Below are 140693 nucleotides of genomic sequence, written 5' to 3' on the forward strand. Positions count from 1 at the left end.
TTCTAAACTTGGCCTTCCTCAAACTACTTGATTAATATCAATAATCATTTATCCCTAATCTTTATTCTCCAAGGTGGCCACTAAGACAGTATCAAATTGACCAGACAGTGTCCATTGGCTACCTAAAGATTTGCTTGGAAATTACTGATCAAAAACTCTGTATCTGTAATGCCGGCATAACCAAGAGCTTTCATCATGTAGAACGTCCTTGGTATAACACTATAACCACCCTTCAGCGTAACACACCAGCTCAGGCTCTAAAACAAAATTTTATGTACAAATTGCCACATGCATTTAGATTGCTTTCAGTATGCGAAGGAAAAGCTCAGTTGGACAGGCACCATAAACATAATACCTGGATAATCTAACACACGTTTTTAAAAATAATCTATGACCCTTTTATAATCGGTCCTTGGTGTTAGACATTTCTACATACATGTATTAACATGCTAAGTCCACATACTAAGACTTGAAAGAGAAGGAGGATGGGTAAAATAACATGTTAATTCTAGCAAAATAAGGTAAGGAAGATAATCTTTACATGTATATATACATACATCTGTTATTTTACATTGGTAATGATTATGTATGAAATGTGTGTTCCCACTGCCCAGTAACAAGTTTCTAAAAACATAATGCCATTGCCATTGAGTGACCAGACCGTTTATGATGAAGTACTGGGTGATTCAGATTTTTTTCAAAACTTCCATGTTTCAAGGACAATAATGGCTTGCAAGATACCCATTGGCTCCTTTTGGACTTGAAACAGCCAACAGGTACTAGTACCTCAGTAACCAGTGCATCAGGGCACAGTGGGTGAAATACAATATCAGTAAAAGCCATATTTGGTAATGTCACGTGATTTACGGAAAATCTCTAAAATCATGATTGGCTGTGGTTCTGATGCGTCATACACTGTTTCAAGGCGCCCCAATAAAACCTGCTGTGAACGAGGTCGGCGGGCCGGAGGTCACCATGACACTCCACAGGAGACATATCCACCAATGAGCGATTGAATGGTGGAAATTTGGCAGAATGCCAATGCAAACTGCGGAGCAAAATGTTGCTGAGACTGTGGCGCAGGCAGTGGGGCCCAGGAGCGCGGGACGGGCGCGCGGACTGGGACGCCCAGTGCGGAGTGCGCTAAGCACACCCCACTAACCTTGAAATATTGCTTGACCAGTGAGACAATTTCTATATCCTAACAAGCCGTGCAAATGGAATATACTTACCTGGACTGTTTGCCGAGTGGGGAGTTACCAAACACAAAAAAATGGCTCGAACCAAATGACACGTACACGTATACAGAGCATGTCCGGGCAGTTTCACATGTACGGGCAGAGGCGGTACGCGGTGAGCACAACATGCTCTATCTGCTATCGCCATACCTCCGATAACGAAATTACTTACAAATTATATTTTCGTCACAAATGGTAGTGTGTATTCCGTCCAGGGGATGGGCGGTGATAAGCTTTGACTACATAGGGATGGTTCGACAAGATTGAAACCTATCGTTTGTGTCGGCAACTTTTGCATTTCAAATCTAGAGTTGGTTCATGCACGAAGAGAGTGGCATAAAACACTCCGCGAAACACTACACAGACGTTCATACATCGTTCTATCTGTATAATTATTGCTCATTATAAAACAAGACGTCCCTTCCTATTTTTAAGTAATAGTTTGCCCTTGGTTTGTGTCATGGCGACTTCACTATCACATAATTTAAATGGCGCCCTACTTTGTTTTGGCGGAAGATTGTAAAATAAAACGCGCGCCATTTTGAACAGACGAAATGAAAATGGCTAACGTTGTCCGTAAGCCGTACTGTATTTTGCCGGTTGACGCTACAGCGGCGTTCTCAAACAGAATTGTATCCTGTTGTTTCCTTCCTCAAGCCTTCCTCAGATGTTTTGTTCAACAATAAATAATTTTCCCTCATTCCGTTTGACTTGTAGGCGCCCACAAAAGGCAAGTTTGGGGGAGGGGGGCGAAATCCTCTTCCCTATTTCACCCCTTCAAATTATTCAGCAATGTGTCGACTAGCCCGACTGCCCCCTGGTATGCTGGTACCCTCTATCCCCGTAGAAGATTCGGGAAACTTTTTATGACGTGTAACAGCGTATAATTTAAAACTCATGCCGATGATGCACGTCGCCGAAACAGTGGCACTGACTGTCGTTATTGCGGAAGTATTAGTAGTATGCTTCCAAATATACTAGTAATCAGCCACGGATGTAACTTTCTATTCTATGCTTTCAATGCGCTTGGGGTTGGGGACATCATTCTTCGAGTCTATCAGATCTATACATCACAGAAAGACCCGTGTTTCTCTGAATAAAGTATAAAGTACTTCCCTCCCCGGGCTTCCAATATTGACAACATGCAAAATTTGCTCATTGATATGGCAGTTACTGCCATTTTAGCCTGAAATCCAGCCTTGTTTAGCTATAGGTGGTCATACTCATAGGTCCGTTCTCCCTGCCAACAAGTTGGTTCACACACACGAAACACCACATAGACATCGTTGTATCTGTATTTAGTAAAGACAAAGCATCCCCATTTTCAAGCACAGTATTCAGCCACTCGGCATTGTAATTTAGCTATATATACTCTGAGTCTCAGCAGTCCACTCAAAAATTCACTCTCCAGTCTCTACCAACAGAAGCAAATTTTTAGGAGCAGACCTACAGCTTACAAGACTGGAAGTTGAGCCTGGGATTTCCGTGGTGACAATTTAAATAAATACATGTACAAATGTACTAAAATATACAGTGTAGAATGCAAAGTGAACACTCAACCCACTAGCCCCAGGCATTTGCATTTCCCCCATAATTACTAGTACCTGCAATTTTGAAAACTGTCAGAAATGTTACCTGCAATTTGACAACACTGTCTGCAAAAACCTTGATAAAATCACCTGTCTTGATCCTTTGCTAACAAGTAACATTGCCTCTATCGCCAATGTTCCATTTGTACTGGTCTCTAAAGTTCAAAGTTACTGTTATTACAAAATGTATTTTGTAATGGGGTACGAATTAGAGTCTGATCAACTGGGCTTCATTCCATCCCCCAAAGAAATTTCCTTGGCGATTAAACCAAGGAGGACTCACGTAAGTCAGGTTTTAGGGATACTGTATATTATCTCCTTGATCAAATTACTAGTAAGTTGTGAGTCGAATTACTGAATGCAGTATTGGGACAGAGAAGATTTATCCCTCACATTAAAAATAACAAATGAACATTTAACAGCAAGATATGCATTTCAATGAAATCAACTTGAACTGCCTAGGATCTCTGCTGCCCAAGTTGAAAGGGGAGGAGTTTTGTGCACATGAAAAAATTCCAAGCGATTTAAAACTTTTGCTTCTCGACTTAAGTTTGGATAAAAAGTCATGAAATAGAATTGATTATCATATTGTTGCATTCTAAAGTCAAAGGTCAAGTTTTCACACACATTTAAAAACTTTTTCATGATGCGCAAAGTTTTAATGCACACCTGTTCCAGCCATATGATATCCAATCAAATCTGATGGTAAATGGTTGTTCTGTTTTTGATGGAACACTTGCTCCTTTTTCAACATTTTCTGATTTTCCAAAACACAACTTGACTTCAATTGTCATATCATCAATGCCCATCTATAGTCATATAAAAAGTCCCTGGTCCATCCGTAGCTGGTTAAGTATAATTAACATCCAAGTGTCACTTTTGGGAGTATTATTCAGAACTGATTATTCAGAACTGAAAATCTGTAATGTTTGACATGAATAATATTAGCAGTTCAAACATCTCTAATCTGCTGATGAAAAATTGACGTCCCAAATTTTGAGCTAACAAGGACTGGTTCAAAAGATTGAACTTATAAACTTCATCTGTCAGTGTCGTCATTATGACTTTGAAAGAAAAAAGTTATTCAAAGAAGTCTCCAATATCTCCCCAAGTTTTTCACATCAACAAAATACTATATTACTGCTAAAGTCTCCCAACTGACTTACTTTTCAAAGAGTCTGACAATTCATCTCCCACTGCCTGCTGAGAAGAAGTCAATCCTCCTAACAACTTGGCTAGTAATAGAATAGAATAGGAGTTACCATGTCTCCTATTTATGTGAATCATATCCACTCTCTACCCTGTTTACCGTGGTTATGTTAGTTTTAAAGTAGATACAGTAAGTTATAGATAGGCAGATCGTATAAGTAGAACTCTATGTTAGCATAATTATATTCTTAAATTCACCATATTCTGTATTCATAGGTTTTGTCAATGTCTGTTTGCATTTAGCCCTCGGGCACGAACTTGCAATAAAGAACTCAACTATAGAATAAAATTTTTTAAAAATGTTTACACTAGAGTCAATTCCGCGTCACCGAGTGGGTTGTTATTGTCATTATTTAGAAATGTTTTGAATTCTTTGTAATTGTTTGTCTAAGAAATTTCATAATTTGGAAATATTTTGAACATCTTGTCAATATTCTAAATAATTCCCTGGTTTTCTAAAACGTTTGAAATATTCCTGATGTGGATTATGACATTTCCAATAGTTTCTAAATATTTCTAACAGCACTCTACCATTTTTTACCATTATTTCGAATTATTTCTAACATTTTGTAAATAGGTCAGTGGGATGGGAAGGAAGTAATTCACACATCCCTGTGAAGTACAAGGTAGACTGCCTGGGTGTCAGGCATTGATGCCTTACAACAAAAGAGCCACCAGTGTCCAGCAGTAAAATCTAAAAATATACAGAGGAAGACAGAAGAGTAGGATTAGCACCTACTTTTATGGAGGCAATTACCCACATCTACCATTTGGTTATTTGTTTGAAATAGTTCTAAATATTTCGAATTGTGAAAGAAACACATGGGTAGTTCAAATTTATTCTAAAGAAAGAGATCTTTGTACAGTCACATTCAAAATGTTTCAGAAATATATAAATGAATTCAAATATATTCAAATTTTCATTTTCAAATTTTTGAAAAATTTAGAACTTTTGTTACTGGGGTATTCTTTTCTTCTAAATAATTCAAACGTATTAGAAACATGGAGAAAAAACCCACTCGGTGACGCGGAATGGACTCTACTAGTAAGTACATCATTATTCATGCCATGGATTTAAAAAGTTAAAATGGAGCCCTCTCTATGTGTTGATAATATGGCGGATCCTGTGAATTTTAGCCGTTAAACGTACAGGACACATTTGTTTATGACTTTGACACATGAGGGGCCAGAGCAAATAACATCGCTAAGAGACGTTACGACCTCTCCCCTTTCACTTGAAATACCATTCCAACAGGCCAAATTCTTCATGACCTCAAGGAGGTTGTACTGATAGAAAGATACAACAATCTCGATGAAATCTCCACATCCCTTTCATTTTTCTTCACTTTTCCGTCTTTTTGGTAAATCAAGCCCACCCCCTCCACCTCGGAATGGAATAGCCCTAAAGGTGTTTCCTTTCTCTTCATTCATACACGCCACACACAGACCTTAAAGTAAAACAAAACACATCATAACAAACGGATGGAGCAGAAGCACAGTCAGCCACGCTGCGTCAGCCACACATACTTACCGAAGCTGTATAACAACCAAATTAAGCGCCAAAGTTGTGCTGGTTTCGTACCCTGCCCCTGAGTTTCTGTCCACGTCCGTGCAACAACTGTTCGAACTCAAATTTGGCGCTGTAGTTAGGTACGTTAGTGCGCATGTCTGGACTGTACGATATTTGGAAGGAGCGGGGGTGTGATGTAAAATAATGAGGGGGATTTGGGGGGGGTGCATGGAGGGGTTTTTTTTTTGTCGATGGTTCTCTCATTATCGGGCAGGGCCTAGTGGTTAAATCCATAAACTAGCTCGACCAATCAGGGTCGACCGATGATGTCCGCCGGTGACCCCGGACCATGCCCGGACACACGAGCACGTCGGCAGAACGTACTGCGCCTGCGCGATACCCCCATTTTTCACTGTTTTCGCTTGTTTTTGGTCAACGTTGCATTAGACTTTTGCCTGCTGTAGACGATACTTTTCGGGCATAAACTACAGACAAAGTGTTAACCTTATATGCGCGAATAGGACCTTATACCTAATACAATGAGACGTTCTGCCGACGGTTTCGCGCAGGTGCAGCAGTACGTTCTGCCGACGAGCTGGACATAGGCATTCTGTTCGAATGACGTCATGGTTAAACTTGACGAACATGATCGAACATGGTTGAACTTGATTCGAGTTCGAAAAAATAAAGTTTGGGCCATGGTGCAGACACATACGATCACATACGCCCAAACTTGACACGAATATTCAACGTCCATTCAAGCCTAGGTCGCCTTTAATAATCCAACAAAAGCGGGACGATTTTGCTAAGTTTGCTACATCGTTGTTTGCCATCATACGCTATAGACATACAACTATTCCTCTGTATATGTGGTGTCATAGGGCCTGGTACTATGCACCATGTACAACGAGGAGTTTCCCTCCCCACTCCATAAGGTCTACCGGAAACATACAAATAACCCGGGGACTATGGAGTATGGTAGTCGACCTTTAAGCTTTGAACTACACGTGGTATACGAAGATCATAATCATATGATATACCCGATGAATAGAACACAATGTAACAGAAAATATGACTTACGCTGTGCAGTACGGAGAATAAAATAGGCAGATATAACCTCGGTTTGTCAACCGTTTTGTAACAAGATCCATTCGGATGTGGTAGCAATGACTAAGCGACTTGCACTCCGACATGTCATATGCAAAGTCACCGCTAAAGTCAGGCCTCGGCCTGTACTATACAAGTTGTGAGGCATGATGGGTACCGGACCACCCAGGTGTTAACGTTCCCCTCCATGAATCATCAACCTGGCAGATGTGACTTCGAAATCTCCAAGCAGATCATACGGTAGTAAAGGCAGTATCCATTGGCCAGAGGAGTGCGGAGTGTCCATTGGCCACCAAAGGCGATTAGTGACTTTGGCTCGTTTTATGGTGGTTACTCTGGCCATAGTCCAGTGTGATAGACTAATGCATTTTGATGACGGAGGGGGAGACTGGCATAGCGCAGTACTGAGTATATGTACTGTTTCAAGCCTGTCAGCTCAGGTACGGTCAATTTGCTCGGATTACACACAGACTTACAAGAAAGAGTTTTTTTTTTTTCAAACTTATGTCGGACAACTTGTTTATGAAACTGTTTGGATCAAAAAAGAAATGTACTGCGGAATAATACTGCAGCATATATACTGTTTTCTAGTTAATTAAACCCCGGGAAATCTATATAATATAAGAGGCCCGCTCATTGGCCGAGCGCTTCCAATGTGGGCAGTTTGAAATCACTGAAGGCAACCCTCGGAAGTGCTCCGAGAACATTTCTAATATCTCATGACGTACCGAGCCCTTCAGGCCAGTTTTACTCTGAAAGCCGTCTGAAGTGTTAGTCATCACATAAACACCGACATTTCTCAGTGTCATGAAGAAGGAATTGAAAAAAAAAAAAACGTTTTTCTGAATTATGTTGAAAGTAAAAATACTAGTTCGGGATGTGGGCAGATGTCTTCCACGCAAACTGTCGTTTCGGCCTTAGTCGCTAAATGACGCTGCTGACTGAGGACATCACCTGTTCCCAGCCATGGACTCGTAACATAACAGGTGTCTTCATCTGAGCAGGTCTATAAAGTTGAGACGGTCTATAAGTGGCTAACTCGCAGCCCTCTGATCTGGCAAGTTATTTTAGTTATTTTGACCAGATTCTATTTATTCAGCATTGAGACGAGTCTGGTGTAGAAAAACGCCGAAAAACTAACAACTCATCATGACATGTGAGTTATCATGATGAAAAATGACTTATGTAGTGTGCACTTATGTAGGACGCACTCGTGAGCGGAAAGACGACAATTGTTAGTGCTGACATTCTGACATGTTTGTAAAGGGAGCGGTGAAACTTTGAAAGGGGATCCCCCCCTCCCGATACGTCAAACCGGTTACTTCCGCTACCAAGAAATCCCTACAAGTTGCATTTACAAAGTAAGATGGTCGGAGTCATTGAACCCGGAAGTACCGTGATTGTATGTACTACTACTGCTACTACTACTACTACTGCTACTACTACTACTACTACTACTGCTGCTGCTGCTACTACTACTACTACTATTACATGATTGTACCACTACTACTACTACGTTCGGTGAACAGCCAAACTTAACGTAGTGCGACGGTCACATGTCAGAGGTCTTATACGTTTGATCCGATGAAGTTACAAATCTTTGGAAGCTGTTTAAACTTTATGTTTAGCTTCAAGGACTGATAGTAAGCTGGGATGAGGTAATGATCTCTCAAGAATTTTAGACTACTTTCTTCGGCAACGTTGAACTCCTGTACTGTAAAATGGATTACAAGCTATGACGTCTCTGATCTACTTATTTGGACAATCACAGTTTCCGTATTTTTCTCAAATTCGAAATGATAGACTTGTGATAAAAATTGCTATTTTACCCTGGATCATCGCTGTATAAAGTACAAAACCGCTAATCTCCAAGGCAGATCTTTTGGTGGGGGTAAGACAGCATCAAATTGGCCAGTCTGTAACCCTGGCCAATTTGATACTGTCTTACCCCCACCAAAAGATCTGCTTGGAGATTACAAAACACTTATTATCAGTCAAACAATCAAATGAAGTTATGCCTGCCGTGGCGTACATGAAAATTGCACAGTGGGTCGTAACGGAATTTGGCCTAGGCTATGCCACAAGATCTCAGATGTGTGTATAGTCACTAACCTTCGCTTCATGTGTCAACGTAGCTGCGCGGAATCCTTAAAATACTGGCATTCCAAATGACCGATGATGCTATTCACTGTACACCATACATACACACTTATAGGCCTCTATTTCCGGGACATGCGCTATATATCGCGTGACTGTCGGATAGGGTCACGGTGCATTTGGGACACCCCTGTGTTCTATTTATGAATGGATTCGAGCAAGGGTTATGTAACCGGAAACAACGACAAATGTTGCTAGTCTGAGGACCAGGCTTGCTCACTCTTGTGAAGATTCACTCTGATCCTACAGTCGTGACTGTATATGGGATGCATGTATCTGTTTTGATGACGACACAGTTTTGCAGGAATGGCCGGCGATCTCGTCTGGCCAACGATACCCCTTTTAAAATTTTAGGCCGATTTCTACTAGTGCATTTATTCAACCTGCAAAAGGGTCTGGTGGAGACTAGTGAGAATGCCACAGGAAAAGGAAGAGTCGAGCATATCAGTATTCGTTCACGCAACCATTATCACTACTTCCGACCGGAATGACTGTCAGGGACATGAATGACGTGTGCAGTTACAGAGTGGCTGAGATGACAGGATTGGGTCATTAACAGAAGAACATTATATTTAAGTTGTAATTGCTGTGCATTTCATTCGGATAAGACCATGATTACATACATGGGACGATGACTATATATATACATATACACAGATATGTATGTATATAATGCACCATATTATAAAATGCTTTCACTGAAACGTTAGAAAATCGTTGATGATATCATGTCTACAACACGAAGTAGATGTAACCGTAGTTACCGTACCGACCTGAAATATATACCCCTACATGATCACGATTACGGTGAAGGTTGTACTGGGTCCCCAGTTCCTATGTCGTGAAGTTGAACAGGTGTTCCTGGTACTTGCCATAGAACTGGAGTATGGGAGTTATTGTTTGCTTCCAACAGATGGTTTACGTCACGCTTTGCGTACGTCACGCTTTGTGGTGCTTGTAATTTGTCTACGTCGTTACTGAAACAAACAAGGCTGGAGGTGTCGAAAAATACGATTTTAGTCGCCGACCTTGATGCACAAAGATACTCTACAATATTTTGTATATCGATAACAGTGGTGCAGTACTGGAGCGTGGGTGATGGTGAATATTTCTTTATTATTGTATATGACGTGGTGCTTTTTCCTAGAAATAACAATCACATCTGGATTGGTCTGTTCGCCCCATTTAGATCATTTGCCAGGCTAGGAGATGATTAACGTAAGAATTGTGTTCCTGTTCCAGTGTACCAGCCTGAGCATGGTTTTGCGAGCCTGCGTTATATCTGCCTGGGACATACCCGTTTCAGTTTGCAGTAATTATTAAACAGTATCATGCATTGATTTGGTCTTATTGGTCTAAACATACATTTACCATTATTTGGAACCGACCCTTACATAAAGAATGGACAAATCCATGCAGTACCTTGGATATTCAGCAGGCGGTGACACAGTAGTGACACTAGTATCGTATGGAGAACGCGAAAAAGAATTATACTGTATTCGATGACCAATGATCAATAAGCAGCATATATACATTGATCTATTGCCCATTACTCCTCTAATGAAACATGTCCGTTACATTTGAATAGAAGAGTCACTAAGTTTCTAAGTGTGATAAGTCAAATTGAAGTTGATCAGATACTAATAATTTTTGGTTGAAGAAATAACAGCACAGATCTCTACAGGAAATCGGGAATTTGAATAGACTATTAGTACTAGCACACCTACTATCCTGCTTGAAAGCGAAAGAAGAGAACAATCTCATACCGTAAAAGATCAGTTTCACCCGCGTGTGGTCCTCATCAAATTTCCTGGACGTCTGGTCCACCTCTCAGTAAAGCCCAAATTTGTCCTTCACCACTTGATCCAAAAATAAAACAACTCTTTGGTCATTTAAAGAACTGCATGTAATCATTATAAAATTCCTGAACGCATGTTACGTTGCGAAATTGCGGAAGAGGAAGCGTATGCTTTTGCGCATGTACAGTAACATTTACGGTTTCAACAGGTGACACCGTGTTCGATTTGAGAACTGCAGGCCCACAATAAGACGTAGGTGGAAGAATTAGGCCATTGTCCAACAGATTCACCGGGAATAGTGCATATCTTGACGGAGGTTAGAACAGTGTTTCGTTTCCTACGACTTTTCTACGTGTTAACCACCCGATGCCTACATTTAATGCCCTCTAATACCGTCAAATTGTACTTTATGTGGGCTTCGGAATTACAGAATGGGAATGTGGGAAATATTCATGACAGAAACGTCATGCAAACAGTGTTGGTCATGCATGAACTACGAGAAATAATAAAACCAACATCTTCTTGTGTTAAAGAAGATACCACAACGATACCTGTGCTTTGCACATTCAATTAGAAACCAAGGTCGTCGTCAAACGAAATGAGGAAGACGGTACGGTAACAAGTCGACATGATAATCCAGGCGTGCGCCAAACGCCGTTCGATTAAGGTACATTGAGCGGGTATAGTTAAGTTACGTTCTTGGGATTAATGTTAATAATACCAATTCATATCTAATAGGCTACAGGAACGTTAATACTGCATTTTTATACTACTCGTAGCATGGGATAGCTGACCGAAAGTTTAGACCTGTAGTAAAATCGCCACAGACCATGGAGAGAATAACCAAACGAATCTTGTACTTACTGCGCAATGGTGACCAGAAATAGACGGAGGTGATATCAGTACCACAGGAAGGTCATGCCATGACAAGAGGCCGTACGATACCTCTGATAGCAAGCCGGAGGCGAAGCGAATGACCTAGTTTCACAACGAGACGTGTTGTAACTCGTGATCACTGACTGAGCACACAAAAAATGTGACGACTCAACTAAAACTAGTGCGAAGTTTTGGCCTGGCATTGTCCCCTCTGACAACTGTGTAAAGGTGCAGAAGTCACTTGGGAAATAGGATCTTAAAGTGAATAATAAATCCTTTACGCTATGACACTTTCATGCTAAAATCCTTTATGCATTGATGCTAGATACAATAGTTGTCGAGACCATGGTAATATTAAATGAGTAACTTAATCTCTAAAAAATTCTCTGTGGAGTGCTGACTCTCACGTGAGTTCCGATAAGTTTCATTCTGGGCACTTTTGAAAAACAGGAAATAGTTTGGGTTATAAGTACGTATCAAGCAATCAAGGGTTGAAAACGTTGCACCACTTCGAACATAAGGTTTACCGGAGGTAATGACCCCAACTGAGGGATTCCTTTTTTTTTTCTTTCTTTTTTTTATTTACTTCATAATCACCACAAAACAAGGCTAATCAGAGCCACTCAAATGTTTTTGGTTACTGTACTAGACAGTGAGGACAGATGTTTGTTGACCTTAGACTGGAAAAGTTTAACATAACATTATCCCGACTCAGTTGCCTACAAACGACAACCTTAAATTTACCAAACAAGGACTTCCACAGTCTTCCAAGTGCATACCTAGATTCTTACGTAAGTTCCTTAGCTCACTCAAAGGCGGAATGTTCAGGGTCTTGACGGTGCACACCCTCCGCGACTCCGTGGTAGTCCGCGTAAAAAAGTGCTAAAACGAATTTGTGGGGCCACGTTTTATCTTACACTGAAGTTCGAATTTCGCATAATATGCTGCAAAATGATATTAGATACTAATATGTCAGGAAAGTGTAAGAAGTGGTGTTTTGGGATAGAAAATTGATTTTGGCATAGAGCCTTACTTCCGGATATTCTTCCGCGTCGAAGGCGAATGATCAAAAACAGAATACAGTACACAGTGTACTATGATTTTCTTACTCAAAGTTTGTGTCTTTTTGACACCGGTTATTTCTGCCGCAATTTTTTTTTGCCATTTTATGGCCATGGGTTTTATCCGACAAGAAAATTCCCAATTTTGTGCACTAATTATGACATGAAAATAATGATTTCCGATCTGTTAATTTTCACCAAAATTAAAGAGGCTAGCTATAGAAACTTAACTCAGTTGGCCTTGTAGCTGAAGGAATATAGTACATGTACCATCCATGCTTCCGAATTATTCCTTGGCAGAGACGATCACTAGATCCTAGATCTTAAAGGCGTGCAGCCTCGATAATGGAAGGCCGCTTGGGTGTGCTCTCCGGTATGGCCTCTTACTAACAGAGCAGCTCAATGCTCAGTTGAAAGGAGTGCCTGGTAACAGTCTCAGTACATCATTGTCACAGTCTTTTGATGCTGTGATTCGATTTGTTATGAAGTTACAATTGTAAAAGTGTAGAGCAACATATCCCAGGCAGTGCCCCTTCTACTGACATATTGCCTGTCCATGCCCCTCCCCGTGTCAGCTGAGCTGCTGTTGACTATTTTAAACAATCTGATCGCTACCGTAAAGGACAGCTGATTGACAAGCGAGCGCTATTCAGATTTAGATATATCAAGTCATAACGTCGTAACTTAGATCTTAAGAAAAACGACAGATTTTTGACCATAGATTTTCAGACGTATACATACCTGTTGTTCACTCCTTATGCTGACGTGTGCCGAGGGGAATCCCCCACCTGGCTGTAAATATTGAAATGCTCGCGGTTTTCTTTCTACAGAGACTGCCACGAATTCATGATACAGCGAATACACGCTTCCAATGTACATGTATTACTACAGAATTGTTCCACCCGCTAACTTAAAATATCGCGAAAGCCTCCTTTCCACAACTAACGCCGAAAATAGTAACTCCCGACGATAATAAATGAATTTACAGTATCGAGCTAGGTGATGCAATCCAGTTTAAGTCCCACGAGACTGAATAACAACATTGATTATACACGTGATACATCAATAGTCACCATTTTCTGCATGCCAACTGTCTTTGAGGCCTGATAAATTCAATAGTTGCATTGTACAGGAGGTCCGATTGGTCTCCCTTTGTGCTTGCATCGAGGTGCTACAGTACACTGAATACAATGGTTTTAAACAGCTGCCACTCTGGTAAGCTCGATACACGTGTGTTTCTTTACGCCATGTTCACACGAAACCGTCTGAACCGCGATTCGGGACATTTGGTCCACGAGCCACACGTTTCTTTCAAACCGTGCCGGATCACGATTCGCCTAATCTACATCCATCGCTGTTTGATGAAAACACGCAAGGTAGCGTGTTATCAATGTCAGAGGTCAACGACCTGCTTGCTGGTACCCTCTTCCCAACGTACCTCGGTCGAATGCCGACGTGGTCCCGCCAGAGGCGGTGAAGCTCGTCCTAGAATGAACACATTATTCCGCCATTACTGCTCTTTAAGTTGCTGCCACGTAAATATTGGTATTGCAAATAAATCTCATAAATAAAGAAATATCACCCCGTAATCCATGACCGGGTCAATATAAAAGGTGACGTCACATTGGAGTCACATTGCGTTCAGACGAAAATCGCGATCCGGTGAAACCGGTTCGGAACTACCTCCCGAAGTGGTTAGGGATCGAGGCGCGTTCAATGTCATTTGGAGCGTTCAGATGGGGCCACTTGAATTCGGCTTCGGTGGAATCTGGATGGAAAACGCTTACAACGTTTTGGTGTGAACGGAGCCTTAAAGTAACATGCTGGAAGTGTGGACTTATCCTTTTCTTCAACACACGCCGCGCCGGGGCCTGTCCAAAGGAATGCGCGTTTTGTGACATTTAGGGATCAGAAGACCAACGACTAGGTTGAACCCACAAACTTGTGTTTTGGAAGTGAAAAGATGAGGCACAAGACGCACCCTGTTCAGGTATCTCCACACCTTTATTTGTTCCGCACCTGTTGATACATTAGTGATTACCTCATCTATTGTTCACAGGTACATGCACAAACATGCTAAGTAACTTTACTCACTCAAAACAACAGACAGAGGTAACTACGCCGTCTGAAAACCGCCGGGTTCTGTCTCCATGTAACTCAACACATGATAAGCTCAAAGTATAACATTGAAGTTCTCAGGTATAGAGATGCGGTGTCTTAGCAGTTGTAACATAATCTTCAAGCAGATCTTTTGGTGGCTACAAAGGCAGAATCAAATAGTATCCGTTGGCCAGACAGTGGCGAAATCATCGGGTAACTGTCTGGCCAGTTGATACAACCTATTTATTCTGTCTTTTGCAGCCACCGAAAGATCTGATTGGAGTTGTAACAATAAAGTTGAACACATGAACACACTTTCTTTGACGGATATTGAACCCTGTGCACCTTTTCCCCAAATCATCACGGCGTCTCACGGTGATAATGGCCTGTTAGGACAGGTGAGCAGTTTATAACGTTGAAGGGTGCAGAGATTTGGCAGTGCCAGACCCACGTTCTTGTTAAAGGTTCGAAATTCAGTGCAACGGATAAATATCTTTATGATGCCTGAAAACGCCACAAAAGATTTGACGTATCCCGCTGAGAGCAGCCGTGATATACTAGTAGTCGGTGACTGACCCCGTCGGGAAACGCACCTTTGACCTCGGCACATGATCAACAGGTGGTTGCAGTATAGCATAAACACATAGCAGCGGAGCGAGTCGCCATGAGGTTCTTGTCGATATCCGTACTCTTTCTCTTTTTGTCTTCGTCGGCAGCCAAACCTACTGCCGAGGCCTCCTCCTCTGAGGCGTGGCTTCTAGAATTCAGTGTGGAGTACAGCCAGATCGTCTTCAACCCCGCAAAGAACAACTTCCTCGCCCTGGCCAGCAACCCTCATGTGTTCGATGTGATAGACTTTTCTTCCGGCAAGCCTTCCGTAACGCTGCGGTTCGTGCTGCCCCTCCCGGGACAAATGCTAGCTGTGGAACCGGACGGCGCCCTCGCGGCAGTCGCGCACAACTCTTACGTCAGTTTTATCGTCTTGGGTGCGACCGTGCCTTACATGAACACGTACACCATCCCGGTCGTGCAGACGTCGGGGATGGTCGTGGTCAACAGGAAGGTCTGTATCTGGCCGGGATATGGACAGTGGACCAACGTCGTCTGCGTTTCTCATGACGGCAGCTACGAAAGGTAACCTCCAAGCAGATATTTTGGTGGACGCAAAAGACAGTATCAAATTGGCCAGGCAGTATCACAGTTATCCAAACAGAATCCATTGGTCACGTGGCTAATGGACAGTACTCCTTTGGCCATTGGATACTGCCTTGCCACCGTATGATCTGCTTGGAGATTAACGAAAGGTTCTTTTGGTATGAAGATTGTCGTATGGCTAGCCTCCTTCGCAGAGTATACTCACAACAGCATAACTCACCGCGGGAAAACTTCCTCATCGCAGCCCGTGTAAAAATCGCGCTCCCCCCAAAAAAACATTAACGCCTCCCTCCACACAAGTCTGTGGCTAGCTAGGCTACGTAGGCCTACGTAGGGCAGTCTTCAAAGGTAGCATGGATAGGTAAGCTTTCTGGTGGTTCCTGTGAGCTCATGAAGGTCTGTATGTCTTCCCCCTTTCTAGGTGTTCTAACCAAATCTATGGCGGTAACCTGGCGTTCCTCCACCCGAACAGGAAGTGGGTGTACTCCCCTACCACAGGCCTGTCTCCGCAGTCCGTGCACAAGTCCATGGTCAACTCCACCTGCCTGGATCAGCTGTGAGTTTTTTCTCTCTTCCCAGCAGTTCATAATACTTACTAGTATCATCTTTTTGATTGACAATAAACTACTCAGCTTACTATTAAAATAAAGCTATGTAGCGTCAGTAGCTGAAGAAAGATGGTGGATGTCGTCTGAAAGCCTATACGCTTTTACCTGAAGTCCGACGGTGTGTACCTGTTTAAATCCTCCCTGTTACTAAGGTATTGCGACTTTTGTGTTTTAAGTCTTTCACTAGCTTTTTGATACCATTAACTTGGATATTTCTTCTGAAGTTAACATGTCTTTCAGATGGGATAACCCGAACTTTGGGGACTACTACTACGGAACACACTGGTGGTTCTCCTATGACGGTACCCGAGCCTTTCTCGACAATGGCATGACCCTGACTGCCTCAGACGACCAAAACACAGACATGCAAGTGCACGGCTACTTCAACGCCAGCACAGAGTGAGCTGCTTTATCTGTATCCAGCCAAGTTAATATATTCGTAGATGAAGCAAAAGTTTGTAAAGTAGGTTCAAAAGCTGTGTTGCCAAAGACGCTGGTTTTGGTATGCAGAGGAGTTGACCCTTCCTTTGGACACACTGATATACCTACCCTATCCTAGCTGGATGTTTAGCACTGGACATGAAGCCACGGCCTACTGTTTATCATACTTGTCTATGGGAGTAATGTCGACCAACTTAGCTTTCAGTAACTTTCTAGCCAGTTCCTAAACCAAGATACCATGGCCATTTTCAAATACGCATAAAAATGATACAACTGTATATTTCAGTAACAACCCCCACATCTGGATCAGCCAGTCCTCAGGTGACCAGTACTACGTGGCTGGCCTGAAGCCGGACACCTCCAACATCACCCTGTACACCTGGCCGTACCTCATGCCCACACAGACTCTCCCCTTCCCTGTACCTGACGACCCCAAGGCCACCAACCCACAGCCACTGCAGGTCCACTATGCTGATGACGGCAGGCTGTACACTGTGGGGAAGTATGGGCAGGGTGGGGAGATATGGGGCCTTGGATATATTGAGTTCAACTGAGCTACATTTTGTTAACCTGTAGTATACTATGGGTAACCTTTGTCAATGGAACAGACTTAGGCCAAGGAGCTTTAATTCAAAGCTCTTTGCTTAGACAAAGTAAAAACAAAATGTACATTTTTATGGAAGAAAGATCATGAAGGTCGACTCATTCGCTTTTGCATTTTATAGGACTTATTTGTCAAATTTCAAGGGTTCATAGAGCACTGTTGATTAAATATTTTGCAACACACATACAATGAAATTAAGCAATTTTAGGGAATGGTGTTGCTTCTACAACTTAATTTTTTGTTACTGGAAGATTTCAAAATAAAGAACAAAACAGAAGGGCAGTTAACATGCAGACAGTAGGGAATATGGAAACTTTATTATATCCTCACAGAAGTAAAAAGTACAGGGAACTGAAAATTCACAATAGCACCTCACCCTGGTGAATAGCTTATCATGGTCACTGAATGATACAAAAATATCCCCTATGTAAGAGCCATCCCGTAATGTATGAACATGATCACTGTACACCCTATATCATACCTGTGCCAAGCTTAGCTATGCCAAATTACATTCATTCATTTGTCCCGGTCGAAATAAATTTCAGTGAAAATCTGTATTTTTTTCTGTTAGCTCTACAGACTTTAATTAACTGCAATCCAAGTAATCTTCCTCTATAAGTGAGAGCAAAAGGTCTATTGTTTTTTTCTTCTCAAGTCTAGTTGGCCTGGGATCAGTTGTTATAGGTTACAGAGACAAATTTGAAGAAATCTAATTTAGCACATTCTGTTGACAATATTGTATGTATATCATCTTCTATGTAAAAAGTCAGAAATAATTGAAATGAACATATACATACAAGTCTTGATTTTGTGTTTGCGAGAACGTTAAGTAGGTACAGTCCACACAGGGCATTTAAGCCATTACCTCCTAACAAAGTGGTCACTGTTTGCACATTGTATAAGTACCTTCTTAATGAGAGACCAGGTTGGTAACAAAACTGCAGTTGTAGTACCGCACTGGTATGCTAGGGGGTGTACAGGGCCAATTCTTTCTGGTTACCAGTAGTTCTGTTCTCAGATATACTTAATAATAGCAGGACACCACACCATGTAAAATGGACATAAGACTACCTACAATAAATACAGCCTTACTTAAAACTTACTTACGATGGACTACGGTAACTAAAGGAGTGACAAATCCAACTCTTAAACCTATTTTACTACATCTACAGGGACAAGATGCTCAATTCTTGTGGGCAAGTGGGAGGCAGAGGGTTATAATTAGAAGTGGTTGGCAAAGTGTAAAGGAAGTTGAGACTCAAACATCAAAAAAGGATGGTATAAAAGAAAAGGGAACGGTTTGAAGCAAAATTGAGCATAAGGTCCCTCTACACTATGTATAACTTTAAAAACCAAAAGCTCTCTGTATAATGTACACCAATTACAAGTCCTCATCCTTGATTATCTAATTAAAAAAACAACAACTTGAAATTACATCGCTATACCCTGGGTTTTACAACCCACCCAGTAAGAATGTGCCCCATAACTCTGAAATTATTATAATTTCATGATGACCGTAATTTCAAAACATCTACTTTCCATGTGTAGCCTGGCAAGTCAATACCAGTCTCAGCATTTCCTCAAAACGTATAAAAAGCCCCCCAAAAATTTAAAAGTGTGATTGCCAAATTTGCATCAAGTCAAAAAAGATTTGTTAAATAACAAAATACCCTGCCTAAAGAAAATTAACTACCAGAATTAAAAAATATACCATCCCCATTACTTGTGTCTACATCTGCCATTTCATAATACGATTATGCAATTTCATACAGACACACAAAAGAATAATAAAAAAAACAACCCAAAAATCTGATTTAAAGTTTGATACAACTTAAAAACTTGCATTTGTTATCTCATGGGTCTTGGTGGGAACTTGAATTGCAAGATTAGCATTTACTTCTTCTATATTATGTTTCGGAAGACAACGGTTTATGCAACATGGTTCACCGGAAAACTTTCTTGCTTAGGACAAGATGAGGATGTTATGATATTCATGGCTTATAAAGGAGTCCGTGGTCCGTACCTCACAAACACTGTTTGTGTCTCTAAAATAGCAATATACAGTTGGCTGGAGCCTACACTTCAACAGAGAAAGCAAGGTCATTTTTTCAAAGTGAATGTACAGCTTAGTTCATTGTTGAGCGAAAAGGTTGTCTCATACAATGTTTTATTTCACTACTACCTTTCGCCTAAGGCTACACATGAGACAACTGACAAGAGAAATGTGTTCTGCATTTGTAGAGAGATGCCTCATCCTTAATCTCAAAAGCTCATCAAATAAATACATCCGGATGTTTGTAATCGTGCGAAGGAGACGTATAGCGGGAGCGTCCTCATGTAGTGCAGGTGCTGTAGCCGGTTGCCTTCCGGGTGATTTCTGTAAGAATGGCCTCCATTCGCTGCTGCAGTTGGGTTAAGTCAGTTGTCTTCGTGGTCAGCGTGTCTGTTTGACTGGTGAAGGTCGCCCTCAAATCTACACCAATCAGAGAAGAGATAAAAAAAGGTCAACCTCAAGTCTACACCAATCAGAGGAGACAAAAAGGTCAACCTCACGTCTACACCAATCAGAGGAGATAAAAAAAGGTCAACCTCAAGTCTACACCAATCAGAGGAGATAAAAAGGTCAACCTCAATTCTACACCAATCACAGGAGAGAAAAAGGGTCAACCGCAAGTCTTCACCAATCAGAGAGGAGATTAAAGAAATGGTCAACCTCAAGTAAGGTCAGCACAATTCAGCGGTCCATAATTTGTTATGTATATACTGCTGCTATGCTAACCACTGTCTTGAATAAAGAAATGACAAGGCAGTGATAAAACATTGTCATACTTTGCAGTTCTGTGAGTTGTCTCTGGACCTCGCTAGCCAGGGCAGCGGCGTCTTCTCTCAGCTTGGTGGCCTGGCCAGACGTGTCTCCCGGGGCTGACTGATCGTTCACCTTCCTCTGAGCTTCCTCATACTTGGCTTTTAGGTCATCAAGTTGCTGTACGAACAAGGAACAAAAGCAGACTTGAACACACCTCTCAAGTGTCACTGATGAAAAGTAGTAGATGCTACCCTGAAATGTATGACCTGACCGTTTCCAAAATCATATCCAGTTGCTTGAGTAACTGGATATGATATTGAACAAAGATTTGGGGATATGATTTGTTTTTTAGGTAAGACTTGAACATACATTTATAAGTTAACACTTTTCTGAATACGCATAACGAGATGCACAAGAAAACAGTTACTCAAGCAGCTGGATAGATTTTGAGAACTGTCAGACGTTTCAAGTAGCATCTACAGTACCTAATTTCTGTCAGCACCTAACAGAATCTGTAGTTGTAACTTGTTTGAGTAACTGTTTTTTTGTGTGTGCCAGCCTTATTGCTGCCTAGCTACCACATGTCATTGCCCTGTTGCATTTTCAATCAAGTGAAGTAAAGAATGTTTACTTACGTTACGGGCAGCAGTGGCCTTCTTCATGGCAGCGTCGGCAATGTCATTGGCATCTTTGGTGTTCTCTTGGTTCTTGGTGTACTTGGGGCCTATTTCATTGGTCAGTTCGTTGTTCATGTCGGCAATCTTCTGCATAGCATCGTTGATTTTGTTGACGGCCAAGCTGGTCTCTGACTCGATCTGTTAGAAGGTGCAAAAAAGTTTGTTTCATTATTTCGGGGTACAAAAGCATCATTTTGGTTGGCTAAACTATGGGTTTGTGTGTCCAGACAGAGTAGGTTGACAGAACGTGGGTGGGGTAAAGAAGATTGACAGGCAGAATGACAGATCATAAGTACAGACACAGAAAATGGCTCTAGCTGGGAGCCAGCAGAAAGCCAGGAAGCTGAGGCTTGCATGAGGGACACTCCAATACTTCAACCAAGTCTGAATCACAATTAATGTCACACCAAATAGTAGTTTTTCAGAATCACCTGTATCAAACACCTAAACTGTTTGCTCCTTTAGGCCACACCAATTTAATTTGTTGGTTCTCTGATTTTTTCAGAAAAAATATGAAGCGACAGGGCGAAAAAAAATAAAAATAAAAACAGGTCTAGGCATCCTATTATAGGCTTAAATGCTACAAAATGAGCCATGAAGTCAACACAAAAGGCTGGGTTAAAATTTAAAAATTGAATTTTGAACTTTTAATCATACCACTGCAGTGATAGATGGGAAAACTGTAACAACTAGGAAGAAAAGGACTTTCCTCAACTGTTGGGGGGCAAAAAATTAGCATTTTTCAGTTGATTCAGGACCAGAATCAATTTTTTTTTTTTTTTTGCAAATCAGGAAAAAACGAAGAGGCGAATCCGAGAACCAACAAATTAAATTGGTGTGGCCTTATTGGTAAAAAAACAAATAGCTAGCGATACTTCACAGTGCACCAATTTAACTCCAGATTTGAAAGCACATGTACAAATAGTCAGTCAGATGAGCTGTTGAGATTTTCATCATTACTACAATACATTTATTTCATTTGTCTTCAAGATTGTGTGTTACATTTTGTGTATCCTTTTCCGGTAAGATACTATGACACGAGTCTTGGTAAAAATCTACGACAGGATATAAAAAAGCAACACAGAAATGGAGCCAACAGTGTACTGTTGCTGAGAGAACTATTGGATGGTGTAATGTCAACCCACCCCTGTGAGTTTGCCTTCTGCGTCGTTGATGTCTCCCTGGGCGTCACGGATGGCCTGTTCCGCGTCGCGCTGAGCAACTTCAGCCGCGTCCAACGCCTGTCGCACCTCCTCAGCAGTGGTCTTCACCTTGTCAGCATCCTCCCTGAAAGTCGGGTGATAACATTGATAAAATATCAAGTTTTGGGCATCTCTATCTTAAAATGTCTTGTCAATTTGACACATTTTGGCAGGAGCAGGTTAAAAATTCCCCCCGCTTGAAAGTTCATCTGTTTTGGTAGAAGTGATTCTGAAACAGGTTTGAACTGTAATTTCCAACACGACAATTCAAAATTAAAACTTTGCAGGAAGTTTCAAGAAGCCATTACATCAGGGCATTAAAACCATCCACCAACAGAGACAGGGAGCACCACAAACTTTCTGCTATTTTTATAATCCACTGCTCAACAAGTCACATGTTCTATTGTGTATAACGTGACATGACAGAGGCTCCTGCCTTAACAAAGACCGGAGATGAAGTTAAAAAATTTTGTCAAGTGCAATTTTTGGAATGGGAAATTACAGTTCAAACCCAGCTGTTTAACCTGTTTGAGAAGAACAGACATTTGCGATCTAAGATGTGCTACAAGACCAGCGTGTCCTTACTTGGCCTTCATGGCTGCAGACAGCAGGTCCTGTGCTGTCTTCAGGTCGTTCTCTGTGGCCTCCAGAATGGCATCCACACCGGACAGGGTCTTCACCTTCTCATCAATGTTCTTTGCCAGGTCCAGGATCGCCTGTGGGGTGTACTGGATTTTCTGTGTAGCGGGAGAGAGAGGGTTTATTGCATTAATATAATTATCATTAGATGGCAAATGTTAGTAAGACGTTTTTTTCTTCAAAGTATTTAGAAATGATTGCAGCTTACTTCAATGGTTGACCCAGGATGAACTACGTATACTAGCAAACAATCAAGAGGGACCTGCAAACAGTAAATCTAAACTGGAAGGATGTACAGAGACTGGCCATTGACTGAACTTGCTGGAATGCTCTGTCTGTTTTGTGTGCCGATAGACAGGAAGAAAGTCCCTAAGTCTAAGTAACTTCCGTAAATGAATCGACAATACGACACGTGACTGACCTTGTCAAGAACCTCCTGGGCGACCCTGAGGACGCTGTCGGGGTCGGCGTGTTCTCCCCGCAGGAACTCACTGATCTGCTCCAGAAGCGCGTTCACCTTGTCGTCCAGACCTGCACGGGAACACGTACAATTAACACAACACAAGGGCAGGATTCTGACAACAATATACAGTGTTCGAAATACCCATCTGCATTCTGCATTTTGCAAAGGGATTTTCAAGATTGTGGAAAAAAAAAATCACACAATCTGCAGTTTTGCATTATTAGGTTGAGTAGGTTGTACATGTAGTATGGAGGATTGTGTATTTGCAGAAAATGTTTCCAAATTGCAGAACAAAATTTTGACCCATCTGCAATATTGCAGAACACTGAAAAAAAGTATTTCTACCACCGATGTACAATTCTTTCAGGACCCGCAAAACTAACCAATGTGTTAGGTCGCACTACTCGGAGAGAGTTGACGTATCCATTACTCAGACCTGCCCAAAAATTTTAGGCAACCAGATGTACAGTTGCTACCGAAACATTGGCAGGTTTTGGATGATAATGTACAACATTTTCAAGACAAGACCTGCAACCGTGTGAGATGCGACGCCTTGAAGCCCGTGTCTGGCAGCAGGAGAAGCCGGAGAGGCCACAGTCAACAGCTCCAGGACATAACTTGCCGCACGAACTACAAACACTATTCCTTTCTTCCTCGCACTATCCGCGATTGGAACGCCCTGCCCACAGACACTGTCCAATCCCCGTCCCTGGCCACCTTTGTCTCGAGGGTGTCCAGTCCGGCCTAGACTCAGTCACGCTGGTGACCTTCGACCCGAGACATGTCAATTATTGCCGGTATCGGCAGTTGGACATTAACGGAAGAAGAAGAAGAAGAACCGAACTTAGTTGCTTCATACCAAAAAAGAAGCCAATGTGTTGGGCCACAAACTGTCCTTCTGACCTGCCCAAACCTAGCAGGCGATCATACCTTTGAACATGTCTCGGACTTCCTTAGCACGGTCAAGCGCGTTCTGGGCGGAGGTTTTGGCATCATCAGCATCAGTCTTAGCACGACGCACCTGAAGGATAGGAAAAAGCAGCATAAATACAAATTGTCGACTGATTAAACCTCTTATGTAAAACGAGTCTCTTTATTCAGTGTTGTTCAACAGTTTCAACATATCCAGTATACCTCCTCCAGCAGGCGTCTGGCGTTCTCCTCCGCCTTCTGCAGCTCAGCGTCAGCCTTCTCGGCACGGTCCTTGGCCGTGTTGGCCACCTCCCAGGGCTCCCGACGCAGCCCAGCCCGCCGCACTTCAGGGTCTGGGGGGTGCCCGAGTAGCAGCCGGCGCGGCCGCACTTGGCTTGCTCGCAGGGCGTGGACTCGTCAATGGGATCACCGCAAACCTGGGTCATAAAGGACAGGAAGAATTAAAAAATTTGTACAATCCTGACGGTCCAGGACAATTGTAGTTGTCTCACTTTGAGACGTGGTTGGAACATAGGATATGGCAATGATTAGTTTCGTCGTTATGAAGTTAGACATCAGGTAATAAAATATCAATGTAACAGTTTTTGAAAATGGTCAGACAATTCAGGTAGCATCCAGTCACTGAAGTCCAGTCAATGAAAGGTAGTGGATGCTCCCTGAAATGTCTGAACATTTTCAAAATTTGTCTGAGCATTTTCAAAATTTGTCTGAGCATTTTCAAAATTTATCCAGCTGTTTAGGTAGCTATTACTTTGGTAAGATGATCAGCTTTTGGGCCAGACAAGTAAAATATACGCTTCTGTATCCTGAGACTCTGTATCTTAAAATACATTCTGATTTGGATGGACGTGGGATAATTTTGAGTGGCGATACGAAAGTAACGGAGCAGTATCAGCAAACACAGCAGCTGCTTCCGTACCTTCTCGTTAACCTCCCTCAAACTGAGCATGTCAGCCTGGTTTTCCAGCGCAGCAATCTTGTTGTTCAGCTCGGTGTCGGTGTTACCAAAGTTTCCGGAGTTGGCGGCCATGAGCTTCTCCGCCTCCTTGCGTGTCGTCTCTGATTCCCCCAGGGTGGGCTGTGTGCCGTCAGCCTTGGCCTGGGCATCCTGGGATTTCTTCTGGGCGTCTTTGATGCTCTTGAGAGCCTCTGACATGTACAAAGGCATTTTTAAGTGAATTGTCCTGGCCAAATCATCGAAGAAATGACTTAAACGCTTTTTGCAAAAATCACGAAAAGAAATCAAACCTAAAAGCACCCAAACTGGTGCTTTGTAAGGGCTCCTTAAGGACACGTAAAGGCAAAAATCCCACTTACCAACAGTGTTTGTGTTCTTAACCCTGTCTACGTCCTTCGAAAAGTCGTCAACATCTTTGTTCAGGTTGTTCAACTGACCCTCGAGGGCGTCAAGGTCATCATTGGCTCCCCTGATATCCTGAGAGGCTTTTCCCAAGGTCGTTCTCGATGCCATCAAGAGACTGGTCCTGGTTGTCAAGTTGGTCCCTAGAATTGTGAGGGAAGACAAAATTGTGATGAAAATGATCATCATTCAACATAGCAGCTTCAATGTTCTAGCCATTTAGTTTAGAAGTCGGCGTATATTAAATATTCTCTTTTCTGTTACTAACTTTGACATCATCACCAGTGTCCTCTGTAATTCACGATAAGGGAGGCATTTGTGCTCAACTTCCATAGACAGGTCTGCTTTTAACAATAGGGCTGATGAGCATATAGTTTACAGCAAGGAAATATGCACAAAAAAGAAGAGCACAAAATGGTAGCAGCTTGGACTTATGTCTTTTTTAAAACAATGATCAAGCATTGTGGGTTAAGCGAACCCCAAGTGTTACAACTAAGGTACAAGAATCCATCCATGATTAGAGGCTCTGAATTAGAAGATGACCAACGTGAAACCAAAACCTACTTGAGCCCATCCAGTTCAGCCTCCAGCTCCTGCACTCCGGCTCCGCTGGGAAGACCACCGCCAAGCAGGTTTCTTGCCGCGTTGAGGTCATCCTCGATGCCCTGGAACCTGTCGTCGTACGCACCCGGAACACCTGAAGACTCGATGTTCTTTGCACGGTCAAGTTCGTGTCTGGTCTCATCTACAATGGGAGTGAAAAACAAACAAACAAGTTGAGTCATTAAAGATGTCAAGATGCACAAGAAAACAGCTACTCAAGCAACTGGAAACTGTATATTTACTGATTGTGAGGTGTCCAGAGTGTAGAAAATAATGATCTTACTTTCCAAGCCCTTGATGATGTTATCCCAGTTGTCGAAGCACTCTCCACAGGGCACGCACTGCGGGAGGTTCCCCCTGGTTCCGCGGGCACACTGGTCGCACTTCATGCCGGTCACGCCCGGGCGGCAACGACACTGGCCGGTGTTCCTGTCACATTGCAGCGTCTCCGATCCCAGAGGGTCGCAGTTACACTCTGCAAACATACATGTCACCTTGTCAACGGATGTCATACAAGGAATGGCAACTACAATCGTAAAATCGTAGAACATTTCATACAAGGAATGGCAACTACAATCGTTCAGTGACCATCTGTCTAAGCTTTGTTGTAACACAACACAAGACAAGACAACATGAACTTCCAGTTGATCTTGTTGACTTTCATCTGAGATCAACTGAAAATTCAAGGTGAGTCTGTTGTAACAAAGCTTAAATTTTACAATACTATGAATTCTACTAACACAGATGAGCTTTCATTCAGACAGCTACTATGTATTTGAATACAGGAGGCAGATGTCAAACACCTATCAGTGGAAACCCTGTTAGCTCCTGACATAGTATGTATGTGTATGTACTTGTTCTACGTGCAGAACTGGTGAGCGATGATTTGGAGCAGTTTACCAATTATGCATTTGAAATTTCAAGGAGGCGGGTACAAGCAGTACTACTGTCTGTCAGGGGAACTCACCGGAGCACTGGGAGCGCGGATCTCCCCAGTAGTTGGTCTCGCAGTCGGTACAGGTACGGCCTCCGAACCCAGGCTTGCAGCGACACTGCCCATCAAACTGTGGAGAGAAGGACGATTGATTGGTCACTGCTTCACAACTCAAATCATCTTTCCCATGGCTGGAGGTGTACTTATAAGTTATGCTTGGATGACTATGAGGTTAAAATGACAGACTGTACATTCTCAGTGAAGCCAAACTTCTCTATGTTTCTCATGTTTCTCTACTCATGTTTTCCAAAAGTAAAGTGTTGTCACATAATATCTACATATTGTCAGGCACAGTAATAAAGAACAAGTTTCCCTGAGGAATGTTGCCATGCATCTAATGAAGGTTGACCAGATCGTCCAAAAATTTATGGTGAGTTTTCTTTTTGTGTTGGAACAAAGTTTGAACTCTATAACTGTTACAATGGATTCTACTAATACAGATGAACTTTCATTCCAATATTCACAAACCTCATTGCACTGTGTGGAGAGTGAGTTGACAGGGTCACAGCTGCAGGCCTCGCAGCCTCGCCCGCTGGCGATCTTCCAGTAGTCTGGGGCGCAGCGGTCGCACTGCTGACCCACCACGTTGGGCAGGCACGGGCAGTTCCCGCTGACACGGTCGCACTCGCACAGCCCTCCGTCCTGACAGCGGGCGCGCGTGCGGTCCGTTCCCAGCATGTTACACACACAGCCTACAGACGACAGAAACAAAGTCAGCCTGCTGTCCTATCATTTAAGCCTTCTCCTAACCGGAGCACGGAATAGGAGAGGGCTACTGGGAAACGTCCACAACGAACAAAACAACAACAAAAACATTCATACAGAGGAGAACAAATCTTGTGAGCTACCATATATCATAACCCTTTGGCTCTCCCCCCTGTGAACTGCAAAGTTTTAGAAAAACTGTACCTTTCACAAGGGAAGGAGCCCCCGTACTCTGGAGAATCATGCCACCACAGTCATGTATTGCATGCAACAGCCACTACACCTAGACTGAACCCATGCAGAGAGGCGTCACACCAAGCTGCAGTACCGGTACCTCTTGGGGCAGGGGGCGCCGGTATATAACAACCACCACAACCACACCCCTGCTGGCAGCGGCAGCCCGCCTGACACGGGCGACGCGCCCGCGGCGGCTGCTGAGCCTGCGGGCGTACGACGTCCACAAGCCTTTGTGGCACTCGCCGTGCTAGAGGGCACACACAGGACACAAAGCACATGCCAGCAACCAACCGATGGAGCCCTGGGCCAGTCAGCTCTGTCGCAACGTTACAGTTTAACTGCTGGGGAAGTTCTACAGACTGGGAGTTTTGTTTGGACAGATTTGGTGATGACAAGTTTTGACTAGAAAGTGATGTTCCAATAGTTAAGTGATGTAAGCTACAAAACAAGAGGCAAAAACAAACTGTCCCATGCAGTTAAACATGTGCTCGACATACATGTACAAGTAAGTAATGGCAAGGCTTATTTACAAAGTTTGTTTCGGTTTCATCAGCATTACTATTGATATGAAAACATTTTTCCTTCACTGCAAAAAAAAGGAAAGTTATGAGCATGCACTGTTCTCGTCAAGGCTCCATCCTGGTTGGTTTCCAATAACACAAAACAAATACCGTAACAGAAAAGACATTCACATTCAACAACATTCACAGCAGAAAAGCTTCCATCACACCACAGTTTGGCCGCTGTTAAAGCACAGCCTGTAGTGACCTGTGTACCCATCATGCTATAATGTATGTCACCACCATCACATAGATATCATTACTAACACACCATTGTCTTCAACAACTTGGGAGTTGTTAGATTATAATAGGACAACATGCCACCCTTATGAATGTCCACTGTGACAGTGTCATCACAGCCACCATGTGTACAATCCCTGGCAAGCATGGATACTTGGTCGTGGCGTCACGTGTGCAAATGCAGCTCTCAAACGTACATCGACATCCTGTCCCACGGCAGGACAACATGTCCACCACAGAGGCAGGAAAGCTTGTCTTACGCAATACCAAGACATGAAATTGTCGACTTGTGATGTCGCTTACAATAAAATCACAAATGAATGAATGAACGAACAAATGAATGAATGAATGGATGGATGAATGAATGAAAATGAATCAATAGATGGGATGATTGAGCATATGATGCAGTCAAGCAGAAAAAAGCAAAGCAGTAGGGAAGTCTGCAAGGAATTTGTTGGATAAACTTTTTTTCTTGGATAAACAGTTAGCTTCTATTGGGTCTTAGGGTTGGGACTGCAAAGCATTCAACTGGTTTGGTGGGGAGTTACTCAAGCTGACTAGGGATAACTTTTTATTTGCATTTTGCTGGTTGCAAATGATGGGAGCATTTTGCTGATTAATTGCGTGACAGTGCCACCCATACAGCAGCATGAGAACCTGCTTTCCAGCACTTTTGACACCATTTTCCTGCTGACACGACAACAAGTTACAAGTGGTTCTGGCCACAGAAACTTCCTTTCATGGAGAACACTGTCTGGTAAATCTTGTGTAAAACTAAAAGTGTGATGAATGAAACTGGCTTTTGACAAAAAATGTGCTGGTTTTCGGTTTTGTTGTTTGATAGTTTATGAAGGTTTCAGGGCATCCTCTCTTTGCGCAACTTGTTGCCAAGAACAAGTCTTGCTGAGATCACTGCGCACTGGTTAAATTTGTTTGTTTGAACCTTTATTTATTCATGAGAAGCTATTGAACTTCTTATGAATAAGCTTAGAAATAAACTAAAAAGTGTCATTTCCTTTTTCTTCGAAAGATGCCCAAACTACATGTTGTCCATGAAATCATGCTTGAGTGGCCATACCAGTGTGAAACTTGTCGTCATGTCCTGTCTCGCTTCAGACAGAAAATTAACTGCCACCCACAAAGCTTAGCCCCTAAACACTTGGCACATCCAGGGAGGGAAATTAACAGGGAAGACAAGCATTGCAAAGGGTTTGCAAGGGTGGATTTTACTCCCATATGGGAGATTGGGGGGCAAAAATGAGTTGTGTGTAAAAAATGGTCAAAATCAAAATTACTATCATCACTCAGTAAAATAAAATTTGAAAAGAAAAAAAAAGAATGAAGTTCATCAAAAAGCATTTTTGACCATCTGTGCTTGTTGACAATTTCGATCCCTGGAAGCATTTGAGAGTAACCAAGATTAGTGAACCAGCTGCCAACTAAATGTATGTTTAGTACCCTGTCACCAAGACTGAAACATTGTCTGATGCTGAGCAATGCAGAAGGATACCTGTCTGCAGCAGAAATGAACCAGTCATGACATGTGGAGAATGATCTGTAGGAGAGGTTCGTAGTGCAGTTTTTCTCATGCAGTGCACCTTCAGTTCAAGAGGCAAACCACCCACAAGCAAACCACGTCCAGTTGTGTAGATGAGGAATAGCATGTTCCGTCCGCATGTTATGGGAACGTTAAGAGCAAGCCCTGTTACGTCAGAACCTTTGGTCCGAGCAGCAGTTGGACAATGCTCCATGCTGTTGGGTTATATATTATATATATTTATAGGAGGCTTAGCCGGGGAGCCCTTTGAAGCATTTCCTCCCTTTCATAACCACCGCCTCCGCCTTGACCGGTACAGCACTTACTAGGTTGCTGTCTCGTGGTGGGGCCTTCGGGCCTGGGGGGTACTTGTGGCCTGGACAGGGGGGCTCGTGGCCTGGAGAGGGGGACCCGAGGCCTGGCGAACGGGTAACCGAGCGCCCCTCTCGTCAGCTGGTTGTACTGACCGTACAAATCTGTGGTTTCCCTGCGCTTTCGGAGCTGTTTGTTTAGGCCTGCCTCCTCATAGCTGAGGGAATTTTTCAAGACCTGGAAACTGACAGCTGTAGAGTGGAGAACACATGAAGAAGTGCAAGGGAAGCAGAGTACTACGAGTAGTACTACTACAGCCACAGTCAGAGTTGCTAACACTACACGTTTTCTGGTACAACTGATGCACTAGTGCAAATGACTGTATTACAAGCACGTCTACATCATGTGTGCTTACTAAGTTTGGTGTGAAGAAAAGGCATGCATGCTGTGGGGTTGAAGAGCCACACCACGGGATGGTTGGACAGTTAGGGCAGTCCAGCACAGAAGCAAACAGCAAAGAGTTTTTTTAGAAGGAAGATGTAACTAACCAGGGAGCACCACATGAAATTGGCCCCAAACACCTCGGGAATCGTGATTTCAGACCAGGACAAACCTTTCTTCACCAGTGATGATAGAAAAATAGAACAGAACCAAATGGAGGGTTGTGTCAGTAGTAGGGGATGGTATGAGGGAAAAGAGTGGGTACAGTTATTTTTTGGCCATTCTCACCATTACAGCAAAACCTTTGGGTACAGCAGGAGGGTAGAAAATACACTTTAGTACCCGGAACGTCTTTTTCAACAACCGAAGGGAAGTTGGGGTGTTGGGGAGCTTTGGTAGGTTGGGAGGGGGGTTGACTTCAGGGAGAAGGGGGATAAGCTTTCCCTCCCTTCACACCACATCATTTACATGTACATACTGGAACGAACTCTGGAAAAAAAACTAGCTGTTATGCTTAAGCAGACTGCATTAACTCGTTATTCTTACACACAGCCATTTTGCGTGGTTTAGACACAAACCAAAACTGACATCTGTGACCACGTAACAGGAGGCCTGAATGCCAGTGGGACTTACGCTTGCAGTCCTGGTTTGTGGCGGTTCCGTAGTAGCCCGCCTGGCAGCGGTCACAGCGAGGTCCCTCCGTGTTGTACAGACACTTGCGGCACTCTCCGGTGCGGCTGTCACACGCGGTGGAGTCCGTCATGTCGATGTTGTTGTTACACTCGCACCTGCGGCAGCTGCCGCCAGGTACCTCCGGGTTGCCATAGAAACCAGGTGCGCAGCTGTCACATCTAGGTCCTGAGGTAAACATGAACAACAACAAAAAAAATTTCAGCTGCAGTTCAAAACAGATGATTTTTCTAAGTCATAGTACATGTATAACATTATAATTATTAACATTTGAGGTGTGGGCCAAGGATGATACTACAAGTAAGTAATTGGGAAGTTATTCAAAATTTGGTAACACGTCAAAATTCCTGATGTGACAATTTTTAAAGATGCTCCAAACACATCTTTCTTTTACACCAAGACCTCACCCAACAAAAGAAAACAGCAGAGCACAAAGTCTGTAGGAAACTTTGTAGACAAGGTCTACACATTTTTGCATATTCTTGTTGTTTAAAAAAAAATAGTAGAGTATGTGGAGTCTGTGGAGAAGCGGTGGATTGCTCATTCCTTGACAAAGACTGGAGTTGTACAGTCAAAAATTTGGGTTAGTCCAATTTCTTGTGTTGGATGTTTCAGTTCAAACTTGTTTGATAATAGCATATGATGAAGTCTGACCGGTGTATCCCTCGTTACAGTTACAGATGACGGCCTGGCTGCGCGGGTCCTGGTAGCACCGGTCAGCAAACTGCCGGCCACTGCTGATGCCGCCGGGGCACATGCACTCCCGGCACGGCTGAGAACCGCCCGGCTGCAGCCGCGGGTCGCCATAGTAACCATCCTTACAGCTGGAGAGGGAAACAACACATTCTAAATCATCATCATGTTCACTGCATTTTAGTGTTTTAAATCATCATCATCATATTCACTGCATTTTGGTGTTTTATTGTTTGTAGTTGTCCTTTTAGGCTTCATTTGTACACATTTCATTTTAACAAAATTACTAGCACAATAGTTTTGTTGTATACTTATACAATTTAGCTGGAAAGGAAATCAGCACAGCATTTTAAAATTTTTTGCAATTGGAACAGGTCCTTTTAGGCTTCATTTGTACGATGCATTCGTTGCCCCCTCAGAAATCAGCTTTTGCAAGCTGAAGATGCAAGCCAGTCAACCGTCTTTAGACGAAATAAATAGATAGATAAATCTGTACGCTTACGTCTGACAGAACTGGCCGGCCGTGTTGTCCCGACAGTCGATACAGGAGCCGGAGACGGAGTCGCAGCGGTCGGCGTGCCCGTTACAGTTGCAGCGCTGGCAGTTGGGGAAGTTCCAGAAGTTGTCCTGGCAGCGGTTACAGCGGCGGCCGTATGCGCCGGGGTTGCACAGGCACTGCCCGTTGCTGGGGTTACAGAACAGGTCACGGGAGCCGCTGGCGTCACAGTCACAAGCTGAGGGTGGGAAGATATGTGTCATTTCAAGTCTTTCATTCAGGAGCAGCAATTCTGACAACAAACTGCCAATGCGTGAAGTGTGGACAACTGTGTGTGTCAAGTTACTGACTCAGAAGCCAAAAAATCTGGACCAGGGAAAGGAGGTTGTCAGATGACCAGCTTGAAGAGGTGGTCGCTTGGGCAGGTTTGACTACATTCTACTTTGACAAAAAAAATCAACACGAGTAGATGTTTTAGTGCTCCACTTCATTCACAAGGGCTAACAAACTGAAAAGTCATGTGTAAATTATCCAGCTCACAAGAAGGTGTCCAAGACACATCCTCACCTCTACATCCCTGTGGGCCAAGGCCAAAGGTCGCAGGGCAGCACATGTCGCAGCGCCGACCAATCACGTTGTTCCTGCAGGGACACTGACCTCCCTCGGGGTCACAGACCGTGCTCTCAGCGCCGTTGATGTCACAGTTACACGCTGGTGGGGTAGAGAATAACGTCGTCAACACCACGACAAGTTTCTCAGACATGAGCCAAACTCCAGTTATTCATAAAGAGTCTGTCATCAAAAGTTTGCATTGCAAAGAGTTCAAGCACAGGATAGAAAAGGATTGTGGAAAATTGTGCATCATGATAGTGGAAGGCATCAAAACTCCAATATCTTGGAGCGTTTGACACCAATGAACTACGATAGTGCAAAAGTTCTGATTCCATGAGGGTTTTTAGGTCGCATGTACTTGTAGAGACCTTTTGAGACAGACTTTTCAACTGGGAAGTTGACTATGTCTCTGGGAATTGGCAAATCAGAAAAACAGCCCTACAGGTACGTGAAATCCAAGGAAAAAGGAAGTGGCAGATTGTACTACAAATCAAAAAAGGGAAAATGCAAAAAGAAAAAGTGAAACATAGGAAAGGCCACATAAATCAGAAAGATGGGACATTTTGTTTTAGTCAATCTTTCAATGTAGAAGAATTGGAACAACTTATAAAGCTTTTCAAGAGACTCAAGTGTCAATTCCCTTTACGAATCAACATCAGGATCCATACAGCTTCCTGAGTTGACTTCTCATGATGATGATAAAGAACATCTACAGATTGTTATCTCAAAATAAGAATATTTTGGGTCAACTTGAATTTCAAATTCAGCATAATTTACATCCAAATGCACTTTCAAGTCTTAGTTTACAGAGAAAACATTTCTTTTCTGATTTATGAGGCCTGTGAAATTGAGGGATTGCCTAATAATACTTACGGGTTCCTTCAATGAGCATGAAGGTAATTGTTGAAAACACAAATCACACACACAGAAAAAAAGAGATCATTCAATTAACAAGACATCCAACTGCACAATGCCAAAAAACTCATGCACACGGTTCTAGCATACTATGAAAAAAAAATTACTCCTGACAAATCTAAACATGTCTATATTCTATTAACAGAAATCCTGATCTTAAAAAGCACAGTTGAACATTTATTTTCTTCATACACTGGTCCATACAACATCACTATTTACTTCATGCTGCATAGCAGAACATCAATGTTTTCTCAGGCACTGACTACTACTTTTGGCATGCTGTTCGCAATGAAGCAAAAACCATGTCTAGTATACCTTCAAAATCCATCCAATGCAATTCCTTGGTTAATGACATCATTGACTTGGACTGACAATTACTGCATAGTTTGTAAGTGACAACGGTATTTAGAGTGTATGAAGCAAGTTTGAACTGTAATTTCCAACACAGGAAATTAGACTTACCCATATTTTTGACTGTATAACTTGAGTCTTTGTCAAGGATTCAGCAATCCACCACTTGTGTGGCATCATGTTTCGTAGATGACACACATGACTAGGTTGACAGTGAATCAGGGGCTGCAAAAACTTTATGTTGCCCACACAGAAGTGGTAGATTGCTCATTCCTTGACAAAGACTACAGTTGTATAGTCAAAATAATTTGGGTTCGTCCATTTGCTTGTGTTGGAAGCTACAGTTCAAACTTACTTCATAATGACTTCTATCAACACTGGGGAATTTTCAAGATACAGTATTCAGAGTGACTTACGCATGCCTCCATTGTGCATGATGGCGGAGATGCTCCGCACCATGCTCTTGCAGATGGGTGGGATCTGGGGCTTCAGCACAGGCAGGTAGTTCTCCTGGCAGCGATAGCGCTCGAACTCGTCCCGACGTGACTGTCCCTCCTGGCCTTGGAAGATGGGCACGCTGGTGTACCTCGGTACGAGCACAAGCTGGAGGGACAGAGGGAGGTCAGTCATGAAATACAGTAATAGCATGATCCATGGTTGATAGTTCTATCAATACCAACACCTTTTAAAATTATTCACGTTCAAGCTAACATTGGAAAAAATGTATAAGGTTACACAAGGAGGCTTCGGCCATTGATGTCCGTAACCTTCCTTCTAGAGATTCAAGTGAAAATTGGCCCCTGCAGTTCCAATAAAGCTGCTAGGGGCCTGATGCAAAGTCTATTTTTCTAATCAAACCCCTTATTCAGTCAACCAAACACTGCTAAAACTGTACCCTTAGTAGTCATGAACACAACAAGACTCCATGATAGGAAGCGCCTTACCGAGTCGAAGAGAATGGTTGCCTGTGGGTTGGTGCGGCCGCTCTGGTAGGAGCGGAACTCCACCTTGATGGTGTACTCCTTCATCTCCTCCAGACAGAAGGGCGTAGCCATCACACGATACCTGCAACAACAACCGCATGTGTTACATGATATGTCAATCTCTTCAGCTTTAGGAAGAGACTCAGATTTGAGTGTACTTTGATGATATTCTTCTCTATGGCATGTTGTACAACCCAAAACTTTTTGCTGTGCACTAAATTTCGAGGTTAGGGGCAAGGATGAACCTATCCCTCAAAATGAGTACCAAGCATGGCACCCAAACATGAGAACTGGTGTAGGTTTTGGCCCAAAAAAAGCAGATAATATACAAGCCATCAGGTACCTGCTTCCCGGAGGCAGGGAGGTGCTGAGGATGTCGTCCTGAGGGATGGTGTTGCCACAGATGCTGCTGGTCTCGATGACGCCGGGTCGTGTGAGCGTGATGCCGACCTCGTCCCAGGAGTCTGGCAGCTGCGGCTCGTAGCGGATCACCACGTCGTACTCCATGGACATGGGGATGTTGTTGATGGTGAACTCCAGGCTGCTGCCCTCCCGCATGGAGCGGAACCCGGGACCGGTCCAGGTCCGTGTGGCGCCGGGCACGCACTGACGCATGTCAATCATAGCCTCCTGTACATCAACAAGGGGATGGAAAAACATTAGTAACGGTAGCATATATGAATTGGGTGAGAGATTTGGTCAAAAGTTCCGGTGAGTCAATTCTCTTGAGTTGACGCACAGATTATTTGTCATGAAGTGAGAAATTATATTTTCGGATCTGCGCCTACGAATAATGTGACCAACTCACTCCATTGGGCAGAGCATCCTCCGCCTCGTACTTGTAGTTGTCGAGGTTGATGGCGTAGAATCCTGGCTGGACCTCGTCACAGCGACGGCCGGTCATGTGGGGGCGGCACTTGCACTGCCCATCCAGCTGGTTACACTGGCTGTCGATCGCACCGCCCGGATCACAGTCGCACGGGCGGCAACCTTCCTCGATGTCACTCAGGCCGAAGAACCCAGGCTGTGGTGGTGGTGGATATATAATTACTAGTATACATTTAGGATGATGTCTGATACAGTTGTTATATAACCATTAAACTTAATTCATATAACCAATATTCACAACTTCGTTACACTACTATCTTACAGATACAAGTACATACAAGTAGATAAGTCATAACAATCCTAGAACTTCGTAGAAGTTCGTAGAAGTTCTACGTGTGATTACTACTACCCCCCTCCCAAATATGCCATTTCGTGTGCATATTTCAGTTCCACTAACAACATACCACGCAGCGGTCGCAGTTCTTGCCGGTGACGTGACGCTTGCAGATGCAGTCTCCGGTCCGCGGGTCACAGGTCTGGTCACGAGATGTTCCAATGGGGTTGCACTGGCAGGCTTTGAGAGAGATAAACACACACACAGTTACTAACAAATGACACAACTGTCCATGTACCAACGGGTACAGATCTGATGACCAATCAGAGAGATTTAAACAGAAGCAATGGGCCAGGAAGTATTTTTTGTGATTCGTGTGTAAACTTTTCTTTTAGTTTTGCAGTTTCTTTCAGCTTTGTAGTTTCACCAATTTTTCTATTATCTTTTTTCTTCTGTATTGCACTTCACCAACTTTCTTGGATTCATGTATCTTTCATTTTTGCCTGGATTAATTTTTCCTTCATGTTCACACAGTATGAACTAATCCTTCCTGGTCCATTCCTTTGTCAGTAACACCTTCTTTCCTTCAACCACAACGTAGGAATTAGGGTTGACGGGTACTGCAGGGAGCCCTTTGACTAACAAGCACCGACCGATGTATGCTGACTCGACCTTGAGCGGGGCCCCTGATCTTGGGACAGAGGTTGTGAGGTAGCCTTGAAAGGGGGGGGGGGTTACTTCCTACATGCCTTCAGGCAAAAGGACAGAACACGACATATGTTCTTCTCTCGTGTGCGAGAACATTTCGACCATGTCTTAACAAATCCTATCTACCTTTTTCAACTGAACTGTCCACCATTCCAGCTAAGTATTTAACAAGAAAGAAGACTAGTACAAAGCCTCAAAGATCAGTATGAGCTTTGGTCGGAAGGGAATATTTGCCTACAAACACATCAAGCTATGAATGAATCCAGAAGCGGAAATAGGGAAGTCACTTTCTCTTGCTCCAACATTTTCATGTTTTGTACTTTAGAGAGCCTGTACTCCATTAAAAGAGGGGCACCCGTGCTTGGACAACACACCTCCTGTATTCATCCCATTGTTAACACTGACCCAGAGTGTTGTGGGTTCAGCTCGGCACTGCTACAACATATCCACTTCGGTGGAGAAGAAAGGCTGGCGAAATGGCTCTCTTTTAAACAGGACACTGAGACACTTAACTTTACCTATTGTGGTAGGTAGGGGTGTTTAAAAACTGGATTTTTGAAAACCAGAGCCTGTCATCAGTTTTACAACTTGTGAAAAGATTGTGTTTTTTTCACCAGGTATAAATTTTCCCAGCACCTTTCGGTGGGTTTAGCCAACACCTTAAATGATGGGTGTCTGCATTCCAGGCAGCTTTCTGCCTCCCCAGCCTTCAGTGGGCCTGGGACCTAAAAACAGTTGACAACTCACATCCTCTCCCAGGGTCCAGACCTTGCAATTTTGTCATTCCACCCCCGGCCCTCCTATCAATTTTGACCCACTGCACACGCCCGTGTGGACAGCCTATGATTAGGAGTACTCTGCAACAACGGTGATCTGTCTGATCCCTGGGCTGGAAATCCCACCTGCATGTGCAGGTTAGTGCAGGTAAAATTGGGGCTCTGCAGGTATTTTTTATGTTTACCTACAGCTTAAATTGTACTGGGTTCATATAGGTACCTACCTGGGTTCATATAGGAATGAGAATTTTTATTTGTGTATCGACTGGTATAACCAACATTTTGAATGAAGTGCAAAAGAAATAATAGTTCCGGGAAACAGATTTTAACATGCTCCATACTTCCTAAATTCTGAGTAGTGCAGGTAAGTTTTTTCTGGTGCAGGTAATTTCCAATGTTACCTGCACCTGTGCAGGTATATGCAGAAAAAACATATTTATTTCAATCCTTGAACCCGTAACATCAGGGCAAAGGTCAGCATACAGAGGTCAGGGTAAGTGGCATTAATTAAAAGGCTCCTTGCGACACCTAAAGCCACCCCAGCCCTTTGAAGTGTCCAGACTGGCCGGCCGGCCTTCCCCCACCACTCTGCTACACCTGTGAACCAGCAATTGGGTTAGCGATCTGCTCCGGGCACCAGGCGTGTGGAATGTGGTTACCATGGCAATAAACTCCGACTATCTAGGCTGCTCAGCAAATTTCAAGGTGTTAAAAAGTTGGCAGCTTTCTTCTCTATTGATCCGCGGATAATTTGGAGTCTAGTTTGTGAGCTTGTTGTTCATTCTTTCATGGGTTTCGATTTCAACCCGTGACAAAACCCTTTCAAATGAACATTTCAATTGAATAGAAACAGATTTATAATGTACATAATATAACATAATGTACCATAGCCAAAAAGAATTTGATGTCATCATTTGTCTTTGTCACTACAGATAATATCATATGCAGTGACCTGTATACAGGAAACATCTTTCAATCAGATTTGAATGCATTACTGTATATGACATTGCCCTTAGTGCCCACTTCCACACACCTTGAAGTATATACAACACCAGAGTTAAGAAGAACAATTAAGCAAAGAAGAGCACATGTCAAACAAAAGACCTTGTCACCCTGTGAGAACAATGTGCAACCAAACCAAAAAAGAAGAAGCAAAATGTGGCAGTTATTTTTTGCGGCAGATCCAGTAGTTGTGAGTCGTGCGTGTCTAAATGCTCTGCAGCCCCGGCCACCAATGTTTTCCATCCTTTTTTACGACTTACGACCGTTTTGACGTAGACCGGGCACGTAGGGCCACATGGGCTGGCCCTGGCGGAGCCAGTTGCTGGTGTCGGGGACGTCGGCATGCAACTTATGAGGGACCGATGGGATCGCTGTGTGTCAAATGTCGGAGGGGACAAGACAGAAACATGCAACACATCAACACAACATGGCATAACAACACAAGATGCAACAATACAGACACAAAGCTTTTACAAATGGTATGAAACAAGACAACACGTAAACAGCACAAAACACAGAAACAAGACTTGACAGCTTGCATCGACCACAGAGAGAAAACTAAGATTTCAGAACAACTGGTATCTTTTTCCAGATATCAGCTTTCCCATGGCTAACGACTATGTTCTTGACAAAAGTCTGGCAATTTCTCACGGTTAAGAATTTAAAACAAAACAATATTCAAGGCCAGACATCTGCTAGCAATGCAAAATATTCCTCTCCTAATCTTGTCAAGCATATTTTACAACATTTAAAAGAAATCTGATGTGTGATTTTAAGTAAGCAAAACATGAATTTTGGAACAAATCCAAAGAGTCTCAAAATTTCAGAACATTTGAAAACTAAATTTTCAATTCAAACAGAAGACAAACAAACAGAAAAGGCAGAGACAACAGAATGATTCTCCTCGACATGCGAGCATCTCTCTCCGTACCTTCACATCCCTCGGGGTTGTCAGCGCGCATGTTCCAGTACCCGCCCCGGCAGCGGTCGCAGCGCTCGCCGTCCACGTTACGCTTACAGATGCAGCGTCCGGCCACCAGGTTGTTGGCGGGGTCCGTGCGGCTCTCGCACTCTCCTCCGTTCACAGCTCCGTCTGGGTCACAGTCACATGCTGCAAAGGTTCGTGGAAGGAAAACATGTGTTAAGCAATGGTTGATTTTGTGGATTATGTGTTTTATTCTCTGTGTCCTTTTGGTTATGTTATGTGTCTGTGTGTATGTTATGTGAAATGTTTCAGAAGAACATCAAATTTAAAGCCTAGAAACTGAATTGTGATGACTTGTTTCTGTTTATAAAAATTCAAAAATGGGTAAGAAGTTGTACATAGGGTATTGATGTCTAGATACTGAAGTAAAAACCTTTCAGCAAGACTGAAATGCACTACAGATGATACAAGAGGAAAAAATCTGTCAAAAACCATCAACAAAGCCTTCCTTTTGTTAGCATATAGCATATCCATACCAAGCTGAAGGGATGTGCAAGCTATTACTTGTAGTCCTCCCCCAGTAACCTACTGTGCTGGGAATATCTCAACATCAAAGGCCCCTGTCTGCCAAGTGGTCAAAGACGACCATAACAAATTAGGGGCTAATTGTTTCCATGGCTCTGACATTGAACCATCGGCTCTGCAAAGTATGCAATACTGTCAGAACCGCTAATGGATAGTAATGCTTGCTGGGCTCTGAATTATTGAGGACTTGTGGAGAAATGCTGTAATGCAGAAAGGAGCTATTGGGTCCCTGTGCAGATTCTGTCATTTAAAATCTTTCAACTTCAATTGGAGGTTGGCAGGGTTTCATGATGTAACAAACTGGTTGGAAAGAACTGAATGTCAGCTTTGTATGATTTAAACATTCATCCACGTGCCTTAGAACTAGCTTCTTCAACCGGCATGTCTTAAAGATACTATAGTCCTTTTCTTGTAAACATACATCTTTACAAGTTAACTTGCCAAGCTACACTCTACCCTAGTTTTATATTTTGCGTCCAAACACAGGGATTTCTTTCAATCATCCAATCAGCCGCAAGAATGCTGCAGTGTCACCCGAGGTCAAAGATGGTCGCTGCCGATGTTAATCTGATAAAGTAGACACACAGCACTTTATCGATCCTCAGCATGCAACGGTTTATTGGGGATATCCATCACTGTCTACTGCCACTTGTAGGCGGCAGATTTATTCAGCAGAAAGGAAGGATTTGGGGAGAGAAAACTGTGAGAATCTGGCAACTGTCCATCACCGGGCGGTAATCTGGAGGTCACGGTCTGCTGCGGGAGGGGGGCGTTTACGTGTCTGCCGTCTCCTCCGTGCAATCTAATCAGGGCAGGGGAAAATTTGATTGCCGTCCGACAGAAGCTAATTTAGACTACACCTTCACTACACTTATCAAGATGAAGATACGCGGGATTGACATCTTGACTGGGTGGAATCAAATTAAGACGGAACGCGGATTGAGGAGTCCCCGGACTGCAGGGTGAGAGGAGCCGGTGATAAATGAGACCCACTGTTTTAACAAAATTAGGGATGTACAAATAAATGTAGACCTTTGCTTTTGGAAACTGGGGAAGATATTGGTTATTATGGAAAGTGATGAAGAATTTTCCAGCAAATATAGGTTGAGTTTGAGAAATCCTAGTCGACAATTAGTCTTTTATGTGGGCACAAAAACATGCGACAGGGTTTCTTTTTACCTCTCACAATCTGTCTCTTAAAAGGGGTCTTTATCAAGTTTATGTCGCATTTGCGGTTTATCACTCAAACAACAGTTGGCACCAGTTGGATTCAATCCAAGTCTTGAACATGAGAAGCGTATTCTTCCTTGGGGAAGTAAGAGGGACCACCTCTGCACTGGTGACTGTAAATGTCGTGAAAAAAATGTACTTGGACACTAATAATGGTTAATAGTAACTGTTTTAGAAGTAGCCTGGTTTTCAATTTACTTTATGTCCATATCATTGTTTGCTATACAGGGCTCGAAATACTTCTTTCTGGATACCTGCACTGGTATAGGTAACAAATTTTATCTGCATTATTGAAAAACTGTCTTTTATACTTCATAGGTGGTAGCAGCCAATGCAGCAAATAAAAAATACACAGATACCTACATGTAAATGTAAACCCAGTACATGGACTAGTACAGGTATATATTAGAAATACCTGCACAGTTCCAATTTTATCTGCACTAACCTGGATATGCAGGTGAGGTGGCATTTTGAGCCCTAGTATACATTTATTACACTTGCAATTAGCCCTGAACATAGATTTGTAACAAAGTTATTACTATACTAACGTAGACAGATGTTGGGGTCTCGGATGTCCTTGTTGGGGTCCTGGTAGTAGAAGGGTTTGCACTCCTCACAGTTCCTGCCCATGGTGTTGTGCTGGCAGTCGTCACACACCCCACCGCTCACACGCCCGGTCTGCTCGTACACCGCTGGGTCAAAGTGGCACTTGTTGGAGTGGCTGTTACAGTTACAACCTGGGGAAAAGATAAATGTATTTCAAGTCATCATACACAAAAAAAAACATTTATTTCGGAAACTGTATAGATTTTCAAAACTCTCATATCATCATGTTTATATACAAGAGACTTCTGAACAAGAATTTTGAGATTTCAGACAAATTTGGGAAGTATGCAATCCCTCAGGCTTTACGTCTTCTTGGAAGGGATGTAAAGCTGGAGGTCACGTGTTTGAGGGGACCCAAACCATGAGCATGTTTAAGATCCTATCGCACTTATCGAACAGAATAGGGGAGGAGTCCTTTCCGGTTTGAGTGGTTCAAATGCTGCAATCCTGTCTTACCTAGCCTGTACTTACTGTACAGAACAGGTAAGTTATGCCTGAAGGTGGTTTCTCTGTTATTTCTTGTTCTCTTCTGGGCTGCTGTATCTGTATCTGTATAGCCGCCTTTCGGCGTAACACACCAGCTTCGCAGGCACGCGGCGCGGCGGCAGCTGGCTATATTACACCAATCGACTTGTTACACCTAACCCTTGAACTTCTAGCTCTAGACATTGTTTAAAGCTATCTATTGACAAGGCCCCTACTGTACATGGTGACAGTGAGTTCCACTCTGCGATAGTTCTAGGAAAGAATGAATTCTTGAACACCTCAATCCTTGGTTGATAACTCTGGTACTTGAATGCGTGGCTATTTAGTTATGTGAAACAAACAGCCTTACGTTTGCAGGCATTGGTGTCGCTTCCACGCGCCGGTCTCCACGGTTGGTCGTTGAAGAAGTCCTGGCAGGCCTCGCAGTTCAGACCCTTGGTGTTGTGCTTACAGGCACACTTGCCGTGCACCTGGAAATAAGGAAGGGAGGAATGAATGAATGACTGAATGAATAGATGGATGAATGAAGACCTTTATTGTACATGTACATGCATACCTGGTGGGCTATGGGACTATCTTTACCTTTTCTTTCTCTGTGGTAGATAGGAGTTGTAGGTCTTGTTAGTGCCTTGCATCTGCAGCCATTGGTGCCACTTCCACATGCACAAAACTTTCTTACAGCAATATCAATGGACCAACTTACCATTCCCTCCACTGGGGTGACTCCGTCGACGGGTTCGCAGGTCTCGGCGTGTCCGTAGCAGAAGCAGTTTCCCCTGACGATCATGTCGTACACAGCGTAGTAGTACTTCTCGCGGATCTTGGGCCGGTTGTCCAGCAGCTCGTCCCCGAGGGTGTGCAGCTTGGTGAAGTTGATGCGCAGGTTGGTTATACGGAGAAGGTCACGGACTTCCTGGCTGTAGGGGTCGACGACCTCCAGGGCTGGCGGGAGCACCCTGTAGATGACCTGTGCAAGAGGGTAACACAGTAAGATCACAGTACAGCTAGGAACACACAAGGAAACTACCTACAATGCTTGGGATGGAAGCTTTAGGTTTTTTTCTTCTTAATTTGTCATGTTGTATCTCTGTACAAGAAGGTAACGCGGTAAGGTATAGAAAACCTTTACACGCAAAAACAGGTGTTGCTTAACCCTCTCCCAATATGATTCCAAGTTTGGTGCCAAATGGCTACCTTTGGAGGCTGAAGGGTAAGACATTTTTCACAATTTGTAATGTCAATTCTTTCTCCAGTGTCATCTGTGGTTAGAAGAAAAAAAGCAGCTAAGATATCACCTGCAAAACTTGCCAAGGTAAGACAGAAAGAGTGTGTGTGGAAGTTATTTGACGGTTTGTGGCAGAGTGTGCAAACGTGCTTTCAGCTGTATGTGCATACAGCAAGCAGTTGCTTCAGTATCATTCTTGTTCTACGGCAAAATAATCCATGAAACAAGTTATCAGATTCATGTTGCCTGATTGAAAGAAGAAGCTATCACAACAGATTATCTGTGATCACAAAATAAAACAGTACAAGGTTTGGCCTGGACAACCCAGGCCCACCTGTACCAACAGTGCCTTGTGTTTCTCTGTCAGCAAGTTTGTATTTGCCAGGGACAGTACAAGACAAAGTGAACTGAGGAGGGTACCAGAAAATGAAAATAGATTCAAATGGGTGTCATCCTTGCCTAACAATGTGTACTACGTCGGTGTGGGCAAATGTTAAACATCCTAGCTACACCTGTGTGGCCTTGGATGTCTTTATGCATGACTCTGAGTCTACATCTGATTAAACAGCAGCTACTGATAAAGGCAGACATGCCTGAAGGTGTTCTGTTCCGAGATTCTTTCTGAAACACCTTGAAATGTCATGTCAAAGGGCACGTGCACATGTACTTACGATGACTGAATTCCTTATCAATTTTGTACATCAACAGACTTGAGTCCCCCCTGGCAAAAATGTGTGACCTTCCACTCTTTACAGCACCAAATTTGTCTAATGCATTAACATAGATGTCAGCAAAATCTGGTGTTGCACTTTTCAGTAAGCTTTAATTTGTATATTTTCTTCATAATTGTCAAAAACATATCTTGGAGCTCCTTCATTCAGAATGTTTCAAGACAAAAATCTGAGGCTCATTTTTCCTTCATTTAATCAAATCTACGCTTAAATTATGAAATGTAGTATTCTATGTGGCAGCCTCTATTCCTGTTGATATATATTCACAGGCATACTCAGGCATCCAATTTACGACTGAGTAGAGAGCCAGACACAAGCTGCACTAGACATGTGCATGACTAGACTATTGATACTGTTATGTTACAGGAAGGCAACTGACAGTCTGTGAAAAATCACCAGCACTGTTGCCAATAATATTGGCAGGTTCTAATGCTTTTGACTTCTTGTTCCTCTGTGCTTCAATCCACATGAATAATTCTTTATCTTAGTGCATTTTAAACCCTCAGTCTTATACTTGAGAAAGGCTACATAATATATGCTTTAATAAACTGGCATTATGATAGCACTTTTAAATGCACTAATGACCACCTCTTGAATATTCATTTAGTCCATGTATTTTTTCATGCTTTTTGTTGCTGTAGAAAAAAATTTGGCACCAAATTTGCATTGGTTATTGGGTTAGGTAGTCTGCAAAAGTTTAAATGATGAATAATTATCTATTTTCCCCGTAATCGATTTGATATGTACATGTCACTAATGTTAACGATGTGTTGTTCTTGTGTAAGAATCCCAGGAGGTACTCCACACTACCTGCCTAGTCACAACACCCATCCCATGAGATGGCTTCGGAAGGGACGCAAAACAAAGGCAGGAAATGACAGAATTCCAAGAGAGATCAGAAAGATAGGTCTTCCATGGTGACTAGGTGTACAGTACCTGAGAGCTGTAGTCCTTGGTGCCTAAACTTGTCACAGACTAGGCTAAATACTTGTGTAAAACACTGAATACACACTAGCTTTAACTAGGGACAATTCAATGTCTGGATTACCTTAAAACACCTTGAACAGAAAAACTGTAACAAATTTAATTTTAACTAGAAAGGCAGACATTTGCTTGGGAGCAAATACAGCATATTTCAGTCCATCTCCCTCCCACGCAAAAGTGGACTATTCCAAACTTACCTCAGTGCAAAACTTTCAAAGGTTCTCAAATAAATGAATTAAATAGTAGCTATATGTAATTGAGAACAAAGATGCTAGAACAGGCACTTTGGATCTCGAAAGCTTTACTAATCTTATTACAGGTATGCAAATACTAACAATGATGAGATTTGATACATTTTGAAGGTCTTGGGCACATAAAATTGAATGTGTGGGTCATTGCGCACGACTTACGTGCAATGTGACCCCAGGTAACCCGCAAATGGAACATGTGTTCCATGGCCAACAGCAGATGGAACAGGCCATTCTTTAGATAGAACGTGGAACGGGTACAGCACTTTTGGCCCTTTTTTTGGTCTGAAATAGCCATTAAAGTCCCCTAAATGAGTCATTTGCAAGTGGTGTATGCCAAATATGTGACAGCTATTCTGTAGACACATGTTCAAGGTACCCTTATACCGAATTTCAGATCATTTGGTTGTAATACCAGGGCTCAGGATCCAAAAGTCCATTTTTTGTCGAAAAATGCCCCAAAAAACCTTCATAAAAATTTTTCAAAGGCATGTATCAAAAAAATGAAAAAAACGCCTGGGGGTATTGGCCCACTCTACCTCCATGCCAAATTTCAAGTCATTTGGCTGAATGATGGCGGAGTTGAATCCCTTTGACTGTTTGGCAGGAGGAGAAGAAGAAACATGAGAGAACACAATATATTTCATCCATACCATATATGGTATGGACTGAAATATAATCATCGTACTTCGCATCTCTTGGTCTATCAACTTATCTTTTTCACACTTTATTTTTTTTAATAAAGCAACATTCCATCTCATTCCTAAAACTATCTCTTCTCAAAAGTATGAAAGCAGACTTATCTTACATATTAACTATGCACAACTATCATAATGTTACATGATGTCCTTGCATACATCTTACCCTGTCTCAGTGGGAGGTAGTCAGTTTGTTTATAGAAATATGACATCCAATATCTGCTTTATGTGAGTGCATGTACAGTCTACCAGCAGACGCTTCTGGAATGGGTGGAACTTACTCTCAATGTCACACAGATCAGTTATTTGGCCCCTCGCACGGGTAGATTATGTCCAGCAAACGGAAAGATCAGTTCGAAACACAAACAGCTCTCGACCTATGAACGCTGGAGTGACATTTTTTGACGTTTCAGAATATCTGTTTACACCACAACTGTCTCACATTTAAAGAGCATCAGAATATCAGAGTGTTTGTTCACTAAATAACATTCTATACTTCCTGTACATGGCAATTTTTCCACATACATGTTCCCCCACTACAAGCCCAAGTTTTCCGTTATGGGCACTTCTGCCCTGGTAGTGCCATCGGGGTGAAACCTAAAATATGCACCTGTCATTGTCACTCTAACCTTAACTCCATTAAAAGAGCAGTTGGAAAATCCAACCACCACTTCCATGCCCGTAGCCAGGGGGGTTCGGACGAACCCCCCACAAGGCTCAAAGGTCCACTTTTTGGTCCCCTTTTTATGTTAAGGTCCACTTTTTGGTCCACATTTTATGTAAAGGTCCACTTTTTGATCCACATTTTATGTAAAGGTCCAAGATTTTTCTTGAAAAGATGGACTGGAATCGTAGAAAAACTGCTCCATTTGTCATTGAATAAAAAGTTAACTCTGATTTTTTCTTGGAAATCCTCTCAAAAATGCACGAAATGCCATTTTAGAAGGTTCATTTTTCAAAATTTTCCGGGGGAGCATGCCCCCGGACCCCCCTAGGAACCTCGCGCCTTCGGCGCTCGCCTCACGCCTACGGCGCTCGAGGTTCCCTCAAGCAGTGGGACGAACCCCCCCATTCAAAATCCTGGCTACGGGCATGACTTCCCATAAACTACAGTCTGTAAAAATGTGTGTCAGATAGCGATTTAGTGAAAATGTTTGAGCTTTTTGATGCGGATAACAAAAATGATGCAACAAACTTTCCATTAATCGTTTTTTTCACATCCTATTTCAGGAAACTTTACTTCAAATTCTTTCAGCATCTTCTACAATATCAAAACCTGCCATCACAATTTTTACGCATTGCAAATGCAAAATTCCTAGAGTTCCAAAGGAAAGCCCCATGCAAGGCAAGAAAAAGTTCTGCAATGAAAACAGTTGCTTGGACTTTCCAGCTATGTGGGAATTTTATTCGACAGGAATGCCTGCATAGGGAATCCTTCCTTCGTTGCCTGAGGCTACCTTTTAAATTTCCTTGACTTTTCCATTATTCAACTGGCTGTTCTAGATGTAACTGACGCCATGTTATTTGGCAGAGGGGGGTGGGGTTGGTGGATACAAGTTAGGTAAACTGTGGAAATGCAGCATAGATCTTCTCCTAAATGTCGATTTGCTTGCTTTTTATTGGAAACAGACAAATGGGAGAAGTTTAATTGTATTGCATCACTGATCAATAGACACAAATTCGGGAATTCTTATACTGTTTATAGGCTCGACACGTATTTTTCGCATCGGCGTCCATGCGTGAAAACAAAAGCATGCATGTTATTTACGACAGAAAGCACAAACGCGCCTGTCCTAGTTTTCTGCAAGGGAAGGCCGTCCACCTGGCTAATCTGGAGCCACGCCAGAGGCATGCTGGGACACCCGGGTGATTAATGCCGTGGTTTAACTGGTTAATCCACCTCCTTATCTACTCAGCAAGAGGCTGATGGGACGACCAATTAACGAACAATACCCTGTAAGCAATCTGATCTACACATGGTAATTTTCTCAAAACATATGCTGCAAGAAAAGTTTGAAATCTCCTTGAATAAACCCACTTGTGTAAAGGACAATCTACTAAGAAAGAAATAATATAATTAAAATTAGATTCTAGGAATCATATTTTTACGGAATTCAGGTTTCTCCAAACATTCAATGTTGGACTCAAACACTTTTCTTTTACAGATTTAGTATGTGATTACCATGATTATGGGATCATCAATATGTTCACCTTGTCAGCTGTTATCAATTCCATCTTCTGCATGTCTCAAAAAGTGGTATATGAGATAGATATCAGGACAAGTCATTTGAATATTGAAATATTACTCCCACTGTGTGTGTGTGTGGAGGAAGGCACATGTTTCAGTATGTGGGGATGACCTAAGGTTGGAGAAAAGTAGATGAAATGGAACACCCCTCTATGGCCCCCTGAATGCACACTCTCGAACTACAGTATGCTCTATACATTGCTTTTATTTCACAGTATGAGGAAAAAATCTTGCAGTGTTTTAAATTCACGGTTAAAACAATTCTTAAGTAAATAATACATTGGGAGTGCATATTCAAGGTGGAGAGGTCATCATTAAAATATAGCTACTGCAAAAATTTACAGATTTACAGTATTAAGACTTTCCTCCTTGACTCTGTAAGTTGTAACAGCACAGACCACCAAGTGTGGGGAATCAGAGATGGCAAACCTGATAACTACACACTACACTGTGTGTGTGTGTGTGTGTGTGTGATGTCAGGGCTCAAAATACTGGGTGCAGGTAAAATTGGAGCTGTGCAGGACAGGTATTTCTGATGTCTACCTGTTCCTAACCTGTACTGATTTGCCATGTAGTGGGTTTATCTATACATGTAGGTGTACTTGGATTTTTATTTGCTGCATTGACTGTCACCAATTATATGAAGTATAGTAATGGCTATAGTTTCTAACAATTTTTAGTATGATCCATACTTCCTAAATTCTGAGTAGTGCAGGTAGAATTAATTTGTCTGGTGCAGGTGATTTTCAATGTTACCTGCATCAGTTCAGGTATGCAGAAAAAAGTATTTTGAGCCCTGGCACTGTGTGTGTGTGGTGTAAAAACACACAGCTTAATGTCTTCTGTACTTGAACATGAAGCCCAAAACTCCCATAGAAAGGAACCAGATGCCGGATCAGCCGACCCACAAACACTTCCACAGTCCCCGTCTTTATCACACCAAGACAGACTATCCACTTCCCTCCCGATTACATCTGGCACGGGGACACACAACAGACCTAATCCTGGGCTGTATGACTATGATATATCACACAACCTACAACTTCAACCTCTCGTGCATGTGAACTGGATACTGATGTATAGACAGCCTCTCTTGACACTGGGATCATTAGTCCGCATGTTGTTTCCAAAAGAAACTGGGTTTGTTTGACTTCTAACCCCTTCCACTGCCTCCCAATGAAAGGTAGGGTTGGTACCACCCAATTGGGAGTATGCTGCACTTTTCCCAGCCAGAAAAGACAGCTTATTGAGGGAAACTGAAATTCCAATGCATGTTTGCAGTTTTTTAATTTTTAACTTTAATACTGGTACACCCTTTTCAATCTCCAAGCAGATATTGGGTGGAAGAATAGTTTAACTTAGGTACACCTTTATTACCCTCCAAGCAGATGTTGGGTGCAAAAAAAGAATACTGTTACTTTCAATGTTGTCATTGGCAGACCTATATATAGAGTCAAGTGCTGACTTTACGCTTCAAAAAAAGACTCTACAAAATGTTATCTACATCTTACATCTCTTTGCCTTGCAGCCCGAGAGGTGCTTATAACCCTCTCCGACTTGTAACACAAACAGTACGGTCTAGTACCATTCAGCACAAGGAGCAACACAAGGGACAGAGGTTATGACACGAGTCTGTGGTTTAAAAACTATTTTCTGCATTTTTTCCAAATTTTACCTGCACAGAATTTATAAAGTATGGATCAAACTAAAATTGTTCAGAAAGCATTGCCATTACTTCCTTTATACTTCGTAGGTAGTAACAGTCAACACAGCAAAGAAAAATCCACATACACCTACATTTGATTTGTATATACCGGTAAACCCAATACACAGACCAGTGCAGGTTAGGTGACATCAGAAATACGCAGGTCGTATTTTGCGCCCTGGTGGTGTAAGTCCGGCTTCGTGAAAAGATACAAACACGAAAGAAAAAGACGCATTCAACGTGCGTGTTGCCAAAGCGCAAAGATGTCACAACACTTGACAAAACCTAAAGAAAGTCGGTTCTACAATGTGCACAGTCCATTCAGGTCTTGATGTCCTGCTCAGTGTCTGAAGAAAAGACTGAATCAACCAACTCTCACTAGCAAACCTTTCAGTCTTTGCACTTATTTAAAAACTCCCTATCTTTAAGCCGCATTATGTGTGTTAGAGGAATGCATGCTAGATGCGAGTGTTGGTAACAGCTGTAGACTACATGCATGCAATTAGCACTTTAGGGACTGAACAGGTGCAATTTTCTATAACACAGTGGTACCAGAACACCTGAACAAAAGTTTCACAGCACGGCCCGTAAAGTTCCTCTCGTGGCTCCTCTTCCATCTCTCATCTCCCTTAAAATTCTTGAGCTGATACTTTCAGCCAAGTTCAGCGCACACGGGGCGCGGATGGTCGCCCTCCATTTACGGCGTGTTTCGTGCGTTCTGTTTTAACCAAATCACCTGTGCAATGCGTGTGGGTGTCAGGAATGTCGTGAGAAAGGCTCTCTGTGTGGGAATTGCAGTGGGACGGAAAGTTTCTATGACACGTTCCCTGCAGGCAAGAAAAGTCTGCGGAGTGATTCTTAACCTTCGGCCTGCTAAGGTAGCCATTTAGCACAAAATTTATATAAGTTTTATAGAGTTAAAGGGAGAAGATTATTTACTAAGGAAAAACTCTGCCACCGAAATTGTCAGTGATCGAATCATATAGGATTCACCAAGATGGGGGGAAGAGGGAAAATGTTAGCAGCATTTCTTCATTATTCTGCTCAACAAATTCTCCAACCTCAAACCTGAAGTGAATTTATTTTACTTGTCAGGCCATTGGCCAATTTTTCTTTCCAAACATCCAGGTATAAACGTTCTGACCATTTTCACCCCAGATCTTCAGATGATTTTCAGATAAAGAGCTCTTACCTCTCCTTCGGTAGACGGCTCGACCTGGGAGTATCTGGAGATGCAGACCACCTCGCCTATCCTCTGAGGCAGACGCTGGGGGACGCCGGGAAAGCTCTCGGGACAGTTGTACGCGAAGTACCTGTACACCTGCCACGAGCGGCCGAAATCAGACGACCTCTCGATCAACATGGCTGCCGGGCGGAAGGTCTTGAAGGTCATGATCAAATGGGTCAGGTGGAACTCGGCCTCAAGGTCGAGCTGAAGGTGAACGCTCTCCACGCCGTTGACGGACTGCCACCAGGTCTTCTTGCGGTTTTCCGTGAAGGTGGTGACCATGTTCTCGGGCCGGTGGCTGTTCTCGTTGTAGTAGTCTCTATACGGCTGCCGGGAGTCGCAGATAAAGCATTTGGTGATGTCCTGTAAGTGGCTAACTATGCAGTACTGGGAGGGGCTCTGCGTGCCGCAGGTGGACGACGCCGTCAGGTTCTTTTCTCTCCCCACCAGGAGGTCGCCCGTGGCAGGATAGCAGCTCCCGTTGTCGCAGTTCTGAGCAGATGTGCTCACTGCTGTAAAATAAGTAAAAAACTTGTCAGAAAATTGCTGAACAGTTCAGTATGGCAGACATTGAATCATATTCAACATACTTTACAAACACACCCTTATAGAAATTACGAGATATCAATGAAAGAATTAAAAAAAACATCTGTTCAAGATCAATCTCATCAAGAAACTGATGAAAATTTTTTTTTAATCCTATCTGCAATAACACTGTAGATTGCTTGTAAACTGTAGAAAATTGCAATCCTGTACCTCAAACTCTTATTGTTATCATTTCACAAGAAGCTTGACAAGATCACAGTTTCATATACAAACATGTATATGTGCTGTAACTGTAGGTTTGCGTGTTCTACTTTCTCATCCACACCTGTCAAGGTCAAGGGCCAAGGTCACAGCGCCATTAATCACCGCCGAGCACGGCCAAGTCAAATTGACCAAGAACAGGAGAAACCGTGGGGCATGGGCAAAACAAACGGACTATTTCAGGGGTTGGAACAGGGCCCTTCCATGAATGCATAGCAGGGATTTTTCAAGCAGCAGACCAAGGAGGTGGTTTTCATTGGCAAAACCTCAACTATCCTCACAATCCGCCTGTTTCTGTCTCTCTCTCTGAAGACACAGGAACCCCCTGGCTATCCCAAACAAGGACAACATCATTGCTGCTGGCCTTTCTCCAGTTGCCATGGCAACGTCATCAGCATGGCGCTGGTGGTCCTATTACTGGGGCTCCACCAATCGATGAACTTCTGACCTTTTCTTTCAACAGGCGCCCCTCTCCAGTGGACACCAGTGTGCCCTGCCTGGTTAGGGCAGAATAAATGGCAGGGCTGGACACAAACACAGCCTAATCGCAATTTCATGGCGGATGTTTGAGGGCTGGTCACTCTCACATTGGTGTTGGTCATGTTTTTTTCCCTCATAGCTTGCCCAAGACAAGGCGGCAAGGATGCTTTGCACTGATTTTGTTACTCTCCAGTCCAAGCAGAGGCTTAGACTTCATCTTATTTTTGACAAGTTCATGCAGTCGATCGCTGACATCTTCTTCTCTAATTTTTTTGACATTCTTGATGTTTAATGATGCTCTGTACTTGCAAAAGGGAGTAGTGCCTTCTGAAACAATGCACCTGGCAGCTTCCTATTAAACTGCAAGTCACAAGCATATCATTACATTAAGAAATCAGACTGTCATATTAATCTTTCTTTTGAAATCTACCAGCACACATTTTACCATTGTAAAACATATTGAAAGTGTGAGGTAACAATATGGTACCATACAGCAATTCAGATATCAATCAAACAACTCCTAATCCACACCCAGCTTCATAGCTCCCTGAAGAATTAGTTAATCTCCTGCTTGAGATTAGAATCTCACTGATTGATAACTCCTACCTGGATCATCCATTATTGTCATACTTAAGCCTTATCTTTTTTTCTTGTTAATCTGAAAAGATCCCCTTACTGAGCTTGATTTCGAGCTCATTATAGAAGGTAGGGAGTGTGGATATGTGATACTGTGGGGGGAGATGTGCTTCATAATCTTCTTTTTGATGGATAAGCTACCATGAAATCTTATAGTGGACCACTTAAATATAATACCTTCAGGTTTCTATTCACTTACCAATTCAACAGCAAGAGGAACTTTCCTCATCAAACAAGCACTGCTATTAAAAAAATGGTTATGTTTTAGTACAAAATAAAAACCAAAGAGGAAGCTTATGACTTATGTAATACTTTTTTCTATTTTAGTACGACTATCTTGATCATGATTTTTATCTATGGCACAACCATCATTACAAGAACAGATGTCTCAATTACATTCTCTTATCAGATTCCTTAGAAGAAGGTATGTTGTACCAACATATTTCACAAATTCATCTTTCGCTACATCATAACACCTTGCAACGTTTGTATCAAATTAGTTGTTACATTTACAGTGTATTCATTTGGATCGGCCAATGAGACATGTCCCATCTGTATGGGGGTGGTCCCTGGGCCACAAAGACCATTCTCATCAACCCCTCTAATCAGGTTACACATCTACTGGCCTGCTTGATAAATGACATGAAGGGCCCCCCTCCCCCAATAATGTATCTGATTACTTGGAGGTTTTCTTTCTCTTTGTGTACTTTGTATATAATTGTAACCTGCTCTACCTAAAACAAACCTTCCTGACACCATACACACACATAGAAACATGCCCCTATGCCAACCAAAAAAACACATGATATTCTTCTGTGATAAATTTGTATCTTTTGCAACAGAGTTACAGACACTTAACAAATGTAACCTCTTGGTAGAAGGAAGACAATGTTAAGAATAATGCTAACGTTAGCCATATACATGTAACTGTAATATGATGTACAAGTCATTTTCAAACATTTACTAAGTTTTGGTAACAGTTGAGGTTGATCTGTCACTGCTAACTGTATACAACAGTAATTTCTGCATACCACAGTGCTTGTGTAACTTTCAGTCAGTTGTAATCACCACTTTCATCATTATCGTTCCCTTATTTTAGCCCAGACCCGCTATTATTTTTAGATTGTATTACTTTTTAACGTGCCTCCATAAAAGTTTAAAGGGGACATTTTATCTGGAATCAGATAAGAATGCAGACAACATAGAACTAGATGAAGTTACAATTCCCACGACTGTTTGTGGGAGAGTGATTTGCAGATAACCTCCCCACATAACATTGACCTTGCCAGTGCTGGAATGTGGGGAGGGGGGCAGGGGATGAGTGAGACCTCCTCCCTGACCCAGAAAGCTATTCCGCATGATGTATTTATATCTAATAAGCCGTATTGATTTCCAAGACATAAACAGAATTGGTCGCCTCTGGTAGACAGTTCTGGAATACAGAGAGACTTGTCATGTGTGCCGGCAAACGTGCGGCTTGTTTCCCTTGACCTATCAGGGACCTAATTAAATCTGCTCTTGATGCCAGGACCAGGGTAAAATACCATTCCTCCTGTCTGGTGGGTGGTGCAGAGCGTGTATGGGCAGGGCTGTGCCATAAGTAGAAAATGGGGGCGACGGGAGCGGCGTTACAAGCATACCTGCGCGCTGGTCTCAACGTTTACTCTGCCAAAAATAGGGAGGGAGGCACCGACAGTATCCTCCAGGGCGAGGGGGATGAAAGACATTTCTGCTTACCGAGGTCTGCTGAGCTTGTCTTAAAGTTCAATACCTCCGAACTTGGCCTTCAGAAGATTTACTGTGGCTCTAAGGGCTCCTACTTGAGACTAAGTCCTCACAATCGTAAAACTAGGCTAACAGAACGTTACCGCAAATTTACAAACATCACAAACTTGTCTTGCAAGCATGCAAAGATGTAGTGTTCTTGTGGGATGTTTCAAGTTCAAAACGTGTCATGACTCCAAATTTTTACTATGGCTCTGAGAGCTCCTACTCGACTAAATCCTCACAATCATGAACTACACTAACAAACATTACCGCAAATTTACAAACATTCCAAACTCAATCTGGGTCGGTATTGTTCTCGGTGAATGTTTCAAGTTCAAAACATGTTACAACAACTGGAAATGTTGGCAGGAATCCACTGGAAGAGACCTTAGAACAATACCAGGTGACCGAAAGGTCGCCCAAGGAGGTCAGCCAGTGGGGGGAAGGGGTGGAGGAAGCAGCTGTTCACAGAGAACTAGGGTTTCCTTCCTAGATACCAGAGTGTTGCCCCCACATACAGACACTCACAGGGCAACCAGGACAGGGCTCAAAATACCTATTTTCTGCATACCTGTAATGGTGCAGGTAACACTGAAAATTACCTGCAACACTGAATTTAAAAGAAGGTATGGATCACACTAAAAACTCCTCATAAACCATGACCATTATTTCTTTTCTTTTTTATGTCATAGGTGGTAATGGTCAAAGTAGCAATTAAAAGTCATAATAATAAAACATATACCACCATAAACCCAGAACATGGACCAGTGCAGGTTAGGTACAGGTAGACATCAGAAATACCTGCACAGCTCCAATTGTACCTGCAGTAACATGCATTTTACTTCATGTTCTCGAGCTGGGATTTCGAGCCCTGATATCAAAGTGTTGCCCCCACATACAGGCACTCACAGGGTCCTGATTGATTTCAAGTATGGCCTAGCTAAGACGCATGAAATCAGAGAAGTCCTGTAGAAACACTTAAGACACATTTCTCAAGACTTGTCTCACTTGAGCGTGAGTTGAGGTTCCTCCCAAAGGGATGTGATTGGCATGTGAATTACAACATTTAGGCGTCCCAACAATCCCTTGTAACTAACAAGTCACTAAAAAGTCAATTGCAAATGTCATCGACATAAAATAAGACATCCCTTGCTGCCACAAGAATTTGTCTTACACGGTATTCCTCTACTTCCAGACTCCATGTATACTAAGAGATTTTTTAATCCAAGAGATAAAACGCTCTAAAACCTTTTCCCATACTGTTTTCAAATAGAATACACTGACGTGCCCTTCAAAAAAGGGTCAAATAGGAGTATGCGCAGGTTACTACACTGGAAACCTACCAATTACAGACTTCGACACACAATTTTCATCAACACATAATTGCTGAGCAAGCAGCTGACCCCTCGGACATCCCGGCTACACAAATGACCACTGGTCGCTCCGGAAAACCACCTGATGACCCTTACAGTAATCAATGGTTATAATTTATCCATCGCTGAAACATCTGGGGCTAATAACTCATGCCATATATTGGGTCAGACAAATTAATTACTCCTCTGAAGACCCAGGTTTTGCATTTTTTTTGTTATCCAAAGAAATTGTTTTACCAACTAATAATTTGGAAAACTTGAGAAGAAATGTCTGTTACTATTAGTGGTTACCAACTTTTTAAATGAAAACAACAATTTTCATCCCATCCTTTGCCCCTATTCTGGAAGGAGTGAAAAGGCCACTTGTTACAGTTGTTTGGCCTGAGTGTGAAGTGAAAATGTGAAATTAGTCTTTCCTCACTGTGATATAATTATTTCAAGTATGAACAAACAAATAAACTTTGTATATGTATCATAATATCCATCTCCCATGACGCTGTTGTATGACAAGCAAAATACAAAACAACTATCTTTTCCCCCTCTCTCGACCTGAAAAAGCAGCATTGTTATTGACTCTTTCAATTAGGCAGCTTCTCAGAGTGGTAACTTTCTTATCTCACTGCAAGGGAACACAGTTTTCATAACCCAATTGGTCGACCATGAATCCTGTTTTCGTAGCGGCAGCCAAAAACCTCTCTGAAGCTCTCCTGAAAGATGACAAGAGGATCTCTTTCCACAGATGCTAATTATTGCTATTCTAACAGACAAACTTGTTGAAGGACCCGCTAAAAAAACTGCTGTTTATACTCGAGCTACTTGAACATACATTTCTGTTTTAAGTATGGTTAGCTGAGTCCTTGTACCGAGGTGCGTTGTGTTGACTACAGTACAGGTGTGGCCAGTAACAGTAGAGGCCCCGTCTTTTGGGAGGAAATTCGGGTAATCTTTTGTTTGGATTTCTGTAGGAAGTGAGGTAACGTCTGTACCTTCACTTCAGGAGATGGGTGGGAGGGAGTCAAGGGTTATTCTAGGTTTCAAAAAAAGCATTTGGAGATGCATTTAAAGTCTGCTGGACTTTTGCCAGTTTCCATAACCTTTCTGACTACTGAAACATCCTTCTCAAAATCAAGCAAATGCTTGCAAAGGTATTATATTGATCGAATCAACCCCTAAAAATATACCGAGAGCAATATTTAAGAAATGTCACACTGATTGTAGTGATTTGTCAATTTCACCACGTTTTTTCTACCAATCTTCTCTCAATGATTTTTGATGAGAAAACCTGACTCATCACTTGCAATAAAACCCAAGGGACGTTTAGTCCATATCTGGTCTGACATTTATTTTATTGCCAGACATAAATCCACTTATTGCCTTGTGTTATGCCTGCCTCTTCCGTATTGTGATTCGATCATGCCTATTTCCACCGGGTACTGCTACCTTGGGGAATGTCGATATTTGCATGAGCTGTGCAGAAATTGTTTACTTGTATGACGTCAGTTTGTCTTAATATCTTGTTTTGATATCACATATTCATGTATACAAGACCAACTCAAATCAAAGCTTTTATCTAACCTTCTTCAAAGTCAGCTCTTATAAAACTTTTATCATATTTCATTTCATCAATTTCAGTAAAAAAAAAAAATCATCAATGTAGTTGAATTGGTAATTTTATGAGATGACTCCAATCAAACAAGAGACAACAGTTGCTGAGGATAAAATGCTATGTGGTCCAGTAAAATAAAACAAACTATGTACTCAAATGGATGTTACTGCAGGACCATGAATTATTAGTTTAAACAAAGCGTAGACAATTTTATCTTTATGTGTCTGAGGTTATCGCAGCACAGTAATAAAACGTAACTTTATAGGTATTGCTAACCTACATGGGAACTATAAAACTAGGTTCAAAGTCACCTACTTTTTATGTACAATACACGATCACAAGAAGACTGATAAAAAAAGCTGCTCACTGGGCCAAATGGTGAAAATGTCAAGTTTTTTGCTTCAGTGATTCTTCTTTTCCTCCTGTAACAAGATTTGGGAAGTAAGGCACCTTAACTTGGTTCTGTACTACTTATTTCTGCGAAAGGTCTGAAATGTTATTTCGATGCCATCTTCCAGGGCGAGTGATTTTGTTAAAATTTGATTGCTGAACAAGCTTGACATTTGAAGTAATGAGTTTTCTCATTACTTGTTACAAATTTTGTTTGATCAGAATGTGAGAGATTGTGGCACGTTTTTTTACATTGCCTTGTGGCACACTGACCTGAGCACAGGTGTCAAGTAAAATATATTGTTCTGGGACCCGCGTCTGATTTGTCTGTCCAACGTGACATGCATCGAGGCTTGACATTCGCTGCCACAAGCATGCCTTTGTACCAAATGAAGCACAGGAGCCAATCATGATTCAGGACACAATGCAAGGTTTGGGGTTCAAATCCCACCTTGTCTTCTGAAATTCTGATTTGCATATTTTAACCACTAACGCTTTAAGCAAGAACCCAGCACACTTCTAGACAAGGAAGGGTGTATGCCCTAGTAAGTGTTAGCTGAAAACAACCATTCCTAACAGGAGCTTATACCTGATAACTCCATGTAACTAGTGCACTAATCAAGTCAAGTCACTTCTAGACTTGGTGGTTTATGGGTTATGCAATGCAGATACAGACGTTATTTGCTAACCAATGACCTCACATCCTTGGTCTGTCTGCTCTCAATATCCGGCTGGCATGTCTAAGTTCTAATGCACACACACAGGGGAGCATACAAGCCGATTTGTCCTAAAGAATACATCATTCTTTTCCACAAGGGCTATCCAAACTTCCTCGAAATTGACCTGACCGCAAGACTTCTAACTTGTGAATGCCACAGTGGGACCTGTTCTTGTAAAAGAATGCTTGACGCAGACCACATGCTCGGCACTGTCAACAAGGGGCTTTTCACATCATCTTGCCCAGGTGGTAGGGTTTCACCTGAGACGGCTGTGACCACACACACCTGTCTGGCCGCGGTTTGAAAGCCAAGACCCGGTGGTCAGCTAGAGGACGAACCAACGCACCATTACCTGCACAACCCTTTTCTTTAATAGGATAGCATTCCTGCAGTTAACACGCAGACCTGTACTAATCGAAGGCAAATACTGTGCCAATGCGAGGGTGTTTGTGGAGGATTTGCGGTGGTCAGTGTGCCCGCGCGGCATACCATGGCATTGTCTCAGTTGACTGGCCAAGCATTGCGGGGATCCGTTTTAATGTTGTCTGTTCTAAGGCCTTCCTGTCTTGTCATAACCGGGTGACGGGAGCTACAACATTCTCCTTAGCACTTCCCGAAACTTAAAAAGTATCCTTTCTTAGTAGTTGGAGCTCGGATTGCTTCCAGATTTGATGAGATAACAAAACAATACGTTTCTTTGTGGTGGATTTCCTTGGCAGCCTGCGGCAGGGTTCTGACCCAACACACTATCTTTTTATGGTTGGATAGTTTAAGATTAAACAAAGTCGGCATTATTGCAAAACCGCATTTAGTCCGCATCATGCAAGTGGCGCTTCTTGTCAGTTTCTTTTCCTCCAGTTGTTCCCGTGCCAAAAAATAAAGTCAACTTTCTGGCTAAGCGTAAAGATTTGACAAAAAGGCTTCCAGGTTGCGGGAAGAACAAATATGCCCCAGGTATTTATGGCCTCCATTTGCTTGTAAAAGCGACCATACAGCACAGCAGAGCGAATATCCTTATCTCTCTCTCTCTGGCTCTTTTGTCTCCTTGTATCCATCGAGAATACGGCTTTGCTATTCTCTACCTTGTGAGAATTTCTTCAGGGCCTTTGACAAGCCGAAAAGGAGAAATTGATTGAGCAAATGATTTGCTAACTGGCACTTTGGGTTACAGAAGGGTATATTCATGCATTCCTTGCGACAAAGGGCTTTTCCGAAGACACCCTCGGGTCAGACTTACAAAACACCTTGAAGAAGTCTTACTCTATCATGGTGTCAGATCCGGTTACTTTCAAAACTAAAGAAAAAACCTTCCATACAATCAATCATTCCAACATTCCATAGGAGTAAGTATACTATTACATCCTCACATCCTGGCAGGTGAAGTGATGTAGAACAATCAATGTTAGAACTACATCTGTGGATACATGTAGATTCTGAAAGTCAATGATATCAATACTTTGGGTATCTCAATATTGCAATATTCTTCCACTGTCTACGTTGTGCAGAAATGACGATTTCGCAGCATTTTTCAACAAAACTTCAACAATGTAAAGCGTAAAACCAGCTGTCCGTGTCCTCAAAACTGGTTTAATAGTGAAAATATCTCATCAATAACTTTCAAAGTCTTTCTCCATCTGGGACGACTGATAGCGTTTTCATTTTCAACATCTGGAAAGCTAATTAAAGGACTAAAATTGCCAAGTTTGCATTTCACTTTATAGGTGACAATCCATACTCATTCCCCTTACTCATACACAGTACGTATTTCTGTCTGCTTTTACTAGACTGTCTTGCTTTACAGTGGTGCACGCAAACATACAAAACAATGGCTCACGACCAAACGCCATACAAGAAACATGCAATTTAATTTGGGAGAGAGCTGCGATCAATGACTGTGTCTCTCCCTGGGTAGTTTGGATTCCAACAGTCAGATTGGATGACAAATTACAGTGGAGACTGGTCTGGGGTCAGCGCAAATGAAACTCTGACCTTGTTGGTCCTCCAGCCAGACTTGTAGCCCAGAAAGAGTTGGGTAACAAGTACACCTCCTTTTTTTAATAGCTAGAGAATAGGTAAGAAATGGGTCACTGAAATCTGAAGACGACATGTACAACTTTAGACATAATCAATTCAAAATATGGGAATGTACATGTATCTAGATGATACATGTGATACATGATAGAGTGATTTTTTTTAATGTACCAGTAGTATGTCAGTGTAGATAGGAATGTTGTCAGGAATAGTGGGGAAACAGTATCATAACAGTGACCCAAGTCCAAAAAGAAACAGATCGACAGAGTGTTGACAGAATTTTAAAAGGAGGCAGCCAGATACAATTTTCAGAGAGGCTAAACACAGAAATCAACTCTTTGTCTATGACAACCTATTCTGGGGTTTCTACTACAAGAACACACCCACAACTGTGTGTGTGTTGTGTTATGTTATGTTATGTATGCACGCATGCATGTATACATACATACATTTATTTTTATCAGAAGTGAGGGGAGCTGTATGGGAGGTCTTGGTTCTAAATCTGAATCCTAGAACAGGAAAACCACATAACATATACTTGGTAGTCTGGGAGAAGTAACTGATAACAGAGGGTCTAGACTTCGCTGGCTGTATGGAAGGCGTCATCATCACTCCTGCATTTAAATATTTACACACAAGTTCCCTTGTTTATAAACTACTTTTTAACCTTTATAGTAGAATTTCTAAATCTCTTCTGGAATTACACTCGCAAAGTAGATGATGTTAGACAACATTTATTTAAGCAGTAGCCTTACATGAGGTAGAACAAGTCATTTTGTAACAAAGCATGCTGTTGGTCATTGAGATATCTGTTTGACCAATGACAGCTCTTCTTACATGAAACATCTGGTATCCCACTGCCCATCTCTCAACAGGTGACAAAATTATGAAAACAAAACTATTGAGAACACCTGGCAGAAACTTTCCTGTACTTTCTGAGCTAAAATCTTCAAGATAAACAAATTATTATTCTGCTGTTAACACATTTTAATTGTTTTCTTCCTCTACAATTGTCCACAAATATGTATTTTTTATTATCTGCTGTGACTTTCCCATCTACGTAGTTCAGAATGATTGAAGACTGCAGAGAACAACCTTTCATTGTAACACAGTGCATGGTCCTAGCTCCAACCATCTCAAGGACACACAGGCTCTTGTGTCTGTATCCTCAAGGCCGAAATCTGGAAGTCTTCAGCGTTCATGTCTCTTGCCACCCCCTGGCAGTATACTACAGGGTGTAGACTTGTCCGTATCTCTCCCATACTCAACCTCTCACCACTAATCCTTATACAATCTCCTTACACATGCAAAAGGGCAGGTTTGAAAAGGAGAAAGATCGTAGATAAACGCCACAGAAAAGATTGGCCTCTTCCAGGCTTGAAAGAGTAGAAATTGGCCAAATAGACAGATAACATGCCAGGGGAGTGGTCTGCTAAAGGAGTACAATTTCAGAGCTGCCAATTTCTGCTCTGCTCTTTCCAGCAGCCACTGAAGCCTGGTAGAGGCTAAGAAAAGATTGCTGTGGGAAAGGTCAGGGTTCTGGGAAGAAACCAAGAAGCAAAGGTGAGGATTGAGGGTTTCGCTGAGTGAAAGCCTTGGCGCCAAGACCTCGATATAATGCACTGGTATTCACACCATTTGTTGAAGACCCACAGGCAAAAAGACAATTAAAGATTTTGCCATTCTTAAGTTTTCAGGTTGAAAAAAAAAAAAAACTACGAACAAAACTTCTGGATGGAGAAAACCAGGTGGAGCATAAATGTAGTAAGAGTCCTATACAGAAAATCCATTCAAAAATCCATTCAAAACTTCACAAATTTGTCCTCTTTTCTCACAGCGTCTAATGGTTATGTAGTAGGTAATGTTTTCAACTTTTTAAGACGTACTTTCAGTAATTGCTCTCTCCATTTCCTACACTTTTCTCACTTTTTCTTTTCCCATGTTTGAATGTCTGCCTTACCCCTTCAGGCTCCGAGAAATAACTTGCTTAATTGTTCTTGTTAAACAAAAAAAATACTTGTGTGACTTTTTTTCTCCAAAAAAACATAATTTTATTGAGAAGATACCAGGCATCTTTATTAAAATTGATGTTTGAACACAAAAGTTTTAAGAAACAATTTGGTACACCTGTCTCCCTTTAAAGGTGAGCGTTTTTATAATCACGAATCAAGCATGTACCGGTAATCATAAAAACTGATTCTCCGAAAATGGTAATATCCATGTTCTGCATGACTCAAGTTTCCGTGACTGTGCCCAGCTACTGTGGTTGTGGCACCCCTCCTCCCGATTACGAACCCCCTTCGTCCAACCGCAAATTAGACACAACCCACTAACTTCATTGTCCGCCCATTGCGCAATTCCTGTGATTATTTCATGCCGCTCCCTTGATCTTCGTGCTCAAGCGGTGAGACAAATCAAGGTGGGGATGAAGTGGAGGTGGAAAGATTATGAGTAAGTCGGTAACCTTGACAATGGTCAGACCCATTTAGGCAAAATGCCCCCCTCCCAACTTCCCTAGTTAGTCAGAAGGTCATAGGTTAAAAACATGACTACAACTGGTTTGGTAGTAGAGTAGTGTTCTAATATTAAATAATAATGCTGACCATCATATTGGAAAGTTATAAATTTTTCCTAGAACCTTTTAGCTTCGCCTTCAATGTGTGTCGACTAGCCTTTCAAAAGCACAAGAGCCATATTTGTGATCTTTATCTTTAGTTTAGACTTTACATGCATGCGCACTCCAGCAGTCTTCCCTGGACAGCGCCGCACTGGAAGAACTCTGAAATACTGTTTTGTTACAGAGTTATGCAAAAAGAGATTGATTACAAAACAATGCTTTCTTGTAACATCATTGCTATCTCTTACACAATGGCATGTTGTGAATTCTGTTTTCATTCCCTTCGCCGGACTATTATGGTAACACCAAAATTTCCTATACTAAACATCAGTACATCCTATGGTTATCATGGTGACAATGCAGTTACCACGGAGACAACACATTTCCAGGTAAGACAGAGCTTTGCTCCATTCACTCCAATCCTGCCTACCGGCTTCCCACTTTGATCTCAGCTCTCAAATATTTGCTGATTGACCTCAAACAGCCCTTCCTGTGATTTACAACTCTTTGCTCCCTCCCTTTACATTGGTAACCCAAAAACTATCATTATGCTTCCCAACGGTATCTTCGATATCCCTCCCTCATTAGTGGAAGGTGTACGATAACATATCTTGGGTAATATATTGGATGGTCTCGTGTTTGATGGGTCAAAAGTACGGAAGTCCTGCTCCAAGGCTTTTGTCTTGAAGGGGTGTAATTTCCACATACCTGGATTTAAGGTGTCTTAGGGTCAAAGGTCAAGCATTGGCCAGGTAAAGGGGGTGTCTTGTAAGTGAAACCAACGGTATGAAGAGAACTTTCTTAAGTGTTTGGCTGGCTCTTAATCTAAGTACACAAAATCCATTTTGTAATTTGTTTGACTTTGTTTTTTCTTTATTGAAGGAGGAGTTTAAATCCATTTGAAGTTCTCCTTGCTGAAGTAGTTTTTGGTATGGCCCCCAGTCTGTATTGGTAACAGGGTTAGGTAGCAGGGAGAAGGTCAATCATAATGTTGATATAAAACAAGGGCTTTTCCTGATCTGCAAATATTCCTTTTCTTGTTTCTATGCAAAGTCAACCAGACTGGAATTCCTATTTACTTTTGATAACAAAATATAGAAAGAAACATGGCTCTAAAACTTAAGGTCAGAGAATAACATTAAACATTTTTGGAACAGTCACAACCAACTACTGTTCAGTGCTGATACAATCAAGCCACTTTCTGCCTTTCAATAAGAAAAGCTGGAACTCAACAAGGCAAGGCTTCCCAGGTTTGATTGAATGTTACCACAAGGTCGTGACCTCTAAGACTGTGAGAAAATGTCTTCCAGGTCTGAGCAGGTTTCTCCAGGGTCCCCAAAGCTTGTTGGGGTCCCACTGTGAAAGAGACCCTTTTTTCTCATCTTGTTAGCGGTTCTTGACACCTGGGTGCATTTTCTAATGACATCCAGATTATTCTGAGGTGTGAACTCTCTCCTAAAGCTCTTCACCGACCCACACTATTCCATAAAAGGACATATCCGTCCATTGCCACAGTCATCATGGTCATACAGGTGCGGCGGTTGTCATATTACTCAGTGTCGCCGCCTACTTTTTTTGCGGTTTTGCACGTTCCTGGCTGCACGTTTCTGAGGTCGCATAATGAATCAACAAGAAGATGCCTGAAGGCATTGCAGCACTCCAGCTACTGGTGAGACCAGTTTTCTTCAAGAACCATTGAAGCATGAGTAAGGAGTGTGTCGCTCAGCCCCAAACAGTCTTGGCATAGTAATCTTCCAAACAGTTCAATTCTCCCTTTGTGTCTAGCTATTATTGTTTCATGTCCAACAAACCCTCTATAACACTGAAGGGCTCTTTCAGCCACTCTAGCCACAAAATAGTAAGATTTTTTTTGTCTCCAGTGCAACAGGGATAAATCAACACCTGGGGTAACCAGGCCTTTGACACAAGTCCGACAAGTCTGGCCCTTGCATAGCATGAATACACAAATCCCTTGGAGAGGAAAAAGAAATGGGGTAAAATGGTTTACCAGAATTGTTATGTAAACAGTACTCAATTTCACCTGTCATCAGTTAAGTTGCATAGAGAAACGTTTTGTCATAATCTTGAGGAAAAATGCAAGATTTGCTTCCATTCAAGAAACATTCTGAGAGCAACTCTTTTGAGAAGAACCTAAGAGAATGACAGTTGTGAGTTGAGTAAAAATATACCTTTGAAAGAGAGAGCAAATACACATTCATGCCACTTTAACATTACAATATATTATTACTGTGCTGATTACATTTGATTGTGTTTACAGACATGCAAATGCCCATCTACCCACCTGGTCCACACAACGTGCTAGTGCAATTTGGTAATGGACAGTAACATGTACAAAGTATGGTTTAGATAAGACCAGATGTTCTATAGCACCAGTGTAGGACGACTCCATCAACAATAGATATCTGGGTCAATTGCCTGAGCTTTCTCTTCTTCTTTGATCTCTTTTCTTTGCAAAATAACCTGCCTTTTCTTTGATTCTCGTGTTGGTCAACAGTCCCGATTACACATTCATAATGGATTTGCAAAGTAGCGAGAATAGAGCCAGCGCAATTGTCGATGTATTTAGCACCCTGATACACATCTCCTAACAGATTACACATACTCAAGAGCTGTAGGTGGAGGTTTGATCCTCAGGGAGACCTTGTGTTAGACTGGTTAAACAGTCTATTTGACTGGGACATTTGGGTGTAAATGAGATACCCCATCAAACTGCTTATGACCCCACACACGATGGCTGGGCTGAGTCTGCTGCGTAACAAATCGCTGGCTCAAACTAGACGATCGCGCTAATCATTGCCAATACACTTGTCTGGCTGGCAATATCTGTTATATACACAGCCCAAAATGTTTCGGAAACTGTTGAATACACAGTGTGTCATTTCTAGCCTTTTTAAATGCAGAAGTTGACAGCCAATGTAGGCGACGCATGGTCGACTGTAGGAGAGCTCAATACAAACATAAGGGCACTGAAACATTTCTATAAATACACACCCCTTCCGTTTTAGGTACCTTCACAAACAGTGTCTGTGGTATATAGCACTTTGCCTACTACTAGGGTGGGGTAAAGACTGTGTACACTTAGACTCAGCGTCTTTCAGTTTGACGTTTGAAATTGCATATTTTAACAAGAAAGGAAAGGTATACGATTTTTGAAATTCTGTTTGAGGGAAATTTTGCTTCCAGTAAAGTTCATCACATGTGAACATTTCCTTTCATTTCAATGATGCTAAGAAAAAATAAAAACAAACTGTACAACCAAGCATATATTCTTAGTTTTTCCATGCCATACAAGATGTCTGGTTTGTACGTTTGTGAAGTTCGAGGTCACCGCTTTTGCCGACGCTTTTAATGTGGTGAAAAAAACACCACTTTTCCAGAAGGCTGAGCTCTGATGTAACGAGGCAATGCATACATAATCTGGCCGACACCAAAAAATCACCTCATCTCCCCGATGATTTGATTAAATTGTTCAATTCTCCCTTATTTGGGCACAAGAACAAAAACAAAGCTAAGACTGTAACAATGTTTTCAAACATTTAACAACTGTTAGAGTGAAGGGGTGTCAATTGGAAGATATCCTCAAAAATTAACACAATGAGAAATTCACACTTTGTCAACACAAAGGATTGCTTTCCCACTTTGTAAATTACTCAGGAATTTGCCTCATCACTTAGAACAAAAGCCTGTGAATCAATTGAAATGCATGAACCCACAAGAGGCCTTGTAAGCTGGCCACTTGACAAAATATTTTGCTAGGGAATTTTCCTTGGTGTCTCCCAAGCCGCCATCTTGGATTTCACGAATAAATACCAGTGTCAAAGTGAGCGGTCCCCTGATTTGGGCTCAAGTTTCCAAGTTCGTATACAAGCCAATTTGCGCCGGTCCCCCACATCAAACAACTACAAAGGGAAGGCTGAACAACTGACCAAAAAGCTATCAATAATCCCAGGGACAATGCCCGGGAGGAAGAATCCCAGGAATTCCGTCATTCCCGCTGTAAAATAAACTAATTTTCCACCATTTCCAGCGTACCAAAAAAAAGTATTTGCACAGAGACCAGTGCGAGCAGACATCGGAGTTATGTCGGGCGGGTTGGGAAACATGTTTCCTCGGGTTTGGGACATCCTTTCCCGGCTGCACTGAACTCAGAATCACCCTACAACCCAAATTAATCGCATGTTGAAGCCTTGGGCACAGCAGAATTCTCGGGAGCGCCATTCGCAGCCAAACGTCCAGCTGTGTTCAAAAGTACGACCTAAAACTGCGAACAAGACGGCACTTACCTAGAAATAGCACGCAGTAGGCTAGTGTGGCCCACATTTTTCTTGCACTGTAGACTTCGACACGATTCTTTGCACGTTTTTGAAAGCTGTGGTGTGAATCCCTGAGGTAGTTCGACGTAAAACAGCTCACAACATAGACATGGGTGCACTGGTAGTGTCTCTGGGTAATGAGGTCCTCTGGTTCGAAGCCCGGCTTTATTCACAGGAAAAGGGCCTGGCCCGGGCAACTTCCAACCCACGAAAACCCCACTTCCTACTCAGTCTGAGTCCTGCAACAAGAAAACAAAAGACTTATTCCGGTTGTGTCTACGTATATCCGCTGTGAGGGTATTTTTCTAGGCGATAATTGCTGCGTGCTCGTCATAACACCGTGTAGGCGGTCTAGCAGAAAGGTTGGGCCGTCCAAGCGCCTAGGGCACTAAAAACAGGGCTGGATTTTTATAACTACCAAATCGACATACCTCTCTATGGCGTTGTTCTTGTGGTTTTTCCCTTCCACCTAACCGACTGACTACATCACACACCCCGTCCGCCCTTCCGAGAAACTTCTGGAAAACTTTTTAGTTTCATACGGCTGTCGATCGGCCGGGGCCCTGCCCTCCCCACTATGTATATTGATGAAAGCGACTGCCGAGTTTCTTGCATAGCACACGTGGGAATTTGGGAATTCACTTACCTCCCCTGAGCAGCCGACGTGAAAAATCGATGTTTCGGGCCCGTATCTCCAAGGTTAGGCTATAAACCAACCAAGTGCATGACAAGGGAGCCCGCTGACATCTAAATCCAGTGCGCTACCGAGGGAAGTCTGCGAGAGAGCGCTCCAAACATTGACCAGAAATCCAGGCCCCTCACTCAGACCCGACCGGAAACACCTTCTAAAGAAGCTGAACAGGCTGTTACGTTTCCCGTCACTCCCCCCTACAACAACAAACTTTCACGCAAATTCACTTCCATAAAATCCATTTTCCGGACAAAAACACACACCCCTCATACAAATATACAATGATACAGATTGGCACTCAACGGAATAAGAGTTTCTAATGATTTTTAATGCAACATATTTATTTTAGGCAAAGAACTAGGGGTTAAACGCACAGGAAACTGAACAGCCTTGGCTGGGACAGGGATTCCCTTTTTCCCGGCAATACCAAAGTGACAAGGTGAAATTACAAACTCCTATTTGTGTTGTGGTATTCAAAATGTCACTGAAGTATCGTTCATACAGCTGTGTTATGACTGTTTTTCTTCTTCTGTGTTATGCACGATCTATTTCACCACCACAAAGAAACACGTAATTACTTGTACATGCTGTACAACCGGTTGGTCAAACTGCAGACACTGTTAGAACCGCTAGATGTCGCTGATTCCTACACGGGAGCTAGCCTCTTTCAGGCTTCAGAAGTGGCTGCATGGAGTAGAAATTGGCCAAATAGACAGATAATATGCCAGGGGTCAGCTAAAGAAGAACAGTTTGCAACTCCCAAGTACACGTTAAGCATGGCATATTATCTGTCTTTTTAGCCAATTTCTACAACTTCTGAAGCCTGGTAGAGGCTACGTTAGCCTGGGTACCATCCTACTTATATGCCGGGTAGGCAAGTACTAGTACAAGTTTGTACTCGAAATACCTATTACCAAGGACTCTGTTAAGGTGCTAAATACCTATTACCAAGGTCCTTGCTATTACATAGAAGATGATGACTTGTCAATGAGTTGAATTTTCATCAACATTCTTTTCTGTTTCCGTTTTCTCTTGTTGGTTGGTTGGTTGGTTGTTTCAAGGACTTGGTTGATTGATGAAAGATTACCAGAAAGATGTCATTTTAAATTTAAGTTGATAATAGTTTTTCAATCACTTTTACAGTTTCGTGATAGTGAAACCTGTTTTGTTTTCGCATGCGTCTAGGGTCACCGCCATGTTGAAATTCTACCTACAAATTCCAAGAAAAGTTTAGAAGATGTAGAAGACAACAATGGTCATAATTGTAAATTGTAAACAAATACACATAAGAAAGCCAGTGATAGTTGCACACATCTTTTATTCCAGTGCACAGAGGTACAGAAATATTCACAGAATTCCTTGACTGAAGTTGTACAGCCGAACATTTGAGCAAGGACACTATGAGAACGTCCGACTCTTTGTGATCAAAATTACACATAAGATAGTGAAATGGCTTTACTTGAGCATTATTCCATTGTAATGACCTGTTCAATTATCATCAAGCTAAAAAGAAAAGAAAAAAACACATTTCAACTAAAATCACAAAATTCACATCACATTAAAAACGTGAGGCTATTGATTAGCCAGGATTTCAATCTATAACATCGATTATTATTTAAGTTTCTGCATTGCTTTGCTTTGTACTAGATTTTCAAACTAGATTTTTAGATTGTCAATACTTTTACAATACATTTTCCTACAGAAAATTTAGCTGCGAGACAGCCGGCCCTGCTGTGCCCCTTACAAGGATCCAAAGATTCAGTGATGGCATGAGACTGACCCTGTCCCGTTTGATCATGACCACAGTAGCTGTGGTATCCTATGGCTATGGTCACAGTGTGGTGGATTTAGAAATGGTTTGAGACTGACCCCGCCCTGTCTGAACATTACTACTGGTCATGAGTTGCTGTCGTGTACACAGGACTTAGCCGCGAGGCAGTCGGTCCAGTGCCATAAGAAAGATTTTTAGCAACCAGGGATTCAGTGATGGCCTGACACTGACCCTGCCCTGTCTCAACATCACTACTGGTCATTACTATAGCGGCGGTTTTCTTATTGGATTCAGTAATGACCTGAGACTGCCCCTGCCCTGTCTTTACATGATGGTTGTCAACATCTTCATACGGGTGATCATGACCACTGGTCACTACGGCACATGTGGTTTTTCTGTTGGATTCAGTGATGGTATGAGAGTAATGAGACTGATCTTGCTCTGTCTGATTATGACTACTGGATATTCCTGCAGATTTTGGTGTTGTTTCCGCATCTGCACACATAGGATTTGGCTTTAAGGCTGGCGCTTTTCTACTTGACAGATTTGCTATTGTCGGAGATTGAGCCTGCCCTGTCTGATCATTACCACTGGTCATTACAGCAACTGTGGTGTTTGCTTTGGATTCAGTGCTTGCCTGAGACCGACCCTGCCCTGTCTGATCGCTGTCAATATCTTCCTGTTGGTTATCATGAACATTTGCCATCACAGAAATTGCTGTGTTTGTGATGCCGCCAACAACACCAGGATTCAGTCCTAATGGAGGATACCCTATCCTCCTCTTACACCACACTATGAGAAAGATGGTGACACTTATCACGACAAAGCTAGAAACTGTGCTACATGACAGCTGCAAAGATAAAAGTGCAGAGGAACTGTGAGCAGATTCTGGTTTGTCTGAAGTGAATGCAATGGGTGAAGTTAGTGTTGCTTTTGCTCTGCTCCCGTCGCCTGCAGAACGCGCTGTTGAGCCAGCAGTAAAGAGCCAGTAATAGCGAGAGGTGACAGTGACATTGCAACCGTCATTCGCACTTTCTGATGGGTTAACAAGTGGCAGTGTGACAGGATATGCTGATGGGCTAGCCCTAGCATTGCTTTCAGTTAGTGGTGAAACGGTTGGCTCATCACAAACATCTATGAGCCTCTTTCCCCAAAATTTGTCGGGTTGGGCACATATTATCTGGCGTTTTTTGATTACAGGAAATGTAGTGATGTTTAGTCTGAAGGGTGTCATCTTACAGTCACACCGCCAAGGGTTACGGGCAAGTTCAATGGTACGAAGCGATGGCAACAAGTAAAACGCTGAAGGGAGAATAACAGACATCTGGTTCGACCGAAGGTCCAAAATTTGGAGCTTGGGCAGATTCTTAAATGCATTAGAATTGATGTTAGTTATGCAATTGTATTCTAGGTACAGCTTTTGTAGATTGGGTAGATTTTTAAATGTACCCGTCCGAATCATCGTTATCTGGTTTTGGGACAGACGCAGAGTTTGCAGATTCGCTAGATTTTGAAATGTATTCCTCTGAATCATTGTTATCTGGTTTTGGGACAGATACAGAGTCTGCAGATCCGCTAGATTGTGAAATGTACCCATCTGAATCACTGTTATCTGGTTACCTTCCAGTTTCAACCGGAACAGGTGAGGCAGATTGTAAAATGTACGTGTCTGAATCATTGTTAACTGGTTGTTGGACAGGTCTAATTTTTGTAGTCTGGGTAGGTTTTGAAATAAATCTTCTTGAATCATTTCTATCTGATTGTGGCCCAAGCCCAACTCGTGCAGTTTGAGTAGATTTGCAAATGTGCCTGCCTTGATCATTGTTATTTGGTTGTTGTTAAGGACCAATCGTTGAAGTCCTGGTAGATTTTGAAACATGTCTGTCTGGATCATTCTTATCTGGTTGCAGAACAAGTACAACGCTTGTAGTTGCGGTAGGTTTTGGAATGTGCCTGCCTGAATCATTCTTATCTTGTTGTTGTTCAGGTGCAAATGTCCAAGTCGGGGTGTATTTTGAAATATATCCGCGCGAATCTGTCTTATTTTGTTGTCGTACAAGTGTAACTCTCGTAGTTGCGGTAAATTTGCAAATGTGCCTGACTGAATCATTGTTATCTCGTTTTTGTCCAGTTTCAACTGTGATAGGCGGGGCAGTTTGTGAAATGTTCCTGTCTTAATCAGTGTTATTTGGTTGTCGTTTAGCCACAATCGTCCTAGTCTGGGTAGATTTTGAAATATATCTGCCGGAATCATTCTTATCTGGTTGTTGTATAAGGATAAGCCTTGGAGTTGCGCTAGATTTTGAAATGTGGCTGGCTGAATCATTCTTACCTGGTTCTTGTGCAAATACAACTCTTGCAGTTGTGGTAGATTTTGAAATGTACCTGCGTGAATCATTCTTATCCGGTTGTTTTGCAGGTGCAATAATTCTAGTCGCGGTAGGTTTTGAAATGAATTAGGCTGAACTACTGCTATCTTGTTATCGTGAAGGTACAATTTTGTCAACCCCCCATACCTCAGCAGCAGGGACTGATCTACAGTTGTAATAAGATTGAATTTTAAATTCAAGCCGACTATGGATGTTGGGAGGTTCTGCGGGATGCTTGTGAGGCCCATACCAGGGCACCTGCAGGCTGATGATGGTGCGCAGCTGCAGTCGGCAGCTTCTGGCATGTTGGGCTCCTTCAGGATGATGAGAAGGAAAATCAGCACGTGTCGCAGCTTTCTTCCCATGGTGTCCTGCCACCAAGAAAGACCAATAAGCTCTTTTATAAGGCCAAATCAACTTTATGTGTTGAATCTCGAATTAAAAGATGATTATAATTGGGCAATTAACATGAAAATAGGGAATATCTTGTGTTCACAAAGAAGGGAAATGTGATCAGATTCAAATGGTCCTTCCATCAGTTTTCCGTTTTAAAACCTCTTGCAAAAATTATCAAAGTGATTTTAAAATGTCAGAGAACAAAGGAATGTACATGTACATGATGTAAAAAATCAGAGATTCACAACAACAGGTCAATAGTTCCTGTTTCACTTTTCAACTTAGAAAGTGAATTTTGTTCTTGTTTGCCGCTGTGCTTGTAGGATGCGTGCCTCAGTAGTTGTTCCTCTATGGTAACTACTAGTCCTACATTACGGGCGTCTTACTTCTTAGTAAAATGGACCTGTTAATTGTCTGGGACTTGCTGCTTGAATATTAATTTCAAATGGCTTTTTTATGGTCAATAACATTATATAGAGATAATGTCCTTGTTATGGCCATGTTTTACCTTCTAGATTGGGAAATCAGCGGAAGGATAGAAAATGTAAAGCTTCTCTTTTAAAGGTTCAGCTGCGTATTTCTAAAATATCATTAAAACAGTAGTCATTATAGGATTGTTTTTCTCAGTCACGTGCACTCTTGAATAATGCATTTGTTCAAAACCTTATGTTAAAACCAGACAAATACTAGTAAGCTGTTGTGCCATATGTTCATTGTATGAAACCTTATCATTTCAGGCCTTAAAAACATTTTAAACAGGCTACAACATGGCTTGGAAAGATGTTATGGATAATATTTCTGAAGATTCTGGTTCCGGCGGAATTCGTCCCATGCAAGAGCGCGACGTCACCAAATATAACCTCCGTTATTCTCGTCAGAACTGACCTAATCTTCAAGCAGACATGAAGAGGAGAGATTATAATTTAATGTTTTCTGGTGGCCGGGCTTCTCTTACAGCTATCTACCATGATTTCTGACAGTCCGAAAACATCTAACATCTGCTTGGAGAATTAACACCTGATTGCCTGTCTATGTGCATAAGCCCATTAATTAAGGTTTGAAAACCTCTAATAAGGTTTGAAAAACTGTCAACACAACAAATTTCACCGTTTATGTTCACGCACGGGTAGAAACATACCTTTCGAGTGAGTCAGAATAGCCTCAATTGGCAATTTTTTACGTGAACTCGAGCACAGGTTGCTGTTGTTCTTGTTGGGTGTGTCCTCCTTCGGTAGCTGATCCGTAATGACGTGTTACAAGCAACCCAAGGATGGTGTTGATTGTCTGAGGCTGGCTATTTGAATAGCATTAACATTTATAATCATGATAGAAATTCTTAACTGGTGGACGTACCAGCCATATAGATCTGGGGTGTGTGGGTGTGTAACGTTGCTACTTCAGGTGCATTGCTGGGGTACCTCAGGGAAATTGAGCAGCAAGAATGGAAGAACTTTTAGTACTAGATTGATCTTGTTGTGTATATATTTGTGTACTCAAGTTAACCTTTGTACTTAACCCAGTGGGTATGTTTGTACAATAATGGTCTTCATTTATTAAAACACTCTTGCAAGTTGCTTGTTTATGTTGATAAATTGAATCAATGACACACATCTACAAGGGGCAAATAAAAGAACCCAAAAGTTCCACTTCTTGTTCATAAAATGTACTTGGTGTGGCCAGGTGTGGTCTTCCATAAAATTTACTTGGTGTGGCCTTAGCCTCTTTCAGGCTTCAGAAGTGGCTGCGTAGAGTAGAAATTGGCCAAATAGACAGATAACATGCCAGGGGTCAGCTAAAGAAGAACAGTTTACAACTTCCAAGTACACGTTAAGCACGGCATATTATCTGTCTTTTTAGCCAATTTCTACAACTTCTGAAGCCTGGTAGAGGCTACGTTAGCCTGGGTACCATCCTACTTTAATATATGCCGGGGCCCAGCATACAAGTAGGATGGTACCCAGGCTAAGGCTACGTCAGATTCGCTCAAAAGTTTGTACTCTGTTAAGGTGCTAAATACCTTTTACCAAGGTCCTTGCTATTACATAGAAGATGATGACTTGTCAATGAGTTGAATTTTCATCAACATTCTTTTCTGTTTCTGTTTCCGTTTTCTCTTGTTGGTTGGTTGGTTGTTTCGAGGACTTGGTTGATTGATGAAAGATTACCCGAAAGATGTCATTTTAAATCTAAGTTGATAATAGTTTTTCAATCATTTTTACAGTTTCGTGATAGTGAAACCTATTTTGTTTTCGCATGCGTCTATGGCCTCCGTCATGTTGAAATTCTACAAATTCCAAGAAAAGTTTAGAAGATGTAGAAGACAACAATGGTCATAATTGTAAATTGTAAACAAATACACATAAGAAAGCCAGTGAACGTTGCACATCTTTTATTCCAGTGCACAGAGGTACAGAAATATTCACAGAATTCCTTGACTGAAGTTGTACAGTCGAACATTTGAGCAAGGACACTATGAGTAAGTCCGACTCTTTGTGTTCAAAATTACACATAAGATAGAGAAATGGCTTTACTTGAGCATTATTCCATTGTAATGACCTGTTCAATTATCATCAAGCTAAAAAGAAAAGAAAAAGAAAAACACATTTCAACTAAAATCACAAAATTCACACCACATTAAAAACGCGAGGCTATTGATTAGCCAGGATTTCAATCTATAACATCGATTATTATTTAAGTTTCTGCATTGCTTTGCTTTGTACTAGATTTTCAAACTAGATTTTTAGATTGTCAATACTTTTACAATACATTTTCCTACAGAAAATTTAGCTGCGAGACAGCCGGCCCTGCTGTGCCCCTTACAAGGATCCAAAGATTCAGTGATGGCCTGAGACTGACCCTGCCCTGTTTGATCATGACCACAGTAGCTGTGGTATCCTATGGCTATGGTCACAGTGTGGTGGATTTAGAAATGGTTTGAGACTGACCCCGCCCTGTCTGAACATTACTACTGGTCATGAGTTGCTGTCGTGTACACAGGACTTAGCCGCGAGGCAGTCGGTCCAGTGCCATAAGAAAGATTTTTAGCAGCTAGGGATTCAGTGATGGCCTGACACTGACCCTGCCCTGCCTCAACATCACTTCTGGTCATTACAACAGCGGTGGTTTTTGTGTTGGATTTAGCAATGGCCTGAGATTGACTCTGCCCTGTCTTAACACGATGGTTGTCTACATCTTCATAGTGGTGATCATCGCCACTGGTCATTACACTAGCTGTGTTTTTTGTGTTGGATTTACCAAATTTTGCCTGAGACCGACCCTGCTTAGAACGATGGTTGTCGTCAACATCTTCATAGTGGTGGTCATCACCACTGGCCATTACAGTCGCTGTGATTTTTGCGGTGGATTCAGATGTTGGGTCCTTTGGTGGTGTTTTCACATCTGTATATGTAGGATTTGGCTTTAAGACAGCAAGCACTTTGTTACGTAACAGCTTTGCGATTGTCGGAGGTTGAGAGTTAGCCTGAGACTGACCCTGTCCTGTCTTAACACGATGGTTGTCAATATCTTCATACTGGTGGTCATCACCACTGGTCAATACACTAGCTTTGGTTTTTGTTTTGGGTGTAGCAATGGCCTGAGACCGACCCTGTGTCTTAACACGATGGTTGTCCACATCTTCATAGTGATGGTCATCACAACTGGCCATTACAGTCGCTGTGATTTTTGCGGTGGATTCAGATGTTGGGTCCTTTGGTGGTGTTTTCACATCTGTATATGTAGGATTTGGCTTTAAGACAGCAAGCACTTTGTTACGTGACAGCTTTGCGATTGTCGGAGATTGCTTGTTAGCCTGAGACTGCCCCTGTCCTGTCTTAGCACGATGGTTGTCAATATCTTCATACTGGTGGTCATCACCACTGGCTATTTCTGTAGATGTTGGATCCTTTTGTGGTGTTTTATACATAGGATTTGGCTTTAAGACAGCCACTTTGTCACGTGACAGATTTGCAATTGCCGGAGATTGAATGTTAGACCGAGACTGACCCTGTCTTGTCTTAACACGATGGTTGTCTACATCTTCATACTGGTGGTCATTTGCGGTGGATTCAGTGATGGGCCGAGACTGACCCTGCCTTGTGCTGTCGATATCTTCATACTCATGGTCTCGGGCTGTTGGCATTACAGATATTGCTCCTAATGGAGGATGTCTGATCATCCTCTTGTTGTACCACCTTGTAAGAATGATGGTGCCAATGATCAGGACAAAGGCAACTACTGGACCGCTGACAGGTCCAGAGAGAGAACCGGGAGTAGATTCTGATTTGTCTGAAGTGATTGCAAGGGGTGAAGTTAGTGTTGGTGTTGTTAAGCTTCTGTTTTCCTCGGGTCGTGCTGCTGAGCCAGTATTGCGTGTAAAGAACCAGCGAGATGTGACGGTGTCATTGTAACAGTAATTAGCACATTCTAATTTGTTAACGAGGGCATGTGAGTGAGATGACGAGCCTACGGGGTTTGCCAATAGGCTAGCATTGTTCTCTGTGTTGCCAACTGAAGATGTTGCCAATGCAGGTGAGGTTTCGATATCAACAGGTAGTGACGATGTGGATGACTCTTCACAAACCAGGTCTTCAGGATTGATATCTTGAAGCTTCTTTCTCTTAAATTTGGCGGGTTGGACACATATCATGTTGTGTTTTTTAATTACAGGAAATTTAGTGTAATTCAGTCTGAAGGGAATCATCCTACAGTCACACCGCCAAGGGTTTTTGACAAGTTTAAGGGTGCGAATGGATGGCAACAAACAGAACTTACCAGGGACAATGACAGACATCTGGTTTCCCTGAAGCGACAACATTTTGAGGCGAGGCACATTTTTAAATGCTTTACAATGGATGTCAGTGATCCGGTTGAAGTCCATTAACAACGTTTGCAGATTTGGTAGATTCTGAAATGTGCCTTCCTGAATCGTTGCTATCTGGTTTCTGGACAGGTGCAAATATTCTAGATCAGTTAGATTTTGAAACGTCCCTAATGGAATCATTGCTATCTGATTGAATTTAAGGTCAAGGTGTTTTAGTCGGGTAAGATATTGAAACGTACCTGTGTGAATCCTTGTGATAAGGTTGTAGAACAGGCACAAGGTTTTAAGTTGGGATAAATGTTGAAACGAATCAGACTGAACCTATTGTTATCTTGTTATTGTAAAGTGACAACTTTGTCAAACCCCCATACCTCAGCAGCAGGGACCGGTTTACAGTCGTAATAAGATTGAATGTTAAATCCAAGCCGGATATGGATGTTGGGAGGTTCTGCGGGATGCTGATGAGGCCCATGCCAGTGCACCTACAGTCTGATGATGGTGCGCAACGGCAGTCAGCTTCTGGCGTGTTGGGCTCCTTCAGGATGATGAGAAGGAAAATCAGCACGTGTCGGAGCTTTCGTCCCATTGTGTCCTGCCACCAAGAGATCAGGAAGGTCTTTTGTGAGGCCAAATCAACTTTATGTCTTGAATCTCGAATTAAAAGATGATGTTTAACTGGACAATCAACATGAAAATATGGAAATGCCTTGGTTCACAAAGGAGGGCAATGTGATCAGATTCAAATGGTCCTCCCATCATTTTTCTCCGTTTTAAAACCTCTTGCAAAATTATCACAGTGACTTTAAAATGTCAGCAACAAAGGAATGTACTTAATGTGGTAAAAAATCGCAACAGCAGCTAAATAGGTCCTGTTTCACTTTTCAAATTAGAAAGTGAATTTTGTTCTTGTTTGCCGCTGTGCTTGTAGGATACGTGCGTCAGTAGTTGTTCCTCTTTAGTAACAGCCAGTCCTACATTACGGGGGTCCTAGTAAAATGGACGTTAATTGTCTGGGACTTGCTGCTTGAATATTAATTTCAAATGGCCTTCTTATGGCCAAGGACAATATATAGAGATGATGTCCTTGTTATGGCCATGTTTTTACCTTCTAGATTGGGAAATCAGCGGAAGGATAGAAAATGTAAGCTTCTCTTTTAAAGGTTCAGCTGCGTATTTGTAAAATATCATTAAAACAGTAGTCATTATAGGATTGTTTTTCTTAGTCACGTGCACTGTTGAATAATGCATTTCTTCAAAACCTTATGTTAAACCAGACAAATACTAGTAAGCTGTTTTGCCATACGTTCACTGTGTGAAATCTTATATATAAACCTTAAAACATTCAGGCCTTAAAAACATTTTAAACAGACTACATCATGGCTTGGAAAGATTTTATGGATAATATTTCTGAAGATTCTGGTTCCGGCGGAATTCGTCCCATGCAAGAGCGCGACGTCACCAAATATAACCTCCGTTATTCTCGTCAGAACTGACCTAATCTTCAAGCTAGATATGAAAGAGGAGAGATTATAATTTTAATGTTTTTCTGGTGGCCGGGCTTCTCTTACAGCTATCTACCATGATTTCTGTCCGAAAACATCTAACATCTGCTTGGAGAATTAACACCTGATTGCCTGTCTATGTGCATCAGCCATTAATTAAGGTTTGAAAACCTCTAATAAGGTTCGAAAAACTGTCAACACAACAAATTTCACCGTTTAGTGTTTATGCACGGGTAGAAACATACCTTTCAAGTGAGTCAGAATAGCTTCAATTGGCAATTTCTTTACGGGAACTCGAGCACAGGTTGCTGTTGTTCTTGTAGGGTGTGTCCTCCTTCGGTAGCTGATCCGTAATGACGTGTTACAAGCAACCCAAGGGTGGTGTTGATTGTCTGAGGCTGGCTATTTGAATATAGCATTAACATTTATGATCATGATAAAAATTCTTAACTGGTGGACGTACCAGTATCTAGCAGTATCAGCCAGTATCTAATACCGGCTCAGAAAAGAACAAGAAATGTCCCATGATGATGCCTTTGTCGTAGCCTCCTTCGCAGACATGTGAGGTGGCGGCGTTAATTTTTTTCGGAGAGCGACGCGAGTTATGCCAGGAAGGGACGTTCTCTCCCCGCAAACTGAATTGTTGAATCTGAACATCTGAACTTACGGTGCAATTTTTTAAAAATATGCCATGAGGGGAGATCAAACTGATCATTTAGGTTCAAATATCTTTCCGATATTGTAAGCTCCCGGTCAATCAACTTGACACATCATGAAAACTTTGTTTCTTGTGGAAATCATGCTGTTTCTGTAGTGTTTTTACATTTCCTACTGAGAATTTAGGTGCAACATGAAAGGCAGTCAGAACGGACGCCCTGTATCATAAGATTGAATTGGATTCAATGATGACTGATCTTGCGATGTCTGATCATGACTTCTGGCTATGGATGGGCCCGTTGGTGGTGTTTACACCGATCTGCAAACATTGGGTTGGTGACTGCTAGCACTTTGTTTCGTGAGAGATTTGCAATTGTCGGAGATTGATGATTGAGTGTTAGCCCCTACACTGTCTTATCATGACCACTGGTCATTACAGCAGCTGTGGTGTTTGGTTTGGATTCAGTGATGATTTAACTTCCTACTGGTCATTCAAGTTGCTCAACGGTTTTGTACAGAGAATTTAACTGCGAGGCAGTCGATCCAGAGCCATAGGAAAGATTTCTAGCATCCAGGGATTCAGTGATGGCCTGATACTGACCCCGCGCTGTCTTAACACGATGGCTGTCGACATCATCATAGTGGTGATCGTGACAGCTGGTCACTACGGCACATGTGGTGTTTGTGTTGGATTCAGTGGTGGCATGAGACTGATGTTGCCCCATCTGGTCATGACCACTGGCTATTCCTGCAGATATTGGGACCTTTGGTGTTGTTTGCACACCTGCATACATAGGATTTGGCTTTAAGGCTGCCAGCACTTTGTTACGTGACAGATTTGCCATTGTCGCAGATTGAGTGTTAGTCTGAGCCTGTCCTGTCTGATTATGACCACAGGTCATTACAGTAGCTGTGATGTTTGTTTTGGATTTAGTGACGGCCTGAGACCGACCTTGACCTGTCTGATCACAATTGCTGTCAATATCTTCCTGTTGGTTATCATGAGCATTCGAAATCACAGAAATTGCTGTGTTTGTGTTGCCGCCAACAACACTACTAGGATTCAGTCCTATTGGAGGATGCCTGCATTTCCTTTTTTTGTCTACCACACTGCGAGAAAGATGGCGCCACTGATCACGATGATGCCAGAAACTGCGCTACTGAATGCCCTGAAGACATAAAGCACTGAGGAACTGGGAGCAGATTCTGGTTTGTGTGAAGTGATTGCAAGGGGTGAAGTTAGTGTTGCTCTTGCTCTGCTCCCGGCGCCTGCATGACGTGCTGTTGAGCTAGCATTGCGTGTAAAGAACCAGCGAGAGGTGACAGTGACATTGCAACTGTTATTCGCACGTTCTAATGGGTTAACAAGTGGCAGTGTGACAGGATATGCTGATGGGTTAGCCCTAGCACTGCTTTCAGTTAGTGGTGATACGGTTGGCTTCTTACAAACGTCTATGAGCCTCTTTCCCCAAAATTCGTCGGGTTGGGCACATATTATCTGGCGTTGTTTAATAACAGGAAATTTAGTGAAAATTGGTCTGAAGGGAGCCCTCTTACAGTCACACCACCAAGGGTTATCTTCAAGTTTAATGGTACGAAGCGATGGCAACAAATAAAACGCTGACGGGATAATGGCAGACATCTGGTTTGACCGAAGGTCCAAAATTTGGAGCTTGGGCAGATTATTAAATGCATTATAATTGATCTTAGTTATGCAATTGTATTCTAGGTACAGCTTTTGTAGATTGGGTATATTTTGAAATGTACCCGTCTCAATCATTGTTATCTGGTTTCTGGACAGAACAAGAGTTTGCAGATCCGCTAGATTTTGAAATGTACCCGTCTCAATCATTGTTACTTGGTTACCTTCCAGTTTCAACCGGAACAGCTGAGGCAGATTGTGAAACGTACGCGTCTGAATCATTGTTAGCTGGTTGTTGGACAGGTCTAACTTTTGTAGTCCGGGTAGGTTTTGAAATAAATCTTCTTGAATCATTTCTATCTGGTTATGGCCCAGGTTCAAATCGTGCAGTTTGAGTAGATTTGCAAATGTGCCTGCTTTGATCATTGTTATTTGGTTGTTGTTAAGGTCCAAACGTTGAAGTCCTGGTAGATTTTGAAACATATCTGTCTGGATATCGATCATTCTTATCTGGTTGCTGGACAAGTACAAGGCTTGTAGGTTTTGGAATGTGCCTACCTGAATCATTCTTATGTGGTTGTCGTTCAGGTGTAAATGTCCAAGTCGGGGTGTATTTTGAAACATATCTGCCCGAATCTCTCTTATCTGGTTGGTGAACAAGTACAACTCTCGTAGCTGCGGTAGATTTGCAAATGCGCGTGCCTGAATCATTGTTATCCGGTTTTTGCTCAGTTTCAACTGTGATAGGCGGGGCAGTTCGTGAAATGTGCCTGTCTTAAGCAGTATTATTAGGTTGTTGTTCAGGTGCAATGCTTCTAGTCGCGGTAGGTTTTGAAATATATTTGACGGAATCGTTGTTATCTGGTTGTTGTGCAAGAGCAAGTGTTGTAGTTTTGGTAGATTTTGAAATGTGCCTGCGTGAACCATTCTTATCTGGTTGTTGTGCAGGTGCAATAATTCTAGTCGCGGTAGGTTTTGAAATGAATTAGACTGAACCATTGTTATCTTGTTATCGTGAAGGTACAATTTTGTCAACCCCCCATACCTCAGCAGCAGGGACTGATCTACAGTTGTAATAAGATTGAGTTTTAAATCCAAGCCGGATATGGATATTGGGAGGTTCTGTGGGATGCTTGTGAGGCCCATACCAGGGCACCTGCAGGCTGATGATGGTGCGCAGCTGCAGTCGGCAGCTTCTGGCATGTTGGGCTCCTTCAGGATGATGAGAAGGAAAATCAGCACGTGTCGCAGCTTTCTTCCCATGGTGTCCTGCAACCAAGAAAGACAAATATCCTCTATCTTTTGTAAGGCCAAATCAACTTTACGTGTTGAATCTCGAATTAAAAGATGATTATAACTGGACAATTAACATGAAAATGGGGAATATCTTGTGTTCACAAAGAAGGGAAATGTGATCAGATTCAAATGGTCCTTCCATCAGTTTTCCGTTTTAAAACCTCTTGCAAAAATTATCACAGTGGGTGGAAAATGTCAGAGAACAAAGGAATGTACGTGATGTGAAAAATCAGAGATTCACAACAACAGGTCAGTAGTTCCTGTTTCACTTTTCAAATTAGAAAGTGAATTTTGTTCTTGTGTGCTTGTAGGATGCGTGCCTCAGTAGTTGTTCCTCTATGGTAACTACTAGTCCTACATTACGGGCCTCTTACTTCTTAGTAAAATGGACCTGTTAATTGTCTGGGACTTGCTGCTTGAATATTAATTTTAAATGGCTTTTATGGCCAATAACATTATATAGAGATAATGTCCTTGTTATGGCCATGTTTTTACCTTCTAGATTGGGAAATCAGCGGAAGGATAGAAAATGTAAAGCTTCTCTTTCAAAGGTTCAGCTGCGTATTTCTAAAATATCATTAAAACAGTAGTCATTATAGGATTGTTTTCTCAGTCACGTGCACTGTTGAATAATGCATTTGTTCAAAACCTTATGTTAAACCAGACAAATACTAGTAAGCTGTTTTGCCATACGTTCACTGTGTGAAATCTTATATATAAACCTTTAAAAACATTTCAGGCCTTAAAAACATTTTAAACAGACTACATCATGGCTTGGAAAGATTTTATGGATAATATTTCTGAAGATTCTGGTTCCGGTGGAATTCGTCCCATGCAAGAGCGCGACGTCACCAAATAAAACCTCCGTTATCCTCGTCAGAACTTGCCTAATCTTCAAGCAGATATGAAGAGGAGAGATTATAATTTAATGTTTTCTGATGGCCGGGCTTCTCTTACAGCTATCTACCGTGGTTTCTGTCAGTCCGAAAACATCTAACAACTGCTTGGAAAATTAACACCTGATTGCCTACCTATGTGCATCAGCCATTAATTAAGGTTTGAAAAACTGTCTACACAACAAACTTCACCGTTTAGTGTTTATGCACGGGTAGAAACATACCTTTCAAGTGAGTCAGAATAGCTTCAATTGGCAATTTCTTTACGGGAACTCGAGCACAGGTTGCTGTTGTTCTTGTAGGGTGTGTCCACCTTCGGTAGCTGATCCGTAATGACGTGTTACAAGCGTTGATTGTCTGACGCTGGCTATTTGAATAGCATTAACATTTATAATCATGATAGAAATTCTTAACTGGTGGACGTACCAGCCATATAGATCTGGGGTGTGTGGGTGTGTAACGTTGCTGCTTCAGGTGCATTGCTGGGGTACCTCAGGGAAATTGAGCAGCAAGAATGGAAGAACTTTTAGTACTAGATTGATCTTGTGTATATATTTGTGTACTCAAGTTAACCTTTGTACTTAACCCAGTGGGTATGTTTGTACAATAATGGTCTTCATTTATTAAAACACTCTTGCAAGTTGCTTGTTTATGTTGATAAATTGAATCAATGACACACATCTACAAGGGGCAAATAAAAGAACCCAAAAGTTCCACTTCTTGTCCGATGATGTCACTACCGGGGTGGATGACGTCGGCATGCCACTGCTGAGCGCTTGTCATCCCCCAGGCGTCTACCAGAACCACGTCCATCCCCGCAAACAGCTCTCTCATGACCAGATCAAACCGGTACGCCAGCCAGTCCCCACCGTTCACCTCGCTGCCGGACGTGAACGTGTTCGCAGTCTTGATGGCCACCAGGGTCTGGGGACTCCTCTGGTGCAGCCGTCGGATCGCAACTCGGATGGCCTCCATCCTCTCCCTGTATAACTGCACGGGGAAGGCGGTTAGGTGGGCCCCGACCGTGATGCCTACCACGTCGTTTGGTCCTCCTTCGATCTCGTCAAGGGCGTTTGCGATGTACTTCAGGTTGGAGGTTTTGGTCGAAGAGGTCCGAATAGGAGGACCATGAGTACGATATTTTAACGTTATGTTATCCACTGGGTCTTTAGCAAGAGAGGGGCCGCTTTGGTGGGTAGCCTCTGGAAGTGTGACGTCAGTAAGGTTTAATGTCCCTACGAGGTATTCGTACCACTGTCGTATGGTGGAGTCTCCCATGAAATGTACGGTTTTCCCTCGCAGACATTCTCTCCACTCTGATTGGTTGGAGAAGTGTCTGTTGTGGCAGACCAGGGAGTTCCAAACGCCATCCTGGTAAAAACCGTTGATCTGTGGAGTCGCAAGTCCCGGCATGCAACGCCTGCGTTTGGCCAAAGGGTCCAACCCTGTGTGTGCGAGCAATACGTGACACCATCAGGCACAATTACATACGTTTATTTATTTATTCATTTATACAGTAAAGATACACTCAGGTAAGAAAGCTGTGCGAAATCCGGAACGTAATGTACCTTTCGTGACGTTGATCGTTGACGGCGACCCAGATATGTCTAATCTCCATGGATTAATTCTCCTGTAATTTATAAGACACCATGAAACAATCACTGATAAAATGCAGCTCTAGGCCATCACAGTTCACACAGTGTATAACCAACGCTTGAAAGTTCTTTGTTCTTTGTCTATTTATCCGTGACAGACTTATCACCTTCTGGCGCTTTTCAAAATACCAGTATTCCTGGAGGGATAAAACCACAATAAAAATCACTACAAATAATAAAAGTCGACCAAAACAAAAGCGAGAAACAAATCAGTACTCGCGAACAAAAAGTTTACGATTTAAAAAAATATAACGAACAATTTGTAGCAATAATACCACTTCGAAGGAATATATAAGGACAGTGATAAGGAACGTCGAAGAAATAACAATGACAAACCTCGCAAATAGCTTCTCCTCTCCTGGTCTCAACATGTTCTTGGGTCCACTCCCCAGGATATAACTATGGTATCCAGGTGTCTCGCAAGAAATGTTGGCGGCTTTCTCACAGTACCACCTCCCGCCTGCGTGCGGGTCTGAGTGGTTGCAAACCGGGCCGGTGTTGTGGAAGACTGTAGGGTCTACGCTACATCTTGTACTTATTGTGCGTCCGTCTAAACGATACTGCCTTCGAAACATCACCTTGTCGAAAGGGTGTTCGCCGACAGTTCTTTCTACGACGTCTATGGCCTGACGTGGTAGGACGAGCTGGACCTTGATCTTGACCTTCCCCGCCCACAGCAGTCGGAAGGTTGCCGTGTAGGTGCCGTTCTGGTGGTCAGTGATGGCGCCAACTGCCGCAGACTTGGTCTCGAGTGTTGAAATGGACGCTCGGAAGTAGTCGCCAATGTTTGTGGTAACCGCGTTGTTTCGTTGATCCTTGGCGAAGAAAACAACTCGTACGATGTCGCCTACCGAAAAGTCTGGACCAGAGGTCGACTCAATGAAAAACGTCAATTGTTTGGCATAAGCCTGAGTAGTGAATACACTTTTATTTGGTGTTTCAATAGAAGGAATGGGGATCTTGGTCGATCTATTCTTCATTGTTGACGAAAGAAAAGGCCTGTACTTGGTCAAAACTGTTTGTTTAGTGACTTGTGGCAGGGACTGTTTTGTCGGTTTCACACTCTGGTTGGGGCCTCGACGAGAAGATATCCCACCTAGACCTGTCGCTTTCGGAAGGACGCGCATCCGGGATGATGGTTCCTGTAAAAACAGAGACCAAGGACGTTCTAGAAAAGTGTCCACAGCAGCTAACCACTGTTTGCAGTCACGTGCCCATGTGGCGTAGCTAATAAATGCCCGATATGTTGGATGGCTACATCCGAAAGTCGTAAGGTAAATATGAATTTAGTTGCGTACTTATGACGTCCAGGAAATTAACACGTTATAGGGTTGACTCCTTCAGATCCTCTTTATTCTCTTTATTCCGATACCTTTTGGCTAAAAAGCATATCTTCAGGGTTCATTTAAAAAAAAAAACAAGAAAAAAAAGTTACATACAACAAATAACATAGTAGAAACACACACATATTGAACGAAAAGAGATATACACTATATACAAATTCAAGGAACCAGCTCGGTAAATATGACATCACATTTATGATTATGAACGTCTGGCGACAACAACACGTTAGCAGAACGAACTGTGCATGCCTGCTGAGGGAAATTAAAGTTTCTAATCTTTGTTTGATATAGCATTGCCCGTTGTATGCAGGCGATATCTTTTTCGGCACAACATTTGAAAACTGTAACGTTAGACGGGATGCCATTCTTGAATACGCCAACAACACCTTAAAAGAGAGCGCTGGCGACAGCCAGGTAATGCGTATACATGTACGTACCTGAATAAGACACATTAGCACGTATCCAAGACCAGAGACTAAGACCATGGCCATGAAACTGTATCTCGCCCTGCGAACAGCCGATGTCTTCTGTGATTTCGCCATTGTGTTATCTTTGTTTATAACTAGTGGCGTATCCGGGATCCTGGATGGAAAATATCACCTGCTGATGTTTTTTAAACTGCGTTAATTAAATTGTAATCTCCAATCAGATCCTAGGATGGCAACTGGCAAAGGTATAAAATTGGCCAGGCAGTTTCCATTGGGTGGCGTATTGGACCCACTCTGGCCAATGGATACTGCCTGGCCAATTCTATACTGTCTTTTGCAACTTTAGGATCTGCTTGAAGATTTGTTAAATTGCTCGCTTTGTCGTTGTTCAGTCTGTTGTCACGTCGCTAGGCTAACACCTATTTCTTTGGTCCAGTGCAAAACCTGCCGGTCACCCATCGAGCTCACGGGTCTTACGTTACCAGGTTCAAGGTGTAATTACTTGAAGCCATTTATATCAATGATGAATTGAAAGGCAGATAACATTGTTCAAGAACATGGTGGCTTAGCTATGCGTCAGCCTGTTCCAACTATAATACAGTACATTGTAATTCATCGTTCAGAGACAAAAGAAAACCACTCTCTTCCACCGTCCGATTGTCATAATTTTTCGTATATTCATCATACCGTACTGAATTACCCGATTACATACAAATCATGCGATTTAGAAGCTGGAGAAAAGTTTATAAGTCCACTACTTTTCATGATAGGAGTCTCAAACTTGTGACACACGTATTTTTTTTACAATTGAAAATGGAAAAGGAAATGGCACTTACCTGATGTTCTGTTGTCAAACGCACTCAAATGTGTGCCAAACATCTACCACTCGTACCCGTACGTGCAAAGTAAAAAATTATATGGTTTTCTTGACCGGAACTGGAAATACAACATTGGCTTTCCCATCCCTATTGTTATATTAAAGTTAAACTACACTACATCGCACATGGACTGTAGGAAAAGGAAGTCATTTCCGGACACTCCCTGTGCATCCAGTATTTCCCATTATCCTTTGCACTGTTTACTTACGCCATAACCGTGACCGTGACCCGCTCGGAACTCGCCGAACTTAACCCTCGGGTGCCTTCGGCATCCACCCGCCACCCGCTCCGGGTATTATTATAAAATGCAGGGCAGTTCACTAACTCCTTAACCTATCGCCTATGCACTGCACTGCACGAAAAGTTGGATTTATTTACCAATGCCATGGCCACCAATGGCAATAACTGGCAGTAAATCTGGTAATGTTTGCTATGTACGCCAAAAAGCAGTTAGTCAAGCAACTGGATATGATTTTGAAAACGTCAGACGTTTCAGCTAGTATTCACTAGCTTTCGTCAGTGACTGGGAGACCAGAGGGGAAATATTGCTATGTAACCTGGCTTTACAATAGTACATGTAGTAAATAAAAGGACTAAACAATGGTTTGTAGATAAAACCATCGGACTTTCATATATTACTATTGTAAACCCCGGGACTACTAATGAAGTAGACATAACCGACCGTTGCCATTGGTAAACATTTCGTGCAGCCGGTTACGCCGAAGAGCGGTTAGTCAGATATACAGATACAGATACGTATTATGTAGAAATAAAGCACACTTCAGGCAAAATGATCCGAATACTTTCTACGTTAGACTATATCTAGATATCTACAGCCTAGATATCCACAGTCCCCGACCCTCCAGACGAGGATGGGACAAGGCTGAAGGTGTGATCTAACGTTAGTATTCTACGGATGACAGAATTAAAACGACTGGTTAGTCCCCCATAGCACTTGAAGTTGGACAAAACAATCCTGGTTACCCATGGAGTTAGAAGACTGTTGTTTTTCTACCTCTATGGGTTACCAAACCTATTTTAGCATTAAAAGAAAATTGAGAGGATGAAAGATACGAGACAGATACTATGAGATAGGTTTGGTAACCGGGCTAGGCCAAAACAGGGTGAAAGAAGTAAACCACAATGGTTACCTGGCGCTTACTAAGTTGGCTAACCTCTCCGCTAAATCATCTACCAATATTGGAAAACAACATGATCCAACATTTGTCCGACCATGTCCTCTAACTCCATGGTCCGACGAAGGACTTCGCAAATCTTCGGTAAACTCCGTAAATGTCCGACAACTTCCGGAGAGGTACGACGGAGACCGACCGATCGCAAGCGGTTCTGGGATATGGCGGATATGACGTCAGTCACGACGGCCGGTTTTACAATTCAGATCACGACTCGTTCGTCCTCAGGGAAGGACAACGGTGGGAAAAAAAACTCCCGATTTTAGCAGATTTAGGCCCAAAATCGTCACCGTGGGGTCTTCACGCACATCTGAAGAGATAGAGCGTTAAATTACTGACCAAAACACCTTCGTATCATCCAAGGTAAGTCTGAAATTTCGCGATTATGCTGCTTTTGCGGCGACTTGCTAGAAGACTTGCTCGCTAGGTCATGATCGTATACTAGTAACTTACATGTATGAATTTGTTATAGATTTTGGTGAACATCTCCATAACAAAATTGTATCTTTCAGACAAAAGTACGACTCCGATCAAACTGTGATATATCTCACACAGTCTGACAACCATTTTTGAAGGAAATATCTTCGAAAATATGTTGATTCGTGCAACAGTTGCTGAAGAATTTTTAGTCCTCAGAACTAGGTGACCTCTCGGTCGTCTGTAGAACCCCCGAGAAGTTCCTAGCCTAATGTCACGTTCGTCGCCTTGAACTCTTCGTGGGACGAATCTAGATCTTTTACAGATGTTGTGTGACTTTTTCATGAGTAAAGAAGAATGGCTAAGCTATGATTTTGCTGCCAGCTGCTGCTGTCTAACACGTCTTTTTTCAGTGTTATGATGCTCACCTGGTTGAGGACACACCCACTAATTACGTGTATTTTTACAGAAACGATTAACTCTCTAGAGAAGCCGTTTTTGTGTTTGATTGCTGTGAAAATTATCGTGCTAGATTAGCAATTACAGCAACTACCTGTGAATAAAGTTGTGAAAGAAGCAGTGGTAGTGTTTTCCTTTTGCATGACTTCCCTGTTTCAAAGTGCCTACTCATGATTGGGCCTGTGCCAGGCACCAGTTAGCTGCAGGCAGGAAGTGTAACTAATGCTTCCCAGAAACCCACAATCAGGGTATTTGCGTTTCTTAGGAACTGTGAGTCGGGCAACAATGGTTAGGCTTGTGAACACTGGGCTGAATAATGTAGGTACCAGACTGAATCGGTTGTGCTTCAGTTCAGTTGTGCTTGAAGGGCCACAATATGCCCAGTTCAGGAGCGGCAAACTGTTCTCTCAGTGCTGACCAACTCTCCTGGCATAGCATCTGTCTATTTGGCCAATTTTCCTATTCAGCTACTTTCCACAGCCTTGTTAGTAAGGCTAGTAAGTTGTAACCCTTAGCTTTGGTGCACAGTGAACCAGTCAGAATTGCCCAGATGATGAAGATGACAGACAGTCATTGAAATGTTGGCTCATGTTGAACAAGTGGTTGTGAATAAAGAACTTTGCTATTCAGTGTGGTGGGAACTTTAAGTTAACATCCTTGAGGTGTGGCTGTTCCCAAACACGGAACCTCCGGCTTTAGTATAGCTATTTAATATTTGTTGATTCATGCAACCACTGATAAAATCAGCAAATATTGTCATGAATATTTTGTCCAACCAGAGTTTTAACTATGGTGTATGATGGGTAAGGTAAATCTTGGACTATTCTTAGACACAATCTACCACGGCAAGGACCCAGTGGGGTGATCGAGAATCAAAATCTCTGTGACTGTGAGAATGAAGGGAGTTGGGATGTGCATAAAGTTAAACTTATAGGACATCTACTAGTAGTTAACAAGTAAGGTGTCTCCGAGGCTCATCTGAAGTTACAGGTAGTCTTGAACAACCAATATAAATTGCCGACATGCCAATGTGGTCACCCATTTGGTAAGTTTAGTCAATTTTGTCTCAGCACTTGTATCTGTAGTGTTAAACAGGTAAACCACCTGTCAGGGTAACATGGTTTTTGGTAGCTTTGTTGTGGACACAAGGTGATTGTTGTTTGTATGCCGGGATGGCGGGTACATCTAACAGCTAACATTTGCATTTCAAACTGTGAGCATGTTTGAAGTGATGATGTGATGTGATCTAGTGATGATGCCGCTAGCTGACCTGAAAACAATGAGTTCCACTCTTGTTTTAGGAAATCCAAATGCTGTATGTACATGTCACACTTGTTTTGTCCTAGAACTGTTTTCCCAATTAAGGTGGGGACAGGTCAGTGGTATGTGACAATCTGTAAGCATACTTTAATTAATCAGGAAAAGAATCAGGTAGTACGTTGCCGAGAAATGTTTTCTGGACTTAATTTCATGCATTTCCCTTCAGAGCAATTCTGACCCAAAATTCATTACTTTATTGCTGTCTGAATGTCTTGAACATTTTCTTGTTAGCTTGTAGTTGATTAATAAGTCCAAAATCAGGTATGTTTAGAAACTTTGGATTTTTAGGATGCTTGTATAAAAGGGGGACTTGTGGGAATGGAAGGAGTTAAGAAACGGACCAGAGATAATATTTCAACAACTACCAGGGTAAGCTTAGAAAACTTTAGCCCCTTGGTATATGGAACATCTGGTGATCTTTCTTCAGCTCTTGTCATCTTGGTAGAGTTCTACACACTAGCAAACTCAAAAAAGCCATTTACAACAGGTTGTAACATAACCTTCTTTGCTGGAGGTTGAGTTGCTATCTATAGAACTTTACACAATGCCGTAGATTTGTGTTACATCACCCGCCCAGGTCTGAACAGCAGTGCCCTCTAGCTTATTTGGGAATAATTGCAGGCCGTTATAGCTGTATCAATGGTCATTACATTAGTTGTGTGCTGACTAGCTAGTTAGGGAGAACTACACATAGAGTCCTGATAAGGTGTGTTTGAACTACAACTAGAACTTGTGAAGCTGTTTGTCTATATGCTTTATAGAACTTGTTACGTATACAGTACCTAATTTAATTATTTACAAGCAGTGTTCGTTTACTAGCTATCGTTTACTACTGTCAATCTTTAATAGTCCTCCAAATTTTTACAAGAACAAAAGTTTGACGCGTCACAGATTACAGTCTTCTGATACAAGACCTTGGCCTTGTTGAAGAATTCAGTGTACAGCGTACATACACGTGATTTCCGATTAAAGAAACCTTGTGCTTGGTAAAGGTGGCTGGAAACTGGTACCAATGAATGTAAATTGACACAGCCATTGACAAACATCCTATGCAGATTACCATAAAGGACATGTCAGGACCATATGTGATAAGAGTTGCCTATCGGTGACGTCAGCCTCTGTCAGCCAGCTAGAACCACCAAAGTTGGAGGGATCATTATCTAACATGGCATTGTATAAGCAGAATAGCTAGCTAGCAGTAGCACCTACGTGTAGGAGGGCTGCTCTTTGGAACAATGGCCTTACCGTGTCTAAGGTAAGATGGAACATTTACCGGTACATGGTGTTGTTTTTCTGCAGGGCTAGAAATACTTTTTTTCTGGTACAGGTAACATTGAAAATTACCTACTCCAAACAAGTTTTACCTGCACCACCCAGAATACAGGAAGCATGAATCAAACTGAAAACTCTTTAGAAACCATTGCCATTATTTCTTTTAGTTTCACACATTTTAAATGAACTTCATTTAATTTAGATTTTGATTGGTATCAGTCCCAAAGGTCCACCTAGTACTACAGCTTTTCCGTTTTCCAGTGCAGGTTAGGTGCAAGTAGACATCAGAAATGCCTGTACAGCTCCAACTTTACCTGCAGTGCACTAACCTGCATATGTAGGTGGTATTTTAAGCCCTGATCTAACAGAGGGAACCAGCCTATACTCATAGCTAATTATGTGATGCAATACAATAAGAAGAGGGCCAGTGGCAACCCACGTTGAAGACAATGTGGACTGTAATTGGCTCTTGTCATTGGAGCATTTCCCTCTTACTGTAGATTCTAGCTGTTCGAATCTGAAAGTGTATATTGAAGGACATTATATAATGTCATTATTGAATCATACAATTATGTAACACTATATTCTGTGTTCCATTGCCAACCTTTACAGTGTGCGTATAGGACTACCAGATCAGAGTAAAATGATATTTTTAAAGTTAAAAACTGAGAAGACATGCTAGATTTTGTCCTTGACGTTGATGCGTAAATTTGAAGGGAAATAGCCTTGATGCCATCCGATTTGCACTTGGGGCCACTTGCTATCCAGTTTGTAACAGGCGTCTTGCACTCGCTTGCCTGAATGAGTGCAAGGACACCCGTTAGGTGTTACAAATCAGATTGCACCCAGGCTACCAAAAATTGTAACGTTTCTTGACTTTTCAGTTTTTACTATGGTTTGCTAATAGGTTTGTGTCAACTTTTCCAAATGTTTTTGTATTGCAACAAGTATTCTTACACTACTTTAGTAAACTGTAATGTACATTGCATGCACATTTCCTTGTGTGGGTTAAGATTTAAGCATGCAGTCCACGTTGACAGCAGGCCCTGTGGTGGCCTTGGAGACAGATTGACAGACGGTTCCTAACACAGATACGTGCAACTAAACACTGAACACCAAGCCTGGGTTTTTTTCCAGCTGCAAAACTGCAAGTTGTCAATATATTTGCCTGTAATTCTTAAAGTGTTCCAGTCTGTAGGTTTCAGGTTGCATAAGTGGTATTTTTAGCAATGTTTGTATTGAAAAAATAGTTGGCAACTTGACACTGAGCGACATGATTGAGTTCTTTTATCTTGGTGAACTCCTGACATGGTGTCTGCTTGGGGTACATGTTACACCATTATGTAGATGTGGTCCTGGTCACGTAGGCCCAGAGGCTTCCCCAGTTATCCTTATTCCGGAAACAACTCACCAGTAAGGACAAATCTGTGCATTTTTCCACTCGAAAGGAAGGCTACTTGACTTGAGGTTTGTACCAAAGGGTTCCAACTTTCTTATGCATCATAAGGCACAGAAGGGTCTTGATTTCAATGGAAAATTCTTTCGTAATGCCCTTAATGTACTGAAGTGTTCAAGGTGTTTTTTCTGGCCGTCTCGCAATTGATCTAGGTGCATGCCTCTGAGTTACAAGGGCCTTTTTGCATGTTCCCCTGGAGCAACAGAAAGCTATCGAATTACATTTGCTTCGAATACTTTTTTTCACTCAGAAACTTGTCTTTTGATGGTACTTTACTGCAACGTTTTACTATTTAAGCTTCTAAATCAAGGTACACTTTTTTACTGTTGTGCAGTTCTCATTTGTTTCTCGTTGGGGTAAAGATTAAGAAATATATTTCTGGTTTCCAGAACATGTCGTCTGTAAAATAAAGTTAGCGCAGACAGAGAATAAGTAATTCAAGTGCCCTGCGGACTATCAGCTACTAAAATGGCAGAACGAGAAGTAGTGCCTGGAGGACTGAAGTAGGAGACGTGTTTGTTTAGTAACAGAGCCGACATGCTATTTGCTGCTCCATGCTCCAGGGCACCTAGAAGACGTTCTTGAAACTCCTTTTAGAAATAGAAGCGTCAAAACGTCCACACATTTCAGTGGTCAGTGGTCAAGGGAGTGTCTTAGTAAGAAAGAATTCTTTACGTCCAAATAGCTTGGGATTGTTGTGGTGGACTCAGATTCTTTGTATGATCATGTAAGTTTTTTGTCTTTTCTATTTGCTTCCGGTAGTATTTCTTGGGTTCATGATTTTACAGGCTGTTTTCTATGGCTTGTCTGTTAGTGTAGTATTGATATATACATGTGTCATGCCATGTTGGTAACATATTCTCTGGACCCTTATTTTCCTAAAATGGCAGTTATAGTAAACGTATACATGTACCAGCTTTAGATTTCTTATACCTAATTTCTTACAACTTTAATAGAAATCAACTGTAGGTAATATATTTTGATATACCCTGCCAGAGGTGTTGGTAAAGAATTCTCTGACTCTTGAGTGTGATTTACTGGTAAATGAAATACATGTAGCAAAATCTGCACATGGAAAAATGACATTTTCATGTGTATCAATGTTTCATGTTCAAAAGATGACAGCTAAAACATGAAGCCAAAACAACATACAAACAATGTACATGTGTTGTTGTCTTCCCATGCATCGGCCTAGCTCTTAAACATCAGTGCTGATGATAACGATGCCTGCAAAAAAGATGTTCAATCAATACAAAGGGGTTTTTGCAGCATGATCATATATTTCAACCTCCAGCCTTGTTTTCACAATAGATTAATCAAGATTTGATTAGGCTCTAATGGCTCTATTAAGACATCAAAATGATTAACAGAGCAATCCACCTACACAAGCGTCCCCATGCAGAGCCTCCTATGGTAATGATGAGAGCGAATCAGCGGGCGGCAAACAATATGACGCTGGATTGGGTTATAGACAGGCAACCTGTTGCCACGGCAACACATCAAGGAGGAAGGAGGCTGGGCGGACTTATCCGCATTAGTGCCGTGTCATGACAGCCTGCCATACATGTATCAGGCGAGCTCCAGTGCCTTAACCATTCTGCCTCTGCGTTGGCTGCGCCCTCATCTTCACGTTTTAATTGCCTCGTAAAAACAGGCCTAGGCATTATCTAAAAAATGGTGTTTTCCTTGTTTGTACGCAGTCGAGGATTCATCCTGCGGACCTGCACCATGGCCGGCATGACAGCGCTCCGGTGCCCGTTCCTGACCCGGCTCCCCGTGAGTTTCGTGCGTCGGGCCGGGGCGTCCCTCGTACCGTACGCGGAGAAGTGTCCCATCATGGGGGACGTGATGGCTCGCCACCTTTCGTCCATGGGTTCCGGAGGTAAGTCATATTTAAACGCAAATTTTCCTGCAGAGATTTTTCTTTCACCTTTAGAATTATTAGATTCTGTAAACAAACATGCAGAAGATAGGAGGATAACATCAGAGAATGGACCACCATGACACTGACTAAGTGAAATGCTAAGAGGAACCATGGAAGTAGAATATTTTCTACCTCCAAGGAGGAACAGAAAACCAAGAAGGCTGGAGAAAACTGGTTGTCAGGCCATCTGTCTTTCCCCAAAGGTTGAATAATTAGACTATGATGAGAAACAAGCATGTTACAAGATAGATTTTTTTTTCATTTTTTACTGTTTATATTCTAATGGTTACTGCATGACTTTTGTTTCTCTGTGTTTCTGTGTTCAGACGAGACAGATGAAATGCTAGTTTGCCCCGTCACACGTAGGTTCCCAAATCTTGTTTCTGCATTATATTTGATAAACGCAGCGTCTCTAATCCCATTCAATTACAAGGGCCATAACAGAGTTTTATTCACTATCTCTATGTACAATTAAGGTAAGGTTACTGACAGTCAGGTTGCTTTGTCACAGCGATGGTTTGATGTTGCTCTTCGTGCACAGCGCCTGGCATGGCACAAGAGCTTCAGGGATGAATGACGTTAACGTTGACATTTAGAGAGACTCGCTTTTTATTTTTCTAGGCAAACATGAGCTTCTTAAATTACACGGTGCTGAAAATCCTGGTAGATTTCTTTCATTTTTTTTTTTGCAAGATTTTTTGCAATTCGAAAGACTCATACCTCTGCTTCTGATTCATTACGTAGCTTTGCACCATTTCTATGTTTTGCACATCGCATCCAACTGTAGTATGGTTAACAAATGCTCAAGGATATGTTAGGGATATCGTGTACTATCATGTTTGTATGTAGCCCAAGATCCAGTCATCTTCAGCTTAAATCCACATTAAACATTATTCTGTTCAGCTGTGAATGACATGGAGGGACTGCTTGAGCAAACAAAACAAGACATATGGATGTCAGGCAAATTATTTGCAGCCCAGTAGGCACAGAATAATTGCAGAAGGAACTATACACATTTTGCGCACATCAAAGTCTGGAATTTCTTATTTCTGTCAGGTCATTAGCCTTCATTTCCTGAGGGCACAGTTCTTTTATGATTCATGAGGCTGGATTTCTTCTTTGATGATCCATGCAGTATTTGATTCTATTCTTTTAGATCGTTAATTTTTGTAGCAGGTCCAAGTAGTTTGTATTTCTTGCAACCTTAAACACGTTTGAATCTGCAAAAATTGTTTAAGTTTCTGGATATGGTTTCTGTAGGTTTTGGATATGGTTTCTATACGATGACCAAGAACAGTTTTGCTACAACTACAAGCACGGCTAATAAAAAGCTGATTAACATCAATTGACCCTTCTCTCATTGTGACGTGCTCTGGTCAGCATGACACACAGTACACGCAAATGTCACTCCAGTTTCTACCCACCTGAGCATTTAGCCTGAAGCCAGTACAGGTTTCTGCTAATGGGGTTTACGGCAGGGGGCTTACTGGCAGCCGTCCTTTTTATATCTCCTAGTCAATCCTTTGATGCTGTTATTGCACACATAGCTTGTTGTGTAGACCCAGACTGTAAGATGAGATATCTTGCAGAAAGCCACTAATGGTTGTGACATTTGGATGGAGTTTTCTAAATGTGCACAACTTATGTAAGAGTAACTGCAGGGTACATGATACTTCCAAGAAGTTCCGTCTATGTGTATTATAGGATTTAATTTCACCTTTAACATATATCCAATCATCCTATTATCCTGTCCATTTGGGAATGGGTGCACACAAGCACACCCACCCACGTACACACACACACACACACACACACACACACACACACACACACACACACACCAGGATTGCATACATAGTTGCTAGATGTCTAAAATCTGTTTTTTTTACAGGAACTGAGAATGAGGGAGGCCCCAGCAAGTGTCCCTTCCTGGCAGGCACCAAGTGCATCAGGGAGGTTAACCCTGCCACCACCGAGGATATCCACACCAAGGAGCAAGGTCAGCAGCTTTTTTGTTCAGATAAAGGGGGTGGGGAGCATGTCAGAATGTACTGTGCTTGTGCGAAACCATAATGTACTGTGCATAGCACTTCGGCAGAATGTCTCTTATAAGGTCATATTTGCATCTTTAAGGATGACATCCCATTTCTAGTTTTCAAATGTTGTATTGGAAAAGATATCTGCATTGGGTAAAATTCTGACGCAACGTTGACCAAACATCCAATGAAAACAGAAGGTTTTTGTGCAAGTGCCGTTCTGTTCTGGGATGGGGGTGATGTTTGTTTGTCATGAAATGAGCATTACATTGCTTTCCTTTGGTGACTACAAATAAGTACAATTTACAGTTGACTTAGATTAGATAGAGAGATGTGCTTTTTTTGGTTTTCATCTGATGTTCAGATTCTTTGGAGTTGTAAGATTTCTGTGACTTTGTTCAGATGGCCCCAATGCTGATGTGACCCAGAAGATGGCTGAGCTGTCCGTAGCCAATCAGCCGCTAGGTGACACCATCCCTGGTACGTCAGTGCTTCTGATGGTTTTATTGGCAAAAGTCACACCAAAAGAAGGGGGGGGGGTTGTAAGAGTAAGAAGAAATTGCACCAAAAGGATGAGAATAAGACCTGTGAAAAAAAGGGCCAAGATATACCCTATGACCATTATTACCAGGAAAAATTATTCCTGATAAAGTCTAAGTAAAATGTAACATTGGGGTTGAAGCAATTGATCATTGAAACAAGACTTGCCGACCTAACCCCAGCTAGAAGCATGAAATGTCATGCCATGTAGCACTGCTAGTTTGACATTTCACGTTACACTTATAGCATATCGCTTAAGAATGACCTTTAGTTTAGATGCCTAACTGGAAAGCGAAGTCAGAATGAAATTTGAAGTACAGAGGCAAGATATTTTTATGTATGATTATTAACGAAGAAGTAAGGAAATGGTTCTATGTTCCTGTTTGGTTTTGCATTGCTTGTTAAGGGAGCTGTCACTGAACTGTCACAGCTGGGAAAATTCCCACAGAGATAACCATTAATTCTGTTTCCCTTGGGAATCATATCCAGTAGTAGGGGTATGCATGGGGGTTAACAGACCACTGGAGGCTAGTACATTTGTTAATTTTTCACCAGACTTTCCAAGACTGTATAAGAACAATGGATGCTTTTGTTTTATCAAGAGATGTTAGCTTTGTAATAAGTGCTTGGTTAGAATTTGGGAAAAAAAAATGTACGAATTCTCTGTCAAGGACATTTCTGTGTCCTCCCTTCTTCGTGTTTGATGTAAAAGTTAAAACAGCATTGCGTGGGGAAAATCTCAGTAGAATTCAGAAGGAAGATTATAGTTTTCCCATAGGTACTAACACTGTGAGTCAGCAAAGTGGTAAATGGTCTTAAGCATCTTTTTTTGGTGATTAGCACATTAACAGATTTGAAGGTGGATCGACTTCTTATGAGGCCAAAATTATGTTCATGTCAAAATACCTTGTACTCGTGTCCTGTATGAGAATTGAGAGTTGTATGGATCTGGTATTTTTCTACATCAATATATGACAAGGGTTAATATAAAATGATTTGATGAAATCACCTGTATTGTAAAATAATTTTGCACCTTATGCAAAAGTTGACATTGTTCACTTCAACAAAAACTGTATAGGTCCAAATTAATTTACATGTATTTCAATTTTATTATCTTTTTATTCCAGTGATATTTGGTATCTTTTAATTCCAGTAATATTTGAAGTAGTGACATAAGAATTTTAAAAAGTCTGATGGATTTACTTTGATAAGGATAATATATACAATATGCCAGATAATATCTTACAATTAGAACAGTACTATTTTGTCTTAATGATCTATGTGCAATTCCAGAGAAATGCCCGTTTTCTGGCGAGGTCCTGCGGCAGATGGAAGCGTCTTCCACCCTGCTGCCTGCGCCTGTTCCCATGGCAACGGAAGCACCACCACCCGAGGCCAACAAGAAGGGAGAGAAGAGTCCCACCAAGAAATCCGCCGGGCCAAGGGGACCTCTCAAAGGTTCGGAATCTCTTCCTTCAGATATGATGTTTACGGAAGACATTTTTGTATGATGAAATGATTGAAACAATAATCTGAATGTGATCATCCAATGCCTTGATTTTTACCACAACGTTTTTGCACTGTTTTTGCTATAGGTGAATGACTTCATGTAATATTATTACGAAATACTAGTAAATGATCTATTTTTGTCATCATTGTTAGATGTGTTTTTGTGTCAGAGGATTCTCTATCTACTTCATATGCTCTGCTTCCTGTTATGTAACATACTGGTATAGTATAAAAATTAATGATCTATTTCTTTTCTAAGAGTTAGATGTCTTCTTATGGAGCAGGATGCTCTTTTTCTCCTCTTCTTTTTCTCTACTGCCTCTGCTCTGTGTTTCCTGCTTTTAACGAGCATATCCAGTTATCCACACCCCTGAAGTGTTAGTCTAGTGCAGTTACGTAAAGCTCCATCCTTTGTAAGTCTGAATATAAAGTACTTACCTACTTGTTGAGGTCTTTTCTCTTGTGGGTATCCTGTGTCATCCTCAAAAGAATTCATTCAAATGCAGAAGTCATTCAAATGCAGAAGTACTTAAGTCTAATTTTTGGGATTGCCATGACGTCACAGTGATGATGTCATAGCCAGCGAGTTGTAAGTTTGTTTTGTTTTCCCTCAGGTGATGGAACGTTTAACTACGACAAGTTCCTCCAGGGGGAAATCGAGAAGAAGAAGAAGGACCACACCTACCGCGTGTTCAAGCGCGTGAACCGGCGTGCCCCGTTCCCATTCGCTGAGAACTACAGTGAGGGTTCGGAGCCCGGAGAGGACGTGTCAGTCTGGTGCAGTAACGACTACCTGGGCATGAGCAGGCATCCCAAAGTGGTGGAGACTATTGTGTAAGCACTGAACTCCTTGTTCATCTAAAGAATACTATATCACCCTTCTGTGTATGTGCCATTGCTATCTGAAAAAAAACTCAAAACAACGAAGGTAAATGTCATCCAATAGCCTTTTTCAGGCCATGGGGGCAGTGGGTTGTTAATCCACATTCTTGGAAGGTGGAGTCCATCCCTCATCTTCAACCATCTTTTCACTTCCCAACCATAGTCAGGTACCCATTTCATACCTTAGTGGAGTGATGGTCCCGTGTCCACTAGCCTAACCCTGCTAAAGCCACCACAATTTGTGCACAACAATTCTTTCAACAGTCGTGTTGTCCTCCTACAGGGACACAGTGAACCGTCGGGGTGCGGGGGCGGGCGGGACGAGGAACATCTCGGGGACCAGCATGTACCACGTGGAGCTGGAGAGCGAGCTGGCCGACCTGCACCAGAAGGAGGCTGCGCTGCTCTTCACGTCCTGCTACGTCGCCAACGACTCCACTCTCTTCACCCTGGCCAAGGCCTTACCAGGTAGAACATGTTAATCTTCTTTCTGCTAAAGTGGCTTTTTAGCACCGTTTGTACTGGTTATGAGGTTAGGCAGCAGGGAGAAGGTTTAAGAATTAGACCCCACCCTCTTCACCCTGGCCAAGGCTCTACCTGGTACGGCTGAACAGTTAGACCTATCCTAACTGTCTATCACAAATAAGCAGTTCACCCAATGATAGCATGGCAATCAGCAGTGCTCTTGTGTACTCGCACGTGTGATTAGTAAAGTCTTATGTGTTCTCACATGTGCACATCAGAACATGTCTCTCATATGATGCCCAATTAGCACAATGAGGGAGTGGCTGCATTTCTGTCAAATATTAGTGCATTTATATGTTTTTATGTTGCATTTCTATGTTTTGACGGGTACATAACCTAATTGGGCAGATCAAGTACACGAAACTGTTCATGATTAAAGTACTGAAATTCACCTTTACTGCAGCTTTCATGCATGTTGTTTCTGTTTACAAGTAATCACAATTTATACAAAGGGTGCTTGCACACTGATGTTGGGATTTGATGGTTAGAATAAATCTTTGTGGTCTATTTTACCAATACTATACGTCTTATCTCCAGGTTGTGAGATCTACTCTGACGCTGGTAACCACGCCTCCATGATCCAGGGGATAAAAAACAGCGGCCAGCCCAAGTTCATCTTCAAACACAACGACCCTGAACACCTGGAGGAGCTGCTGAAAAAGTCGGACCCCGCCACGCCCAAGATTGTTGCCTTCGAAACTGTACATTCCATGGATGGTAAGAAGTGTTTCCATGTCATAGTTGTCTGTGTTTCGTGTAGTGTTTGTCAAAAAGAGAACACATTTGTGGGCCAGCCAAAAAATTGCTGGAAAATGAGTGAAACGTGTGCATTATGGCACTGTCTTATTTGTGCGATTCTGCATCTGATGTCCTTGCCTTTTCAAGCAGACTGTGACAGAAAACCAAGTTTTGGAATCTTTAGTGGATTTTGCTGCTTACACACTGTGCAATCCCTGTTCGGCCCAATTTTTGTAGCAATGTAATCCATGTGTTGTTTCATGTTTTAGGAGCAGTGTGGGAGAGTTTGAACTAATTCGTGTGTTGTTTTGTGTCTTGTAGGAGCTGTGTGCCCTCTGAATGAGCTGTGTGACGTAGCTCACAAGTACGGCGCCATCACATTCATCGACGAGGTCCATGCCGTGGGGCTGTACGGTACCCGTGGGGGCGGTATAGGGGATCGCGACGGCCTCCTCCCCAAGATGGACATCATCTCGGGGACTCTTGGTAGGTTCTTTAGGTTCTACATAAGAGCCTAACCATTGTATTTCCGAGTTATCAATTTTAGTCTTGCAAACTTTATTCATAATTTGCTAAAGCAATGTCCACATGTTAACATGCCCAAAACAGTGTACATTGCTACTAGAGTTAACAATTGTGCCCTACATTGTATTTAAAAACCATTGCTTGAAAAACCAACATCCACATGTATGCATGTCCTAACTAACGTATTGTCACTGTACACTTGCCAATATTTATGCTTTCCAATCTGAATCTTGTCACTGTATTTAAAAGCCATAGTTTGAAAAATGACATTCACACGTGTGTGTTTTTCTGTAGGTAAGGCGTTTGGTCTGATAGGAGGTTATATAGCGGGTTCGTCCCTCCTGGTGGACATGATACGAAGCTACGCGGCCGGCTTCATCTTCACCACGGCCCTACCCCCCATGGTGCTGGCTGGAGCCCTGGCCTCTGTCAGGGTATGTACATGTAGAAACACACAACACAGTGTTTTAGCCAGTGTTCGTCTTTCCGTCATTTGTTAACATTTGCCACTCTTGATGGACAAAAATTTTGCCCAATCTGTCGTCTTTGACAGACAAAAATTGGCGTGTACAGATACAGAAAGAGACGTCATTAACTTTCCTTAGTCTACTAGCAAAAGTTGTCCCTCAAAATACAGGAAACAGCATTTCAGAGGGTCAAGGTTTCAAAAGTAGCATGCCCCTGGAACCCCATAGGATTGTCAACTCATGCCTTCAGCCCTGTACTAGAATACTGACGTAATGCTCAGCTATACAATAACTCATAGTGCTTTAACCAAGGCTTATGAAGTGAAAGGAAATCTTCTTAACAAAAACTTGTATTTCCTGTGAGCTATTTTAGTTTCCTGTTATATTTATAGTCTTGTGAGCACGTTTCTGCCCGTGCCCAGTCATAGATTCTATTCATGACACCCATGGTCACCCTAATTGGGCCAGATTCTAAATGTTTTTCAAATTAGGCACCCCAGTCTAATTGACAAAATGATCAGACGTTTTGTCCATTATTAGCAACCAATGTCTGTCATGCGGCAGAATGTTAGGGCCCCTGTTGTGAGACCTGTCGTATTGTCTGTCCTTAATGATGTTAATGAGGCCATTTGAGAGTTCTAAAAAATCTAATAGAATAATAGACTGATGCTGGATGTCCATTGCAAATGGCAGTTCGTACAATGACAGCAACGACCTAAGCAATTCAGATTTTTAGAATTCTGGCTAGCCATACAAAATTACTTTTGTAGAATCTGTGACTTGTACAAAAGCCATGTATTAGCATGGCAGTTTGATCATTGAGAGAATAGTTGCACCTCATTGACTGGCTGGGGTTTATGTGAAAAGTGTTGCTTGTTGCTGTAGATCCTGAAGAGTGAGGAAGGTGTGCAGTTACGCCGTGGACACCAGCGTGCGGTGAAGCTGATGCGCTCCATGCTGATGGATGCAGGACTGCCTGTGGTCCACTGCCCCTCCCACATCATTCCCATCAAGGTGAGTTCTACATAGATATTCTTATCTTTAACCATCTTTATCCATTTGAACAAATCACTATTTATGACATTGTAGGATGCTGTAGTTCGGTAGTTAGCAGTGCTACTTCTACATCTACTTCTCTATGAATTTTTTTGGAACTGTGGGGAGGATTGTATGATGTAATTCAGTTGGGTATTACACCACATCTGAAGACACGTGCTCCTGGTTCTGGGTCACCATCAGGTGACCTCCCTTTCAATCAACTGCCAAAATCACCATGATGATGAAAACAAAAGCAATTGGGACCAACAAACAGACAAACCCATAAAGTCAGCCACCCAAAAAAAATACTTCCACACCCAGAAATAAAAGGGTTATGAATTCTTCATAATGTGAGATTCCTAATGTCTTATTTTTGATTGCTATCAGGTTGGCAATGCAGCAAAGAACACGGATGTGTGCAATGACATGATGACCAAGCATAAGATCTATGTGCAAGCGATAAACTACCCGACCGTGCCGCGTGGTGAGGAGATGCTCCGCATCGCCCCGTCACCCCACCACACCCCCGAGATGATGAAGTACTTCGTGGATGCCTTGGCAAAGGTGAGCAGTCTTTATTTACTGTTTAATGCCAAATGGTCTTTCTTACTAGTTAGGTAAACTGTAAAATAAACTGTAAATGTAGTTTTCTGTTCACAGTTTTAGTGAGCTGTTTATGGTGTGATTAGCCCATGATGAACTCATCACACCATAAACATAATGACTTGACTTGCATTGCTATGGTTGTTTCAGCAAGGAACTTGAAATACCACAAATGCCTACTATTAAGTCAAGTCCATGTAAACTGAATGTACAGTACAAAGAAATAAACTTAACTGACAAAAAAGGGTATTAGGCCTCAAAAAGAAGAGTGAAAATGGTGGTATCAACAACAGATAAAGTCAAGTTATGATGAAAGATAGTCTTGCCCACTAACAAAAAGTTTTGTTTCGGTACAGGAATGGAAGGAGCACGGCCTGACCTTCGAGAAGCACTCGGACGTGGAGTGTCACTTCTGCAAGATGCCGCTCCACTTCGAGGTCATGTCCGCCCGCGAGAAGGAGTACTTCGCTGACTTCGCGCAGAGCAACAACCGCGTGACGGCGCAGGCCTAGCCTCGCAGCTCGCCGTTTCCAGATGGTCTCACTCGTTCAGCTTGCCCACTTCACTTCGTGGCTTTTTTCTTCTGTCTTTACAAATTCACACACTACTTTTCTCTCAACATATCGGAAACTATTTCTTCTTGTGGAATTTTAGTGGTGACAGGAATTATTATGACTATCAGAATAAAGTTATATATTGTAGGTATTATTTAGTAATTGTTTTAATTGCTTCAGCCTTGTAAAGGATGATAGATAATCCAGGTGCAATGAGAATAAACTATTCTGGGTATTGTTGGAAGGTTTAGTTGGTGGCTTGGTGATTTTGGTGATGTCGGGAAAAGTAGAGTTATAGCTTGTTGCTATCAATTATGTAGAGAATCTCTACTTATCAATTATGGAAAAATTGATTTAATTCATTGGTGACGTCTTTGGTCTTCCTGATGACTTGCGTATGATTTGCATATGTCTGGTGTATTAGTGAGCTGAGCCATTAGACATTCATATATGATATATAATTAATCAAGGGTAACTGTGGTATTGGCTAAATATTTTATCATGATATTTTAATTTTCTTCAACTTTCTATCTTTTTCTCTGGGCAAGTAGACAAGTATGCAATGTGACTACTGGTATTACCAGTTTGAAGAGTGGGACTTATCTAGAAAAAGGCAATCATGATACTGCTGCTGCTGCATTCAAATTAGTTTCCTGATATTTAAAATGAAAATGTGATTTAAACGTGCCCTTAGATTTTTAGGATAACTTTTTAGGAAACATTTCCCGAAATGCCCTCTTTAACTTTAACTTCCAGCCTGCTAAGGTAGCCACTTGGCACCAAATTTGTCTTGGGTATGGGGTTAACCGTACCACTTAATTTGCCAACAGTTATTAAAACTCAACTGCTGGTAAAGAAGGATTTCTGCCTATGTAATGCTCTATTTTCAAACATTTAATGATCTGGCCATACCAAGGACGTTATGGGGACACCTTTGTCGACCAATCACAAGATCCTGTGCTATCCAGTATGTCATCGCTCTCTTCCTGTACCATGTCTCAAAATAGAACAAAACACTCCCAGTCATCAAATATTTGCGATTTCAGGTTACCTTGAATTGTGTGCCTTACCGCAAACAATCCAACATTAGCTGTTATATGTAATGATGCAATCTTCAGGAAACATTTTTTGAATGCAGCAGCAATCGATGCATCTGTCAGTGTAAATCAAAAGGGGACTGTAGGCAGAATTTAGGGGTTTCCTATGGTTTTAACCTTGATTTTACCAACGTTATGTAAGTAAATCATACCAAACAACCATGAAGCAAAATTCCCACCTTTGTAACTGCTTCAAACCTAACATCAACATGATCAATACATCAGAATTTAGAACTGTCATTTTTAACCCCTTTTCTGCCTGTATCCCCCATACGGAAGATTTACGCAGACAGACGCAAAGCAAGGAACGGTTTCACATTCCTTTAAAGGACTCGGCTAAGACCTGTCCGCTGCACATGGGATTATTCTGTCAATAACATCAGGACAACAAGGAAAACAGGCCTAGATTTATGAAGAAAGACGTTAGCTGCACATGGCATAGTGCAAAAACATTATTGGTCAGAGAAAGTCATTTTAGCTGTACTTTTTTTGTCTCGAATACCATGTTTGAGATACATGGCCCTCCATACATGACTGTTGTATTGTCAGCAGTTTGTGGCAATTGTGTTGTTTGAAATACCAGACTTTATACCAACACGAACAGTAAGATCAGACAAGATTGTTTTGGAGAGCAGTACAGATGCAAAAGTACACGTTATTGTCATGTATCTGGCCGCTCATCTGGCACAAGGATATTGGTTAAGACCTTGAATAGGAGCTTACATGTACATGGGCACAGGAAACGTGTGTGCTGTTGGGGTTGAAATCTTCATTTGGAAAAAAAAACTCTCCAAAGCACTGTTTTCCTGAAAAGTGTGTGGAAAGTAAGTTGAAGAGTGCGGAAAAAGGGTTATTGTGTGTTTGTGAAAGTATATTTTGGTACAAAGTAATGTCACCCTCACAAATATCATCTGTATCATGTAACACCAGTCACAAATACTCCCAAAAGAGTGGAATATTTTTATGAGAAAAAGAAAGTATTAAAGTATTTATGGTGGTGAAAAGGACAGCCTTAAAATGCAGATGAATCTGCAGCTGGTGAATGAGGTGCTGTCTTTCCCAGCAGAGTTTGTGAGAATCTGTGGTGACAAATTGTCTGCTGGGTAAGGCAGGCCGCAAACAAACTTGACATCACAATAAAGAAGGAATGTGGAACTGAAACTACGGTCTGTTGTGGTCTTTATTTCGGTCATCTCTGCCTAACAGAAGAGAGTTGAACTATCTCTTATACTTTTCAGTTCTACAACTACAACCATTTCTTTGTTATAAATACATTCTCAATTACATCATCAATAATGTAAAATCTCAAAAGTCAAGAACTACAGTAGCTATTATATTTACCACTTTAGGTTACTTTTGCTCTATCATACTATTAATAGTTCTCATAGTATTAATGGTAATAGAAGCACAAACGTGCATGGAAATGATCACAGGTTCAACTCCCACAGCATTTTCTCATACAAAAAAATGAAGTCATCTCTCATAATCCTGCTAGGTTCTCAAAGAGGAACACAATACATGTTACTGGACAAGCTATTGTAAACTCTGTTCACTACATGTAACATAGGGATATACTTATTGCATGGACACTATCATAATATTGCACAAGTTTCTCAGTTTTCCATACATACTGAAAGTCATTTCTATGGATTCTTGTACTGTCTTAGAATAAAAAAAATTCCATTTATCTTGCATCTCAGGTACATGGGAAAAACAGCACATTCTTATAAGAAATGGATCTTATGTGACATGACACTTGAAAAATCATTTCAATTGTTCACTTTTGGTCTGTGTGAATTTGAAATTAACCTAAATGAGATTGACATGTACACAGGCAACAAGTTGACAACAGTACTGAGAAGAATGTTATTGCTATGACAGCTTTGGTGCAACCAAGGAGCTTGGTGCAACAACATTGGAAGACAGTAGGTTGTAGAGTTAGGCGGATTGTTGCAGCAGCTGCTGTTTCTCTCGGAGAAGCTGACGGTACTCCAGCCGCAACTGGTCAACCTGGGACTGCAGCGAGGCCACCTGGCAGGACACAGCTATAACTGCAAGAGAAAATTTATCGATTTGAGTGCTTGTCCAACAATTGACAACAGTAAGTCTGTATATAGGAAGGGATGGGCCGGGGTAGGTAACAGGTAAAACAGCAAACAAGTGCCCTCTTACAACTTCTATCATGTCTATATGAATTGCAACTCAAAGCATCCTTCAAGTTCTACCTCATAGTGTTCTTATCTGTCGTCTTTGACCATCTTTGAAGTAATCTTTGCAGTACCAGTATCGGTTAGCAAAACCGGTTAGTTATATATGGACCCATACAGGTTAGGTGCAGGTCGACATCAGAAATACCTGCACAGCTCCAATTTTACCTTCACTAACCTGCATATACCCAGTATATGGACCTGTACAGGTTAGGTACAGGTAGACATCAGAAATACCTGTATAGCACCAATTTGATTGCACTAACTTAAGCATATGCAGGTGGGATGTCCAGCCCTGAATATTAAACTTACTAAAACTAGAAAAAGAAACTGACATACCCTGATTAAAGCTGTGTTGCCCATGTCTGAGACAAGGTGGCACAAGGATGCCAAACCACCGCAGGGGGTCCTGGAGGCTGTGGGGGTCAACGACCTGATCCATCTCTAGATCCTCTATGCCGCTACTCAGTTCTGCAATCTCGTCATCATCCTCTCCTCCTTCTTCATATCCCTCCTTCTGTTCATCATTCTCCTCGTCCCTTTTGCCAGTGTGTCTTCGTCTTACCTTGCTTTCTGTGTGCAGAATCATCACATGAAGAGACAAATGGTTTATGTGTCAGCTGAAAGATTGCCTTGTTGTATGATATTGGCCGAATAATTCTGTCTCCTCTCTCTAAGTCTAATCTTAAGCAGCAAATTCAGATTCAAATTTAGGAACCACCTGATCTTATTTGCAGTACCAATACTTTAAATGTATTTACTTTTGTTGTGGTTTCATTTCACAGTATGAGAGGGAAAGGAGGTTTTTGCCATGTTTGAAGTTTGTAGCTGAATTCTCTGGTACAGTCCGGAATACAAAAACATATTTGCAGTGTTATGATTTTACAGTAAGTTGTCTGTGTAAAACTGTGGGAGTAAAACCACTGTAAACACTTCACAATTTACAAGACCTTAGCAAATAATAAACTCCCTACCTTGGTCAAGGAAGGATACTTTCTTAACAGCTCCAGAACTGGACTTGCTGGGAATGATTCTGTCTAGATTGAATTTGTTGCTGCCATCTTCATCACTGAAACAGATTGAAAGAAAGATGTTGTAAGAAGACCTTGCAAGACATAGGCCCAAAAGGAATGCTTATGAAGCTTATGAGGCTTATATGACAATATGAAAGAGGACTTACAAAAAGACTGGAAGAAAATCTTTAGTAACCTTGACATTGATGAATGCTGGGATACATTTACTAAAGCCCTAAAAGAGACAACGAACAAGAACATTCCCATAGCCAAACCCTCAAACAGAAGAAGAAGGCTTTCATGGAAAGACAATGAAACTACAACAAAAATGAAAAAGAAACAGAAAGCATGGAAAATGTATATTCAAAACAGGAAAAAAAGAAGACTACATAAAATATACAAGAATGCGAAACCAGGCGCGCTGGGCGTCAAGAAAAGCAGTAAAAAAACACGAGAAAGAAGTGGCTATGAACATCAAAGGAAACATCAAATTATTCTGGAAATATGTAAATAAAAAATCAAAGACTAGAGACAGCATCCCTGACCTAGTAGACGGCGACAGAACTGCCAGAACAGATGCAGAAAAAGCAGAGGCACTAAACAAATTTTTCATAAGTACCTTCACAAAGGAAAACACACAGTTTATCCCCACATTAGAGCAAAGAGACTACGAAGAAGAACTGACAGACATACAGATAAACCCAGAAGATATCTGCAAAAGACTGAAAAACTAAACCATAATAAGGCCATGGGACCGGACAGAATTCATCCTAGAGTCCTAAAAGAACTTGCAGATACACTGGCTTATCCACTGAGCCTTATTTTCCAGAAGTCCCTGAATGAGGGCAAACTTCCAACAGAGTGGAAGACCGGCATCATTACACCTCTTTACAAAAAGGGATGCAAGAAAAGCCCTAGTAACTACAGGCCTGTGTGTCTAACATCTGTAACTGGAAAACTGATGGAGGGGATTGTTAGAGATGAAATCTTAAGGCATATGTTGAGCAATAATCTTTTTACAACTCAACAACATGGATTTCTCCCTGGGAGATCAACTGTTACACAAATTCTCGAATGCATGGAAAACTGGACAACATGGATGGACCAGGGTCTTCCGGTTGACATTAATTTATATGGACTTTCGTAAAGCTTTTGACTCTGTACCCATCTTAAGACTTCTAAACAAAGTGGAAAGTTACGGAATCAGAGGAAATCTTCTGAAATGGATAGCATCCTTTCTCCAAAACCGGAAACAAAAAGTATGCCTTAACGAAAGCAGTTCACAGTGGGGTGAGGTGCATAGTGGAGTCCCACAGGGAAGCGTCTTGGGACCGGTTCTTTTCACTATTTATATTAATGATATGCCGGATATGGTGAGCTGTCCTTTGAAGTTGTTTGCAGACGACACGAAGATATTCAGCCCAGTTCCAGAATTAAGAAACTGCGAAGTCCTACAACAAGACCTGAACAGTCTCCAGAATTGGGCCACCAAGTGGCAGTTAAATTTTCACCCAGACAAGTGTATGGTCCTGAGAGTAGGAAATGGACACCCAGACTACACCTACAACATGTCTGAAATTGGGAATCCAGATCCTATACCTCTGAGTTTCTCAGAAGAAGAAAAAGATCTAGGAATCAAAGTAGACAAAAACTTGGGCTTTGCCAACCACATCATGTCCATTGTAAAAAAGGCAAATCAGATAACTGGGCTAACATGGAGAATCTTTGAGTACATGGATAAAGAAATGTTTCTTACACTTTACAAATCAATCATACGCCCACATCTGGAGTATGGAGCTCCTATATGGTCTCCGCATACTTGGAAGTTTGCTACAGAACTTGAAAAGTACAGAAGCGTGCGACCAAAAGAGTGCCGGGCTTACATGAACTTCCATACGAAGTCAGGCTCAGATCACTAAAGCTTCCTACTTTGGTGTACAGAAGACTGAGGGGCGATATGGTTAATGTCTACAAATACACCCATGGCCTGTATGATACTAAATGCCCCATACCTACTGTATCGGATAAAAGAACAAGAGGGCACCAGCTGAAACTAAGCAGGATGCCAGCAAAAACAAACACAAGACTTTATTTTTTCACCATAAGAACAGTATGCTGGTGGAATAGTCTACCTGAAGAAGTGACTACAGCTCCCAGCGTAAACTGTTTCAAAACCAGATTTGATAAGCATATGAGACTACACCCAGTAGTATATAACTACAGAGCCCTGGATCATCCCATGCGACCTGAGATGACTGTCGGCTGAAGCCAAGAGCGGCCCAAACTGGAAGATATTCCTACCTGGCCTGAAGGAATCTACATCTACATCTACATGAAGGGAACACAGTGTCAAGTTGTCAACACACCCTTCATAAGCACATGCTTTTTGCCTACCACTCGCTGGCCGTGACTTCACGGCGATCTCATATGTGACTTACAGAATGTTTACCTGACATGTACGTGGACCAGTGGCTCCATGATGGCAGCATACTGGATCTGTCCAACACCCTTCACACCCAGGGAGTACCGCGCCTTGGCCAAGTTAAAGAAACCCTGAAATATAAACAACAGATTGTTACACATACAACCACATATAGTAGCCTCCACCAGGCCTTCCTACAGGTGTACAGATAGTAAAATTCGGCAAAAAAGGAATTGACTTGGAGAGTCAGTTAGCTGGAGGGATAATTTCCCCCTCCACCGGCAAATGAACTGCATGGTGGCTAAACTCCCCTGGCTGATTATTATATTAATATAATTTGGCTAGAATTTTATATTTCTTTTGCACTTGCTGAGTCTGGTGAAGGCTACATGACCAGCAAAGCACCGCAACATAATAAAATAATTTGCACATTTCAACTTTTACATTTTTAACGTGCTTAGCATGCTAGCAATGTACATACATCTTACATTGCTTGTACTCTACCATCCCAAAAATCGATATAATCAACATCCGAAAAAATATCACTTTGCCTCGCCCCCCCCCCTCCCCACCGGTACGAACCTGTTTCATATGATCGTCCATTCTCTTTCTCGCCGCTGTGAGAGCCTCCAACTTGTCAAACAGCTCAACAACAAGCTCATCTAGTCTCTCACACACCGTGTTCAGCTCCATACCGTTTATGTAGGACAGAAACAGACTCGCAAAGGAAAAAATATCACTGAAAATGCGTCTTCGCTGAATATATGACCTCGGTGACCCAAGAGACAATACCACTAATACATGGGGCAGAAAGAAACACTTTAGAAAGTATCATCGAACATAAACCGACCCAAGTACAGCAATACGTATGAAAAAGTAGTAAAATTATATCTTAAGTACATAATTTATAATTGTGTGAAGAAGTTTTTTTCTAGTAGAAGTTTTGCAATCAAATCTACCTTTTTTTGGAGTGGTATAGTCGAACCCCAATCAGCCTCATGTGATCGCACACAACTTTCGGACCATGGCTGTACCAAAACTTGTGTGCACAAAAACCTCGTTATTTCACCAGAAACCGCACAAACAACACTGTAGCAAGTAGCTATGGACGTCATATTCTACTGCAGCTTGGTAAAAAGGTTAGTTTCGGCCTCATATTTTGCTCAGCGTTGTTGAAACTGTTTCAAAACAACTGATTTATAGGTCACGTCTTGTTTGAGCTATATCTGTCAGCTAATTTTAGTCCCAGCTGTTTTTGATGCAACATTAAAGATAGAATTATTCTCAGAAGGGCGTGGCGGAAGCCTAGCTACCTTTGATATGCACAGAACCGTCCCAGAAGTTTGAAATGTTTTGGCGTGTTTCTTATTATTCTACCAGCGGGAAGCGGTAAGTTTTTGGCGGACTGGCATCCGGATGAAAACATTGCAACATTGTCACAACTGTGAAACTCTGAAAGGGGCCATTGTGTTTGTTAAATCGTGTTGAACAGATCTAGAATTTTGGCTGTGCATTTTCAGCGCTAAGAAAGGCCAAGTGTGAAGTAAAGTAATAATGTACTAGTAGTTATAAAGAGGTTCAGAAAGCTCCTTGGCTAGTTCTAAGGTCACATGCCAAGAAAATTACGGATGACCTCAAATGACCCCTTACCTGCTATGTCAACAGGTACAACAAGGCACGGTTGGTTTGCAAAAGGCAAAATACTAGTAATAAATAATATTGTACACTTTGATTGTTTATCTTGTTCTTGAGTTCTGTGGTGACTGAAACCTTTGGAAACACCATATGAACTGTGTGTCATTTTAGAGTAGGGGCAGTTGCATCATCAATGCATGTCCTTAAAATACCTGTGTTTTGTTGTTTTACCTTGAAACTGGAACAACTGGAGTCAGCTGTGACTTGTCGAATGTGGCATTTTTTTTCACCATTAAGCATGGAGGGATTAATTTCATTAAATACTGTATTTAACTCCTTGCCTTAGGCAATAGCTGCTTTTCTTATGTAGATTTGATCAAGCAGTCTATAACCTCTGCCAATGACTATATAATTAGATACACTGGTCACTTATGTGTTTTGGAAGTCAATTTTCAATTCTAAAGGTTTTATATTTGCAGATTCATCACACTCAGCAATGTGTTGTCTTGCATTGTGTTGCTAAGATTGTTTTAATACCATTGATGCCTCCTATTCCCTTCTACAGCAAAACTAGGTCCCTGCAAAACTTGAATCAATTTGATATGGTACTTTATTTGAACTATTTATTAACTTAATGTTTATTAACTAAATGTCTGTTCCAGATGACTTGTAGATAGCCCAGAAGCACCACCCCAGCCATGGAGCCGCTAGCTCCAGCTGAGACTAAGAAGGACCGCACCTTGGACCTGATGTTGGTCCTGAAGGAGCACTTCGACCCCAAACAGATCTGTTCTGTCCTGAATGAGCTGATGGGTCTGGTAGAAGATGGTCTGTACAAAGATTTTCCTTGATAAGTTTTGTGCTTTCGTTTTGTTTATCTACTGTAAATCATAAAGCTTTCCTGCTGGTTTCATTTTTTTGCAGCTTTTTGCAGTGACCTCTCCACTGTAAAGTCAAGAGAGTCATGAATATGTCTTTCTTGTACTACAGAATTGTTTCAACTGCAAACTTAAAACACTGTGAAAAAAGTCCCTTTTCCATCCTTCACGAAATAAAACCAGCATAACTTACAGTACTTAGTGGTTTGATGACAGTATGGAATACAATCAAAGGCTTGTATCTGAACATTTGTTTGAAATGTTGTGACACTGTACATTGTTAATAGCCAAAGCTTCAAATCTAATGCTTGCCCCCCTCCCCTTCAGGTCCCAGCCTGGAGTGTATGGAAGACTACCATGTCCACCAGCTGATTCTGGACCTCATGATGCAGTTCAAGACAAATCCAGATGTACAGGAGGTAACCTGAGCTTTCAAACTTCAACTTCACGAATCTGTCACCCCCTAAAAGTGTTGGGTTGTAGTGAATGTATTGAAAATGCAGAGGGAAATACCATGTTTTCGTTCTTCACTACATAGGGTCATCTTCTTTATTTTTTTGTACATGAAGTAATTTGTACCACAACTTTTTGTTTATTGTCTTTGTTTACCTGATTGTAGGTTGGCTGTAATGCCATCTGGAAACTGTTCCACCACAGCAGTCGACAGAGAAAGAGAATAGACAAGGCTGAAGCTTACAAGTAAGAAACTCAAACTTCATAATCAGGTATAAGGGATTCTGAATCATTCTGTATATTGTTCCATAAAATTACATTAAATGTTACAGTATGTATTGATGTGTTGTTCCCTGTACCAGACTGGTTATGGAGGCCATGGAGAGACATAAGCAGGTAGAAGCTGTGCAGGCAGCAGGACTGAGGTGTGCTGCTTACCTCGCCATTTCACGTAAGTAGTAAATGAGTTCAGAACTTCAGAACCAGTCATTATTGCACTGAAGAAGGTGACAGAAGGTCACTGAAATGTTGGATGTAAATACACACTTGTTATTGAATAGAGAACCTTCTTGTATAGTCTCTTGCCTACCTGATAAAATTTTCACATAACCAGAAAACAGTGAAATTACTTAAATCACTGCGAAAGAAATGAATGAATTTTACAGTATGTGACCAAAATTTCGTCTTTCCGTAGGAACGACGCGAGCCGCTATGCTGGAGAATGACATCATGGATCAGGTGATCATCGCCATGACAGCGTTTAAGGAGAACCGATCTGTCCAGGCCAACGCCTGTCAGGCGCTCACACATCTGCTGTTTGATGGTAGGTTTTAGTTTGTAATCTTACTTTGGGCCATGCAGATTTGATTGTTTAAGGTATCCTTCGTATCTACATTTGTAGTAGTAGTCTTTTTCATATCGTTTCTTAATCTGTATAGCCAGCATAACTGCCCTTTGGCATACCACACCAGTTCCTGTATCTGTATAGCTGGTATAACCACCCTTTGGTGAAACACACCAGCTTCTGTATTTGTATATAGCCGGTATAACTGCCCTTTGGTTAACCCACCAGCATTGCAGGCACATGACATGTCAGAAGCTGGTTATATTACACAGAACAACCTTAATAGTATTAGTGCCATGACTTTGCTGTTCTTGGATAATCAGATGAGAGACACCTGGCTGACCTGGTCAGCAGTAAAGGCTACAAGCTGATTGTGGAGGCAGCTAACCAACATGCAGACAGCCCGGCAGTCATGGAGCAGGTGCTGTGGGCACTCAGGGTGCTGGTCACTCCAGGTCAGTCTCTCATCCTGTCTGTCAGTCATTCATTCTGTCTATCATTGAGTAATGCAGGAATTAATTTTGTTTCTGTTTATTTGCTTCATTAGCATCTCCATTAGTATTACATAAATTGCACAATATTCTTCCTGAAGTCTGCAAGGGTGATGATTAATTTTTAATGATGCAGATGAACTTCCTTGAAAATTCAGTTCTACCTTAGGCTACTGAATGTTAAACTGTTTTTTTCCTTCCCTCTGCAGAGGTGAACAGAAGAGAGTTGGTGAGAGAGAAGTTGTACAGATATGCCACCTCAGCCATGGGGAGGTTCACTCAGGAAGGGGAGGTCCAGGCGGCCGCGTGTGGGGTCATCGAGATGCTGTCCACTGATGGTCAGTTACTGTTCATCTTGACATTTTTGGTGGTTTTATTTTTGTGGTTTTTGCAGTGCATGTCCACTGAGAAGTCATGACAGTGTGAATATGTATTTTTCCGTGGTACAGTATTGTTTTGACTGCAAACTTAAAACATGATATCAATTCTTCACAAAAGTACAAAAAATGTAAATTAGTTTAGATTACCATTGTTCCCAGTTTCATGCAGCTACATGAATTTTGTTCTGAATTATTTTGAACACAAAACAAAAGCAGTGAGATGTGTAAAGAGAAATACAGAATATTTCACTTGCAAATGTTGTACTTTGTAGTTATACAGTACATTTGAATGTTTTTCAGAGACCTGTCAGAAGCAGATGGTAGATGACCATGTTCCAGACCTGGTGTTCAAAGGAATGCAGGACTTCCCCAAAAATGCCTTCATGCAGACGTTTGCCTTGAGCACCTTGGCCTACCTTGGTAAATACAATTACTTTTGTTTATTACCTTTTGATAACCCTCTAAGACACATTTTTTGTACTAAACTATTGCTTTTACCAAACAGTATCAGAAAATGTTTCAAGGGTTTAAAAAGCCTTCTAGTGGAAAAAGTAAGCACACAAAACTGTATCAGGTCACAGGAGCATATCAGCAGAACATACTGTAGCTGCGCATAACCTTTAACTTATTGTTTAAGGTTGTGTTGACGTATTTAAGTATGATATTCCGTCTGTAATGTTTGATTGTTGTGTCAGAAAAGATATTGCCTGTAACGGGCAAAATTCTGATCGGGCAGCATTGACCAAACATCCCACAGAAACCTGTGCAGGTGCAATACTTTCTTCTGAAAGGTGAGACTAGATTCTACACTTATCTCCCCGCAGGTGATTCGTTGAACGCCTCTGATGACGAGGATGCGTTTGAGAACCGGCCGGAGACGCGACAGAACCTGACCTGGCTGGAGAACATCTTCCACGCCCTGACCAATCACGCCAGCGACCCGGCCGTACAGGTCAGTCCCAGCATGCACTCTGGCAAGCCTGACAACTGGGATTTCAAAAAAATTCTTCAAACATATTTTTAAATAGGACTGCTTTCCTTTGTGCTTTTATTTGAAAAAATAATATTTTGTGTGATATTTGGTTGCTTTTGTGTCCTTTTAGGAAGCTGGCTGCAGATCTCTTTGCAAACTTCTCGAGCATCATCCAGATCTCATTAGGCATATTGGGGAGGAAGACAAGGAGTAAGTCCCAAATATGCAAATGAGCATACATTCTGAATATCCTTGATTGTAACCACCCCATAGAGCTTTGGTAGAATTGTTATCAAGATATTTTATTTCATCAATGCAGAAATCTTAATATGATACAAAAATATGTTGATCCTTCCACTACATTGAATGAACATTATGAAATGATGTCATATTCTACAAAAATCTTCTATAAATAGATGTTCCATACCTATGATTTGAATTGCAGGAAAAAGAAGAAGGTAGCCACTGGTAAAAGGCTGGTATCTCTGTCCTTTTGTCATTCTGTTGCAGCAGTTTCAACTTAGCTTTGCTAAACTCACTAAACTCATCTTTCCCTTTCATCAGCTCATATACAAACAAACATTGTGAGCCATTGTTGGTAGAAAGCTAGTTGTATACATCATACATGTGTAACAACATTAACTATTAGATGCTTCATTTCAGCAGTAGCTTGAGCTAGAGGGAGAGCTTGGAGAAAATATTCTTTCTGAACCGTAGTTTTGTTGTGGCTCAAACTTTCATCTGTGTGAAAGTAGTGACCAAAAATTCAGCTGTTGTCTTTTGCTTGGAGAGTGATGCTATGTGATGTGAACTTAGTGTGTGCTGTTAGCTTTTACTGTGTAGCTTATTGTACATTCATTTATTTTCACACCCTGAGACACTGGCACTCTGAGATTCAAGTGATTGTCTAGTAGTATAACGTAATTTTCCTCCCCAGGATGCCAATCCACTCAGCTGTACTGGCTGCCATCATGATGCATGGAGAGGACCAGTATGTGTTTAAAGTTGCGTGTGAAGCCATCTACCATCTTACAGCCGATTGGGGTACGTTTCAGCTAGCATGTTGGTAGAACGTACTAATCCGTAATGTATTGTGCATAGCACTTCAGCAGAATATCTTTTATTTTTAGCAGAATTTATTTTGTGTATTTAAGGATGACATCCCATCTATAGTTTTCAAATGTTGTGTCAGAGAAAATATCGTCTGTCGACAGATAGCAAAATTGAGTAATTTGTGAGGTCTGTTTGTTTGATTTGGAAATCATCATGTCTATTTCTGAATTTGTGATTTCAGAGCCCTTGCAGACGCTGCTAATGAACAAAGGTGCTTACCTCAGCATCATTAACTACATGGGTCATCATGCAACCATCCCAGGCGCACAGCAGTTTGGCTGTAGGGCCTTGAGAGGACTGACCCTGCTAAAGTAAGTCAAAACTGCAAGCCAGTTTCCTGATGAATTGACTATTGCTTGAAATGATGGTGATTTCAGCACCAAGGACAGGATGGAAATGTGCTGCAGTTTGTTTCCCCCAAGAGCTTGACCGTTATTGAGCATTTTGTGATATACCAAGCAGTATATTTAAAACATAGGGGCATGCAGTTGGTGTCAAGGGCACTGTATTGGAATGCAGGGCCCATCCCACTCCTTCCACTGCCAAAGTCAGGTACCCTTTTTACACCTGGGTGGAGGTAGGCAAGTTAAGCCAGGAATGCCAGGAATTGAACCCATAACCTCTCAGTCTCCTCTGCACTAGACGACTAGTAACCACTCGTCCATTTGACACCAAACATTGCTTTTCTACACAGTGACGACCACAAACAGAAGCTGGCCGAGGTCAGTGCCCTCAGTCTGGTGGTGTCGGCACTCAAGCGTTTCCGTGACAATGTGGGGGTCCAGGAGGAGGCTATCGGCGTCATAGCAACCATGTCTGACGTCGGTAAGGTTCAAACACCTGTTACATCTGTATCAGTATCTGTATAGCCGCCCTCTGGCATAACAGTTACACACCAGTTTGCGGCACAGCAGCTGCTGGCTATACTACAGAGAATTACTTGTTGAATTCCTTGGTTGATAACTCCGGTACTGGCATGTGTATTAATGGTTCTCTATTGTAACTCCCAGCCATCGTGCGACACCAGTGTATAATAGAGAAGGTTCACACCATTGTGCTGGACTCCATGAACAAGTTCCTGTTGTCCCGGGATGTCCAGGATCTGGGGCTGGAGGCACTCGGGGTCCTGTCATTGGCTGGTAAGGCTGCTTCTTACCTCTGGGTTGTGGGTCTCTTGTTTGTTTCTTTGTTTTATTAGGATCTCCATTGGTGTAAATTTCACACCATTCTTCCTGGAGTCTGTTAGTGAATCACAAGATACTAGTACTTGGACCATGTTTGCATTAAGATATCTGATTAATGAATTATGGAGTATGTGAGATGCCCAATCACAGAATAAAAGTCATACCATCTCTGGGACAGTACGACTTTTATTCTGTGATGTAGGTGATAAAAGCTTGTAACTGTAAATTAAAGAATTGCTTTCAATTGCAATTGGGTGAAATCTGCAGATGTTAAGCCTTTCTCCTGTTTTTTTTTTACCTTCTTACCATAGAGGGTGTTCCTGCCATGTTGAATGAAGCTGGAGCCCTGCACACAACCATCCATGCCATGGAGAAAAACCCAGAGGATGACTGTAAGTCAATTTATGATCATTATTAACCTTCATTTACATGTATTGGTGATTAGTGGTTGCACAACTGTATGGCCCAAGGGCTACACCCCTTTGCTCTTTTTTTTTACATGTATGAAGACCTCACCAATATTCCCCACCCCCTCCCTCCCAGCCATCTAGTACAAGGTACTCATGTTTGAAATTAAAAAATAATGATAGTGTGAGCTACAAGTACATGTACATGTACATGTTAACATACCGTTGTACCTTTTTTGTTCTGCCCCTCCCAGCCATCCAGTACAAGGGCCTGATCATGCTGCAGGTGTTGGTGGAGGAGGAGAGGTTCAGCAGCCAGCAGGTCTGCGAGGAGGTCGCCAAACTCGTGGTGGAGGCCATGACCAGGTTCAAGGACATCACAAGAGTACAGGAGGAGGTACAGCTTTGTTTGTTTGTGTGTATTGTGTGATCCTTTGTTTATGTATGAAATACCCAAAATGACTTAAAATGATTTAATTGGATGGGACGTAAAGCTGGAGGTCCCTTAGTTGTAAAGCTCAAGCTTTGTTCCAACACATTCGAATACTGGAGGTCCCTTGTGTGAGTAGAGCCATACCTTCAAGTTAACTATGTTTAAGATCAAACAGTACAAAGAGAAGTTGTCTTCCCAGGTGTTAGTGGTCAAACCTTACAGTTTGGTCTCATGCAGCTTTTAGTTACCATACAAAACTGTGTTTTTCATTAACGCGAAGCAAAACTAGTTGTGCATGTAGCTTTCCAAACAAATGCGATGTGTTATTTCCTAAGTCTGGACCTCCTTGTGTTGTTGCAGGGCTGTGTTGCTATCCAGCTGCTGGCTGAGATGAGTCCAGAGATGAGTCAGGTGTTGGTAAACAACGATGCTCAGGAGTGTCTCTTCCACATCCTGGAGTGCTACTCTTACAATCAAGGTAACCAACAGACCCAAATTAAGCCATTTAACCATCAAATTGAGCCATTTAAACATCAGCCTGTAGCCGTTTGGCACCAATTTTTCATTGGTTAGTGTTAGACAGCAGGAGGAAGGAAGCACTGGTTGCTAGAAATTCCAAAGTACTCAATGTCCTGTCAAATTTAAAATGTAAAGTGAGTTGACTGTAACGGTTACTTACAAGTTTTATGTTTGTTCTGTTGTTTGTTTGTAGGTCTGCTGGACGTTGCCAGTGAGTGTCTGTATGTCCTGAGCTGTGAGCTGGACCTGAAGGCCCAGATGCTGCTGTCAGCCTGTAGCAAAGGGTCCATCAGGGTAAGATCAACTGTATATATTGGTTGATCTCTGCCTGTCGTGACTGCATGTGTTACTGTTAGTACAAGTACAGCTAGCTACTGGGGGGTATGTACTAGCTATGTACTGTATAGTTTACATCTAACCTTGCATATATCCCATGACTCAGGGTGTAGAGTGTCTGATACAGCTGGGAGCTGATGTCAACACCGGGGAGGGACACAACACTCCTCTCTGCTTGGCCTGTGAGAGGGGGGATGAACACCTGGTACACTTTCTCCTCAAACAGGTACTGGACTATTCTCTATTTGATTGACTTAGGGTATTTTTAGTAGTGGAAATTAGAACAGACAACAGAGATGAAATTCCTCTGGAAGACTCAAAGACCACATCTCAAATGATGAAGTACCAAACAGAATAAAACAGGTCCATATGAAGCCCCAAAGTGTATGGCCAGGCATCATGGTCATCAGTAGCCAAAACTATCATGCAAGGAACAGTCCAGGGAGGAAGAGAAAGCCTCTTACTCTATTTGATTATCTGAAAAGGAATGACTCTTTAATGAACCATACAAGAGAATTGTCTAGTGGTCATTGTCAACTATGACTAATGGCAAGAGCTGGCAGAAAATCTGTGACATAATTTTGCGTGTCTTCCTCCTTAAGGGCATCAGTGACCTGCAGCCAGCTCTCCAGCTGAGTCTGAAGAAGGAACACCACACCATCATCGGGCTGCTGCTGAAGCACATGGGGCACGACCGGGAGGCCGGCGTGGTGTCCTGGAGTGGGCTGAGTCTGGGCGGGCTGAGGGCAGAGTGGCTACAGCCCATGCTGGTGGACAGGAAAACCAACAACAACATGTTCGGTAGGGATTAGAATGCTTAACAAACCATTTTCCCTGGCGACTTAATCCAATGTACCTCATCGGATTAACGTTCCAGATGTACGATGATGATGATGTTCAAAAACATACTACAATCAATCATTTACAAGTCTCTAATACTACTAAATACATAATGTATCTGATACTAGCTCAGAAAAGAAAAGTGATTTATTAACCAAGGATTTAGGTGTTCAAAAGCTTGTTTTTATCTAGAACTGTCGTAAAGTGGAACTCGTTTGCACAAAGTACATTAGGGGCATTGTCACAAGGTAGCTTTAAGCAGCATTTACAGTTAGATGTGCAAAGGTTAGGTGTAACAACCAGTCAACCAGAAACGTTTTTTTCTGATATGTTCCAGGAACGGGTGTTGCCATGGCAGCGATGGTGAAACAGATCCGTAACCGCCGTGAGACACGCCCCCTCCCACTGACCAGGAATCACTTTGGGGGCAGCGACCCTTCTCTGGCTAAAATGTCCTTCCAGCTGGACGACTCCATGGACAGAAGATACCCGTTCTCTTGCTCAGGTACGTGGGGTTTCTGAACACCTTTTTACCTATTATCATCTGTTTCAAAAGTGAAAAACATCTTCAAAATGCATCCACTGTAACGTCACCAATGATGTGTCAATGTAGGAAGCTTGATTATGATATATTGTGTTTTTTAAAGAAAACCTTTGTAGATGATACTGATAAACCACTGGTTTGAAACAAGGAGATGTCAGCTTAATCTGAGATAGACTTACATAGTCTTTAAATAATTTGCTTGCTGTTGTCCAGTAGTAGAAAACTATTGACATGTATGCAAATGAAAAACTACTATCATGACAGATTTGACAAAATAGTGCTCTTCATTATGCTTGGAAACTATTGATGCACAATTGGTATGAATATGTCAATTTTCTGACAGTGTGTAGATGTATGTATAATGTCTTGTGTTCTCGCGTCTTCCAAGGTAAAACACTTTGCTCTTTTCTTGCTCTTTCCTCTTCAGTTCCCAGGCCTGATGATACTAACCAAGGTAAAGGGTACTGCACAACTTTCCATTCTTTTCTACTTTTTGAAAATTTCAGTGCTTTTTTAAAGAAATCTAAGATGACTTTGTAAACCTTACTTTTACTACCTTCCCTTAAACTATGTTTACTAACATTTTCAGTGTCATCTAATGACGAGGCTAAAGGTATACATCTTTGCCTGTTGTTTCTTTTTGCTTGCTAGTGTTAGAAGTTAAGTTGCTTTGTGTTCTAAAGTGTTGCTTGCAGTTTCTTGCCACCTTGTACATGTACATTACACGTATGCTTTGCTTATAAACAGGTCTTCAGCAAGGCAGTATCCTTAGAGGTACTGTTCACCCATGCTTTTGTACTGGTTTGCACTTTTGCTTTGCGTGTACAGTGCACTTTAACTTTGCAACTTTGCATTTTGTATTCTAACTTTGCAATTTTGTGTTTTGTGTGTGCAATACACTTTGCTTTTGTATTTTTGTGTGGTAATGCAAACATTGTCTGTGCCACTAATTTTATGTATCACTTGAATGCAAAACTTCTGAATCAGTAACATCATTTCTCAAGTCATTGCCTTTTACCTTAGGCAGTAATGTTTATAAACGCGATCATGTTGATTTTTTTTAGCGAGCATAGCCAGTGACAGTTCGTTTGACGGGTACGAGGTAACGGATGTCAGGAGGAAAAGCGTGGCCGTGCTGAGGTCACCGTCACAAGACAGCTTACTGGGTAAGTCATCGGCAGAAGTTGTTTGTCAACTTTTGAAATGTAGCATTCACTTTGTTTGCAGCACATGTACCCTATGCTAAGGTCACATTTGCAAACTGGGGCCTGATTTCCAAGCCGTTTGCATGACCAAAAAAATCAACAATTCATAATTATCAACAATATGCACAAATAGCATTGACTGTCATGATTTTTTTCGTTCAATTTTTTAGTGCATGTACTTCTGCGGTGGTGTTATTTTGCGGTCAGCAAAAAGGAGGTTTTTGCATGTAGTATTCGAAGTTCACTGTTGAAAAGTCCTGGAGTTCAGTAGAAATACGAAACACATATTCAAGGAGTAATGATTTTGCGTTAAGAGGTCACCATGAAAACAGTGAAAATAAAACTTACATTATCATTCAAAAATAATATTGATTAAAGATGAAAGAAATAAAGACTTGATTGTTAACAATAATTTTTCTCCTTCTCTCCACTCCTCCTGTTCTGTTCCAGATGACACGATTGACGCCAACCGTTCCAATAACTGGTGGAACCGAATGCTCTATCCCATCCTCTCTGTCTTCTCTGGTATCCAACATTCCTACAGTCATCTCACTTGGTTTGCATATACTCAGCTCATTTCAGATTCACACTGAGATGTTTTTACTTTTTCTGGTGACTGGCAGTTACATGTAGCAAACACCAAAGGTTCATGAAATTTGAATGGCTCTTACACCCACTACAACACTCCTTTAACCAGAAAATTTATTTGGATGTCTCTGTTGTCTTAATTGTAACTGTAAATCAAAACACTTTTGCACAAAATATGTTTTGGAGCCATTTCAAATGTTGTATTGCATGTGCACTTGCATGTGTGCTGAAGTTTTTTAAAATTTATGCATGGCTTATATTTCACTGTTACATTACATGGTATATAACAACAGTAACTACATGTATTATAATGTTACTTTTAGAACTATGGTGGTGGGTTATCTAATCTTCATACATGCCATTTCACTCAGAGAGGATCTACAAAGGACAGCAAATATCAATCAATTAAATTTCCTCCTGCATTTCTTTGTGGTCCATGCTGATCTGTATTTGTGACATTTTCACATAACGTAACATATTTCTGTCCCTTGCTTCTCTCTAATGCTTCCCCATAGGCAATAGAAGCAAAGGTAATCTCCATTGACAACATTCTACTAACTGTCACTTTTACATTTCTTTACAAGATACCAAGTACATTGTAACTAGATAATGCTGGTGATAGTGTACTTGTTTGTTAAGGCACAAACACAAGGTATAGTCATAAGGTGTAGTCATGAATATGTACCGGGGGTAGTATTCCTAACTCAGTTTTTTTTTCTAACCAATAACTGTTTTTTTTTTCACATTTATTAACAGGAACATGTACATGTTTTAGATTATTTCTACATTTCTTGACCACCGTTTTGCTATTTTCTAAATATTTGTGCTTGCTGTGTTTCCCTCAGAGCTGACTGGGTTGGGAGACTCGAGGAGACCGTCACTGGAGAGTGGCCTGGAACTGTCCCCGCCCAAACCCAGGAGAAAGATGAGGAGGAAATACAGCAAGACGGGGTCGGAGATGCCGTTCAACCGCTGGGACCCTCGCAACATGACGGAGCAGAAGTTTGGACAGGCGCTGGCCACGATCCCTCAGGAGAGGGACCGGTCTCGTATGACCCCGGAGTCACCTGGGTTCAGCCCCTCACGGCTGACACCCCCTTACACCTCAACTCCCGTCCGAGCGACTTCTCCTAATATTCCACCCAGAGAAAGGACTTGGGTATGTTTTGTTATGTGGTCCTTCATGTAATAGCCTGGTTGCCAGACCTATTTAGAATTTTCTTCCTGATGAAATTTGCTCACAATTGATTGCAGAAGTCACTCCTTGCAAAAGTAAAAACAAATATTCCAATTTTCCAGGTGTTCTGAATAACTTTTTGTATTTTTTTCCTTGATGCTTCCACAGGATTGGCTACGACAGGTGACGTTGATTGATTTTATTTTTTTCAGGGTGATGGAGGGTTAGATTTTGAGGTGGCTGGATTAAGGGGTCTTTCAGAGTTCAAGTTGCTTAACCCTTAGCCTTGTTTTGGTCAATGCTGACATGTTTCCTGCATCATGAGAGATTTCATGGCTTCAGTAAATTCCTCTATCTATATGTAGTTGGTAATTTTGCTGGGTGCATTGTTGGGATATCATGCTATTAGTTAGGTATATACATTTTAGGCCTCCAATTTCCACAAAATGGCAATGGGCCTCTTGCTAACTGATGCCTCTCACACAAACAGGTTTCCATATCAGAAGCTGAAGAGACTGACAGCACTTTGGAAGAACCACAGTCTCCCCTCCCCCAACAGGACAGCATGGACCAGTCCAGGTCACCCAGTCTTGCAGTTCCTCCCCAACCCCATGCTGCCCTCCCCCACAAGGATAACATGGACCAGTCCAGCCCCGATCGAGTGAAAAAGTTGTCTTTGATGAAGAACGAAGAAGAGGAAAACAGCCATCCAATCAGAAAGCGGGCCTTCACGTCCGTCGACAAGAAGCCCGGGCGATCACTGTCCACAAGCGCGGTGCGGCTCCTTGACATTTCGTCCAACGGGATCGTCTCTCTCGACGGCCTTATCAAATCCGACACGAACGTCCTGAACTCACTGGTCGCGGTGGAGAAGCTGGATCTCAGCCAGAACAGTCTGAAGGACTTCCCGTGGCGGCTGTGCCAGGCGCTGCCCAAGCTGCAGAGCTTGGATCTCCATGGTAACAGCTTCACAACTTTCCCCGCACACGTTCTTGCCTGCCAGCACCTGGACTTTCTCGACCTCTCAAACAACAAGATCGCCGACCTGACCAAGAAGCCGTCCAAAACCAGCTTCAGCCTGAAGGAGTTCAACATCTCCCACAACTCCCTGACGGCGCTGCCATCTTGGATCGGTGTCTGCATGCCCATGCTGCAGGTCCTGAATGTGGAAGGGAACCGGATCGCAAAGATCGTTGAGGAGGAAGCTTTCCAACTCAGGAGGCTGAAGATGGTGAACATCTCCAAGAACCAGCTCAAGGAGCTTCCCGTGAAGTTCTTCCTGGGATGCCCCAAGTTGGAGACGTTGGTGGCATCTTGCAATGAGTTAGGTGAGTGTTTGTAAGATGGGAATTATGCTTTTAGCAGGATAAGTTGATTCAGTGGTTTTGTACATTGTATCTGTTTTGTAACTGGTTTTTCAGTCAGCTACTAGTGCATATGTTATTGTGTTCTTTCACCTCGTATGTTAACTGGTTGGGGCAGACAGTCTAAACAAACAATTGATAAGATACACCTTCTAGCCTTAAGTAAAGAAGTCTATAGTACTGCTATGTTGTCCCCACAGATAACCTGCCATACGATGCTGCAATCAAGCTGCCCAACCTCAGTACAGTAAAGCTGGCTCACAACAAGCTGGCCGAGCCTGAGCCCACCTACATTCCACGCTTCCTGCTGCTCCTGGACAGGCTACGTTCCCTGGACCTGAGCAACAACGAGCTGCAGGGACTCCCCCCTCCCTCCCACTGGAACACTCACGCACTCAGGGAACTCATGCTGGGGGGGAACCAGATTAGGAAGGTATGGGGGTTTGTACTGGTTTGTCACGACAAAACAAAAGGAGTAAGACAAAAAGATAAATGGCCCTGTCCTTGGTGCTGAATGTAAGGAGCTTTTGTATGTGTGTTTGTGTGTTGTCTCTATGTGTGTGTGAGTATGTCTGTATGTATGTGCATTTTGAGTCCCACAGCCTGTGGATGCAATGACAGTACATGTAGTAACTGACCAAAAGATATGATAAAATATGTGTAGAGTGACTGAAGGTATTTTGTATTGCCAGCTTGTCCTTGGAGACAGTGCCAAACAGTGGGCGACCCTGGAGAGACTGATCATCAGTCACAACAAGCTGCAGGAGGTTCCCCGGGAGCTGGGCTATCTCACCTCGCTCACCTCGCTGGACTTCAGCCACAACCGGGGCATCAACACCCTGCCTGACGAGCTGGGCAGACTGTCCAAACTCTGGGAGGTAAGACGGTTCAAGCCCCTGTTACACATTCATTACACATTAGAAATCAGAACCTTCCCCCAACTACCAACCAACCAAAGTTGGGTGAAGTTCGGGAGCAGTCTGACCAGATTTAGGCCACGCCTACCTTTGTACACGAATCAAATCAAATTTGAGGTAAATTTGAGTCAAATTTGACTCCTGCTGACCCCTGCTCACCTACTCCTAATGTTTGTAATGGTAAACCAAAAGTAGTATGCCTTTCTACGGTTGACAGCTTTTATTTAACCCTCAACATCTTGTGGCTTTTTCAGTATATTTTTTTGATTGATAAGTGACTGAAATCACTAGAATTGGACAATTTTAGACCCGTGTTATGATTTTGCTGATGTCATGACCTTTGTCCTCAGCTCCCCCTGGATGGCCTGAGACTTGACCTTGACCCAGCCATAGTGAAAGGTCGCACCAAGGACGTCATAGGCTTCCTCAGCCAGAGGCTCAAACAGGTAAGCAAAAACAAAAAACAACATTTTTTCACAAAGTAATGAAAGAATTTTGCTAGATTAGTTTAACTATATGATTACAAGTTCGCTCCCAGTGACAAATATTTTCAAATTGAATTTTTGTCAAGCTTTTACATGTATGTATTACACAAATCAATAAAAGGATCATTATGAAAAAAATTATGTTGACTTGTGTTTTATTCCAGGCTGTTCCACACTACCGTATGAAGCTGATGGTGGTGGGGTTCGGGGGCAGGGGGAAGTCCACCCTGCTGAGACAGCTACAGAAGATCAAGGCTGACCCCAGGTTCAACACTGCAACTATCGGGGTCCTCGTGAAGGACTGGAAGTATGTCATTCAAACCATTTCCTTTTGTATTTCTGGGTATGGAAGTATTGTTTTGGGTGTGTCTGTTGTTGGTCTTTTATCTGTTTGTCTTATCCGGTACGTGTTGAAATTCTGCTCCATGTACATGTTGTTTATTTCTTTAACCTCCTTAGTATGAAGATATTGACAATAAGATAAAAGATTTAGATGATTTGTGATGAAATAAGTATGTTTAGAACTAACTCAAATCAGGTTTCTTCAGTGCCTAATCAAGAAATAGTAAAATTTTAAAGAACTAGTCTCTGTTCTCTGTTGCAGGATCCCAGTGAAGAAGAGCAGATCGAAGACCCACACCTACACCTTGAGCACCTGGGACTTTGCTGGGCAGGAGGAGTTCTACTCCACTCACCAGTGCTTCCTGTCTTCCCGCTCCCTCTATCTGGTCAGTCAGGAACTGCAGCTCTCTTTTCTTCTCAAAATGCCCTCAAATTGGGGAAATCCAATCTGTTGCTGAAATCAAAGTTGTGGTTGGCTTCTTCTATATGCTGACAAAGTTCAAAATACTAGTAGATACTACAGTCAGTATGATACTTTTCATGATAGATTGTCACTTGCAAATTTGCACTTGTTTTTTCTCCACCACAGGTGGTGTATGACTTGAGTAGGGGTCCTAAGGAGGTTGAGAGTCTGCGACCATGGCTGTTGAACATCCAGGCGCGGGCTCCCAACTGCCCCGTGATCGTGGTCGGCACACACAAGGACAGGATCAAGAGGGAGGAGGCAGACTCGGTCATACTGGAGATGAGACACAGGGTCCAGACACTCTGCACCACTCCTGGTCAGTTTTATGTCTTTTACAATTACTTTTTGCAAAGAATGTCTAGTTTTGATATTTCATGTTTTGGACATGCTATGGTCACAAATTTTTAAAATCACAATCAAACTGACTTACAATGTGCTATGTATCTACATTTGCTGGTTGCTTGGTTGAGCTTATAGGCAGATAGGCCTTTGAACAAATTTTTCCAGGAGTAAATTTATACTTAGAGTGGATGTGATAGTCAACCCCCCAAAAATGTTCTTTTTTTATGTCCATATCAGGGTTCCCAGAGATCAAGGGTTATGCAGAAGTTTCCTGCATCAAGGAAAGTCCTGCCATGGAGGATCTGAGGAAACAGATCATCAACGTCATTGACAAGTGAGTTAACACTCATTGTTTTTGTTGATTGTTTGTAAAAAAACAAACAGATGTTTCTTCTCTTAGCCATGGCTAGAATTTTAAGACTATACTATTTGTGGGGACTCAAACTTTTAGTGTTATCCATCCTCTTACAAATGTAGCCCCACTGGTCTGTAAACCATAGCTAATTTGCATATTGTTTGGCGCTAAGTTGCATATTGTTTTCCCCTCCCCAGTTTCAAGGTGAAAGGCCAGCCTGTGATGGGACAGATGATCCCGCACAGCTACATGCAGCTGGAGGACCTGGTGACTGAGGAGGCGCAGAGTCTGCGGGCGGGGCTGCCGGTCATCAGGCACAGCCGACTGCTGGAGCTGGTGAAGGAGGCTAACCTACAGCTGGATGAGGAGGAACTCTCACAGGTACATGAAGGGCCACTGCAAACTATGTCCTTTGAGTCTACTGTTCTAAGTTTGCTGACTGGAGGAAAAACATACTGTACTTTAGTATGTCCTCAGCACTGTCCTTGGTGCTGAATACCATTGTTCTTACACATGAGGTTCATTGTGTGTGTGCGTGTGCAAGAGCTAAGGGTGTGATGTTTGGGCTTGCAGTTAAGTAAACCAGCCACAAAGTGAGTCTGAAATCAAAATTTAATCCCAACTTACATGCTTGGACCTTGTAGTTTAATGTGAAGCTGCTAAGTGGATTTTACCATGTGAAAAATCCTGTATTCAGAACTTTTCAGACCTAAACGTATTCATGAATTTCCAGGCTGTTCGGTTCCTCCATGAGTCAGGAGTCCTGCTGCACTATGATGACCCGGCCCTCCAGCTGAAGGACCTGTACTTCATCGACCCAGAGTGGCTCTGTCAGATGATGGCTCAGGTGGGTGGGGAAAATTTGTAGATCTGTGAATAACTTCATCAGGCTGGTGAATGCTTGAATAGCAAAGTTCTTTATTCAACACCACTTGCCAATGTTTCGATAACTTTTGATGCCTTGACTGGTTTACTAGGAAACTGAACCGTATACTGATAGTATGGCCGCTACATCACTGGGCTTGACACTTAGGGTTAGATACTGTATTTTATATCTGTGGTTTTTGTGGTCACTACTGTACCACAAACTTTTCATTGCTGTGAACAAATATGAGTTCCGCAAACGAATCCATTTTTCTCAGACCGCAAACTTTTGCTATTGCGAATATAAAGTGATTTGCTTTAGTATTTATGGGGCCCTGCAATGGAGCATGCAGGGTCCCATTGACATGAAACGTGATCTGACTGACGTCTGGTTCACCACAGGTGGTGACGGTGCGGGAAGGCAACCCTTTCGTCAACAACAAGGGGATCCTGAAGAAGTCGGACGTGACGAATCTGTTCAAGGGCGGAGCCTTCCCGCCAGAACTCATCCCACAGTACCTAAGGCTGCTGGAGAAGTATGAGATGCTGATTGATCGACAGTTTATGCAAATGATGGCAGAAAAATTGTTGTGAAGTGAACAGAGCATTCATATCGAGAAATGTAACTCTCATAATGCCACCAATAATCATAATACAGCCAAATTGAAAAATGCTGAATTTAAAGAGATCTACATGTACTACATATGCAGTGACTGCAGAACCAGTAATTTCCAAGGTACATGTAGGTGCCCTTCAGATATCCATGTGTTCATAACATTCTTCAGAAGGCCTCCTAGTTGAACATGTAACCATTAATAGAATTTAATGAAAACAAGGACGGAGGTTTGTGGTCCCTTGTAAGGACAGGCAAGTGCCCTGAGGGAAGATGACTGCTTTACCTATTTAACAAAACATTATGCATCTTTTTCAAAAATCATGGTTGATATTTCCTTCCTGCAGGTTTGAGATCGCCCTCCCACAGACAGAAGAAGAGCTGCTGATTCCCTGCAGACTGCCGTTCGTGCAGCCCCCGATCGACAAGACGGCGTGGTTCACCGGCCACGTGTACCGTCAGTACGTCATGCCGTACATCCCCATCGGCTTCTGGTCACGACTCATCACCAGGCTCATGGTCTTCTCCATGTATGTCAAGGTATGGAGGTCATTCACTGCATTACATCTGTCTAAGGCCATACTGACTTGATTATATGGGTGATATCCCATGGGCACCCCAAAACTGATGTGGGAGTGTAAAGAAAAAACGTTTGAGCAGAATGAATTAAAAGTTCAAAAGTTTAAGCAGACTGAATTAAAAGTTACTCTTCCACTGGTCGTGACAGGGAAGACAAACACTACCTACAGTATTTACAGGTTCATTGTACCTGGGAAATTTCCCCCAAGATATTTTTTGACAAGCACATGAACAATGGGCCGTGGCTTAACATCCCCTACTATGGACTGTGACCCTTTCAGTAGCATGTATGTCAGATGAGCCGTCATGAGCGACAATGACTGGGATTCAAACTCTTAAACTCTTGGTCCAGAGGCATTGTTGCTAGCGACTGGACTTAACATAGTGTTTCCCCTTTCCCCAAGACTGGTCCGACCACACCGCTGCAGAAAGAGTACTGGCGCGAGGGAATCTACGTCTTCTGGACCACGCAGGAGTACTTCCTGGTGAAAAGCATCAAGGGAGAGAAGAACTCCATGGACATTACTGTGCCAGCAACTAGGTCAGTAAACCTGGACACTACAGTATTACAAGATGCTAAAAGTTGACATTTTTTTTGTACATTTTGTGTTTCAACTATCTCTTTATGACATACACATAAAATTGCCATGAAATACATGTACATGTATAAGAAAACATGAAACATATGAAACAGTAACACACAGTCATGCATTGGCAAGTTGGAATGTGGCACTTCAAAAGGTAAACGAGCTATCATTGTAAGATAAATCTGTTGTGCTGTAATTACTGTAATTACTGACAATGTTTTCCAGTGCTTTTATGGTCAGAGTTTTTGCAGTCACTTCTGTACTATAAACTTATCATTACTGTTTACAAATAATTTGCTGACTTCCTTTTTTCTGCACCTGCCGTCACCGTGGACATATAGTGCCGCAAACATGTCAATTTTTCTCAGACTGCAAATTTTTCCTACCGGGAACATAAAGTGAATTACACTAATTTCGCCCCAGACAAGGCAGCCGACTGCTGGGCCATGTGGTAGACCATGTGGATGACCTGATAGAAGAGTGGTTCCCAGGACTGTGTGAGATCGACCCCGTGTCGGGACAGACGCTGGTCGTGCGCCAGGTGCCGTGATTTGGTTCTCCCTACGGATGTACATGTATCTGTGATCTTGCCAATTTTTAAGTGCTGTGCATGCTAAGCACTTGAACTTGAACACAACTTTTTAAATTGTCACGACAGTTAATGTTACATAATGTGGTGCTGTTTTCTTAATGTAATTGTTTCCTTGGGATTTCTATTGTTGAATGATAATGAGTACTGCTTTAACTTGGCTCTTACAAAACAATGACAACTTGGCCCCTTCTATCGACTCATGTTATTGTAAACATCCTTGCAATTCAGCCTCCTAACATGGCTGCCAGGAGGCCTGTATGTCTTGTTGTTGTTGATATGTACTAGTAGAAACTAGTTTACCACTACTGCTACAGGTGCCGTGTGTCCTGTGCGAGACCGAGGCGCCACATATCTTCTTGTTGACGGACATCCTGGCCATGTCCGACAGAGATGACATCATCTTCTGTCCCAACCACGACATGCCTGTGCCCTTACACAAACTGGTAAGGACTGTATTTGAACAAAATTTCTAAACCATGACAATACCTGATACATTTGGTTTGGTAACTGCAATGTACCAAAATGTATAAAGTAACATTTAGTTCTGAAGCTTCTTCATGTAATGTTCATATTTATTGCACTACATTTTTATATTGATAGATATTGATTACGAATCAAGGAAACTGCAAGATCAAATTATCAATATATCAAGCCTGTCATTCATAGTCATGTTTAACAGAACATAATCTTCATGTTGCAATAGGTTGTTTTTGATAGATGCATTTCCTCATTGCATACAATGCAGGTGATTTGAAATTTTACTTGTTACTAGTACAACTGCAATACCATACAGTACACACCTGTGAATGTACTTGTCTCTCATGTATGGCCACAAAATGTATTCCATAGCCTGATAACAATTAGCAACTTACGGAAACCTTGCCGCAGGCCCCAGACGTGATGCTGAGTGACCTTGACAGCAGGTACCAGCTGCAGGAGGACAAGTTCAAGTTGGAGCAGATCCCGGAGAACGAGCTTGGAGATGGCAGCTTTGGCAACGTGTACAGGGCCAGCTACAAGAACATGGTAGGTGTCACAAGGTCACAAACAGGTAATACAGTATACTTGAAGTGGGATGTTTTCTGTAAGATTTAATTAGTATTATTATCTTTTCTTGAACTCTTAGAAAGTCTGCATGGTTTTATTCAATGTACCAAAGTTGTGTACAAATGTAAATATTGCTCTGTTTAGGCCTAATTTTTCTGTGCAACTGTGTAACAATTACAATGTAACTGAGGAAGAAAATAAAGGGACAGAATTCCATATTGCATACATTGAATCAAAATTTAAAGCCTTGAATGTACAGAGAATACATAGATGGATGTTCTATTTTTGCAATCTTCCAGTATGTTGTAGTGAAGTGATCCATCCAGTATTGAATGTGTTTTATACATGATGTGTCCTTTTTGCTGGATGTTGAGTCAATGTGTTAGATACATAATATGTTATTTCTGCAGGATGTAGCAGTGAAGGTGTTCAGTAAGGTTGGTGAGGACCACCCCCATCGCATGCTGCGGCAGGAGGTGACCATCCTCACCAGACTGCAGCACATCAGTGTCATCTCTCTCCTGGCCGTGGGGCTCCGGCCCAGGCTTCTGGTGCTGGAACTCGCACCTATGGGGTCACTCACCTCTCACCTGTGTAAGAAGATGAGCAGAGGTCTGCAGCAGAGGATAGCCATGCAGGTGGGTTAGTTAACAGGTTAATGGTTTAGGTAAACTAGTAACTAGTAAGTTATATGTTCTAGCATATTACGAATGAGTGTGTTAGAACTGGTACCCATTGGGTCACTGACCTCTCATCTCTACGGCAGAGGATAGCCATGTCTGGTGGGTTAGTTAATAGGTTAATGGTTTAGGTTAACTAGTAACTTATATGTTCTAGCATATCATTATGAATGAGTGTGTGTGTGTGTGCTAGAACTGGTACCCATTGGGTCACTGAGCTCTCATCTCTACAGCAGAGGATAGCCATGCAGGTGGGTTAGTTAATAGGTTAATGAGTTGAGTTAATCAACTTGAGCATGGTCCCTTAAGCCATACATGTATGTTCTGCCGCTTGTATACTCAAGCTTGCTTTATAATGTTAATATCACACAATGTATTGTAGTCAACTTGACTATTTTTGTGTCTTCAGATTGCAGAGGGCCTGAAGTTCCTACACACCAACATGATCATCTACCGAGACCTGAAACCTGACAACATCCTCATCTTCTCCATCGCACAGAACAGTCCTGTACGTTTTTACATTTTTGTTATTACAGATATAGAGACATCTGATCTAAACTGATATTATATATAGATACTATTCTATAACACTGTCTTGATACTAGTGATAGATTGTCAGTATAATGTTACATGTAAGGACTTATGAAGTGCTAGATGCTTGTATCAATGAGAAATTGAGTGAGCTACATGTATAATTGAAGTGCATGATGGCAGTAGAATAATTTGTGAAGAAGTTAATAAAATAAGTACATTTTTTTCAAGGTCAATGCCAAGATCTCGGATTACGGGATCTCCAAGTTCGCGACCCTGCTGGGCCTGACTGCTCCCGAGGGCACACCCGGTTACCGGGCTCCTGAAGTGGCACGCGGGGACACGGCTTACAACAACAAGGTGGGGGGCTGGGGAGCAGGGGACATCCAAAACTCATTTCTCATGTCATTGAGTAGATTGAGGTGTGGTGACATTTGCCATACAATTGTGATGTCATACCCATAGAACTTTAAGCAGCCCCATGACAGGACCAATTGCTGCCAAGTATCTAAGACAGCAGTTTTCTGTGACAAGACAGCTGAATTTTGTACGACACCTGTATAAAAAAGACACCCCCAGTTTGTGATTGTATGATGGATGTAACCAGACACCAAGTAAGACAGCTGTGAGAAGTTTTAGAAGAGATGATATATCAAGCTTTTACAAATGAATGTTGATTGTGATACTAGATTACTGTGTTTACACTCAGGTGGACCTGTTCTCGTTCGGTATCCTGTTGTTTGAGCTGGTGACTGGCAGGAAACCGTTTGAGGACCTGCACTTCAGGGGGGAACTGGACGAAGCCATCATCAAGGTATTGTTGTATCACTGTTATCTGTATTCATTCAGTCAGTTCTAGTTAACTATAACTCTTTCAATCTAACACATCAGCTTTGCAAACAGTGTCACTGCTAGTTATACTGTACTTAGAACAGCTAGTCGCACCTAAGCCATATGTATATACCGGTATGTGTATTTGTTTCGGTACTAATGAATGTAGTGGCAAAACAGTAACTATTGTAGATTGTATCTTACTACTTACCAATATAATCAATTGCTTGTCACACTATTTCCTACCTTTCCCGTCCCCCCAGGGCCGCCCTCTGGACCCGATCACGAGTTGTGGCAGCGCCCCCTGGCCAGACGTGCAGGACCTGATCACCCACTGCATGCAGCCCATCCCCGACGACAGGCCCACGGCCACCGAGGTGTTCTCACGGCTCAGCCGCGGGGAGCTGCTCTGTCTCAGGAGGAGTGTTCCACTGGGGAAGGGCCTGTCACCGGAGTGTATCGCCATCAGGGTGGGTATAGTTTAAACTTTTATGTTGCTTTTTTCCTTCTAGCCAGCTCTGTTGGTACTGTATGTGTATATTGTACAGCCACTGGTCACTGTTTCTGTGTGTCATCTGCATAATGTGACGTCACAGAAGAGGGCATCACAGATTGGTCTAAAAAACACGTTCTGGCTAGAGCCCTGATCAGTAAGTTGTCAAAGCTGTGCAGATTTTTGAAATGTGGACATAGTTTTCCACAGTATACTGTATCACCTCTTTTGAAGCATATTCCTGAACTGCTTCTTTTGTTTGTATAGAACTTCCGAGAGAAGGATGAGGAGCGTGTGGAAGTCTGGATCGGCAGTGGTGATGGCTCCTCGGCACAGCTCGCCTGGTTCTCCCTGACAGAAAACCAGCCATGCAAGGTGGGGGAAAGTATAAAATTAATGCACTTAAATCAAGTATAGCTTTATCTTCCACTGGCTGTGACAAGGAAGACAAACACCAGGTACACACACACGTGAGGTTCAATATACATTGTACATGTGTCAGTTAAGTTCCCTTACTCTTTTGTACAGAATTTGTGCCATGGCTAAATGTCTTATACCAAGCCATAGAACTGCAGCCATTGCCATGAGCATGTTAATCAGATGAGCAGCTAAACTGAAGTTCTGAAGCAAAGTTACTAACTGGCAATGTTGATATCTGTTTGCTGAAAGTGTGGAAAGTAAGTTTTCATTGTGCTTGAAAGCAATCCTTTAGCACAAAAACACTCAGGCACTATGAAAACTGCAAAAGTAGAAATATTTCAAGATCTACTGTACACAAAAAGTCCCGAACAGGTGTGTAGATCCTCTTGTGCTGAAGACCCTACTTCTCGTGTGTTCTACAGGGAGTGATGCTGGACGACCGGCGAATCCTCTGCATGACTGCCATCGGACAGGGAACCATGCTCGTGGGGACACAGTCCGGGAGACTCTGGGTCTACGACGCCGTGACCCACACCAAGAAGTATGTCCTGTCTCCCCTCAGGGACGCCATTCTGTGTATGGAGTACAACAGGGGCTTCATACAAGGGGCTGCCGCTAAGTAAGTGTTTGTTTCTTTGAACCATTCATTATTCATGACCCTTTCATTGAGGCCATGAGGAAAGAGGTAAGGGTCGTACGTAACATATCAAAATGATAAAGTTTACATCATTCATTGAACTTTATTTGGAGGTTAAGTGACATAAAGCACTTTCAGAAATAAGATTGAAATAAGCTATATATCATTCAGTATGTCAAAAGTTCACATCACTTTTTAAAAGAACTCAATGTACCCACCATCAATTGAATGTTGTAGATGTGCATCACTTCCCCAGGTACTTTTTTTCTCTTTGCCTTTCTGCAGTGAGTTTAAAATGTAAAGTATTAAATGGGATCGTTTGATCATTATCATGATTCATGACTACATTCTCTCTATCCCAAACAGGTGGCTGGGTTCAGACGCCGTGTTTGTTGGACTAGCCAATGGTACTGTGGCTGTGTTTCCCAGGCATACATTGGAGGTAAGTAATTTAAAAAAATATTTTAAATTTGTGTTTTAAAAGTTTTGACATATTGTATGTAAGGACTATACCACTATTTTTCCAGTATTGTTTCAAAATCTATCCAGTTACTTGAGTAATTGTCTTTTGCGTGTGTCTCAAAGGCCTTGCATATTTGTCACAAAGGCTACCGGGTACCTAATTTTTCAGAGGTTGCTTTTTTTTGCTTTTTTTAATTTAAATAGAAATAAAAAAAAGGTTAAAATTTGCGATGGAACTTGCAGGACGAGAAGGCCCGGCCAACGTACGAGATCACAGTGGGGAACGGGGACGACCCTGTGACCTGTATGACCTTGAACGGGAAGCAGCTGTGG

The 140693-nt window shown here is 42.1% G+C and overlaps 9 protein-coding genes and 1 long non-coding RNA gene across 13 annotated transcripts in view; 3 read left to right on the top strand and 7 right to left on the bottom strand.

Moving 5' to 3' along the window:
* LOC109471551 overlaps nucleotides 1-9077 on the bottom strand; it is a 9308-nt gene extending 231 nt beyond the window's left edge. The window contains exon 1 of the long non-coding RNA XR_002140306.1: nucleotides 8766-9077. This is a non-coding gene — a long non-coding RNA (uncharacterized LOC109471551). The remainder of the gene's footprint in view (nucleotides 1-8765) is intronic.
* A 6180-nt stretch (nucleotides 9078-15257) lies between these two features.
* On the top strand, nucleotides 15258-19251 carry LOC109470917. The gene is made up of 4 exons (XM_019770018.1): nucleotides 15258-15780; nucleotides 16223-16357; nucleotides 16650-16808; nucleotides 17137-19251. Exons 1-4 carry the CDS (start codon nucleotides 15311-15313, stop codon nucleotides 17402-17404), a joined length of 1032 nt encoding a protein of 343 aa, XP_019625577.1. The 5' UTR covers nucleotides 15258-15310; the 3' UTR covers nucleotides 17405-19251.
* LOC109469885 (laminin subunit beta-1-like) lies at nucleotides 18102-69744 on the bottom strand. Its single transcript, XM_019768645.1, is given in 32 exon segments — nucleotides 18102-19927; nucleotides 20284-20437; nucleotides 20896-21075; nucleotides 22083-22224; nucleotides 22725-22876; nucleotides 23200-23309; nucleotides 24172-24262; nucleotides 24376-24468; nucleotides 24471-24590; nucleotides 25094-25323; nucleotides 25492-25627; nucleotides 25629-25677; nucleotides 26099-26279; nucleotides 26421-26612; nucleotides 27105-27201; nucleotides 27600-27823; nucleotides 31797-32021; nucleotides 32508-32677; nucleotides 33049-33280; nucleotides 33610-33753; nucleotides 35337-35523; nucleotides 35865-35985; nucleotides 36247-36533; nucleotides 36712-36927; nucleotides 37196-37305; nucleotides 40483-40662; nucleotides 42840-43028; nucleotides 43733-43853; nucleotides 44087-44350; nucleotides 52415-52962; nucleotides 69181-69449; nucleotides 69642-69744. Coding segments are annotated over 31 exon segments (5322 nt in total). The 5' UTR covers nucleotides 69218-69449; nucleotides 69642-69744; the 3' UTR covers nucleotides 18102-19787.
* Nucleotides 69745-71399: 1655 nt separating this feature from the next.
* LOC109469026 (leucine-rich repeat-containing protein 15-like) lies at nucleotides 71400-74406 on the bottom strand. The gene is made up of 5 exons (XM_019767419.1): nucleotides 74244-74406; nucleotides 74058-74102; nucleotides 73122-73481; nucleotides 71904-72167; nucleotides 71400-71404 (listed from the first exon to the last, which is right to left on the bottom strand). Exons 1-5 carry the CDS (start codon nucleotides 74404-74406, stop codon nucleotides 71400-71402), a joined length of 837 nt encoding a protein of 278 aa, XP_019622978.1.
* Nucleotides 74407-77230: 2824 nt separating this feature from the next.
* Nucleotides 77231-79845, bottom strand: LOC109469036. The gene is made up of 2 exons (XM_019767430.1): nucleotides 79581-79845; nucleotides 77231-78325 (listed from the first exon to the last, which is right to left on the bottom strand). Exons 1-2 carry the CDS (start codon nucleotides 79843-79845, stop codon nucleotides 77403-77405), a joined length of 1188 nt encoding a protein of 395 aa, XP_019622989.1. The 3' UTR covers nucleotides 77231-77402.
* A 2675-nt stretch (nucleotides 79846-82520) lies between these two features.
* On the bottom strand, nucleotides 82521-83486 carry LOC109469048 (leucine-rich repeat-containing protein 15-like). The gene is made up of 3 exons (XM_019767437.1): nucleotides 83277-83486; nucleotides 82984-83123; nucleotides 82521-82587 (listed from the first exon to the last, which is right to left on the bottom strand). The coding sequence occupies exons 1-3, from the start codon at nucleotides 83484-83486 to the stop codon at nucleotides 82521-82523; spliced, it is 417 nt and encodes a 138-aa protein (XP_019622996.1).
* Nucleotides 83487-85848: 2362 nt separating this feature from the next.
* LOC109470614 (NXPE family member 3-like) lies at nucleotides 85849-88229 on the bottom strand. The gene is made up of 3 exons (XM_019769629.1): nucleotides 87244-88229; nucleotides 86821-86882; nucleotides 85849-86697 (listed from the first exon to the last, which is right to left on the bottom strand). The coding sequence occupies exons 1-3, from the start codon at nucleotides 88032-88034 to the stop codon at nucleotides 85934-85936; spliced, it is 1617 nt and encodes a 538-aa protein (XP_019625188.1). The 5' UTR covers nucleotides 88035-88229; the 3' UTR covers nucleotides 85849-85933.
* A 2682-nt stretch (nucleotides 88230-90911) lies between these two features.
* Nucleotides 90912-107707, top strand: LOC109470345 (5-aminolevulinate synthase, nonspecific, mitochondrial-like). 4 transcript variants are annotated; one of them, XM_019769278.1, is made up of 13 exons: nucleotides 90912-91112; nucleotides 97374-97555; nucleotides 99489-99596; nucleotides 100036-100113; nucleotides 101467-101631; nucleotides 102297-102516; nucleotides 102848-103032; nucleotides 103627-103806; nucleotides 104149-104313; nucleotides 104647-104786; nucleotides 105705-105833; nucleotides 106245-106421; nucleotides 106817-107707. In XM_019769278.1, exons 2-13 carry the CDS (start codon nucleotides 97402-97404, stop codon nucleotides 106970-106972), a joined length of 1857 nt encoding a protein of 618 aa, XP_019624837.1. In that variant the 5' UTR covers nucleotides 90912-91112; nucleotides 97374-97401; the 3' UTR covers nucleotides 106973-107707. The 4 variants fall into 4 exon arrangements, with proteins under 4 accessions (XP_019624837.1, XP_019624829.1, XP_019624846.1 ...); XM_019769270.1 differs by lacking the exon at nucleotides 90912-91112 and adding an exon at nucleotides 92474-92670; XM_019769273.1 differs by lacking the exon at nucleotides 90912-91112 and adding an exon at nucleotides 94096-94200.
* A 1211-nt stretch (nucleotides 107708-108918) lies between these two features.
* Nucleotides 108919-114470, bottom strand: LOC109471096 (coiled-coil domain-containing protein 115-like). Its single transcript, XM_019770307.1, has 5 exons — nucleotides 114336-114470; nucleotides 113781-113884; nucleotides 111293-111387; nucleotides 110658-110891; nucleotides 108919-110162 (listed from the first exon to the last, which is right to left on the bottom strand). The coding sequence occupies exons 1-5, from the start codon at nucleotides 114444-114446 to the stop codon at nucleotides 110050-110052; spliced, it is 657 nt and encodes a 218-aa protein (XP_019625866.1). The 5' UTR covers nucleotides 114447-114470; the 3' UTR covers nucleotides 108919-110049.
* A 266-nt stretch (nucleotides 114471-114736) lies between these two features.
* The window catches only part of LOC109469059 (leucine-rich repeat serine/threonine-protein kinase 2-like), a 29748-nt gene continuing 3791 nt past the window's right edge, over nucleotides 114737-140693 (top strand). The window contains exons 1-53 of the mRNA XM_019767448.1: nucleotides 114737-114892; nucleotides 116051-116216; nucleotides 116594-116685; nucleotides 116886-116965; nucleotides 117082-117170; nucleotides 117414-117542; nucleotides 117887-118018; nucleotides 118264-118392; nucleotides 118735-118854; nucleotides 119259-119386; nucleotides 119538-119617; nucleotides 120345-120451; nucleotides 120702-120831; nucleotides 121215-121345; nucleotides 121531-121659; nucleotides 122016-122096; nucleotides 122366-122508; nucleotides 122905-123022; nucleotides 123257-123357; nucleotides 123506-123625; nucleotides 124002-124200; nucleotides 124577-124744; nucleotides 125211-125237; nucleotides 125373-125396; nucleotides 125848-125949; nucleotides 126439-126513; nucleotides 127422-127735; nucleotides 127922-127936; nucleotides 128244-129081; nucleotides 129318-129550; nucleotides 129810-129995; nucleotides 130385-130480; nucleotides 130684-130826; nucleotides 131124-131247; nucleotides 131451-131643; nucleotides 131907-132003; nucleotides 132222-132405; nucleotides 132758-132871; nucleotides 133291-133424; nucleotides 133849-134041; nucleotides 134485-134621; nucleotides 135091-135208; nucleotides 135574-135702; nucleotides 136148-136285; nucleotides 136717-136944; nucleotides 137396-137494; nucleotides 137749-137877; nucleotides 138227-138331; nucleotides 138612-138818; nucleotides 139109-139216; nucleotides 139684-139880; nucleotides 140265-140340; nucleotides 140604-140693. The exon at nucleotides 140604-140693 is cut by the window's right edge and continues 77 nt beyond it. Coding sequence (XP_019623007.1) covers nucleotides 116087-116216; nucleotides 116594-116685; nucleotides 116886-116965; nucleotides 117082-117170; nucleotides 117414-117542; nucleotides 117887-118018; nucleotides 118264-118392; nucleotides 118735-118854; nucleotides 119259-119386; nucleotides 119538-119617; nucleotides 120345-120451; nucleotides 120702-120831; nucleotides 121215-121345; nucleotides 121531-121659; nucleotides 122016-122096; nucleotides 122366-122508; nucleotides 122905-123022; nucleotides 123257-123357; nucleotides 123506-123625; nucleotides 124002-124200; nucleotides 124577-124744; nucleotides 125211-125237; nucleotides 125373-125396; nucleotides 125848-125949; nucleotides 126439-126513; nucleotides 127422-127735; nucleotides 127922-127936; nucleotides 128244-129081; nucleotides 129318-129550; nucleotides 129810-129995; nucleotides 130385-130480; nucleotides 130684-130826; nucleotides 131124-131247; nucleotides 131451-131643; nucleotides 131907-132003; nucleotides 132222-132405; nucleotides 132758-132871; nucleotides 133291-133424; nucleotides 133849-134041; nucleotides 134485-134621; nucleotides 135091-135208; nucleotides 135574-135702; nucleotides 136148-136285; nucleotides 136717-136944; nucleotides 137396-137494; nucleotides 137749-137877; nucleotides 138227-138331; nucleotides 138612-138818; nucleotides 139109-139216; nucleotides 139684-139880; nucleotides 140265-140340; nucleotides 140604-140693 — 7389 coding nt within the window. The 5' untranslated portion in view covers nucleotides 114737-114892; nucleotides 116051-116086. The remainder of the gene's footprint in view (nucleotides 114893-116050; nucleotides 116217-116593; nucleotides 116686-116885; nucleotides 116966-117081; nucleotides 117171-117413; nucleotides 117543-117886; nucleotides 118019-118263; nucleotides 118393-118734; nucleotides 118855-119258; nucleotides 119387-119537; nucleotides 119618-120344; nucleotides 120452-120701; nucleotides 120832-121214; nucleotides 121346-121530; nucleotides 121660-122015; nucleotides 122097-122365; nucleotides 122509-122904; nucleotides 123023-123256; nucleotides 123358-123505; nucleotides 123626-124001; nucleotides 124201-124576; nucleotides 124745-125210; nucleotides 125238-125372; nucleotides 125397-125847; nucleotides 125950-126438; nucleotides 126514-127421; nucleotides 127736-127921; nucleotides 127937-128243; nucleotides 129082-129317; nucleotides 129551-129809; nucleotides 129996-130384; nucleotides 130481-130683; nucleotides 130827-131123; nucleotides 131248-131450; nucleotides 131644-131906; nucleotides 132004-132221; nucleotides 132406-132757; nucleotides 132872-133290; nucleotides 133425-133848; nucleotides 134042-134484; nucleotides 134622-135090; nucleotides 135209-135573; nucleotides 135703-136147; nucleotides 136286-136716; nucleotides 136945-137395; nucleotides 137495-137748; nucleotides 137878-138226; nucleotides 138332-138611; nucleotides 138819-139108; nucleotides 139217-139683; nucleotides 139881-140264; nucleotides 140341-140603) is intronic.

Source organism: Branchiostoma belcheri, unplaced genomic scaffold (genome assembly GCF_001625305.1).
Source record: "Branchiostoma belcheri isolate BF01 breed outbred unplaced genomic scaffold, Haploidv18h27 scaffold10, whole genome shotgun sequence".
Lineage (NCBI taxonomy): Eukaryota > Metazoa > Chordata > Leptocardii > Amphioxiformes > Branchiostomatidae > Branchiostoma > Branchiostoma belcheri.

What these genes read in the sequence shown, in the direction of transcription:
- LOC109469026 (XM_019767419.1), bottom strand. Translation starts at nt 74,406, where the DNA reads ATGGGAAGAAAGCTGCGACACGTGCTGATTTTCCTTCTCATCATCCTG. An exon ending in CCTCCCAACATCCATAGTCG is followed by an intron (nt 74,103 to 74,243) that starts GCTTGAATTTAA and finishes TACCGCGACTAG; the next exon opens with AATTATTGCACCTGCAAAAC. An exon ending in GATAACGATGATTCGGACGG is followed by an intron (nt 72,168 to 73,121) that starts GTACATTTAAAA and finishes CTATGTGTGCAG; the next exon opens with ATGCGGAAACAACACCAAAA.
- LOC109470917 (XM_019770018.1), top strand. Translation starts at nt 15,311, where the DNA reads ATGAGGTTCTTGTCGATATCCGTACTCTTTCTCTTTTTGTCTTCGTCG. An exon ending in TCCACCTGCCTGGATCAGCT is followed by an intron (nt 16,358 to 16,649) that starts GTGAGTTTTTTC and finishes CATGTCTTTCAG; the next exon opens with ATGGGATAACCCGAACTTTG. An exon ending in TACTTCAACGCCAGCACAGA is followed by an intron (nt 16,809 to 17,136) that starts GTGAGCTGCTTT and finishes TGTATATTTCAG; the next exon opens with TAACAACCCCCACATCTGGA.
- LOC109470614 (XM_019769629.1), bottom strand. Translation starts at nt 88,034, where the DNA reads ATGCGCGTCCTTCCGAAAGCGACAGGTCTAGGTGGGATATCTTCTCGT. An exon ending in GAGGAGAAGCTATTTGCGAG is followed by an intron (nt 86,883 to 87,243) that starts GTTTGTCATTGT and finishes TATAAATTACAG; the next exon opens with GAGAATTAATCCATGGAGAT. An exon ending in AACGATCAACGTCACGAAAG is followed by an intron (nt 86,698 to 86,820) that starts GTACATTACGTT and finishes TCGCACACACAG; the next exon opens with GGTTGGACCCTTTGGCCAAA.
- LOC109469048 (XM_019767437.1), bottom strand. Translation starts at nt 83,486, where the DNA reads ATGATCAAAGCAGGCACATTTGCAAATCTACTCAAACTGCACGATTTG. An exon ending in TGAAACTGGAAGGTAACCAA is followed by an intron (nt 83,124 to 83,276) that starts GTAACAATGATT and finishes TGCATAACTAAG; the next exon opens with ATCAATTATAATGCATTTAA. An exon ending in CTTGAAGATAACCCTTGGTG is followed by an intron (nt 82,588 to 82,983) that starts GTGTGACTGTAA and finishes TTATGTCTTCAG; the next exon opens with GGCATTCAGTAGCGCAGTTT.
- LOC109471096 (XM_019770307.1), bottom strand. Translation starts at nt 114,446, where the DNA reads ATGGAGCTGAACACGGTGTGTGAGAGACTAGATGAGCTTGTTGTTGAG. An exon ending in TGGACGATCATATGAAACAG is followed by an intron (nt 113,885 to 114,335) that starts GTTCGTACCGGT and finishes TTTATATTTCAG; the next exon opens with GGTTTCTTTAACTTGGCCAA. An exon ending in CTGGTCCACGTACATGTCAG is followed by an intron (nt 111,388 to 113,780) that starts GTAAACATTCTG and finishes AATCTGTTTCAG; the next exon opens with TGATGAAGATGGCAGCAACA.
- LOC109469036 (XM_019767430.1), bottom strand. Translation starts at nt 79,845, where the DNA reads ATGGGACGAAAGCTCCGACACGTGCTGATTTTCCTTCTCATCATCCTG. An exon ending in CAATAACAAGATAACAATAG is followed by an intron (nt 78,326 to 79,580) that starts GTTCAGTCTGAT and finishes CAACATCTACAG; the next exon opens with AAATAGCCAGTGGTGATGAC.
- LOC109470345 (XM_019769270.1), top strand. Translation starts at nt 92,648, where the DNA reads ATGCCAATGTGGTCACCCATTTG. An exon ending in GAGCCCTGGCCTCTGTCAGG is followed by an intron (nt 104,787 to 105,704) that starts GTATGTACATGT and finishes TTGTTGCTGTAG; the next exon opens with ATCCTGAAGAGTGAGGAAGG. An exon ending in CCCACATCATTCCCATCAAG is followed by an intron (nt 105,834 to 106,244) that starts GTGAGTTCTACA and finishes GATTGCTATCAG; the next exon opens with GTTGGCAATGCAGCAAAGAA.